Source organism: Mobula birostris, chromosome 2 (genome assembly GCF_030028105.1).
Source record: "Mobula birostris isolate sMobBir1 chromosome 2, sMobBir1.hap1, whole genome shotgun sequence".
NCBI lineage: Eukaryota > Metazoa > Chordata > Chondrichthyes > Myliobatiformes > Myliobatidae > Mobula > Mobula birostris.
In genome coordinates, this window is record NC_092371.1 from 45,619,283 (window position 1) to 45,763,461 (window position 144,179).

Here is a 144,179-nt window from a genome sequence, read left to right on the forward strand (position 1 = left end):
ACCATTCATCATTCTTGTACTTCATGCTTTTTCTCACTTAATTCGTCATTTCCTCCTCCCTACCACTGACATCTATCCCCATTGTTCTTCCCAAACCCACACCCGATTTTTCTCTGCATCCTAAAATATTCTTATCTCTAAAACTCACAGACTAAAACATTAACTTTGTTTCTCACTTCACACATTTACTCTGATTTGCTGATAATTCCTTGCATTTTCTGTTGGCCATTATGGTTAGATGTCCTGTTGATGCATTATGTTTAAACATTCTGTTAAGCGGTTTTAGTTCAACGAAGCAGTTCACATTCCTTTTATCATTCCCATCAATGAGAAGATTCAGACTGTCAATATCTTCACAGGTAGTTGCATTTTAAAATCAATAAATATTAATGTGCTTTTTCAAAAGTTCTTTGAGTTTCCTGCTTGTCAACTTTGTAGCATAAGATTAACTTTCTTCCTCCTGTGAAGTTGCTTGGCTACTTGCTTCTGAAGGTTTTTACAAGACATCCATCACATAAGATGCTCACAATCACAAGCTGAATGGGTTGAATAACTACACCACCCACAGTGGTTCTGCAAGGACTTAAGGATGTTTGAAACTGAACGTGGCATGTCTGGGTTTTTTTAATGCATCTTTTTATCAGTGAAGTATTAGAATCCTATTTTCTCTACTAAATTAACCAATATAATAATTATCAGCCAAACTACTGATTCAAATCCTACTTTCTAGCTGAAGAATGATATATTATTGTGTACAGATACCTTGACATGCAAAAGTAAATATTCTGCTTTCAGCCAAAAATCGTTAAATTGAGAGCAGGCAAATTTAGTGCACGTAATCCCAGCGGAAATAGTTTCTGTGAATTCCTTCAGAGACCAATAATTTCATAGAGTAGAAGGTGGGTATGCCCAAATGGGCATTGCTTTACCCTCAGTATGTAATAACTGCTTAGTTTCATTAAGTTTAGACAATTGCTTGAAAAATTACCTTGTTCCCTCAGTCTGCAGAGGTCAGCTTTTCTTTTCTCCAATGGCCTTTTGCACTCCGCATTCACTCTGGAGAACATTCAAAACTTAGTACATTCAATTCAGTAAGCACATTTCTACATATACCTTCAGTAAATACTCCATTTCCTTTTTCTTTCTGTTCTTTCTCTCTGTCAATTTCCCGGCTTTACATACGTAGATTGTCTATTCCAGTTCTCGTCTAGCTCTTTTCCTTGCATCGTTGCTTGTATTCAATGACTAATTTGCCTCTGATTAAATTTCTCCTGTTCATTCTAAACATACTACACTCCAGCTGAAGCATATATGCTCACTACAAATGTACTTCCTCCTATCCACAATTCCAATTGTTAAAAATATGACATTCAAGACTTCATGTGTTTCTGTAAGATGACATTGTTTCACCTTGAAAAGAACCCTCAAAATGAATCATGTACAAGACCGAGCTGAAAAGCAAGCAGAGTTTCAGGAAGCTGCTTTCTCCTTGCTTCATTCCTTGCCTACTTCTTTTAACTTAATCTTCTGAAGCCTTCTGGCAGACTTCTCCCAGGCGGTGCTTGCGCAGTTAATTGGTGACAATATATTTCAGATGTTCCTTTTACTTTCACTCATGTTACCCAAGTCATGGAAGCTGTCAAAGCATACAAGTAACCTCCAACCTAGAGGGAGGAGTAATGTGTTGCTTTTAACATAAGATTTCTAAGGAGGTGTGTTATCAAACAAACTAGGAACTGATTTACGTGACCACTAAAAGGTTGGACAAAGAGATTTTATGAATTATTTTGTGTCTGTAGATGTTACTAAATATATCACAATGAAGATGCATTTAGGCTGAGGCAGGGTGCGACCAAAATATCAAGTACTGAAGGCATCAACCAACAATTCATAACCACTGTATGGCACAATAATGTGTCGAAGTTAAACCACATGGAAAATGTCCTGATGAAGGGTCTCAGACCAAAACATTGATCCTTTAGTTCCTCCATAGATACTGCCTACTGGGCTGAATTCCTGCAGCATTTAACATGTGTTGCTCAAGATTTTCAGCATCTGCAGAATCCCTTATGTCTATACAATATTCCAATTTTAAAGGCTTTTTCATCCCAGTTCTCTACATTTCCCTCTTTAAAATGAAGCCAATACCAATATTAATTTCAAGTATATAGTTCTGCTTAGTTTAATGAAGAAATAAGATGAATTTTCCAACTGCTCATTTCAAGTGAATCAAGATAGTTTATTATCATTTTTCAGTATATGGGTGTAGAGAACATTGTTTACTCCAGGTTATTACTCCAAATCTGATGCAGCATAAACACAAACTTAAAAAACACAAAATAACAAAAAATCTACACAATAAATATAAAAGCACAAAAGCAATCCTAAATTTAATTTAATTTATAATACAGGTTAACTCAAAGTAGTTTAATGTCTGCACACTCATTGATATTAAATAGATACAAAATTCAACATTCATAATCTTAAAACAGAATCCAGTAACTTTTACTAAAAACAGTAGAACCTAACACTTTTGCATTTTATTCAATATGTTACCACAGCCTCTGTATATTCAGCATGTCCTATCATTAGACACAAGAGAACTTTTAGTACATTGCTTTCAAAGAAAGCATCAATACATTCTCTATATATCTGAATCCATGTTCCTGGTCCCTGTTTTCCAAATTTTATATGAACCTACACTTAGTCTTAGGCTTCCATTTCCCCCATGTTGATTCATCATGTTTCTTGATCCAACAGATTTATCTTCTGACAAAGAATACATACAAATCTCCATCAAACTACAGTCCAACATTCTCTCAGGAAGATCTCAACTGACTTGCTTAGTCCAAGTTTCACTGTTCCCTTCTGAATAATATTGGATTCCTTCTGTCTTGATGCCAGTGCAATATCACAAGTTTATAGACATTACTGGAACTATATAATCAATAGAGAATAAAATATAAAAGGAAAATAAAAGGCGCCACACTTATCAAAGTTCAACCTCTTCACGCACAAACAGTTGGGGCTCAGGACCCTCCTTCTTCACCCTGCATCTCCCCTCGGACCGCCTCGACCTGCCGCCTGGGACCAACAACGGTGGTCGACCAGATGCTCCACACGAGTCCGTTTCTGTCTCCTCTCCTTGCCAAACACCCTGGACCTCGTACTCCTGCTCGGGGTCCGACCCCGTTAGCAGACTCACAGCACCTGGTCCATCCTCTGTCTCTCTCTCTCCCGCCTTCTGCCAAAAACTCGCACATCAGAATAACTTACAGACACACAGAAAGAATAACATTTATCCCAATTGATTTGCTCACCCTCTTATCTGTAACATAATCCAAACAAACTGCTAGCGGGAGGACTTGCTCAGCAGTTAACATAACAAAGAAGCCATTTCAATTACAACATAACAAAGAAGCCATTTTAATTAGACTATGCAGTAACATAAAAGAAGAAACCCCTTACACTGGTCTATGTTGTGCTCTGTACATCTCATATTCCAGTGTTCTACATCAAGAAACTTCTCAGAGCTTCTCAGACTCAGCTGCCATAGCTCTGTTCAGATGTGGTTTGTGTTCCCCTGAACTGTGATTGACTTCCCCAACTCCATCCCACATGGAGTTTGATTCCTTCAGAGATATGGTTCTGAGTTCAAGAAATTCTATCCAATCATAGATCCAGAGCCATCCATCTCTATCAGAAACCCACTAATTTATTTCACCCACGACTCAGAGGCTGTCCAGCGTAAATGCAGAGCTCCACCTTAATCTGTATCAGGAGCCGGTAGTGAAAGCATTTCAAATAAAAATCATAATCTGTAATGGAATGACTTATAAAGACATCATTACAGATGTTTGTCTTTTAAGATGCTAGCCCTTAATGAGTTGGAACTTATTATCTTCAAATGCGCGTACAGAATTTTTGGGGATACCAGTTACAGCCTACACCTTTCAACTCCACTATACCCCAGCAGTCTATTCCATTAACCTTCTGCCTTTGAATTGTGTTCGATATACCACTTCCATTGGACAATGCAAGTTGCAATGACCCAGCGAAACATTCCCGCAAGATATTTCAGCTTTTTTTCCCAAATTATGTGACCAGTTGTATTTCCACCATTGAGCTCTTCAGATTTTTTTGGCTGAACCCAATTACAAGATCGTGGAAACACACAGAAATGTTTATGACACAGAAAAGACCATCCAGCCTGTTGTGCCTATGCCAGTGAAAAAGGAATTCTGTGGTCTAACCAGACCTTCTTGTACCATGTCTGCTTTATAGCACACATTCACATATTAGCTAAATGGAATGAGATACCCTTATTGCCATCTGGGTAAAAAGTCTTTCCTCATCTCCTCTCTTTTCCTTTGACTCATTCTATTCATTAAACCATTTGGTAAGGGCTTTGTCCTTCTTTCTCAATTCTTTGTAACTTTATTTTTACACTTTATTTAGGTCTCACTATGGCCTGCTCTAGTCCGAAGAAAGTAATATTAGTTTATCCAGTCTTTCTTCAATACTGCAATTTTCCATTCCTGGCAATATCGTCACTAACCTCCTCTGCATTTTCTCTTGCTCAGCCAAGCTGGAGAACAGAACGATCTGCAGTGCTCAAGATGTGGCCTAACTAGAGTATGCATTTCCAACAAGACTTCCCTCTCCTGTATCGTATGCTTCAGATAGTAAAGGAACACATGCCTTTTTTTAAAAGTCACCTTACTGACTTGTCTTGCTACTGGTAAGAATCTGATGTAAATACTACCTTATCACTTATTAAAATTCATTTTTTTATTTTACTTGCAACTGATCAAGATCTAAATATTCCCATAGTATAAAGCTATCATTTTCATTGTCAACTACATGGTAATGTTTGTGTCACCTGAAAATGACTTCCTTTGTACACCATGCATTTGGTTTACAAATAGAAAGAGACTGCTTACTAAACCCTGAGGGAACACTCCAGGAACAGTCATTTGAATACAAATGACTGCCAATCCTTACTATTGGCGTTCTTCCACTAAACTAATTTTGTAGCCAACTTTCATAGCTCCTTGGATCCATTGGACTTTTGAATTTTGACCAGTTTCCTTTTGTGGAATATTATTGATGTCTTTACTAAAATCCATGAACATTATCCCGCCTTCATCATTCCTTCCTCTTACCTCTACAAGGCTGTGAGCTGAGCCCCCTGCTCTACACATTTTACACTTACGACCGTGTGGCTAAGCACAGCCATATTCTAATCTACTGATAACACCACTGTCATAGGGTGAATCAAGGGTAGTGACAAATCAGCATAAGGGGAGAAATTCAAAATCTGTCTGAGTGGTGTCATAACAACAACCTCTTACTCAATGGCAACAAGGCCAAGGAGTGGGTCATTAACTTCAGGAGAGGAAACCAGAGGTCCATGAGAAAGTCCTTATTGAGCAATCAGGAGAGTGAGGGTCAGCAACTTTAAATTCCTCAGTGTTGTTATTTCAGACAAACTGTCCTGGGCCCAGCAAATAAGAACAACTGTGAAGAAAGCACAGCAGCACCTCTACTTCCTTGAGAGTTTGTAAATATTTGGCATGACACCTAGAACTTTGACGAGGTTCTATAGATGTGTGATGGAGAGTACATTGACTGGCTGCATCTCAGCCTGGGATGGAAACACCAAAGCTCTTGAACAGAAAATTCACAGGTAAAGCCCTCCCCACCATTGAGCACATTTATATGGAGTGTTGCTGCAGGAAAGCACTGTCCATCATCAGGGACCCCAGCATCAGGTCATGCTTTCCTCTTGCAGCTACCATCAGGAAGAATGTACAAGAGCATCAGGAATCACACCACCAGGATCAGGAGCAGTTATTACCCCTCAACCATCAGGCTCTTGAACCAGAGAGGATAACATCACTCATCTTCACTTGTCCCATCACTGAAACAGTCCCACAACCTATGAATTCATTATCAAGGACTCTTTATCTCATGTTCTCCATATTTATTGTTTATTTAATTATTTATTATTCTCTTGCTCTTTGTAGTTGTTCATTGTCTTTTGCACATAGGTTCTCCACCCTATTGGTGCGGTCTTTTATTGGATTTATTGAGTATGTCTGCAAGACATTCAATCTCAGAGTTGTATATGATGACACATATGTGCCTTGATAATAAATTTACTTTGAACTTTGAAGAAATTCCATCAAGTTAGTCAGACAGAGTTTTGTCTAAACAAATCTAAGATAATCATCATGGATTAGTATGTAACATTCTAAACAAAGATTTGTAATGTCCTACTGAATAGATTTAATTAATTTAGTCATAAATAAATTAAACCAATTATTTCCAATCACTTTATTACTCACTTCTTTAAAAACAACAAATCAAGACCATGACATAGGAGAAGAACTAGGCCATTCAGCCCATCGAAGCTGCTCTGCCATTCCATTATGGCTGATCCTTTATCCCACTCAACTCTATACACCAACTTTCTTGCCATATCCTTAGATGCCTTGACCAACCTGGAAACTAACAACTTCTACTTTAAATATACCCATCAACTTGGCCTACTCCACAGTCTGTGGCTGAGCATTCCACAGATTCACTACCCTCTGGCTAAAAAAAAATCCTTCTCTGTTCTGAAAGGTCACCCCTCAATTTTGAGACCATGCCCTCTAGTTTTGGATACCCCCACCAAAGGAAACTTCCTCTCCACATCCACCCTATCTAGTCCTTTCAACATTCGATAGTTTTCATTGAGACCCACCCCATTCTTCTAAACTCCAGTGAGTACAGGCCCAAAATTGACAAACGTTCTTCATATGTTAATCCCTACATTCCCAGAGTCACCCTTGTGAAGCTCCTCTGGATTCTCTCCAATTGCAACATACTCTTTGAGATATGGGGCCCAAAACTTGACAATACTCCAAATGTGATCTGACTGGTGTCTTATAAAGCCTCAGCATTATCTCATTGCTTTTATTATCTATTCTCCTTAAAATAAATGCCAACATTACATTTGCCTTTTTTACCACAGGCTCAACCTGTAAATTAACCCTCTGAGAATCCTGCACGAGGACCCTTGAGTCCTTATGCATCTCTGATGTTTGAGTTTTCTCCCCATTTAGATAATAGTCTACACTATTGTTCCTTTTAACAAAATGCATTATCATACATTTCCCAAAACTGTATGCCATCTGCCACTTATTTGCCCATTCTTCCAATTTGTCTATGTCCTGCTGCAATCGTATTGCTTCCTCAGCACTACCTGCCCCTCCACCCATCTTTCAATCATCTCCAAACATTGCCAGAAAACCATCAATTCCACAAAGCAAGTCATTGACAAACAATATGAAAAATAGCAGTCCCAATACTGACCGCTGAGGAACTAGTCAATGCAACCAACCAGAAAAGTTCTCCCTTATTCCCACTTGCTGCCTTCTGCCTGTCAGCTATTCCTCTATTAATGCCAGTATCTTTCCTGTAATACCATAGTATTTTATCTTGTTAAGCAGTCCCATGTGAGGCACCTTATCTAATGCATTCTGAAAAACAAGGAAATGACATCCACAATGCCTCTCCTTTGTCAACCCTGCTTGTTATTTCCTCGAAGAATTCTAACAGAATTGCTTTACAGAAACCATGCCGACTTTGACTTATTTTATCATTAGTTTCCAAGTACCCCGAAACCTCATCCTTAATAACACTTTCCCAATCACTGAGGTTAGGCTAACTGGCCTCTAATTTCCTTTCTTTTGCCTTCCTCCCTTCTTAAAGAGTGGAGCGACATTTTCAATCTTCCAGTCCTCGGGGACCCAGCCAGGATCAAGTGATTCTTTAAATATCATGACCAATACATGCATTATCTCTTCAGCAACCTCTCTCAGGACCCCAGAATATCATCTATCTGCTCCAGTTGACTTATCCACCTTCTGACCTTTGAGTTTGTATAGAACATTTTCCCCTGTGATAGCAATAACACTCTCTCCAGCTCCTTGACACTCATGGAGATCTGGCACACGACCAGTGTCTTCCATGGTGAAGACTGACACAAAATACCCATTAAGTTCATGTGCTATTCTTTGCCCCATTACTACCTCACCAGCATCATTTTTCTGGTGGTCCATTATCAACTCTTGCTTCCCTTCTGCTCTTTATACAAATGAAAAAAAGCTTCTAGTATCCTGCTTTATATTATTAGCTAATCTGCCATCATCTTTTCCCTTCTTATAGCTTTTTCAGTTGCCTTTTGTTGGATTTTAAAATCTTCCCAATGATCCAACTTCCCACTCACTTTTGCTACTTTATATGCTCTTTCCTTGTCTTTTATACAGTCCTTAACTTCTCTTGTCAGCCACAGTTGCCTACCCCTGCCATTTGATAACATCTTCTATGGGACATATCTATGCTGAGCCATGTGAACTATTCCCAGAAACTTCAGTCTCCTCTGCTTTGCCGTCATCCCCGCCTCTAACCCCCACCAATCCACCTGAGCAAGCTCCTCTCTCATGCCTCTGTAATTCCCTTTTTTCCATTGCGATACTGATACATGTGACTTACGCTTCTCCCTCTCAAAAAGCAGTCCAAATTCAAATATATTATGATCACTGCTTTCTAAGGGTTGCTTTATGTTAAGCTCCCTAATAAGATTTGGGTTATTGCAGAACACCTGAGATGGCCTTACCCAGGTAGGTTCAAGCTAAAGTCGTCCTAGAAGGCCACCACATAGGTATTCAACAAATTCCCTCCCTTGCAATCTGACACATACCTTATTACATGCCTCTTTCAGCTCCCTCTGCAATCTCAACCCCACATCTTGGCTATTTGGAGGCCTACGTTTGATTCCCATAATGCTTTTTGTACCCTTGCAGTTTCTTAACCCCACCCACAAATGTTCAACATTCTCTGACCCTATGTCACCTCTTTCTAAAGATGTAATTCGATCTCTTACCAACAGAGCCACACCACCGTCTATGCCTCCCTGCCTGTCTTTTCCATTCAAAGTATATCCTTTGATGTTAAGCTCTGAACTATGGCTTTCTTTCAGCCACAACTCAGTGGTGCCTACAACGACATACCAACCATTCTCTAATTGCGCCACAAGTTCCTGCACCTTATTCTGAACACTTCATGCATTTAAATACAGCAGCTTCAGTTCGACATTCTTCACCCTTTTGAATTTTTCCTCTGTGGTATAATTTAACTTTTTGCACTGTCTGCATTTGTACCCAATCACTGGCTTGTCCTTCCTTACATTTATGTTACATCCATCATCTACTTTTAAACCTGCTGGTTCATCCTCAGCTCTATCATACTAGTTCCCATCCTCCTGCCATATTAGTTTAAACAACTCCCAACAGCTTCAGTAAACCTGCCTGCATGAATATTGGTTCCCCCTCGGATTCAAGTGCAACGCATTCTTTTTGTGGAGGTCACACAAGTTAGTTGGACTTGTGATATTAGTGATGCTCCTGTCCTCTAGGAAGGATTGAGAAATTGTACTCAGACCCTCTGCAATTTCTCCTTGGCTTCCTTTATCAGATATTTTGTTGGGTGCAGTGTTTTATTCACTTTCAAAGAAGATGAACACTTCAGTACCCTTGGCCTCAGAATAGCAACAGAAAATTTTGGTGATGCTCAGCAGGTTAAGTTACAACAGTGGACAGAGAAATAGAATTAGTATTTCAGGTCAACAACCTTTTACTTGACTTAGAATTTAGCTTTCTGCAATCATATCGGTGATCATTGAAACTATTTATTATCACCCAACTATAGAACACAGAACAGTACAGCACAGTATAGGCCCTTTGGCCCACAATGTTGTGCCAACCCTTAAACCCTGCCTCCCTTATAACCCCCCACCTTAAATTCCTCCATATACCTGTCTAGTAGTCGCTTAAATTTCACTAGTGTATCTGCCTCCACCACTGACTCAGGCAGTGCATTCCACGCACCAACCACTCTCTGAGTAAAAAACCTTTCTCTAATATCCCCCTTGAACTTCCCACCCCTTACCTTAAAGCCATGTCCTCTTGTATTGAGCAGTGGTGCCCTGGGGAAGAGGCGCTGGCTATCCACTCTATCTATTCCTCTTATTATCTTGTACACCTCTATCATGCCTCCTCTCATCCTCCTCCTCTCCAAAGAGTAAAGCCCTAGCTTCCTTAATCTCTGATCATAATGCACACTCTCTAAACCAGGCAGCATCCTGGTAAATCTCCTCTGTACCCTCTCCAATGCTTCCACATCCTTCCTATAGTGAGGCGACCAGAACCTGGACACAGTACTCCAAGTGTGGCCTAACCAGAGTTTTACAGAGCTGCATCATTACATTGCGACTCTTAAGCTCTATCCCTCAACTTATGAAAGCTAACACTCCATAAGCTTTCTTAACTACCCTATCTACCTGTGAGGCTACTTTTAGGGATCTGTGGACATGTACCCCCAGATCTCTTGGTTCCTAAACACTTCCAGGTATCCTGCCATTTACTTTGTACTCTGCCTTGAAGTTTGTCCTTCCAAAGTGTACCACCTCACACTTCTCCGGGTTGAACTCCATCTGCCACTTCTCAGCACACTTCTGCATCTTATCAATGTCTCTCTGCAATCTTCGACAATGCTCTACACTATCCACAACACCACCAATCTTTGTTTCATCTGCAAATTTGCCAATTCACTCTTCTACTCCCCACATCCAGGTCATTAATAAAAATCACGAAAAGTAGAGGTCCCAGAACCGATCCTTGTGGGACACCACTAGTCACAACCCTCCAATCCGAATGTACTCCCTCCACCATGACCCTCTGCTTTCTGCAGGCAAAATAATTCTGAATCCACCTGACCAAACTTCCCTGGATCCCATGCATTCTGACTTTCTGACTAAGCCTACCGTGTGGAACCTTGTCGAATGCCTTACTAGGATCCATGTAGATCACATCCACTGCTCTACCCTCATCTATTTGCCTGGTCACCTCCTCAAAGAACTCTATCAGACTTGTTAGACATGATCTGCCCTTCACAAAGCCATGCTGACTGTCCCTGATCAGACATGATTCTCTAAATGCCCATAGATCCTATCTCTAAAGAATCTTTTCCAACAGCCATCCCACCACAGATGTAAGGCTCACTGGTCTATAATTACCTGGACTCTCCCTACTATCTTTTCTGAACAAGGGGACAACATTCGCCTCCCTCCAATCCTCTGGTACCATTCCCATGGACAACGAAGACATAAAGATCCTAGCCAGAGGCTCAGCAATCTCTTCCCTCGCCTTGTGGAGCAGCCTGGGGAATATTCCATCAGGCCCCGGGGACTTACCCATCCTAATGTATTTTAACAACTCCAACACCAGGATTATAGAATCCTCAATAACTAGCACCCACAAATTGCTCAGCGTAAGGGGGTTAGATTATTTTTAAATAGAGCTGGATGCTTACAGAATCTGATACAGTGCTCCATACAAAACAAAATGCCAAAAAGGACACCAAACTTTCTTGTTTTCTATAGATTTTCCAAAATACTGCAGCCCAAGCTCCTCCAGCAGACAACACTTCCTATTGTGATAGATATTTACTTTCCAGGGTCCAAGAGGCTTATTGATAACTCAGCTTTCTAGAACATCACAATGACCTTTCAAAAGGGTCTGTCACAAGGGGTGGTTGCCAGGTTGGGTTTGATCTGGGGTTGTTATGGTAAAATTCTGTAACTTCAATCAGTGGACTACCAGGGAAGGCTCAGACCAGGTGGACCCGAGCAGAGAGAAGACCAGAGATGAGGATGGAATTGAATGAAGGATCTTTACTTGTGGATTGGTTTGCTGAGAACACAGGCTAGGACTCAAGAATCACTGCATACAGTAAGCAAACACAATACTGAGTAAAGACAAATAAAACAGAAGGAACAAAAAAAAGGCACAGGTGCACTAATATCTAAAACTAGACACAAGTGAAAATAACCAACTAAAGATCGGGGAGGAGGGGTGTCGGTACTCGGAGAACTCTAGTACCCACAGTTGATCGGACTGAAACATGACAGGAACCTCACAGCACCGCCACCGCCCCGCCACCCAACATCTGGCACCTGATGATCCAGGTGGTGACAGTGGAAGTCTCTGATCGGGTCCGGGTCCAGAATGTCACGGGAGGGAGCCCTCAACTGTTCCTCAGAGCCACAACCTTCCTAATTTACCAAGAATTAGAGCCAACCAGATGAGAATCCAGTAGCCAATGGATGATGTATGCCAGCTGACCATTGATGATGCAAAGAGCTGAGGGCACTCTCGGGACTGGTGCCAGAAGACTGCACAGAAGGGGCTATAGATGGGAGACACGGAAAGTAAGGTTGATATGTGTGGCCTACAGCAACCGGAGACGGTGAACGTCTGGGTTTATCCATCAGAAAACTTTGACTGGTCCATTGTAGTATGGTTCCAATTTCCAAGACTCAACCTCCAGAGGAAGGTCTTTGGTGGAGAACTAAACCTTTTGACCAGTTCTTGTGGACGTGATCTGGGCTCCAGGTATGACAGGCTGCCAGGTACCACTCATCCACACCCAGTCACCAGAACTGCCCCTTGATGATCTCCGCTGTTTGAGCAATCCCGAGAAGTTCTACGATACGTGATGCATGCTCCCACTGTAACACATCTGAACAGATAGAGTTAAGGGTGAACAGGTGACTTATTCGGCCAATCCCTGGGTCTTCACAACCCCAGACAAAATTGGCTAGGTTACTTGCATCATTGTGACTGAGTTCAAGGAAGCTTATAGACTAGACTGACTTTGTCACTTAGCACACTACACATTGTGATCAATCCATAGCTGAAATATTTATGTACTTTCATCTTGAATGTGATTCTAGAACCGTTGCAGCCTGTGATTTGCAGTTTGGATATTTCAGCGCTCTGCAGTTTCCGAAGGGATTCCAGAAGGCAGAGGCAACATGCAGGAACCTCGTGGTGAGTCAGCTGCGAGCTAATGTTGGTCTCAATCTGGCTGATTAAAGTGACGAGGGAGACAAACGCTGGCTGCCTGCCTGCCTTTTCAAATCACGGGGGGAGATCACTCTGCTGCTGGAGAGGGGAGACTGCCTTTTTATCACTGGTGAGTTTGTTCCACTATAGATAAGGAAAACGTTGCCCAGGTTTTCTGTGTTTTGGACGTTGACTTAGACTGCGGACTTTTTTTCCCAGATTTTTTTGTATTCTGTATTTTTTCACTTGCTCTTTCTAGTTTCGTGTACAGGGGAGGGGAATTTGGGGTTAATGTACCTGCTTCATTTTTTCTCATTCTTTTCTGGGGGAGGAGGGATTTGGGGACTGATGATCGTGCTGCTGCTCTTTTCTCTCTTGGTTTTTGTTACTATCTGGAGAAGAATTTGACAGTTGTATACTTTGACTCAGAGTCAGCCCTTACAACATTGACTTTGGGTTTTGAAGATCTCTTTCCCCAGAAGCTTTTAGACCTTCTGTGTGAAATACTTTGTTACAACAAAGGTATTTAAAAATACATCACATGCAAATAGTATCAACTAGTAGCAAAATAGTGTAAATGTTAGAAAGCATTGGGGATTGTTAGGAATTAAAAGGAGAATGACAGAATGAACTAGAATTAATTCCTCAACCTTCAGTTTCTGACTTCTTCGTATGAAACTCATTGGCATGTTCTTTTAGTTCATAAGAATTGTACCTGTGTTTGGAAATCCTTTGTAGTTTATAAATTTTTTATAATTCCAAAATCTTTTTGTAATTCAGAAATCTTCAGTGAGTGTTTACTGAACTTTTTGCTGTTGGACCTCGGCCATATTCCACCAAGATACAACACTGGGCATCACGGGAGGTCATTCCTGCCTGCGGCCATCGAACTTGCAGCTCCTCCCATGGAGAGTCAGACACCCTGAGGCAATAGGGTCCTGGACTTATTTTCCATCTGGCCTAGTTTGCATTTTGTTGTTTGATTGTTTGTGTTTTTTCTATTGCTATATTTATGCTCTATTCTTGGTTGGTGCGGCTGTAACGAAACCCAATTTCCCTCGGGATCAATAAAGTATATCTATCTATCTATCTATTTATCTTAAATTTGTGTTAAAAGCCATATGTCTAAATTTTAACATGCATCATTTAAAATAAAATAATTTTAAACTGCTTTGTTAGCTGTAAATATCTCTTTCTTGGTAGGGAGGAGGAACCATCACTCAAACAGTGGGTATTGGCAGTTAGATTTCACCACAAAGACAAGACAAGGAAGGAAGATAGTCTTTGAAGAGTAGATAGAGTATAACCTCCCTATACAGAGGGTACCCCTAGCTACCAATATCAGATAGGGCTTTAAAACTTTTGAGTTTGGGACTTTATGGAGAGTGAATGCAATAACATCACACTACACCTGTGTCTATCCAGGGATAGTGCTCTGAAGTTCTCACAATGCACAAGATGTTCCTCACACAGGAAAAGATACCTGTCATGCCTTTATTTATTAGATGGGCTTACAAAGCGAACATGGGGACACCAGCTTTTCCCTTTACTGCGCTATAAACCTTCACTCACCAAAAACTAAGCAGTACAATGTGCAACTTGATTTCTAGCCACTAACTTGGAGCTTGAATGCCCAAGCCTTAATGATGAAATCATTCTACAATTACCATCTCTGTAGGGTTGTGCGCATTCACTCCTTAGGACTGTGCCTTGAAGGAACCCGTCTTCTCTTCCTTGCTGCTCGTGACAATCCTCCTAATTCTTTTGAATGGCAGGTCTAAAGTGTTAATCAACTTTGTCACAATCCTCTCACACACAGCAGCTGATCTCATAACTCCCACTCTAATAAAATTTGAAAATTACAATTCTTTGCCCATTTCTTAACCTCACCACAGGATGTGTTGCCTGATTGCATGTTCCAAATTGATAATTTTTAAAGATTTTGAATGACAGTAGGCTATTTTTTAAAGTCATATTTTAACCACTACAAAATTCATTGAGTAATTCTTTCTGACAGTAAACTCAGAATTATTTTCTGTTTTCTAAACCTACTGCCAGGAGCAGTATTACTTTCCTCTTGTCACAAATCAGCATGTTGCTTTGTTCCTGTGATTTTAATGATCTAATTAACCCCAAAGGATATTTCTGCTTTTCTAGAAAAGTGGCTATCAGCTGACTCTACTTATATTTCTGAAGCTTCTGAAGCCACTCACGCTGGAATAATGCCCTTATGCACGCTCATATTGCCTCATCTTCATCACCAATTGTTATGTCTGTGGGATCCTTCAATGCCATTACAATGAAGTTGCTTTCAAGCCAAGTTCTAGCTTAACAAATGCACTTGTTATTAAGGTATCTCTAACAACTATCTACCACTGGGATCTGGGCACAAACAAGGATCATTTAGCATTACACACAAAATGCCAGTGGCCTGTACCTATTCCTATAGATGCTGCCTGGCCTGCTGAGTTCCACCAGCATTTTGTTTGTGTTGCTTGAATTTCCAGCATCTGCAGATTTCCTCCTGTTTGCACCATTTAGCATTCATCCACATGATGCACTCAAGTTTCAAATGGCATTTCACACACTAATATTCTGCAGACCTTCTTGAAGGAGGAGAGAGTATCAAGAGATGCAGGGATCTCTGGAACAGACAATCCTTTGGTGATGGGGAAATGAAGGCTGGGGATACTTTACAGGGCAGAATTGCAGCTGTCTCACAGATTTATAGGACTAGAAGATGTTGATACATCCTTTAGTCCAGGGGTTCCCTACCTGAGGTCCACAGATCCATTGATTAATGGTAGGCGTCCATGGCATAAAAAAGACTGGGAACCCCGTGTCTATTCCTATAAACCATGTGGTTTTGGTTAATCATATAGAAAACTCACAGACATACTTTGACATATTCCTGCACCTATATTAAATAACAAGGAGAAAATCACATCCTGCTCCTGGACTGTCATTTCGCCAGATATTAAAATATAAATTTCAGCCAAGCCTTCAAAAATGGCAGTTGACATAGAAAGATGTGTAAATTGAGAATATCAAAGTTGAGGCATAGACATGGCTAGTCCAGTCCTGATCAATGGTCTTTGCTCAAAACATGGACTGTGAATTTCCCTTTGAAAATACAGCCCATCTTGCTGAGCTCCTCCAGCATTCTGTATGCTTTGCTCAATATTTCCAGCATTTGCAAAATCCCTTGTCTCTGCACATAGAAAGCCTAGCGATGAGTTTGTTTAGGAGCTGAACTATTTTGAATGAGCTCAGGTTAATGGAGTGAATTACAGGGAGGGTTTGAATAGGACTCACGAGTTGCTGGAGGAAATCAGCAGGTCAAGCAGCATCTATGGAAATGATGAACAATGGATGTTTCCAGCTGAAACCCTTCTTCAGGGCTGGAAAAAAAGAGGGAAGTCACCATAATAAAAAGTGAGGAGAGAGGAAGGAGGACTACTCAGGTGATAGGTGAAGCTAGGTGTGTGAGAAAGGTGAGAGGAAAGGATTGATGGGAGGGGAGAATGGACCATGGAGAAAGGGAAGGAGAGGCACATGGGGAGGTGATAGGCTGGTGAGGAGAAGGGGCAAGAGGCCAGAATGAGAAATACAAGAAAGGGGGAGGGGAAGAAATTTTGAGAAGGAGAACTCTGTGTTCATACCCTCAAGTTGATGTGCTCTAAATGGAATACGAGATGTGTTCCTTCATCCCGAGTGTGGCCTCATTGTGCCAAAAGAGGGTGCCATGTATTGACATGTCAGAAGAGGAATGGGAGTAGGAGTTAAACTGGTTGGCCACCAGCGGTGATGTCACTTTTGGCGAATGGAGTGGAGATACTCAACAAAGTGGTCCCCCAATTTAGTTTGAGTCTCTTCAATGTAGAGAAGGCCACATCAAGCGAACCACATACAATAGCTGACCCCAATAAATTTACAGGTAAAGTGTTGCCTCACCTGGAAGGACTGTTTGGGTCCCTGAATGGAGGTAAGGTAGAAGATGAATGGGTAGGTACAGCACTTTTGTCACTTGCAGGGATATGTGCCAGGAGGGAGTTTAGTCAGGAGGGATGAATGGACAAGGGAACTTGGAGGGAGCAATACTTTTTGAATGTAGCGAGTAGGGGGAGAGGAAAGGTCATGTTTGGTGGTAGATTCTCACTGAAGATGGTGGAAGTTGTGGAGAATGATGTGTTGGATGTGGAGGCTCAAGGATTGATAGACGAGTACAAGAGGAACATATCCTTGTTAAGGCAGGGGAAAGACAGGGTGACCCACAGCTAACTTGACTATACCCCTTCTCGCCCTGTTTCCTGTAAAAATGCTATTCCTTTTTCTCAGTCCCTTCAACTTCACTGCATCTGCTCCCAGGATGAGGCTTTCCTTTCCAGCATATTAGAGATGTCCTCCTTCCTCAAAATATGAGGTTTCCCTTCTTCCGCCATTGACGCTGCCCTCCACTTGCATCTCCTCCATTTCCCAGATATCCATAATTACCCCATCTTTCCATCACCTTAACGGGGATAGTTTCTATTGTCTTTATCCACCACCCCATGTGCCTCTACATCCAACATATTATACTCCCTATCTTACGCAATCTTCAATGGGATCCTATAACCAAGCACTTCATCTCCACCACCCCCCCAACTCTACACTATCTGCAGGGATTGCTTCTTCTGTGATTCCCTTGTCCACATGTCCTTCCCAACTAAACTCCCTCCTGGCACATATCCCTGAAGGTGACAGAAATGCTAAACCTGTCCATTCACCTCTTGGCTTATCTCTATTCAGAGCCTGAAACAGTCCTTCCAGGTGAAGAAGCAATTCACCTGCAAATCTGCTGGGACCATCTATTGTATCTGATGCTTCTAATATGGCCTGCTTTATGTTGATGAGACCCGACATAATTTGGGAGACTCCTTTATCAAGCACCTCCTCTTCATCCGTCAAAAGTGGAATTCCCAATGGCCAACCATTTTAATTCCTATTCTCATTCTTCTCCCGACATGGCTGTCCACGACGACTCTTATGCCATGATGAGGCCACTCCAAGGGTGAGGAAACAACATCTCACATTCTAGGTAGCCTCCAACCTGATGGCAGGAACATCAATTTCTCCTTCTAGTAATTATTTTCCCTCTCCTTCTTTTTTGCATTCCCCACTCTAACCTCTTACCTCTTCTCCTCATCTGCCTATTTCCTCCTCCTGGTGCCTCTCCTTCGTCCCTTTCCCTTTGGTTCACTCTCCTCTCCCATCAGATTCCTTCTTCTCCAGCCACCTGGCTACAGCTATTACCTTTCCCACCCACCTGGCTTCAACTATCACCTTCCAGTTAGTCTTCCTTCCCCTCCCCTCCTCCTTTCACTCTGGAGTCTTCCCCACTCCTCTCCCTTCCTGAAGTCTTGGACTGAAACTCAGGAGAGCATTTCTTTGTTCATGAACGGTGAGCATTACTGGCCAGGCTGGCACTGGCTGCCTAATCCCAGTTATTTCTGACCCGAGTAGTTTTCTCGGGCATATTGCAGCACAGTTAAAGGTCAATATCATTGTTGGATTTGGAATCAGGAATGGGTCAGATGGGGTAAACATCCTGAAAGTCTTTGGTTTTATTCACAATCTGGTATGTTCATGGTTACCTTTACTGATTTTGTACTTTCATTCCACATACTTAATTGCTTGAATTGAAGATCTGGACAGCTCTACTGGGATTCAACTTCACATTGCCGAATAAATACTAGTCAGTTTTCAAATATACAAATTCAGAAGCATGACTGCTATACTGAGTACACTCATTACTTTAATACCATTGAACAATGCCCACAGCCCACCAATGTAGACGAAGCTAACTGAGGACAGATATAGCCAGATCAGCTGTACACCTTTCACAAATTAAACATATTTGGAGGAATAAATATTATGGGGTTAGTCTCAGTGCTAGGAAATCACTTTGATATTTAGTATCAGTAGAAAATAATATTATGCTCATCCGCTAAAATCCATTGATGTCAATAACTAGCTAATGAGCCTCCAAGCATGACATACTAGACACTGGACAAATTTTACTTATTTTTATTTTCTTTACTTGCCATTTTAACACTAAGGAGACAAAAGAATCAGATTTAAAGCAATGAAAATGTGATATGGAAATCAATGTTGGGAGAGGTTCGTAAATTTTTTTTATGATTCTATTGTTATCAGCTCCCTCTAGTGGTGGGATGATGACAAGTAAAATTGAAACTCTGCACAGGGAAAAGTGCACATTGAGAGTTGAACCATGAGTGTTGCTTTTACTTTCTGTTTATGTACACCAAACAGTGCTGTTACAATAGAAACTAAAGTAGAAAGTGATGGCAGAACAAACTCTAAATCCGAAATTAGTCAGAGTTGTGCCAAGTTCCAATCAAAATTGCATCTTGAAATGAATGGCTAGTAGTTAAGTGATGCAAGTTAAATTGTCTATGTGGGTTATTTAACACTTTCCTGTATCCCATCATTACTTTTCTGCAGTTCATATGTCTCAGCAGATTGTCATTGTAGGTGTGGTAATAGATGGAGGTTGGCTTTTCATTTTAGAAGAAGCCTTTTCTTTGATAATTTCTACAGCAATCCAATGAAGTTATAAAACGTCGTGTAATAATTAATGGGTTTTTGTAAAACAAAAATACAACACGCTGAAAATGAACCGAAAGGTAATTAAATGGCATTATTACCGAGTGCAGTAGGTTTTGTATTTTTATTTGTTATTTCATAGCTCAAAATCCAAACATTTTGATTAATATAGGCATTTTACATTTTTATCATTGGATACAACAGTGTGAAAATACTGAACCTATGCTCAAAGAGCAAGGAGGAAACCTGTCATGGTAGACATTAAGATATAAATTTCGGTCAGGTTTGTAACTAGAAATCAACATAACTGCCAAAAACATAAAACGGTATATCAACATTTTAATATGGAACCAGCTCTGATCTAAAGGCCAGATGCCATCTTGTTTGCTGTTTAGTTATGTCTTTGCAATCTGCTTCTGCCAATAGACTCATTGAAACCATATGAAAGTCTGGGTTTAAAATTCCACGGTTACTGGGGCAGAAGGAAGAAAAGCTGCAGAAGAGGAAAGGTACACTGTAGGGAGGGCAGGCAGCCAGAAGTGCTCAAACCCAACACATAATAACCTGTGGCTCTCAGAGATCTAGAACATTCAGAACATCCGTACCTCTTCAGGGGTGTGTCAATACTGTGTGCCGCCCGCAACAGGGTCTACAACATCATCATTGTCAGTGATACACTTAAGTGTACTCCAAAGATCGCTTTTTAGGCTGTTGAAGTTCTATTCCTTCAGTTTTTCAGCCTAACAGTAGAAATCTCACTACCCTGTGAGTCAGTTGAAGGATCCCTGGAGGTTTGCTTTGAAATAAGCATGACCTACTTGGAAATAGGTGACAATTCAAAGCCACGTGCTACACAGCACACCAGATGATAATTGTTATTTCCACATTTGTCTGAGATGATGTAGAATCTTCCCAGAATGCAGTGCAGTACAACCAGTATTTGGTTCCACTCCTTAATTAGAGTTCTCAAGCTCTCATACAAGTCCTCTGCTGCCATGGATAGATTAGCAGATAGTGAATGAGTGAGCAGCATTTAATAGAACAATGCAGAATCAGTGTGCGAGAAAGTGGAATAATTATTTTATTTATTCATTTGCAGGATGTGGACGTTGCCAGCAAAGTCAGCATTCATTGTCCATCCCTAGTTGCCCTTGAGAAGGTGAGGATGAGCTGCCTTCTTGAACCGCTGCAGTGTCATAAGGGGGGCGTTGATGGTGAACCCAAATGCATGACTCAGACTCTGAAGTACTAGGAACAGGACTCGGTATGTCAAGAAAGCAAAAGAAGTGGAGAAGAAAGGACACTGGACATTGACACAGGCCCTGGATGAGACTAGGATGCAGGGTCTGTGCTAGGACATGGACAAGAAACACAGAACCCGGATAAGGAATTAGGAACAAGGAGCCTGGACTAGGATCATGGGACTCTGGAACTAGAGCCTGGACAAGGACCCGGAACCTGGGTTTTGGTTGGGACTAGGTACCTGGGTCTTGACTTGGAACCAGAAACCAGGTCTAGGCTGGGACAAGACGTGGCTACAGGTCATGGCGTGGCTACAGGTCATGGCATGGCTACAGGACTGGATGTGAGACCCCAGGACAGGGCGAGGGAACTCCAGGACAGGGCTGGGCGAGGCACATTGACAGAATGAGACACATGGACCGAACAAGCCATGGATAGAAAATTGGTTGGCAGACAGGAAACAAAGAGTAGGGATTAACAGGTCTCTTTCAGAATGGCAGGCTGTGACTAGTAGGGTACCGCAAGGCTCGGTGCTGGGACCGCAGTTATTTACAATCTACATTAATGATTTAGATGAACGTATTAAAAGTAACATTAGCAAATTTGCAGAAGACAAAGCTGGATGCCAGTGTGAAATGTGAGGAGGATATTATGAGAATGCAGGATGACTTGGACAGGTTGGGTGAGCGGGCAGATGCATGGCAGGTGCAGTTTAATGTGGATAAATGTGAGGCTATCCACTTTGGTGGCAAGAACAGGATGGCAGATAACTAGCTGAATGGTGTCAAGTTAGGAAAAGGTGAAGTACAACGAGATCTAGGTGTCCTTGTTCATCAGTCACCGAAAGTAAGCATGCAGGTACAGCAGGCAGTGAAGAAAACTAATGGCATATTGGCCTTCATAACAAGGGGAGTTGAGTATAAGAGCAAAGAGGTCCTTCTGCTGTTGTACAGGGCCCTGGTGAGACCACACCTGGAGTATTGTGTGCAGTTTTGGTCTCCAAATTTGAGGAAGGATATTGTTGCTGTCGAGGGAGTGCAGCGTAGGTTCATGAGATTAATTCCTGGCTTGGCGGGACTGTCATATGTTGAAAGATTTGAGCGACTGGGCTTGTATACACTGGAATTTAGAAAGATGAGAGGGGATCTGATTGAAACATATAAGATTATTAAGGGATTAGACATGCTAGAGGCAGGAAACATGTTCCCGATGTTGGGGGAGTCCAGAAACAGAGGCCACAGTTTGAGAATAAGGGGTAGGCCATTTAGAACGGAGCTGAGGAAAAACTTTTTCAACCAGGGAGCTGTGCATCTGTGGAATGCTCTGCCTCAGAAGGCAGTGGAGGCCAATTCTCTGGATGCTTTCAAGAAAGGGTTAGATAGAGCTCTTAAAGATAGTGGAGTCAAGGGATATGGGGAGAAGGCAGGAACAGGGTACTGATTGTGGATGATCAGCCATAATCACAGTGAATGGTGGTTCTGGCTCAAAGGGCCGAATGGCCTACTGCTGCACGTATTGTCTATTGGGACACATGGACAGGATGAGAACACGAAGCTTTGACTTGGTCTTGGGAGACAGGAACCTCGGAGCCTTGGACTTGGGCGACAGGAACCTGGAACACAGAGCTGGGACCCCTCCTTGGGAGCAGGATGTAGGGCCGGGACTTGTACACAGCGCACAGATCCAGGACCCCCTCTTTGGGAACAGAACCAAGGGCCGGGGCTCTTTCTATACACAGAACACTGAACACAAAGAGGCAGATCTCCACTCAGGGTAGTGGCAAATGGCCAGACCTACCCAGCGGAGGGAAGGACACAAAGAGACAATTCCAAACAACAACAGACTGTTCCTTATCTTGACACAGCAAGACTCCAGTCGTGCTCTAGCGGTTGAACCTGATGGTGTTACAGGCAAGGACGCAGGTGAGGCTTCAGAAGGAAAAGGAAGGGAGAGAAACAGTCCAGCAAACAATCCCTGGTTTGCAGAGGTATTTATGTGCCAGACCGAAATGACAATCAGGTGTCTCAATTAAAGCACCCAACAGAACAAGGGAGAAAACAGGAAAACTCGAAACAAGGATCGATGGACTGGACTGTGAACCGGAATGCAGACTTCACGGACTGGACCATGACATGCAGTCCCTGAGGTATAGGTACACCTCCAACAAGAGGGAAGGAGGATCAATGGGCACAGATCAAATTTGGGCAGCCCTTTCACTTCTGCATCTGCCATGTATGTCCCTTTCTCCATATCCTGTTTCCTTCACTGGCTGTGTACTTGCTCTGTCATCATCCTCCCTCCAGTTCCTGTCATATCTCACACTTTGTCTGCAATGAAGCCTGGGTGTGAATTCGTGCACATCCTGCAGGAGGCTTATGGGTTGTGTAAGAGCTAGGCACAGTCTACCCACTGATGGCAAAGTACACCAGATATGAAGCGGGGGTGGAAATTGCTGCAAGGGCCAGAAGTAGGTTTTGAGCATGCAAGTGGTACAACACAGATGTGTAGTGAAATATGCTGCTTTCATTACAGCTGTTGTCAATTTGTCTAGCCTCCTGGCGAGTCTCTTCTTCCTACCGCTGACATCCTTGCACCAGCAGAGAACAGTCTCAAAATTAAGGATGCTGCCCACTACTGTACAAAAGAAAACAGTCTGTCTATCAACAAAGTGCACCTGTCCCCTTTAAGAGGTGTCAGTAAATGGTGAATGCTAAAAAGCCAACCAAAGCCATTCGAAAGGTTACATAGTGATGCAGACTATTTCAGACAGAAGCAGAGTACACTGTCCCCATCTAAATTTTACAGCATTCAAAGCAAAGCTCATCTTCAAGGAGTCGTATCATGGAGAGGTGACTTTTTGAGAATGACTTGTAAAAGGGAAGGGATACATTGACCTAGAAATTCTTCAGTACAGGAAAGGCATGCAGTACCCAAAGGGCTTTGCTCTAGTTTTGGGCTGAGAACCACTTCTCCCATAGTGATATACATTGCCCATGAGAGGCGAAAGATTGTGCATTAAAGGCAGCACATTCGGATACAAATGTGTGCAATGGCCACTCCAACATTACAGAGGGTGCACATTGAAGTTACTTTTCACAGAGTGAGGGACTTAAAATGGCACCAGGTAGATGTGGAGGGGAATGAATGATGACAATGATTTTTGTAAAAGGTTTCACACATTTCAAAGAGGCCATTGGGGCACATAGACACAATCAAGCATTTGGAAAAGTCACCGCTCTTACTGCCGCTGGTTCCTACTACTCATCTTATTCCTCCACTACCCTCTATCCTCCCCACGACTCCCAACCTTCCCTCTACCCCTCATCCCCCCTCCATTCCTCTGATCCCTCATCCTCCCCTAACCCCAGTCTCCCTGAACATCCCAACCCCCCCTCTCCCTCCTGAGACCTCCCACTCTTTACCCTTCTCTGACCCCAGCCCCAACCCTTGCCGTGTCTTCACCATCCCCTCTGACATTCCCCTCCCTGAGGCAGAAAGTTCTGTCCTCAGCAAGGGCCTCATTTTTGTCCCCCTCCGTCCACACCTCAGTGAGTTCCATGCCCACCATAACGCTGAACACTTCTTCCGTCGCCTACATCTCCGAGCCTACTTCTTTGGCAAGGATTTCCCTCCCCCTACTGATGACCCCTTCTCCAGACTTCAACCCTCCTCCTCTTCCTGGACACCCCTCCCAGGCCTTCTCCCTGCACTTGATCTTTTCATCTCCAACTGTCGTTGAGACATCACCATCTCAACTTCACCACTCCTCTCTCCTGTTCCAACCTCACTCCACTCTCTCTGCACTAATCCCAACCTCACCATCAAACCAGCAGACAAAGGTGGTGCCGTAGTAGTCTGGTGGACGGACCTCTACCTCACTGAGGTCAAACGGCAGCTCTCTGACGCCTCCTCTTATTTATCCCTGGAACAGGACCCCACCAAAAAGCATTAAACCCATTGTCTCCTGTACCATCACCGCCCTTATCAACTCCGGAGACCATCCATCCTCAGCTACAAAACTCATAATTCCCACACCCCACACTGCTCAGTTTTACCTCCTCCCCAAGATCCACAAGCCTGACTGTCCTGGTAGACACATAGTTTCTTCCTGTTCCTGCCCCACCGAGCTTGATCTGCTGACCTGCACTCCATTTTGTCACCCATAGTTCAGTCCCTCCCCACCTACATCCAGAATACATCCCATGCCCTCCACCTCTTCAATAACTTCCAGTTCCCCGGTCCCGACCGCTTCATTTTCACTATGCAGTCATCTCACCTCTCCCGGGAGTTCCGGGAGTCTCCTGCATATTGTTAGTGGCTCCCTGATGCCCGGAAATTATATACAATATCCCGGAAATCGATTTTTTTGAGAGCGGGTGAGAGAGAGAGCAAGAAAGAGCGCGAGAGCAAGCAAGAGAGCGAAAGAGGGCGTGAGAGCACCATGGCAGAGTGTTCCAAAAAATATATAAAACGTACTTCACCCCAGACTACACCAAAGTGTACCCCTGGCTAATAGGGGTCAAAAATAATGACAGTGTTGCTCGCAGCACTATTTGCAACAGTGACTTTTCTATTGCCCATGGTGAGTTAAAACTGTAAAAGACATATTGAGGTGAGTTTCACAGGTGTCATTCATTCATTAGCATAGCTAACATTATTTAAACTAGCTGGCTAGCTGCTAAGGAGCTACTCTATTGCAGACATCCCACCTCTCCCGGAAGTTCCTGGAGTCTCCTGCAAATTGATGGTGCTACCTCCCTGAAATGTCTGACAATGGATCTCCAATCCTTACACACTTCCATTCCCCATCAAGAAGGCCTCAAAGCTCTCCACTACTTTCTGGACAATAGATCTCACCAGTTCCCCACCACCACCTCCCTCCTCTGGTTGGCGAAACTGGTACTCACACTCAATAACTTCTCTTTTCATTCTTCCACATTCTTCAGACCAAGGGTGTAGCTATGGGCACTCACCTGGGCCACAGCTATGCCTGCCTCTTCATTGGTTATGTGGAACAGTCTATGCTCCAAACCTATACTGGTACTGCTCCACAAATTTTCCTTCACTACATTGACGACTACATTTGTCTGCTTCCTGCACCCATGCTGAGCTCGTCAATTTCATCGACTTTGCTTCTAACTTCCACCCAGCCCTCAAACTCACTTGGTCCATCTTGGACACGTCTCTCCCCTTTCTCGATCTCTCGGTCTCTATCGCTGGAGACAGACTGTCCACTGACATCTTCTATAAGCCCACTGACTCTCATAACTACCTCAACTATACCTCTTCCCACCCCGCCACATGCAAAAATGCCATTCCCTATTCCCAGTTCCTCCGTCTCCGCTGCATCTGCTCCCAGGATAAGACTTTCTGTTCCAGGACATCTCAAATGTCCTCTTTCTTTAAGGATCGTGGTTTCCCTTCTGCTGTCATCAATGATGCCCTCACCCACATCTCCTCCATTTCCCGCACTTCGGCCCTCACCCCATCCTCCCGTCACCACAACATGGACAGAGTTCCACTTCTCCTCATCTACCACCGCACCAGCCTCTGGAACAAGCACTTTATCCTCCGCAACTTCCGCCACCTTCAACAGGACCCCACCAATAAGCACATCTTTCCCTCTCTACCCCTCTCTGCTTTTCGCAGGGATCGTTCCCTCCGCAACTTCCTGGTCCACATGTCCCTCCCCATGGATCTCCCGCCCGGCACTTATCCCTGCAAGTGTAACTGCTACACCTCTCCCTACACCTCCTCTCTCACCACCACTCAGGGCCCCAAACAGTTCTTCCAGGTGAGGCAACACTTCACTTGTGAGTCTGTTGGGGTCATCTATTGCTTCCGGTGCTCCCGGTGTAGTCTCCTCTACATCAGTGAGATCTGACACAGATTGGGGGACCACTTTGTTGAGCACCTCCACTCCGTCCGCCACAACAGACAGGATCTCCCGGTTGCCACCCACTTCAACTCTGCTTCACATTCCCATTTGGATATGCCCATACGTGGCCTCCTCTACTGCCATGATGAGGCTAAACTCAGGTTGGAGGAGCAACACCTCATATACAGTCTGGGTAGTCCCCAGCCCCTTGGCATGAACATTGAATTCTCCAACTTCAAGTAATTCCTTCCCCCTCCCTTCCCTCATCTCAGTTTCACTCTGCCCCCTCCTCCAGCTGCTTATCACCTCCCTCATGGTTCCACTTCCTTCTACTACCTGTTGTGCTTTCCCCTATTCCTTCTTCACCTTTTCTGCCTATTCCCTCCCCCACCCTTTGATCTTTCCCCTTACTGGTTTTTCACCTGGCACCTACCAGCCTTCTCCTTCCCACCCTCCCCCCACCTTCTTTATAGGGACCCTGCCCCCTCCCTCTTCAGTCCTGACGAAGGGTCTCGGCCCGAAACGTTGGCTGTTGCCCGACCTGCTAAGTTCCTCCAGCATGTTATGCGTGTTGCTTTGACCCCAGCATCTGCAGAGTATTTTGTGTTTTGGAAAAGTCATCTGCTGGAATCTATTGCAGAAGAAGAGTTTGGAGGAGCTATCAGGATCCCGATGGATATTTGCAATAGAAGATCCAGGATATAGGGATAAAAGCAAAAATCCTTAAATCAGTGCCCACCTGAGTGACACCTTGGATTCTACTCCAAAAGTCAAGTAAGATTGATCCTATTTAACAAACATAGAACCAGGCCTCAACATTCCTAACAAGGCCAGCTTCTGTGGCCCACATTCATAGACCTTGGATGCTTCAATGAAAAGTATATATGACAGCAAGGCATTAACATCTCATATGCATGGAGTTTCCAGAACAAATTCTGAGAACTGGGCAAACAGCATATCAAGAACCAGACTGAATTTAGAGATTGGATTTTAAATTAAATTTCTTCGCATAAAACACAAATATATTAAATTAATCCAAAAAATCCTGGCCACTTGCTATTTATTTTTGGATGCAGTTTTCCTTCTTCTCCATAAATAATTAAGAAAGTCAAAACCAACTTTAGCCTCTCCAGTGTCTGGACGATCTTTCTGATGGGTTTCATCTCAAAATCTCCAGTGTACTCCTTATACTGATTAAACTCCCATACTATACACCTGATATATTTCAGAAACATCTCCCATGGTTTCTTATGGTCCAGTACTTTATGAGTAATTGATGCTATTGCAATAAAAATCCATATACAGTAACTAAATCATTCTGTTAATAGAGGCTATATTGAATAGTTTGTACTATATTAGATCAAAATCCTGTGAATGGGATTTCTTTTTCACTTTTAAATTTTAAAATGATCTTGCCCAGCAGCAAGGCTACTTCCCATGTCATGTTTCAAATTATTTGCTGCTACTGTAAAGAGCAGAATATTAAAAAAGCTCAAGAATCTAATTCTGTATGTTTAGCTACAAAAGTGATAAAGGTTTATTTAATTCAAAAAGATGTGCCTTTCAACGGTGAAGTAAATTCAAAAAATCCATATGGAAATTCTGTTGTGACAACAGATGATTTTACAGATTTTGTTTTTGATTGATTAAAGGTGTTTTAAATAGGCCATTCACAAAAAGATTGCAGCTGTAAAACTAGGCCAGTATTCATCAGTGCCATTAACTCTGCAGAGTCAGTAATATCAGAGATTAAACTATGCAAAAACAAAAATCCCTCAAGGATAACTAAAGTTAACCTCCTGTAGACTTGAAGACCTGTTAATTTTTTATATAAGTGGGAAATGAATCTATTTGATAAATTAGAGAGGGTGCAGAGAAAAATTATTGGATGGTACTAGGAAAGTAATTTTTCATTTTCATAGAGTCACGAGAAGAATCGGTGCTGTTATTCTTCCAGCAGGCAAGGTTAAGAGTAGAGTTGACAGAGGAGTTCAAAGTCAAGGACTTTGATCAAGTATTTGTTTCCAGTTGTAGATAATTTCTGAGCAAAACAGGCAGATACAAGTGGTAACTGAGAACAGAACCACAGACAACTTAAATGAATTAATTCATTGCTCCAATCTGGAATCTACGTTATTAAAGGAAAGAGAAGGCAGATTTGATGCTTCAGAATTGAATTGGATAAATACTTGGAGTAGAAACATTTTTAACATCATGGGAAGGAGAGTCCTCCAAGAGGACCACAAACGTCATAGGGCTTGGAGGCTTGCTTGCTTCAATGAGCTGGGGGAACTATGATGGCTGGAGTCAGGGCCTTACGCTTTGGCTCTTGGTAGGGTCATCTATGCCAAACATATCAAAGGGTAGAGGGCAGACTAAGAGTGGTCCACCGGTCTTCCTGGTTCGGGGGTTCAGCTCAGAGGTAACAACCCTGATTGGTAAAAAAAATTGTTATGGAAACAGCAATGAAGAATCCTTCTATATCTGTGTGCAACTGTATGGACAGACAGAGATGGAGGACCTTCATTGCTGTCCTAATCACCAGCAGAGTAAAGGGCAGTATGCTGGTGGAGGGTAGAATGGTACTACTCAGATAACTCTTTCAAAGAGTAAGCACAGGCCCAGTGAACCACTCATACCTGCACATAACATGGCTCAAGGATTCTCCTCTTTCTGAGAATAGCAGAAAATATACACATTTCATTTTCATGTTTTTTTCTTACAAAATAAAAGTCATTCAACTCATAAAGTTTATGGCAGCTCTTAGACCATAACCTTAAATCCCCACTTAGTTTGCAGTAACTTATTCTCTATCACATTCAATGTGTTACTTCTAATCATTAATATTTTATAAAGAACCTTTTAGAATATTTAACAGTTTTGTTTAGCAGTCCTCTGAGTGACTTACATACCTTGAAAGAGCTTAAACACAGGTCCAAAAGATTAGTCTTTTTCATAAATAAACCCATTATTTCTGCTCTGACTGGTGGCTCTCTTAATGGTTTCTCTCGAAGTGTACCAACTTGTCTTTGGAATAATTTGGTAGGAGAGTATCAATTAACATTTCCCAGCCCTATAACCTTTTAAGGAGAAGATTTGCCTAAAGCTTACATGTTACTCAAATGTGCATCATTTTAACTTGTGCTCCCTGCACTAAAACCCTAACCCCCAGTTATGATTTTTGTCTTAAGTTGTTTTGTTTTTGAGACCTTTATAACAAAAAAAATAGAATCTTTAGAAATTCCCAAACCCCACCCCCATTGTTTCCTACTGAGGTGTTATCTGAAGAATCATATTTGTTTACCATTTAAGCTCCCATGTGCTAACATGGCAGCATGTTAATATATTTTGATGTTGTTAACAGTCCACAGGCTTCTGGAATCAAGCCATCTAATTTATTATTATACCATGAAGTCTGACTTACTTGTTTGCCAACCAGATTCTTCTTGACTATGCAATTGGTTTCTCAAACGTCTCTTCTGAACCTCTTTTGCAAGTGGTTAAACTTTGTTCTGGATTAGGAGTCAGCTCAGTCTGAATACCTAATATAGTAAACTAATCGCCACAGCCAAGGTTAATCATGGTGCCTGTGGTTAAATCGCTCAAATATCCATTGTCTTCATGTTCAGGTGCAAATGATAATGAAGACATGTAGGTTGACTGGCACACCCTCATTGAAGACCTGAGGGAGAGCTATCAAATGAGAATTGCAAGTCAGTCCAATATTATTTAAATCCCTGAATCATAAATCTGAAGTACATCATTTTGTAAATTCATAGGATAGCAGGAACCTTAATTTATGCCCTAGACTGTGAAATGTAGGAGATGACATCAATAATCTATCCAGCATCTACTTGTTTATTTTTACAACCTGCAAGTATATTGAATTAACAACATTTTTATTATGTGTACCTTGCCAGATATAACAGGCCATCGACCAGGTCCACTGGTATACACTGACAGTGTGCCCTATAAAGATAGACATGTCTGTACATATAGAAAGCTGGTAAACTATTTTCAGTGTTATGTGCTTTCTCCTTAATCCTTCTACAAATAGTTTTCTTGCTTTCAGCATCATGCACAACTTGGCTCTTTGATAATCTCTATATAAACCATACTGCTTCTACTCTTGATTCAAATATATTGTGGAAGGACCGTCCATGAGCATTTCCTTCAGCAGGCCTTAGAATCGGGCATCCTGGAATGATTCCAGTCCTATCTGTGGGCTCACTTCAGATATCTTCCCTTCTCAGTAGCAGAATAATCTTAGAGTGAGCAACAGTTCTTTAAATTTTTTGATCTCAGTATGCTTCCTTACATAACACCAATGTGAATAAGTTGACCCGTTTTTTTTCTAATATGCTGTTAACTAAGAATTTGGCAATTGCATGAAGCACAAGAGGCCAACAGCATGTAATCTACTCCTGAAACACAAAGATCCTGGACAGATTTTCCTTTGTCAAATGCAGGACATCCTTTACCGGCATAGGGCAATTTTGTGCATTTATTTTATTCAAGTTTACTTTGATACATCTGAAAAACATCACACAAATCAACCTTACATGACATTATGTGAAGGATAACAAGAAAAGCACCTGTCAGATTTGAAATGGTATGTTTAAAGCAAGCAGCGTACAGAATACAGAGAGGCATTGTTTTCTTTGTTCATTTCTGCAAGATCGTTTGACCACGCTTCAAAATTTTGGCTTACCAAGCACTCAACACATCTGCTGGTAAGATAATTGACAGGAAAAAAAATAACAGGTGCAACCCTTTCCGGCATGGCCATGGTGCAATTATTAATCTACCTCTTCTTCTTAAAATAAACCCCAGATGGACAGTTATAATGTGAAACTATTTCTCATAAATTCATGTAACAAATTCCCATGGTCCCTTTGAATTACCGATTTCTTTGATCAAATGATACCTCGTAAGAACACAAGACAGAGAAGTAGGAGTGGGCTATTCTGCTCTACTGTTCAAAAAGATTTTGGATGGTCTTTTGCCTCAGCACGACTTTCCGGTGAAATCTATCTAAAAGCCATCAATCTCTATTGATAAAGAATGGGTTGAGAAAGATAATAAATCTGCCATGATGAAATGATGGAGCAGACTCAAAGGACTGAGTGGCCTGATTCTGCTCCTATGTTTTATGGTCTGACTTGTATAGCTTCTCCAGCCTTTGTGGGTAGAGAATTCCATCATAACAATATTTTCTGGATGGGGAAATTTTATCTCATCTGTCTTAATGGTTCCAGCATCATAGGCAAGGAAATCATCAACACATCTAACCTATCAAGTCCTTAAGAATCTTGTACATTCAAAGACATCTCCTCTCATTTGTCCAAGCTCAAAGAGTGTATGCCTCTCCTCAAATGACAATTCTGCAATCTGAGGGACCAAACTTCTGCTGCAGTTCTTCTTTTGCAGATAACCCGTTCCTCGGGTAGGAAGACCAGATCTTTATACAATATTCTAGTAAGAATCTGCATTTAGTCAAGGGGTCGAGGTCCTGATGAAGGATTTAAAATGTTAAAAATTGATTCTGTTCTTCTTTTCACTGATGCGAACTGACCTGTTGAGAGTTTTCTGCATTTGCTCTTTTATGCAGTATTCCAGCAATGATGTCACCAGGTCTCTGTATAATTAGAGCAAAGCATCTCTGTGCTTGTAGTCAAAACCTCATTGCAATAAAGTTCAACCTCCCTAATTGCTCAGTGAGCCTGCATGGTGATTTTCAGTGATTCATGAACAAGGACACCCAGGTCTTCGGAAAGGCAAAAGGTTTCAGTATTTAAAAAAGGCTGACTCTCTATTTGTTAATCATTTTTCTTGAAATAAATTCTTCCACAGCTACTCCAAGAAAGAAGTCCTGTGATATTGACTCATACTTTGCAGGAACTGTTATACAATTCCAAGATGTGATATTGAGAGACTAGTGACCAGGGGGAGTGGCTGGTGGTATTCTTGTTCTTTTACACTGAAGGGATGGCAACTTTGATGTAATGTTGAAGATTTGGCAAGTTTTTCACTGATTTTTCAATTGATTCTCTTGACAAAACTCACAATGTACAAACTTTGGCATTCACCCATAATTAACTGGTTCAATCACAGCTTGTGAACTACTATTAAAGTATCATCTTTGTAGTTAGTTCATTGTTACACTTTAGTGTTTTAATACAATAATGAGTCACTGTTGTCCATGATAACCAAGACACCAGACAATGTATTACTTCTTTTCAAGTAGGTTTACCACCCCTATTACGGCTGAAATAATTTAATGAACTCAGACTGAGAGATCTGCTGACATATACACATTAGTGAGAACATGATGCAAGAAAGTGATACTTCAGCTACAAAAGGATAGTTTAATTTTTTTCTTGAGGAAGTTGTGAATGAGTACAAAAAATTGCTTTACTGCCTACTCTGAAATTAACTGTTGCCTTTAAAATAAGCAATGTAATTTGTACCAGGCCACGTCACAGAAGTGGTTCAGTCCTCAGGTGGAAGTAAAATTAAGGAATTAGAAGAGCTAAGGGCACACATGAAGGAAAGCTCATAGTTTGTACAAAAGGGATTGGATCTTTGATAACTATTAGAGCATAATCAGATACTTGCCAGTAAAGACACACAGCTGAAAATAATATGGTTGGAATACTTGTCAAGATCAACACCAGTACACCCAAGAGAATAGCCCAGGTAATCTCAGAATTTGTAATGATCATTATTGGAATATTTATTGTACATCTAATGAACTTCCATGCACTAAAAGCACACTTATAAAAATTTCAGAAATATCCCTTTGTTTCAGTGGAAAAAAATGTATAGTCTCGCTCCCCATCATGTTCACTTCAATCAATCGTGGTTGATACAACATGCGAAGCAGAGGTCTATCGATTACTCCTCAGAAAATTACAATATTAATTGTAAATGAAATACAATATAAATATTTCCTGGTAAAATGGATGAAGTGTGTTGACCTTGACAATTTCTATTTAATAGTATTCAATAATGTACATAAACCTTTCATACGTGAAAGAGAATGCTAACCTCAATTAATCTTTAAGGCAGTGTTTATGCACTTGAGACACTGTGTCATGGTGTAGAAAACATGATGCAGGTGCACCGTATAAAAAGAGTGTTGTGAATATTCCATATATACTTTCACACCCAGGGAGCAATAAGGAAGAAATAATACACACTATAAAAAGGGAGTGAACATTTATTTTATGTATTTAGGCGTGTGGGTTGGAAAAACAGTCAACTGAATTATATGTTAACAGATACATAGCACAGCATATTAATGCAATGGCTATACGTTACAGAACTGGTTTGAACCATCACTGCCCCACAAGAAAGTTTTGAACTTGCTTTCACTACCAGAAAGGCTTTTTACTTTGAGGAATTGTAAACTTTTTGGTATACACAAATGTAGGATAAACAAAATATAGTTAATTTGTACTGTGAAGTAATCATTTATTTAACTTTAGTATTGGCATAAACATGGAAAGCCTACATATTGAATCAGTTGGAAAAGGGCAACAAAGGAAAATTAGGCTGGGAAGAATGCTTGATAAGAAGGGAGCCAGTTTGATTTTTATCTCATAGGAATTGCAATTGACTGTTCAGAACATCAGGTCCGTTTTTCCATTCAACCAAATCATTTCTGATCTGTACCTTGTTGATATTGACTCCACAACCTTTAATTGCCACCATATGTGTCTCTCCTCACAGTTATTACCTTTTCAGGTGTTTGTCTGGTCTGTACTGATGTCTGTTAATCCATTATGTCTGGTTTCAAAGCCCAAGACATACAACCTGCCCCTGATCAATTAATTTTCTTTTAATCAAAATTAAAATTGGAATAGTTGGCATTAAGCAGGAATGCTAACAATGAATGTTAGCATTTGCTGACATCTTTCCATCTATGCAAAAGGACAATCCTCCAACTGTCAAACTCTGATGAGGCCAGGTCATTCACTATTTGATCACAAAATAAGCCAATTATGAAAAGGCAGAGTAAAATCAACCTTGAACCAAAAAGCAATAAACCAGAGCCAACATTTGGACTTCAGTTATTCCATATATCTGTAATATACATTTGTGTACAAACTGTTCTCAAGTTTCTCACTTGCAAGGGCACCAAGAGATGCCATAATAGTCATACAACTAAATCGAGCCATTTAAAACAACTGGCCGATCCCAGCCAAGATGCCCCTTCCAAGCTAGTCCTATGTGTCAACATTTGGCCTATAACCTTCTAAACTTTTCTTATTTACCTGTCAAACTGGCCGATCCCAGCCAAGATGCCCCTTCCAAGCTAGTCCTATGTGTCAACATTTGGCCTATAACCTTCTAAACTTTTCTTATTTACCTGTCAAACTGGCCGATCCCAGCCAAGATGCCCCTTCCAAGCTAGTCCTATGTGTCAACACTTGGCCTATAACCTTCTAAACTTTTCTTATTTACCTGTCAAACTGGCCGATCCCAGCCAAGATGCCCCTTCCAAGCTAGTCCTATGTGTCAACACTTGGCCTATAACCTTCTAAACTTTTCTTATTTACCTGTCAAACTGGCCGATCCCAGCCAAGATGCCCCTTCCAAGCTAGTCCTATGTGTCAACACTTGGCCTATAACCTTCTAAACTTTTCTTATTTACCTGTCAAACTGGCCGATCCCAGCCAAGATGCCCCTTCCAAGCTAGTCCTATGTGTCAACACTTGGCCTATAACCTTCTAAACTTTTCTTATTTACCTGTCAAACTGGCCGATCCCAGCCAAGATGCCCCTTCCAAGCTAGTCCTATGTGTCAACACTTGGCCTATAACCTTCTAAACTTTTCTTATTTACCTGTCAAACTGGCCGATCCCAGCCAAGATGCCCCTTCCAAGCTAGTCCTATGTGTCAACACTTGGCCTATAACCTTCTAAACTTTTCTTATTTACCTGTCAAACTGGCCGATCCCAGCCAAGATGCCCCTTCCAAGCTAGTCCTATGTGTCAACACTTGGCCTATAACCTTCTAAACTTTTCTTATTTACCTGTCAAACTGGCCGATCCCAGCCAAGATGCCCCTTCCAAGCTAGTCCTATGTGTCAACACTTGGCCTATAACCTTCTAAACTTTTCTTATTTACCTGTCAAACTGGCCGATCCCAGCCAAGATGCCCCTTCCAAGCTAGTCCTATGTGTCAACACTTGGCCTATAACCTTCTAAACTTTTCTTATTTACCTGTCAAACTGGCCGATCCCAGCCAAGATGCCCCTTCCAAGCTAGTCCTATGTGTCAACACTTGGCCTATAACCTTCTAAACTTTTCTTATTTACCTGTCAAACTGGCCGATCCCAGCCAAGATGCCCCTTCCAAGCTAGTCCTATGTGTCAACACTTGGCCTATAACCTTCTAAACTTTTCTTATTTACCTGTCAAACTGGCCGATCCCAGCCAAGATGCCCCTTCCAAGCTAGTCCTATGTGTCAACACTTGGCCTATAACCTTCTAAACTTTTCTTATTTACCTGTCAAACTGGCCGATCCCAGCCAAGATGCCCCTTCCAAGCTAGTCCTATGTGTCAACACTTGGCCTATAACCTTCTAAACTTTTCTTATTTACCTGTCAAACTGGCCGATCCCAGCCAAGATGCCCCTTCCAAGCTAGTCCTATGTGTCAACACTTGGCCTATAACCTTCTAAACTTTTCTTATTTACCTGTCAAACTGGCCGATCCCAGCCAAGATGCCCCTTCCAAGCTAGTCCTATGTGTCAACACTTGGCCTATAACCTTCTAAACTTTTCTTATTTACCTGTCAAACTGGCCGATCCCAGCCAAGATGCCCCTTCCAAGCTAGTCCTATGTGTCAACACTTGGCCTATAACCTTCTAAACTTTTCTTATTTACCTGTCAAACTGGCCGATCCCAGCCAAGATGCCCCTTCCAAGCTAGTCCTATGTGTCAACACTTGGCCTATAACCTTCTAAACTTTTCTTATTTACCTGTCAAACTGGCCGATCCCAGCCAAGATGCCCCTTCCAAGCTAGTCCTATGTGTCAACACTTGGCCTATAACCTTCTAAACTTTTCTTATTTACCTGTCAAACTGGCCGATCCCAGCCAAGATGCCCCTTCCAAGCTAGTCCTATGTGTCAACACTTGGCCTATAACCTTCTAAACTTTTCTTATTTACCTGTCAAACTGGCCGATCCCAGCCAAGATGCCCCTTCCAAGCTAGTCCTATGTGTCAACACTTGGCCTATAACCTTCTAAACTTTTCTTATTTACCTGTCAAACTGGCCGATCCCAGCCAAGATGCCCCTTCCAAGCTAGTCCTATGTGTCAACACTTGGCCTATAACCTTCTAAACTTTTCTTATTTACCTGTCAAACTGGCCGATCCCAGCCAAGATGCCCCTTCCAAGCTAGTCCTATGTGTCAACACTTGGCCTATAACCTTCTAAACTTTTCTTATTTACCTGTCAAACTGGCCGATCCCAGCCAAGATGCCCCTTCCAAGCTAGTCCTATGTGTCAACACTTGGCCTATAACCTTCTAAACTTTTCTTATTTACCTGTCAAACTGGCCGATCCCAGCCAAGATGCCCCTTCCAAGCTAGTCCTATGTGTCAACACTTGGCCTATAACCTTCTAAACTTTTCTTATTTACCTGTCAAACTGGCCGATCCCAGCCAAGATGCCCCTTCCAAGCTAGTCCTATGTGTCAACACTTGGCCTATAACCTTCTAAACTTTTCTTATTTACCTGTCAAACTGGCCGATCCCAGCCAAGATGCCCCTTCCAAGCTAGTCCTATGTGTCAACACTTGGCCTATAACCTTCTAAACTTTTCTTATTTACCTGTCAAACTGGCCGATCCCAGCCAAGATGCCCCTTCCAAGCTAGTCCTATGTGTCAACACTTGGCCTATAACCTTCTAAACTTTTCTTATTTACCTGTCAAACTGGCCGATCCCAGCCAAGATGCCCCTTCCAAGCTAGTCCTATGTGTCAACACTTGGCCTATAACCTTCTAAACTTTTCTTATTTACCTGTCAAACTGGCCGATCCCAGCCAAGATGCCCCTTCCAAGCTAGTCCTATGTGTCAACACTTGGCCTATAACCTTCTAAACTTTTCTTATTTACCTGTCAAACTGGCCGATCCCAGCCAAGATGCCCCTTCCAAGCTAGTCCTATGTGTCAACACTTGGCCTATAACCTTCTAAACTTTTCTTATTTACCTGTCAAACTGGCCGATCCCAGCCAAGATGCCCCTTCCAAGCTAGTCCTATGTGTCAACACTTGGCCTATAACCTTCTAAACTTTTCTTATTTACCTGTCAAACTGGCCGATCCCAGCCAAGATGCCCCTTCCAAGCTAGTCCTATGTGTCAACACTTGGCCTATAACCTTCTAAACTTTTCTTATTTACCTGTCAAACTGGCCGATCCCAGCCAAGATGCCCCTTCCAAGCTAGTCCTATGTGTCAACACTTGGCCTATAACCTTCTAAACTTTTCTTATTTACCTGTCAAACTGGCCGATCCCAGCCAAGATGCCCCTTCCAAGCTAGTCCTATGTGTCAACACTTGGCCTATAACCTTCTAAACTTTTCTTATTTACCTGTCAAACTGGCCGATCCCAGCCAAGATGCCCCTTCCAAGCTAGTCCTATGTGTCAACACTTGGCCTATAACCTTCTAAACTTTTCTTATTTACCTGTCAAACTGGCCGATCCCAGCCAAGATGCCCCTTCCAAGCTAGTCCTATGTGTCAACACTTGGCCTATAACCTTCTAAACTTTTCTTATTTACCTGTCAAACTGGCCGATCCCAGCCAAGATGCCCCTTCCAAGCTAGTCCTATGTGTCAACACTTGGCCTATAACCTTCTAAACTTTTCTTATTTACCTGTCAAACTGGCCGATCCCAGCCAAGATGCCCCTTCCAAGCTAGTCCTATGTGTCAACACTTGGCCTATAACCTTCTAAACTTTTCTTATTTACCTGTCAAACTGGCCGATCCCAGCCAAGATGCCCCTTCCAAGCTAGTCCTATGTGCCAACACTTGGCCTATAACCTTCTAAACTTTTCTTATTTACCTGTCAAACTGGCCGATCCCAGCCAAGATGCCCCTTCCAAGCTAGTCCTATGTGTCAACACTTGGCCTATAACCTTCTAAACTTTTCTTATTTACCTGTCAAACTGGCCGATCCCAGCCAAGATGCCCCTTCCAAGCTAGTCCTATGTGTCAACACTTGGCCTATAACCTTCTAAACTTTTCTTATTTACCTGTCAAACTGGCCGATCCCAGCCAAGATGCCCCTTCCAAGCTAGTCCTATGTGCCAACACTTGGCCTATAACCTTCTAAACTTTTCTTATTTACCTGTCAAACTGGCCGATCCCAGCCAAGATGCCCCTTCCAAGCTAGTCCTATGTGTCAACACTTGGCCTATAACCTTCTAAACTTTTCTTATTTACCTGTCAAACTGGCCGATCCCAGCCAAGATGCCCCTTCCAAGCTAGTCCTATGTGTCAACACTTGGCCTATAACCTTCTAAACTTTTCTTATTTACCTGTCAAACTGGCCGATCCCAGCCAAGATGCCCCTTCCAAGCTAGTCCTATGTGTCAACACTTGGCCTATAACCTTCTAAACTTTTCTTATTTACCTGTCAAACTGGCCGATCCCAGCCAAGATGCCCCTTCCAAGCTAGTCCTATGTGTCAACACTTGGCCTATAACCTTCTAAACTTTTCTTATTTACCTGTCAAACTGGCCGATCCCAGCCAAGATGCCCCTTCCAAGCTAGTCCTATGTGTCAACACTTGGCCTATAACCTTCTAAACTTTTCTTATTTACCTGTCAAACTGGCCGATCCCAGCCAAGATGCCCCTTCCAAGCTAGTCCTATGTGCCAACACTTGGCCTATAACCTTCTAAACTTTTCTTATTTACCTGTCAAACTGGCCGATCCCAGCCAAGATGCCCCTTCCAAGCTAGTCCTATGTGTCAACACTTGGCCTATAACCTTCTAAACTTTTCTTATTTACCTGTCAAACTGGCCGATCCCAGCCAAGATGCCCCTTCCAAGCTAGTCCTATGTGTCAACACTTGGCCTATAACCTTCTAAACTTTTCTTATTTACCTGTCAAACTGGCCGATCCCAGCCAAGATGCCCCTTCCAAGCTAGTCCTATGTGTCAACACTTGGCCTATAACCTTCTAAACTTTTCTTATTTACCTGTCAAACTGGCCGATCCCAGCCAAGATGCCCCTTCCAAGCTAGTCCTATGTGTCAACACTTGGCCTATAACCTTCTAAACTTTTCTTATTTACCTGTCAAACTGGCCGATCCCAGCCAAGATGCCCCTTCCAAGCTAGTCCTATGTGTCAACACTTGGCCTATAACCTTCTAAACTTTTCTTATTTACCTGTCAAACTGGCCGATCCCAGCCAAGATGCCCCTTCCAAGCTAGTCCTATGTGTCAACACTTGGCCTATAACCTTCTAAACTTTTCTTATTTACCTGTCAAACTGGCCGATCCCAGCCAAGATGCCCCTTCCAAGCTAGTCCTATGTGTCAACACTTGGCCTATAACCTTCTAAACTTTTCTTATTTACCTGTCAAACTGGCCGATCCCAGCCAAGATGCCCCTTCCAAGCTAGTCCTATGTGTCAACACTTGGCCTATAACCTTCTAAACTTTTCTTATTTACCTGTCAAACTGGCCGATCCCAGCCAAGATGCCCCTTCCAAGCTAGTCCTATGTGTCAACACTTGGCCTATAACCTTCTAAACTTTTCTTATTTACCTGTCAAACTGGCCGATCCCAGCCAAGATGCCCCTTCCAAGCTAGTCCTATGTGTCAACACTTGGCCTATAACCTTCTAAACTTTTCTTATTTACCTGTCAAACTGGCCGATCCCAGCCAAGATGCCCCTTCCAAGCTAGTCCTATGTGCCAACACTTGGCCTATAACCTTCTAAACTTTTCTTATTTACCTGTCAAACTGGCCGATCCCAGCCAAGATGCCCCTTCCAAGCTAGTCCTATGTGTCAACACTTGGCCTATAACCTTCTAAACTTTTCTTATTTACCTGTCAAACTGGCCGATCCCAGCCAAGATGCCCCTTCCAAGCTAGTCCTATGTGTCAACACTTGGCCTATAACCTTCTAAACTTTTCTTATTTACCTGTCAAACTGGCCGATCCCAGCCAAGATGCCCCTTCCAAGCTAGTCCTATGTGTCAACACTTGGCCTATAACCTTCTAAACTTTTCTTATTTACCTGTCAAACTGGCCGATCCCAGCCAAGATGCCCCTTCCAAGCTAGTCCTATGTGTCAACACTTGGCCTATAACCTTCTAAACTTTTCTTATTTACCTGTCAAACTGGCCGATCCCAGCCAAGATGCCCCTTCCAAGCTAGTCCTATGTGTCAACACTTGGCCTATAACCTTCTAAACTTTTCTTATTTACCTGTCAAACTGGCCGATCCCAGCCAAGATGCCCCTTCCAAGCTAGTCCTATGTGCCAACACTTGGCCTATAACCTTCTAAACTTTTCTTATTTACCTGTCAAACTGGCCGATCCCAGCCAAGATGCCCCTTCCAAGCTAGTCCTATGTGTCAACACTTGGCCTATAACCTTCTAAACTTTTCTTATTTACCTGTCAAACTGGCCGATCCCAGCCAAGATGCCCCTTCCAAGCTAGTCCTATGTGTCAACACTTGGCCTATAACCTTCTAAACTTTTCTTATTTACCTGTCAAACTGGCCGATCCCAGCCAAGATGCCCCTTCCAAGCTAGTCCTATGTGTCAACACTTGGCCTATAACCTTCTAAACTTTTCTTATTTACCTGTCAAACTGGCCGATCCCAGCCAAGATGCCCCTTCCAAGCTAGTCCTATGTGTCAACACTTGGCCTATAACCTTCTAAACTTTTCTTATTTACCTGTCAAACTGGCCGATCCCAGCCAAGATGCCCCTTCCAAGCTAGTCCTATGTGTCAACACTTGGCCTATAACCTTCTAAACTTTTCTTATTTACCTGTCAAACTGGCCGATCCCAGCCAAGATGCCCCTTCCAAGCTAGTCCTATGTGTCAACACTTGGCCTATAACCTTCTAAACTTTTCTTATTTACCTGTCAAACTGGCCGATCCCAGCCAAGATGCCCCTTCCAAGCTAGTCCTATGTGCCAACACTTGGCCTATAACCTTCTAAACTTTTCTTATTTACCTGTCAAACTGGCCGATCCCAGCCAAGATGCCCCTTCCAAGCTAGTCCTATGTGTCAACACTTGGCCTATAACCTTCTAAACTTTTCTTATTTACCTGTCAAACTGGCCGATCCCAGCCAAGATGCCCCTTCCAAGCTAGTCCTATGTGTCAACACTTGGCCTATAACCTTCTAAACTTTTCTTATTTACCTGTCAAACTGGCCGATCCCAGCCAAGATGCCCCTTCCAAGCTAGTCCTATGTGCCAACACTTGGCCTATAACCTTCTAAACTTTTCTTATTTACCTGTCAAACTGGCCGATCCCAGCCAAGATGCCCCTTCCAAGCTAGTCCTATGTGTCAACACTTGGCCTATAACCTTCTAAACTTTTCTTATTTACCTGTCAAACTGGCCGATCCCAGCCAAGATGCCCCTTCCAAGCTAGTCCTATGTGTCAACACTTGGCCTATAACCTTCTAAACTTTTCTTATTTACCTGTCAAACTGTATTTTAAGTTATTATTGTACCCACTTCACCACTTCTTCTGGCAGCTGATCCGATTTCAATACTACCCTATGCGTAAAAAATAGTTGTCCTTTAAGTGCCTCTTAAAATCTCTCAACTTAAACTATGTCTTCTAAATCTTCATTCCTCAGACTGGGAAAAAAACTGAATGCACTCACTCTTTCTATACCTCTCATGATTTTATACAGCTCTTAAAAAAAAACCTCTCTGTCTATGCTCCATGAAACGATGTCCTAAACTTCCAACCTCCCTCTATAATTTAGTGTTTTAATTTCTGGAAGTATCCTTGTAGATCTTTCCTGCATTCTATCCAGTCCAATAACATCTTTCCTCTAGCAAGGCAAACAAAATTGAACACCAGCCTCATGAACATTCAATACAATCACATCATGACCTACCAGGAGAGAATACTCCTTACACTAAACGTTGCAAACGAGCATCCTGTAGTATATTGACCCACCATACAACACAGCTTCAAAACGTAAAGCTCCTCAATGTGGAACCCGTTCTATTGCTCAGAAGCTACGTCTCAGTGAAGGCAAACATTGATGATGCAATTTTCCATTGCCTTTGATGAATCAGGACAGCCTTTAGCTGTCAGAGGACAGGAGTGTATTAGGGATCAGACCTCAAACACAGCATGAACCTCACTCCACTGGGCAGAAAAGATCCATGCCTTTTTGTATACTTAAGAGACAAGGCTCATTTACAACAGGCACCTCAAAATACCAGAAAGTTATCACCAGAGCTGTCTCTACAAATTCCTCCAAATCCATTTGCAATATAAGCAAACTAATGTGTCTGCTCCAGAACAAATTTCCTACCATCAAGCTTCTAATTGCACTCAGCTGCCTCCAATGTGTAGGCAATATTCACATTGCCAGTAGCGAGATACCTGAAATAGACGCTAGTCCAAGCTCCATCATGGCATGTGATTATGTCTCTTTGAAAAGAGCAACATTCTCCCAAGTGTTGTTCTGAGGCGCCGGTGATATTTACTAATGTGTTTGACACAGTTTAAGAGGTGATCCTCTAGAATTGATCGGTAATTTCCTGATTCTGCGTGTCCCACGTGTTGCAGTTTGTGTACTATGACAGTGCGGAGCATCATCTTATAATGTCATTGTAGAAACATCAGTAGTCTTTCAAATTCTTTAAAGAGTTGCATTTTGAATTTCCTTATGGAAGTTCCTGCCTCTTTCAAGATAGAGCAGGAACATTAGGAATGGCAATGAGAACCTCAAGATTATTTGTTAGGGGTACTTAAAGGACTTGAGGATACAGTGGAGTTAGTGAACTGTCTGCCAGATTGTCTAAAATAACACTGTCTCCTGCCATACCTATGGCAGAGCTTTCGGATATCACATTCACTTCATCAACCGCTGCAGAACCACAATTCTAAAAAGGAGTGACCTATGACGCTGAGGGACTGCCTAAAAATAAGGAAATGCAACTCTTTAAAGAATTTGAAAAATTACTGATGTTTCTACAATGACATTACAAAGTGATGCTCAGCACTGTCATAGCAAGTAAACTGCAACATGTGGGGTATGCAGAATCAGAAGGTAACGGAGCTCAGTTCTGGGGAACCATCACTTTCGAGGGGTGATTGATAAGTTTGTGGCCTAAGGTAGGAGGAGTCAATTTTAGAAAATCTAGCACATTTATTTTTCAACATAGTCCCCTCCTACACGTACACACTTAGTCCAGCAGTCGTGGAGCATACGAATCCCTTCTTTGTAGAAGTGGTCCACAGCTGGGGTGATTGATAAGTTCATGGCCTAAGGTAGATGGAGATGTGTCATACAGATCTTGTTACATGCACGTGCTGTTCAACACTTTGAGTGAAAATACAGGAAGTTTGAAGTTAATAACTCATCTCCTTCCACCTTAGGCCACAAACTTATCAATCACCCCTGCTGTGGACCACCTCTGGAGGTCCCAGACATTGACTTCTACAAAGAAAGGATCCATATGATCCACGACCGCTGGACTAAGTGTGTAAATGCAGGAAAAATAAATGTGCTAGGTTTTCTAAAATTGACACCTTCTACCTTAGGCCATGAACTTATCAATCACCCCTGGAAAATTGTGTCAGACTCATATTGGTAAAAATCCACCAGTGACTCATAACGACATAATCTGTTGGAAGTGGTACTATCTAGACTTCCATTCCATTCATTCATAATTTCATCCACGTAAATTGGACTTCCTGGGTTGCTAGGCTGCACTTTGTAGCAGAAAGCTATTTAAAATAACAGCCAGCAATTTGCTGGTGTTTTAGAAGAGGGTTTATGGACATTTGCCCTTTTTCTTTCTTTTTGTGCTCTAGTGGTAGAGAGTTTTGGGATGCCCATTTCTCAAAGGAACTTATCCATAGGAAGATTGGATTTTTATCTGTAAATTCTTCTTCACTCAAATGGAAAAAGAAAGATGAAGAATGCCTAACAACTTTTCATAATAAATAAGAGAAATGCAGGTTCCTGCTACTACCTTCCAAATCATAACAATAGCTAATAGCATTTATAGGATAGTATCTGAGGAGCAACATCTGTACAAACTAGTTCATCAGAGCACCAAGTGACAGGAATTGATTATTTTGTGCAAGTTGACGAAAACTCTGAAACAAAGTAGTGAAGGGCACTGAAGCTTTGAGACTCACTATCTATCTATACTGTCCTTTGGCCCGAACAGTCACATTGTTACAGATATTAATTATAACACTTCAGCAGTAAACTCAACCATCTTCCTCAGGCACAAGTCAGTGAAATGACAAAATCCCTTCCAACACCTCCTTATATAGCCTCTTGAGTGAGCAGGGCATGGATGGGACTTAATTCTCAATCCTGATTGGCTGTGTCTGAATTGGCTATTCCTGATTGGTTAGTCTGAATTGGCATTGTTTTGATTGGTCCATTTTTTAGGCTAAACCCTCTTTAGGAAAGTGTGGTCACAGATTGGAGCTGTCTCTACATTCTTAGAACCTATATTTAGATCCCACACATGCTCCACGTCTAGTGATCCCCTAGCCTTTCTCTTATAGGTATTCTCTTCCTCGCCAAGGATGTTGGCCTCATCGAGCCATCATCTACATGAGTATGATAGGCAGTGTTAAGCGATCCCACTTCATTCTGCTCTCAAGTTTGATGACTTGGGTATAAGCCCCACCCAAGCCCTGCTCACTCAAGAGGGTATACAAGGAGGTGTCTTTAGGGGAATTTGTCATTTGACTAACTCATGCCTGAGAAAGATGATTGAGCTTACCATTGAAATGTTGGAGGCAGTATCTATAAGTGTGTGACTGTTAAGGCCAAAGGATAGTATGGATAACAGTGCTTGAAGAAAGATAAATTGAAAGCTAATCTCTGGTAGCAATATTGCTGCGAATGGAAGAAATTCCTTAGGTAAATAAGATTGATTCATTACATATAAGTATTTTGAAAAGTAAGAGTACATGAATAGTTTGTCTGAAGTATAGTTGAGTGTCAGTTGTTTAAGAAATAAAAAGCAACTTTGGGAATTATGCCTTCGAAAGATTTCAACATTGAATTTTCCTCACACCATTTCGGGATTGATGGGGTTTGACTGATATGATTTTCCAAAGCTTCATTATCACTGCACTAAGATACGAGAGTTAAATTACTTAGAACACAATTTGTCGTTTTTCTTGAACTTCTAGTTCTTCTCCAGCTCCTTTAAACATGCTGCAGTACAGCATTTTCCTCCAACTAATGTCCATCATACCTAGTGTTTACTGGTAATATGATGATTCGAAAGAACTTTTAATTATCACGTCATCTGTCTTAGCCAACGTCGAGGGCAACTGAGACAGTAAGCCTCCCTGACTTACAGGAATAATTCTGGAGATTGACAAGACACAGATTGTTGATGTATCATTGGCCAGGTCAGCTCTATTATGCTATTCTTGCATATTATTTATATACTTAAAAATGTACAAAGTAACATTTAAAAGTGATCAAATAATCTTGATAATTCTGTTGTCAATTAAAACAGCCATTTTTGATAAAAAAATTGTTGTTGTATGATGATTTACAGTACTAATTAAACCAATTCATAGTGGGACAAGAAATCCACTCAAGCATCCCATAATCTTTAAATTTTTATCTTAATAAAGGGATTCTATTGTTATCCCAGATACAACTGACTGTAGGCTGTGACTTCCTCCAGCCGTACAACAGTGAAATGGACAATGAAAAACTAGTTTTCAAGCTGTGGTTTCTTTGAACTTGTGGATTTCAAACTCAATTTCTAAAACATTCAGATTTTTTTCTGAGCCACCTCTTCAACTATTTTCCATTGTGTTCTTCTATGCTATCAGTACATTTATTCAACAATGACTTCTCTAAACAGAACATTTAAAAAACTATTCCTTCGAAATATAGCATTAGATTCTGCAGAATCCACATCCCATTCACTTTTTTTTTTATCTGTGAACGATTACTGTATCCCTTGATATTATCAACCTAACTCAAATTATTGCAATAGTTCTATTATTTCATTTACATTTTGAGAGATTCAAAATATGTGCAGCTGCTCTATGTCTGTATATGTACGACGAGAACTTCGTGCATCCTCAAAAAACATTTTGTGACATTCAACATTATATTAATGTGGTGTGATGCCATTTTTTGCATGTTATTGTGAGTCTTGGTGCCTGTCGTCTGCATTGTTGGTTCACCTACGAGGAGGGATTTTCTCCTTTGCCAATTCTGTATTTCTAGAATCTATCCTGCTCAAATTATGTCAAAAATTGCTCAATCCCTGAAATTTGCCCTTCCAGATTTCAACTGTATGTGTCTGAATGACAAAGTATCACTACGTATTTGAAGAGCAACCTGCTTTCATTAGAAGTGAAGCCACAGAAATATCATTTATGGAGCCAGTCAGAGTGAACCTGCAGCCACACCATTCAATTCAGTATACAAACTGAAAACTAATTCTTTCTTCCACTTTGCTACAACCAAGCCTGACCTCCATTGTCCATTCTTCTTGATCACACACTCACCGGCATGAATAAAACGGATAGACACTAATTTTGTGGCATTGGAATGTCATTGCTTGTCTCCCTGATATTGTTTTAAAATTGTATAAACAAATCACAAAATTTGACAGTGATTTAGCACTGTTGATCTTTTTCAAATAACGCTGCATTGTCATCACAACACCAACAGGAATGATATCATATGTCTAAATGTTGTAGAGATGGATCAAAGTTCAATAAGACACTATTAGAAATGTGGGAAAAGAATCAGAAAAATTGGTAAGTTGGTGAATTGGTTTATTATTGTCACATGTAGCAAGGTACAGTGAAGAATTTTATTTTGCTTTCCATTCATACAGACCATTTCATTAACACAGTGCATTAAGGTAGTTCAAAAATATTAGCAAAATTATGTACTACAGTTACAGAGAAAGTGCAGTGCAGGCAGACAATATGGTGCAAGATCAAACAAGGTAGCTTGTGAGCACTGATCGTACTATCTTATCATACTACTAGGGAACGTTCAACAGCCTTCTAAATGGAAGTGTGTGTGTAAGTTACAATGCTTTTTTCAACTGTATTTGAATCAGAAAATAATTGTATACAATGCCACATAGGTATTAAGTTAAAATCACCTAAATGATCTTCATTAAGCATAATCTAAAGGAAATGCTGCAGAAGTTAGAAAACTGCAATAAAAACAGAGTATGTTAAAAGTACTCTGCAGGGCAGGCAGCATCTGTGGAGATAGAAACAAATAACATGTCAGAATGATGATTTCAGCAAGCCAGTTTTGATAAAAGACCATTAATGTGAAACATTAGCTCTGTTTCTCCATCTGGCCAGCTAGCCAACCTTATTAATGGATTTAAGAGCAGTCAGGGACAAAGTTCTCCAGTGTTTTCTTCTTTTGTCTTTGCCAACATGATAAGATCTCTGGAGACACAAGAAAATGCAGAGGCTGGAATGTGGAGCAAAAAAGCTGCTGGAGGAACTCAGTGGGTCAGGCAGCATCTGCAGATAGAAATGGACAGTCAGCGTATCAGACTAAGACTGCAACTAGACTGAAAGACTACAGAGGAGGTACCCAGTGAGAAGAGCTGCAAGGAGAGTGTGAGGTAACTGATCGAAAGCAATAGTTGGAACTAGGTGAAAAGGGATTGATTGGCAGATGGAGACAGGTAAATTCTCTTGTAATTTAAAGGCGGTGTTAACCTCAAGAATAAAGGGATAATTTCCAATTGTAATGAACCATTTTAGAGAATTATGAAGACTTGTAAGCATTCATGCTGTTTTGGGGCTTTGTGTTAGTTTCTATGAAGAATAAAGAGAAAACTTAGGTTTTGTTTGAAAGAACCACAGTATTTCATTCTTCTCATTGTTTTCCCAGAAGACTGAGATGCTAGGTAGTGGATTAGTCCAATATGTGAATGCATCATTGACAGAATTAAATGGTTTCTTGGTCGTGATGTCCTTTCACTTACCGTTATGTATAATAGATCCTGTTAACATCAATTGGAAAAAGCTCAGTGAGGAGCATTACCCACTTATTAGAGCAAATGCAGCAGACAATGTGATAAAGTGAATGCTTCTTAAATTGGCTTCTTGTAGATTTGTTAAAACTGTAGGACTGAATAGGAGAATTATCAAATGCTTTTTTTTTCAATAGGATAGACTCCATTAACTAAAGGAAAGAACTAAAAGGAGAACAAATAAATTTGCAATAAGCCGTACTTTTTGAAAGCTTTAAAAGTTTTCTTCATACTGTACTCCGTTTCTGATTTATGGCAACCACCTCCAAATCACAAGTCATTTCTTCCTTACCTTGAACATGAAAACATTTAGGACATTTCAAACTCATTGGTTGAGGTAATGACTCTGCAGAAAACATCAGTATTCCCACTTGTACAATAAACACTAATTTACTGTAACTAAGCCATTATCCAAATCAAGTTCTGAAAGTTCGCAGCAGGTTGTATGCGATTTAAAATACACATTACCAGTCCAGAGCTAAAAATAAGACATAAGCTGGTCTAAGCACGGTGCTTTGTTGAAACTGTTTTATTATGGGAGTGCTCAGTGGGACACAATTTTCATAGACTGTATTTGTCTCTTGTTCTCCTTTCTAAATCCATCATTTTCCCCTCACTTTATTTCACTTTCTGTATAGTGTCTTGCATCAAATGAACAATCAATTTTATTTCAAAAGTGCTGAAAAAGTACTTCAAAGTGATTTGGTACATCCTGAAACAGAATAAAAGGCGCGCGTCTGTTTTGTTCACTCTATGATTCCATGTAATGCCTCCCCACGGTTCAGAAAAGATTCTTCAATTTAATTTGTAGAAGAGATCCTTATTTGCTTTGACTGTTCACACGGCAGTGAATCCCATATCGAAGCTACTGGTTGTCAGTAAGTAGCTGAAAATGACATGGAAAGAGGCCAGTAGAGTCAAGGTGTAGAACAATCCATTAACTCCATTCTCTCCAATATGTGCATAATTCCTTTTAACATTTTCTTACACTTGGGAGTAATTTGGTCATCAATTAACCGACCAGCAAATCTTTGGAAGTTGTCAAGAAACTAGAGCACCCAAGAAAAACTCATGATATGAGAGGAAGAAAAGGCCAGGTTCACACGGATAGCACCAGAGTCCAATGTCAAACTCAGGTCTTTGGAGCTGTTCATCAGCAGGTTTATCTTTTATGCCATGGTGTATCCTAAATATCCTAACTTGCCTATCATGAGGTAACCTAGGAGAAGTGTCATAGCAGGCCTCTCAAGGAGCCAATCTCTGCCAATGCAGGTTCCAAGCTATTATTGGAGACAATTTGACAAGTAAAGAATGAAGCAATACAGAAAATACTGGAGGAACTCAGGGCTCAGAGTGTAAGACGGCATCAATGGAAGGAAATGGCCAGTAAAAGTTTCATGTTAAGGCCCTTCTTCAGGACTGAAAGTAAATATAAGACTGCCAGTATAAAACAATGGGAGGGGGTGGAATCAAGAGTTGGTGGGTGATAGGTGAATCCAAATGAGAGGTTGAAGATAGGCAGTTAAGGGAAGAGGACATGGGATTGATGTAAGAAGCTGTGAGGTGATGGTTGGAAGAAGAAGGAATTTGATAGGAGAGGAAAGCAAACCATTGAATAAAAAGAAGGAGGTGAGTAGGAGAACTGGAGGGAGGAATGTGTGGGTGATAGGAAGATTATGAGGCCGGGGAGGAGAAAGAGAAGGGGTATAGAGGCAATGGGATAAGGGAAAGCAAAAGGGGGAGCAGAGGGGTGTGGTTACCAAAAGTTAGAAAATATATATTCATGCTGTCGGGTCAGAAAGGTGGAATATGAGATGGTGTACGTCTAATCTGCATCTGGCCTCAACATGGCAGGAGGGGAGGCCATGGACTGACATGTTGGTGCAGGAATGGGAAATGGAATTAAAATAGCTGCCTTCTAGAAGATCCTATCTGTTACCGCACACTCCCAATGAAAACTTCGAAGGCTTTTTCCCAGGGCTGAAATGGCTAGCACGAGAGGGCACAGTTTTAAGGTGCTTGGAAGCAGGTACAGAGGAAATGTCAGGGATAAGTTTTTTGCACAGAGAGTGGTGAGTGCATGGAATGGGCTGCTGGCGACGGTGGTGGATACGATAGGGTCCTTTAAGAGACTCCTGGACAAGTATGTGGAGCTTAGAAAAACAGACAGCTATGGGTAATCCCAGGTAATTTCTAAAGTAAGTACATGTTCGGTACAGCATTGTGGGCCGAAGGGCCTGTATTACGCTGTAGGTTTTTCTAAAAGGGTCCTCCAATCTATAGATTGGTGACGTTTTCATTGAGAGTCTAACACTGATGAATCAAAATCAGAATCAGGTGTATTATCAGTGACGTGCATTGTGAATTTTTTTGTGGTGGCGGTACAGTGCAAAACATAAAACTGACTATAGTTGCAACAGAAATAAACAAATTGCAAAAGAGGAACTGTGAGGTGGTGCTTATGATGAAGTAGATCTGTTGGTGCTATCGAAGTGGGAGGAGGCCACATATAGTTGATTACGGTGTTGGGTGATGGGATATGAACTTGGCCCTGCTGGTATTCACTTCATTTGTAGATTCTTAAGAAATAAAAATTTGCTGTTATGATTTAGTTTGTAGAATGTGTATTCACTGACTGCATTTCATGGGCTGTGTTATATTGTTACCAATTTGCAACATACACACTAATTTTCTGGTGAGAGAGAATAACCTTGTATAATGATAGAAGAGGTCACCAAACACATTTGACCTTAGGACCACTGTGTTTTTCCAACTGAAAAGAGCACTTCATCCTTATTCAGTAATCTTTTGATTTCAGGTTACTTTCGACAGAAGTAGATTGCATTACTGAAGCAGCTGCTGAATACTAGGAGAGGGTGTTAAATGAATTACTCCATTAAAGCATTATCTCTACCAGGAAGCTCTTATTACAATACTAAGTTGTGGTGGTTATCAAATATTTAAACTATTATTGATTCTTAAAGGGAAACTAAACCCCAGTGGAGAAGCTTTTCTTTTCATTACAGTACTCTTCTCATTTTCACTTAATTAGCTGTGAATGTTGCTCAATATATTTTTTTTCTTGGTCAGAATAGGCAGAATAGTTCATATTCATTAATTTGGCCACCTGCATTGCTATGACCAGTGTTTCTTGCTAAGAATTATAGGTGAGTAATGCAATTTAGAAACCACAGCTCTTGCATTAAGACGAACTCCTTCTCCAGCAGATACCCCTGATGGTAGCAGTTTAATTACTGAGATATGAACTATTACATTGGGAACATTTGTTAAAAAGGAACTGTGAATCCAACACAGCATTATCTACCCAAATTCTTCACTGAAAAAAATGGTTATTGTAACCATAGGAATATAATAGACAGACTATATAGGTAAATAAATTTGTAGTGATAATTAAATCATTTATTAGCTTTATTAAATATTAAAGTAACAATCGCTGTAGGAACAGAAGTGTAAAACTAAAGTGACCACTTAATGACTCGAAGCTGCATGAATAGCTCTCTGGGTAGCCTTGTGTAATTCTGATTCTTATTAACCCAAGGATCCAGGGTTCTATCTGTGAGCCTGTACTGAGATATGTCAGTTCACTTGACAATAAATGTGGACAGAGTGGGGTCGGGTAGTGTGGAGGTTGCTGACTGTTGGTGATGGTGGAGCAAAAACAATTTTGTTTTTTATGTCTCGACTTCACCGCATCTTGTTCCCATTCCAACTTCACTCCTTCCGAACGCTCTGCTCTCCACTCCCTCCGCACAAATCCTAACCTTACTATTAAACCCGCCGATAAGGAGGGTGCTGTTGTACTTTGGCGTACTGAGTTCTACCTTGCCGAGGCACAGTGACAACTCGCGGATACCTCCTCTTATTTACCACTTGATCATGACCCCACTAAGGAGCACCAGGCCATTGTCTCCCACACCATCACCGACTTTATCCGCTCAGGGGATCTCCCATCCACTGCTACCAACCTTGTAGTTCCCACACCTCGCACTTCCCATTTCTACCTCCTACCCAAGATCCTGCCTGTCCAGGTAGACCCATTGTATCAGCTTGCTCCTGCCCCACTGAACTCATTTCTGCATACCTCGACACTGTTTTATCCCCCCTTGTTCAATCCCTTCCTACCTATGTTCGTGACACTTCTCACGCTCTTAAACTTTTCGGTAATTTTAAGTTCCCTGGCTCCCACCGCTTTATTTTCACCATGGATGTCCAGTCCCTATATACTTCCATCCCCCATCAGGAAGGTCTCAAAGCTCTCCGCTTCTTTTTGGATTCCAGACCTAAACAGTTCCCCTCCACCACCACTCTGCTCCGTCTAGCGGAATTAGTCCTTACTCTTAATAATTTCTCCTTTGGCTCCTCCCACTTCCTCCAAACTAAAGGTGTAGCTATGGGCACCCGTATAGGTCCTAGCTATGCCTGCCTTTTTGTTGGCTTTGTGGAACAATCTATGTTCCGTACCTATTCTGGTATCTGTCCCCCACTTTTCCTTCGCTACATCGACGACTGCATTGGCGCTGCTTCCTGCACGCATGCTGAGCTCATTGACTTTATTAACTTTGCCTCTAACTTTCACCCTGCCCTCAAGTTTACCTGGACTATTTCTGACACCTCCCTTCCCTGTCTAGATCTTTCTGTCTCTATCTCTGGAGACAGCTTATCCACTGATGTCTACTATAAGCCTACTGACTCTCACAGCTATCTGGACTATTCCTCTTCTCACCCTGTCTCTTGCAAAAATGCCATCCCCTTCTCGCAATTCCTCCTTCTCCGCCACATCTGCTCTCAGGATGAGGCTTTTCATTCCAGGACGAGGGAGATGTCCTCCTTTTTTAAAGAAAGGGGCTTCCCTTCCTCCACCATCAACTCTGCTCTCAAACACATCTCTCCCACTTCACGCACATCTGCTCTCACTCCATCCTCCCGCCACCCCACTAGGAATAGGGTTCCCCCGGTCCTCACCTACCACCCCACCAGCCTCTGGGTCCAACATATTATTCTCCATAACTTCCGCCACCTCCAACGGGATCCCACCAGTAAGCACATCTTTCCCTCCCTACCTCTCTCTGCTTTCCGCAGGGATTGCTCCCTATGTGACTCCCTTGTCCATTCGTCCCCCCCATCCCTCCCCACTGATCCCCCTCCTGGCACTTATAAGCGGAACAAGTGCTACACATGCCCTTACACTTCCTCCCTTACCACCATTCAGAGCCCCAGACAGTCCTTCCAGGTGAGGCGACACTTCACCTGTGAGTCGGGTGCGGTGATATACTGCGTCCGGGTCTCCCGATGTGGCCTTCTATATATTGGCCAGACCCGATGCAGACTGGGAGACCACTTTGCTGAACACCTACACTCTGTCCGCCAGAGAAAGCAGGATCTCCCAGTGGCCACACATTTTAATTCCACATCCCATTCCCATTCTGACATGTCTATCCATGGCCTCCTCTACTGTAAAATTGAAGCCACACTCACGTTGGAGGAACGACACCTTATATTCCGTCTGGGTAGCCTCCAACCTGATGGCATGAACATTGACTTCTCTAACTTCCGCTAATGCCTCACCTCCCCCTCGTACCCCATCCATTATTTATTTTTATACAGACATTCTTTCTCTCACTCTCCTCTCTCTCCCTCTGTCCCTCTGACTATACCCCTTACCCATCCCCTGGGTTCCCCCCCCCGCCTTGTCTTTCTCTCTGGGCCTCCTGTCCCATGATCCTCTCATATCCCCTTTTGCCAATCACCTGTCCAGCTCTTGGCTCCATCCCTCACCCTCCTGTCTTCTCCTATCATTTTGGATCTCTCCCTCCCCCTTCCACTTTCAAATTTCTTACTAACTCTTCCTTCAGTTAGTCCTGACGAAGGGTCTCGGCCTGAAACGTCGACTGTACCTCTTCCTAGAGATGCTGCCTGGCCTGTTGCGTTCACCAGCAACTTTGATGTTTGTTCTTTATTACTGTCTATTGACAGCAATGTGCAAGTCTTTGGATATTGAATGAAAATGTAAAGACACTCCAGTATATCTTTCTATGATAAAACTGTCTGCTGGCACTCCTTTTCTCCTTCCTTCCTTCCCTCCACATTTTCTAACCTGCCTTTCCTCCATCCTCCTTCCTTTTTTTCTCTCCCCTCCCCATCTGATCAAATTGTGCATCTTAAATGTTGCAACAATGACAGTACATAGTGACATTAATCATGTACTATTATCTCTTTAAATGTTGGTGTATTTTAGTTATGGAAGTTGAAATACACTTTTACACCTAATCCCATGAATTGTGCCTTTTTCCACGATTTTACAACATCAATATAGTATAAAAATTAAATGCATGACAAGTAAATAATATTAACAGAAGTACTATCTGTAAAAAGAATCATTTTACCATTTCACAGTCACTCATGGTCTAAGTAGACAACTGAATATTAGGATAAATCCTGTGGTTTAAACAGAGAGCTGTGCTCAACATTCCATGATTTGGAGCATTGGGCACATGATCAGTGAATGTGACCTAGGGTTAATTAGATGCCGAACATAATTGTCTATTACAGTTATTTTTTTTCCTCACTGTATGCATTCTTTTGACTCATGGGATCTTCCTGCACTTTGGAGTGTGAATGTGCAATGTGTGGCATGGCAACATGTGAAATGGAACACAGTTATTTTATACTCATTCCTTCAGACTAAAGAAAATCAGGAGTAGGGGCATTATTATTCTCAGGAAATGGAAGAGAAAAAACTAATCCAGGTTCCTGTTTTTTGTTTGCTTCTATTTCATGTGATTGTGTTAGTGCTGCACCTCCCCCCTCCACTATCAGAACCCCTAAAGTAAACAACCCACAATTACTCACTGTCTCCCCGTCCAGCTTCAGATCTGAAAATTGATCATGTTCACAGAGCATCAAAGGGCTACCGGAATCATACACCAGAACAAGTCATTAGTTCCCGGAAGATACAGTTGAGAAAAGATAGTTGAAGAATGAGAAAAACCTTTGGTTACCGAAACATCTAGTCAGCAATAGAAGACCAGTTTAAATATATCGTGTACCTAAAAATAGCTTATAATTTTTGTTTCCATGTTTCCAATTAGTCATTTTCTATTAATGTTTTTACCTTGATTCAGGAGTAATTTAAGTTTTATAAACGTTTCTATTTTTATAATACACAAAAGAAAAATCCAACAAAATCAACCCATGTGTGTGCATTTCAATGAGGTGCTCAATTATTATGTTCACTGTAATTTTCTTCAGAATCTGAAACAAGTTCAGCAACAAAGAGAGATAAAGCTGTTGAAACAGTATCTGTCTAGCTCCAAAATGTTAGTTTATTTTAAGGTTAAATGTGAGTATCAAAAGATATTGTCCACTGTTATGAAATCTATTACACGCCAAAGAAAACTATTACAGATAAAGGCAAACAAGCTCATCAAGTCTTCACCTTATCATTGTAATCTAATTTAACCCATCATCTTCCCCCTTAACTCATGAACAAGAATTCCAAGATTAATGTAAGTGAAAAATAGGATTTTTTTTCATCAGTATTAACTATCAATCCGAAGATGTGCAAAGATGACCATCGCTTGAATATCGACATCCAATATTTTACCTCCTTTTACTTTGCTACTTTGTCAACTATTGTTGGAAATCATTCAGCTCCATTTCAAACGTTTGCAGCAAAGGCTCCAAACAGGCAACTAATTGACAATAAACTGGACTGGTCAAAGAACACTGAGGCTGTCTACAAGAAGGTTCAGAGCCATCTCTATTTCCTGAGGAGACTGAGGTCCTTTAACATCTGCCGGACGATGCTGAGGATGTTCTACGAGTCTGTGGTGGCCAGTGCTATCATGTTTGCTGTTGTGTGCTGGGGCAGCAGGCTGAGGGTAGTAGACACCAACAGAATCAACAAACTCATTCATAAGGCCAGTGATGTTGTGGGGATGGAACTGGACTCTCTCACGATGGTGTCTGAAAAGAGGATGCTGTCCAAGTTGCATGCCATCTTGGTCAATGTCTCCCATCCACTACATAATGTACTGAGTGGGCACAGGAGTACATTCAGCCGGAGACTCATTCCACTGAGATGCAACACAGAGCGTCATAGGAAGTCATTCCTGCCTGTGGCCATCAAACTTTACAACTCCTCCCTTGGAGGGTCAGACACCCTGAGCCAATGGGCTGGCCCTGGACTTATTTCATAATTTACAGGCATAATTTACATATTACTATTTAACTATTTATGGTTCTATTACTATTTATTATTTATGGTGCAACTGTAACAAAAACCAATTTCCCCCGGGATCAATAAAGTATGACTATGACTATAAATTCCAAAGGTTGATGACACAGTCGTCCTAACATCTAACCCCTCCATTCCAAGATCATATAGATTACCTTCAGTCCCCTTAATTTATAAAGCTCAGTCCATCCACATGAAGTTAGAAGGTTATTGCTATAAGGATCTGAGTTAAAATTTCTTCAAGCCTACACTTCCTTGGAGTTAAATAACTCCTGGACACAGCGAGGATGAAATCTGCTTTGATTACAAATCTCTAGCTCATCTTCCAAATCTATTAACAATATTTACAATATTATCCTCACATCTACTCTATTTGCTTTAATATGTTTGCTTTACAGTACAGCCTTTGCATTATTTACAAGTTCATGTTAAGCAAAATGCATGATATTTTGAATACTGAATGAGAAATTCTGATAGAAATTGATCCAAGTATTTGGAAGTTCGTTAATGGGTGTCTTGTGGTTATGAGTGGATACAGATGTATTCTGAAAATTCTGTTTCTTTTCTTGTAACAGCTCAATGAATCATCTATTTGCATGAAAGGAATTTCTAACAAACTTGTTTCTCATTTGAATCCAGAAGAAGCAAGATTTGCTATAAAAATGGTGGCATCTTGACTTTAATAAAATACAGTATGTTAAATAAGCAAACCAAACTAAAAATTCATCAGCTCCGTCATGGGTACTACCTTCCATAGCATCCAAGACATCTTCAAGGTGCAGTGCCTTACGAAGGCAGTGCTCATCGTTAAGGATCCCTTACCACCCAGGACATGCTCTCTTTTCACTGTTACTGTTGGGAAGGAGGTACAGAAGCCTGACGGCACACTCTCAGTGATTCAGGAGCAGCTTCTTCCCCTCTGCCACTCGATTCCAAAATGGACCTTGAACCCATGAACACTACTTCACCTCTTTTTTATATCTCTTTTTTTATACTAGGTATTTTGACTTAAGTATTTAATAGACATATATATACTTACCATAACCCAGTTTTTTCCTCTAAATTCGTTTAATGTTTAGATTTTTGTTTCGGCCGCAGTGTAGGTTTTGTTTGACATTTGAGAGTTTTAGTTAATAGCCCTATTTGGCCTAGTGATTATTGTTTTATTTTCCCTTTAACACTGCTCACGTTAAAGTTTGTGAACCATCGACCTGCTTCAGTGTCTCTCACTCCGCACTTGGGTCATATCCAAACCCGGTAACAGGCTTAGCATACTATATTTTAAAAAAAACAGGCTTTTCTTCTGCTGCCTTCATTACATCAGAGCTGGCCAGAAAAAAAACAACAGTAGACCATAACTCCCAGTGAGAGTGTAGCCAAGGGAGGATTAGGCAAGTTGAAAAAGCTGTTCCTGAATAGCTGGGAACTCAGGAAGGGAAGGTGGCAAATGATACTGAGAGGCTAGGTAAATTGGTGTATTATTGTCACATATACTGAGGCACAGTGAAAATCTTGTCAGTATAATGATGTATTGAGTTAGTATAAGGTAAAACAATAACAGAGTACAGAATAAAGTGTTAAAATAAAAAGAAAGTGCAGTTCAGGTGGACAATAAGGAGCAGGATCACAACGAGGTAGATTGTGAGGTCAAGAGTCCATCTTAGTCTACTAGGGGAAACTTTCAATAGTCTTATAACAGCATGACAGATGCTGTCTTTGAGCCTGACAGTATAGGGTTTTGCATCTTCTGCCCGAGGAGAGAAGAGAGAATGTCCAGTGTATTTAGGATTTTTGATGGTGCAGGCTGCTGAATGAGAAGAGTTAACAGAGTCCACACATGGAGGTTGGTTTCTGTCATATGCTGAGGGAAATTGGGAATCAGCAGATCAGGAAAGGGGACCAAGAATCAGCTCTTTATGTGTTACAACATAATCCTCTGGACTTCAATGGTAATAAGGGGGTTAGACATGCAAACAAGCCGCTGTTCATGGTGAACACTGACCATGTGATTAGATGAATGAGGACATCAGCAGCTAGAGTAGAAGACGAGAAAGAACATGAGAAGAAAGAAACAATGGCCAGAAGTCTGAATCTTCAGATGCTGGAAAAGCAAAAGTATAATTAGTAATGCCACGTCAGTTATCTCCACTTAAAACTTGCTTCTTATGTTTAAAGACTGTCTACAATCCATATATAAATACAATCCATAGATAGATAGATATACACTAGAACCATAGCCCTCCAAATGCCAACAATCCATGTATCCAGCCAAACTCCTCTTAAAAATTGAAACTAAGCTCACACAGACCACTTGTGCTGGCAGATCATTCCACACTCTCACAGCCTTCTGAATGAAGAAGCTTCCCCTCATGTTTCTCTTAAACTTCACACCTTACTCCCTTAAGCCATAACCTCTGGTTCTAGTCCCAGCCAAATTCAGGTGGAAAAAGCGTGCTTGCACTGACCCTATCTTTACCCCTCATAACTTTGTATACTTCCATCAAATCACCTCTCAGTCTTCTACATTCTACAGAATACAGTCCTAAGCTATTCAATCTTTCCTTTCCTTGCCCATATCAGAGACACTTGCGCCAGCTTGACCAACTGCAGCAGCATCACGTACGTTCTCTGATGAAGATCACCCGGCGAGACAAGGTCTCCAATACCAAGGTCCTCTCTCAAGCCGGAATGCCAGCAGTTTCAACCTTGGTGATGTCAGCCCCGCTGGGCAGGACATGTTGTCAGAATGCCTGACGGAAGACTGCCCAAGGACATCTTGTATGGCCAACTGTCCAGTGGTACCCGAAAAAGAGGAGGTCAGCGACCACGGTACAAGGATGTTCTGCACAGGGGCCTCAAGAAAGTTGACATTGCCCCAGTGACATGGGAGGATCTGGCTCAAGATCGCTCACAGTGGAGGGACGCCATCGGACAAGGTGTGGACGCTGCTGAGCACAAGCTCAACGAGGCAACAGAGGAAAGGCACAGGAAGCGCCACAACAGAGCTTGTGCCCTTGCTGCCCCTTCAGGCCTCACCTGCCAAGTATGTGGCAAGCAGTGCCCGTCAAGGATCGGCCTGTACAGCCACTCCAGGATGCACATATCAAACCCCACTAACTGACTGAAAGGAACCATCATCATCCTATGGCTTGTATAGCCAGAGAGATTAATCAGCTTCTCCAGACCAGGCAACATTCTTGTAAGTATGTTAATTGCTTCACTCTATTGCTTTTGTATTCTTAAAAATAGCAATAATTGCAACATTGATTGACTGTTCAGAAATAAAAGAAAATAAATCATACAGTAAAGATATTCATGATAAGTGTGTGTACTAGAATGAAACTTTAATGTTTACATTGATTTGGCATCAGACAATAAAACATACCATTGGAGCTCCAGTTATGTGAGCTCAGGTGCTCTGACAAAGGATGTAACATGAGCCAATCATTTTTTTCTTCTACTTGAATGCAAATGTTACTGCAGTGCATTTCCAGCATTTTCTGTTGTACCAATATAATCCAGATTCAGCATAAACACTTCACAGCAGTAGGGAGGAGCGTTTATTCCTTATGAAGGGCAAAACTTTTCAAGGATTTCAACCAAATTGAACAAAATCGGCTGACCATTTTTATAAAGACAGATGTGAAAATATAGGCTTGTTCCACAATAAATAGTAGCCATAACTTTATCTCTTAATTTTGTATACATTTCTCCAAGCAATAAAATGTTATGACTTGTTTTTATGCATTGTCTAAGTCTTTTTCTAAAAATAATCATGCATAGAAATATGAAATATCTGGAACACTTGGAAAGCTGAATAGCAGGAGGCAATTACCTTCACATAATGCCATTTTGTTTTGCGATTGATTCTGTTTTGCAAGTTACACAGTCTCACAGTCATTTATCTCTGTTTTAGAATTTTTACATTGCAACAATGAGAATGAAATATGAACATGAGAGGATATTCATCAGAAACTCATCTTCCTTTTGGGGAATCAAGTATATCCATTTGCTCTAATCCATTTATCTGGAAGGACAAATGTGCTTTGACATGAAGGGAAAGTAGCAAAATTGCAATAAACTGTGAAATATTTCAGGAATTTTCAGCAGCAGTAGATTGATGACTTCTCAATGATATGTGAATATTATAGGATGGATTTGACATGGGGTAAAAGAGTAAATAGTAAAAGAACATGATTATTATAATAGGAAAGTCTCTTCCAGAAACTAACTGCAGTACTTTTATTATTCATGGCTCAATAATGAACTCAAAATGACCTTTAACTTTGAAGTACCTTAATCATTTACTTTACCTTCGCTTCAGGCATTTCTTTGGCAGGTATTGTAATGGTACCATGACCCATAAACTGACTCAGACTGTGTCATTTATCAGTTTATCAATACTTTCACTGTTAATTCTTGGCAATGCTTGTGCTTAATCTTCACCATGGGATCCGCTGGCTTGTTGGAGACATTAAATACCAAATATGTTCATTCCTGTGTGATTTATTCAGATTTGGACACATGAAGTATTACTTAAGGGCATATTCATTAACCTTTTGACAGAAAATTAAACTGTCTTTCCTTTCAAGGGGATGTTAAAGATCCTGTGGCACTACTTAAAGTGGAGGAATGTCCTCACCGTATCCTGGCCATAATGTATCTATCAGAACCATCAGCAAAATGGGTTAACCTCAAGATTGTTCGGATAGAGGTTTATTTTTTCATGCCTATGTGCATGAAAATGATCTTTTTTTTTCCTGGAACAGAACATGATTTTGATAGTTTGAATCCAACTACATCAGTCCTGAAAGTGAACTGAGCACTTTAGTTATGAATTATGTTTGGATCAACACCGTTTTCCTTTTCTCGGGTACCTACAAAATTATGTCATTCTCAATTGATGTCTGATTAGGGCAGTAGCAGAAAAAATTAAACCATGTAGCTCTAAGCGCCCTATCATTGTAGTTCTGAGTGACCCAAACTAGGCTTTAAAAGTTCTGTGTGCTCTGTCATTGTAAAATGTAAAAATGTCCTTCCTGAATGTGCACATTTGTGCTTGGAACCCAGTTCAGACCTTTTATAGTATTCACTACCACATCACACTACCATCCCAGTCAGAGTTCCAGAAGTCGCAACACATGCTAACTCACCCACTCAACATATCCTTCAAACCCCGATCTCAATCTCCATCTCCAGACCCAGACTACTAATGCCTCCTTCCCCACTTCACTCACAAACGGACAAGGCAATCAGACTCTGTAACATCTCCTCTTCTGCAACTCACCCTTCACCACTAATCATAAGCCACATCTTCGCTCATTGTGAGCAGCCATACCTCATCCTGATGCTTTTTAATCCCCAGCCTTCATGCCCTGCCGTAGCCTCTCTTCTTTTTAATCCCTGGACGTGGAGCCAACCTTAGACTTTGCTGTTTGTGTCACACTATCTGCCTCTATGCAGTATGTGAAGTATGTGAAGAAATGTCCTTGTCCTCATATCAAGCTGATTCAGTGGTGTACAAAACATTTTGCCTGAGAGCTATTGGTATTTCTAAATAGCAGTCCCAAAACCTAGAAGGTGTTGCACATTCATGGATTAATGTATGGCTCTGCGTAATGGTAAATTCAAGGTCACTGACCTCCTTTGGTTATCCAGGACCCTTTCTCCAAAGTACATTTATCTAGCTCTCACCTGAAAGCCACAGGGGAACTCACCTCCACCAGATCTGCAGGCTGTGCCTTCCAGATTCCAGCTTCCTGCTTCAACCTAAAATGTCAGCTATCCCATCACCCCGCTACTTATATTGTTTGGCCCATTGATTTCCTCTAGCTGTTTGTTTCTCATTCTTAATTCTCTGCTCCTTCACATTCTTACCTGTGAACACAAGCCCTCCAGCAAAGGGACATCATTTCATTCTGCACTCTGCCTGTACCCTTCCCTAAATTCTTATAAATTCTTCTATCAAATCTCCCCTCGACTTTTTGCTATTTAAAAATCCCAGACTGCCTGCTCTATCCTTGTAACTATAGTCTTGAATTACAGGAACTTTCCTTGTATAACATAGAACATAGAACATAGAACATAGAATAGTACAGCACAGTACAGGCCCTTTGGCCCACAATGTTGTGCCGACTGTCAAACCCTGCCTCCCATATAAGTCCCCACCTTAAATTCCTCCATATACCTGTCTAGTAGTCTCTTAAACCTCACTAGTGTATCTGCCTCCACCACTGACTCAGGCAGTGCATTCCATGAACCAACCACTCTCTGAGTAAAAAACCTTCCTCTAATATCCCCCTTGAACTTCCCACCCCTTACTTTAAAGCCATGTCCTCTTGTATTGAGCAGTGGTGCCCTGGGGAGGAGGCGCTGGCTATCCACTCTATCTATTCCTCTTATTATTTTGCATACCTCTATCATGTCTCCTCTCATCCTCCTTCTCTCCAAAGAGTAAAGCCCTAGCTCCCTTAATCTCTGATCATAATGCATGCTCTCTAAACCAGGCAGCATCTTGGTAAATCTCCTCTGTACCCTTTCCAACGCTCCCACATCCTTCCTATAGTGAGGTGAGCAGAACTGGACACAGTACTCCAAGTGTGGCCTAACCAGAGTTTTATAGAGCTGCATCATTACATCACGACTCTTAAACGCTATCCCTCAACTTATGAAAGCTAACACCCCATAAGCTTTCTTAACTACCCTATCCAACTGTGAGGCAACTTTCAGAGATCTGTGGACATGTACCCCCAGATCCCTCTGCTCCTTCACACTACCAAGTATCCTGCCATTTACTTTGTACTCTGCCTTGGAGTTTGTCCTTCCAAAGTGTACCACCTCACACTTCTCCAGGTTGAACTCCATCTGCCAATTCTCAGCACACTTCTGCATCCTATCAATGTCTGTCTACAATCTTCGACAATCCCCTACACTATCCACAACACCACCAACCTCTGTGTTGTCTGCAAACTTGCCATCCCACCCTTCTACCCCCACACCCAGGTCATTAATAAAAATCACGAAAACTAGAGGTCCCAGAACCGATCCTTGTGGGACACCACTAGTCACAATCCTCCAATCTGAATGTACTCCCTCCACCACGACCCTCTGCCTTCTGCAGGCAAGCCAATTCTGAATCCACCTGGCCAAACTTCCCTGGATCCCATGCCTTCTGACTTTCTGAATAAGCCTACCATGTGGAACCTTGTCAAATGCCTTATTAAAATCCATATATATCACATCCACTGCACTACCCTCATCTATATGCCTGGTCACCTCCTCAAAGAACTCTATCAGGCTTGTTAGACACGATCTGCCCTTCACAAAGCCATGCAGACTGTCCCTGATCTGACCATGATTCTCTAAATGCCCATAGATCCTATCTCTAAGAATCTTTTCCAACAGCTTTCCCACCACAGACGTAATAACCTTACTGCTCTCTAATTCCTTTCTTCTTATAATATAACTAAAACAGAATACTGCTCTCCTCCTTTTATGAACATGGAAGGGTTATTTGTCACTCTCCAGTCCTCTTACTTCCATCAAAATTCTAGGTGCGTTCCATCCAGCTCAGGTAGTTGCATGGATTTTTAGATTACTTTTGTAGTTACACTTTATAAAAGCACTTCAATAGCTATAGAGAATACTGGACCAATGAAATTGTAGATTGGGAGAATGCTTCGCCGAGCATCTACGTTCCATCTGCCAGGACAAGCAGGATCTCCCAGTGGACATCCATTGTAATTACACTTCCTATTTCTATCCCAATACATCCATCCATGGCCTCCTCCACTGTCATGATGAGGCCACATTTAGGCTGGAGGAACAACACCTTATATTCCATTTGGGTAGCCTCCAACCTGATGACACGAATATCAATTTCTCAAACTTTCTCAAAGCCCTCTGCTACTTCCTCGATAATAGACCTCACCAATTCCCCACCACCACTACCCTCCTCCGGTTGGCGGAACTGGTTCTCATATTTAATAACTTCTCTTTTGCTCTTCCCACTTTCTTCAGACTAAGGGTGTAGCTATGGGAACTTGCATGGGACCCAGCTACACCTGCCTCTTCGTTGGTTATGTGGAACAATCTGTGCTCCAAACCTATTCTGGTACTGCTCCCCAACTTTTCCTTTGATACATTGACGACTACATTGGTGCTGCTTCCTGCACCCATGCTGAGCTCGTCAATTTCATCGGCTTTACTTCAAACTTCCGCCCAGCCCTCAAATTCACTTGGTCTATCTCTGACACTTCTCTCCCCTTTCTCGATGTCTCGGTCTCCATCTCTGGAGACAGACTGTCCACTGACATCTTCTACAAGCCCACTGACTCTCATAACTAGCTCAACTGTACCTCTTACCACCCCGCCACATGCAAAAATGCCATTCCCTATTCCCAGTTCCTCCATCTCCGCCGCATCTGCCCCCAGGATGAGGCTTTCCGTTCCAGGACATCTCAAATGTCCTCTTTCTTTCAGGATCGTGGTTTCCCTTCTACGGTGATCAATGATGCCCTCACCCGCATCTCCTCCATTTCCCGCACTTCGACCCTCACCCCATCTTCCCGCCACCACAACGGGGACAGAGTTCTCCTTGTCCTCACCTACCACCTCACCAGCCTCCAGATCCAGCACATTATCCTCCGCAACTTCCACCACCTTCAACAGGACCCCACTACTAAGCACATCTTTCCCTCTCTGCCCCTCTCCGCTTTCCGCAGGGATCGATCCCTCCGCGACTCACTTATCCGCACGTCCATCCCCACTGATCTCCCACCCGGCACTTATCCCTGCAAGTGTAAGTGCTGCACCTGTCCCTACACCTCCTCTCTTGCCACCATTCAGGGCCCCAAACAGTCCTTCCAGGTGAGGCAACACTTCACTTGCAAATCTGTTGGGGTTATCTATTGCATCCAGTGCTCCCGGTGAGGCCTCCTCTACATTGGTAAAACCCGACGCAGATTGGGGAACCACTTCGTCGAGCACCTCCACTCCGTCTGCCACAACAGACAGGATCTCCCGGTAGCCACCCACTTCAACTCTACTTCCCATTCCCATTCAGATATGTCCATACATGGCCTCCTCTACTGCCATGATGAGGCTAAACTCAGGTTGGAGGAGCAACACCTCATATACCATCTAGGTAGTCTCCAGCCCCTTGGTATGAACATAGAATTCTCCAACTTCTGGTAATTCCCTCCCCCTCCCTTCCTTTATCCTTATTTCACATCATCTTCCTCATAGTTCCACCTCCTTTTACTACTGTGCATTGATTTCCTGCCAATCACCTCCCTGCTTCCCCTCCCCCACCCCTTTGTCTTTCAAATTACTGTTTTTTTCAACCACCAGCATTCTTCAAACCCTCCCTAAAGTTCTTCCTTCAGTCCTGACAAAGGGTTTCCACCCAAAATGTCGACTAATCTTTTCAACTGATGTTGACTGACCTTCTGAGTTCCTCCAACGCATTGTGAGTGTTCCTTTGACAACAGCATCTGCAGATTATTTTGTGTTCTCAAACTTGCCGTAATGCCCCCCCAAACTGCACTCTACCCCTTCTCCATTTCCCATCCCCTTTTCCCTCTCTCACCTTATATTACCAATCATCTTCCCAGCTCTTAAGTTCATCCCTCCCCTTCTGGGTTTCACCTATCACCTGGTGCTTCTCTCTCCCTTCCCACCACCTTTTAAATCTATTCCTCAGCTTTTTATCTCCAGTCCTGCTGAAGGGTTTCAACCCAAAACATCAACTGTACTTTTTTCCATAGATGCTGCCTGGCCTGCTGAGTTCCTCCAGCATTTTGTACTGTATGTGTTGCTCAGATTTCCAGCATCTACCAATTTTCTCTTGTTTCTGGACCCATGAAAAATAGCAAATATAGTTAATACAAGTTCTTCTGCTGACATCATCTCCCCGGCCTTAAACTTATCTCTTAGAACACCTGAACAGTAAAGTTAGCCTAGTTAGACTAAGCTCTGCTTTCAATACTATAATTCCAAGCAAACTCATCTCCAGATTCCTAAACCTAGGACTCAACACCTTCCTTGGTAAATGGATCCTGGACTTCCTGACCAACAGACCACAATTAATAAGCATGGGCAGCAATAGCTCCACCACAGTTATCCTCAGCGCTGGTGCCCATAAAGCTGTGTTCTCTGTCCCCTGCTCCACTCCCTGTATGCTCACAACTGCATGGCTAGATTCTGCTCTAACTCTTTCGACATGTTTGCAGACAATGCCACCATACTGAGTCATATCTTGTTAATACGAGTCAGAGTGCAACTTTTCTTTCAATGTCAACAAAACAAAAGAGCTGGTCATTGACTTCAGGAACAGCATCAGTGCATGTGCTTCTGTTAACATCAGCATTGTTGAGGTCGAGAGGGTTCAGAGCTTCAAGAACCTAGGAGTGAACATCACCAATAATCTGCCTTGGGCCAAGCATGTAGATGCCACAGACAAGAAAGTTCACAAAGGCCTCTACTTCCTCGGGAGGCTAAATACATTTGGTATTGTCCACTTTGACCCTTATTTTTATCAATACACAATAGAAAGCATCTTATCTGGATGCATCATGGATTGGTATGGTAACTACCCTGTCCATGGTTGCAAGACACAGCAGTGAGATGTAGATACAGTTCAGTACATCAGGGAAACTTGCCTCTCCTCCATGGACTCTGTCTGCACTTTTTACTGCCTCAAGTAAAGCAGTCAGCGTGATCAAAGAGCCCAGCCATCCCGAATGTTCTCTCATCATCCTTCTCCCATTGGGCAGAAGTGCAAAAGCTTGAAAGCGTATACCACCAGATTCAAAGACAGATTCCATCTTGCTATTTTAAGATGATTGAATTCTTCCCTAGTATGTTAAGATGGATTTTTGACCTTACAATCTACCTTGGTGTGCCCTTGCACTTTATTGTCTACCTGTACTGCACTTACTCTGAATAGTAATACTTTGTTCGGCATTGTTGTTGTTTTAGCTTGTAACGCACAGTTGTAATGAATTGATCTGTGTGGGTTGTATGTCTTTCATTGTACCTCAGTACATGTGAGGAAAACATACCAATTTCCCAATTTACACTCATTGTAGATTCTAATCATAACTGAATAATGTTAAGTAAGTATCTGTTCACTCCTCAGGAGGTGTCAGATTTGCATGCATGTTTAACCAACCACAGAAGTACAAGATGTCTTGAAGATCAGATGTGGCACATCTGTTTGCTCCATTACTGGAGTAAGTATTGGGTCCAACGGAGCAGCAGTGACTCATTGAAAACTGGGGTCATTAGCACTTTGTATACAAACTCAGCTTTATGCCACAAAACGCTGGCATAAGAAATGTGATCCTATTCATTAAAATGGGGCCTTGACCCTAACAAAGATCATAAGTACTTTGCATCATTTTAACATTCCAATTGTGGTTTACTATATCAACGTATTTTCAATCTAAAATTATTTAAGTCTATTTTAATATTTATTAAATATCCCATCAGAAACACTTTAAATTGTTGATAGTTGTTTGCAATTCAACAGCTCAAGAGAATCTGTGGAAATGTTCTAAGGTAGGGAGGGGAAGGAGAGTTACTCAGGATATACCGAAGTACCCAGGACATCTTCAGGGAGCAGTGTCTCAGAAAGGCAGCATCCATTAATAAGGACCTCCAGCACCCAGGGCATGCCCTTTTCTCACGGTTACCATCAGGTAGGAGATACAGAAGCCTGAAGGCACACACTCAGCGAGTCAGGAACAGCTTCTTCCCCTCTGCCATCCAATTCCTAAATGGACATTGAACCCTTAGACGCTACTTCACTTTTTAAAAAATACAGTATTTCTGTTTTTGCACATTTTTTAAGCTATTCAATATAAGTATACTGTAATTTATTTAAAAACGCAAACTCGAGGAAATTTGCAGATGCTGGAAATTCAAGCATCACACACAAAAAATGCTGGTGAACGCAGCAGGCCAGGCAGCACCTATAGGAAGAGGTACAGTCGACGTTTCAGGCTGAGATCCTTCATCAGGACTAACTAAAAGAAGAGATAGTAAGAGATTTGAAAGTGGAAGGGGGAGAGGGAGATCCTAAATGATAGGAGAAGGGGGAGGGATAGAGCTAAGAGCTGGAAAGTTGATTGGCTATAGGGATACGAGGCTGGAGAAGGGAGAGGATCATAGGATGGGAGGCCGAGAGAGAAAGGGGGGGGGGACAAAAACCCTGAGGATGGGCAAGGAGTTATAGTGAGAGGGACAGAGGGAGAAAAAAGAGGGGGGGGAGAAAATTAATAATTAATTAATTAATAAATAAATAAATAAATAAATAAATAAATAAATAAATAAATAAGGGGTGTGGTACGAAGGGGAGGTGGGGCGTTAACGGAAGCTAGAGAAGTCAATGTTCATGCCATCAGGTTGGAGGCCACCCAGATGGAATATAAGGTGTTGTTCCTCCAACCTGAGAGTGGCTTCATCTTGACAGTAGAGGAGGGCATGGATAGACATATCAGAATGAGAATGGGATGTGGAATTAAAATGTGTGGCCACTGGGAGATCCTGCTTTCTCTGGCAGACAGAGCATAGGTGTTCAGCGAAATGGTCTCTCAGCCTGCGTCGGGTCTCGCCAATATATAGAAGGCTGTATCGGGAGCACCGGACACAGTATATCACCCCAGCCGACTCACAGGTGAAGTGTCGCCTCACCTGGAAGGACTGTCTGGAGCTCCTAAATTGTGATGAGGGAGGAAGTGTAAGGGCATGTGTAGCACTCGTTCCACTTACAAGGATAAGTGCCAGGAGGGAGATCGGTGGGGAGGGATGGGGGGGACAAATAGATAAGGGGGTCACGTAGGGAGCAATCCCTGCAGAAAGCAGCGAGAGGGTGGTAGGGAAAGATGTGCTTCGTGGTGGGATCCCGTTGGAGGTGGCAGATGTTATGGAGAATGACATGTTGGACCTGGAGTCTGGTGGGGTGGTAGGTGAGGACAAGGGGAGCCCTATTCCTAGTGGGGTGGTAGGTGAGGACAAGTGGAGCCCTATTCCTAGTGGGGTGGTGGGCGGATGGGGTGAGAGCAAATGTGCATGAAATGGGAGAGATGTGTTTGTGAGCAGAGTTGATGGTGGAGGAAGGGAAGCCCCTTTCTTTAAAAAGAGAAGGCATCTCCTTCGTCCTGGAATGAAAAGCCTCATCCTGAGAGCAGATGCAGCAGAGACGGAGGAATTGTGAGAAGGAGATGGCATTTTTGCAAGAGACAGGGTGAGAAGAGGAATAGTCCAGGTAGCTGTGAGAGTCCGTAGGCTTATAGCAGACATCAGTAGATAAGCTGTCTCCAGAGATAGAGACAGAAAGATCAAGAAAGGGGAGGGAGGTGTCAGAAATGGACCTGGTAAACTTGAGGGCAGGGTGAAAGTTGGAGGCAAAGTTAATGAAGTCAACGAGCTCAGCATGCGTGCAGGCAACAGCACCAATGCAGTCGTCGATGTAGCAAAGGAAAAGTGGGGGACAGATACCAGTATAGGCTTGGAACATAGATTGTTCCAAAAAGGCAAACATAGCTGGGACCCATACGGGAAGTGGGAGGAGCCAAAGGAGAAATTATTGAGAGTACCACACCCACGCTCTGTCCTCCAGAGAAAGCAGGATCTCCCAGTGGCCACACATTTTAATTCCACAACCCATTCCCATTCTGATATGTCTATCCACGGCCTGCTCTACTATCAAGATGAAGCCACACTCAGGTTGAAGGAACAGCACCTTATATTCCGTCTGGGTAGCCGCCAACCTGGTGGTATGAAAATTGACTTCTCTAACTTCCATTAATGCCCCACCTCTCCCTCGTACCCCATCCCTTATTTATTTATTTATTTGTTTGTTTGTTTATTTACTCCCGCCCCCCCCCTTTTTTCTCTCTTTTTTCTCCTTCTGTCCCTCTCACTGTAATTCCTTGCCCATTCTCTGGGTTTCCCCCCCTCCCCCTTTCTTCCTCTTTAGGCTTCCCATCCCATGATCCTCTCCCTTCTCCAGCCTCGTATCCCTTTTGCTCAACTTTCTAGATCTTAGCTCCATCCCTCCCCCTCCTGTCTTCTCAGAGAACAAAGAACATAGTACATAGAATAGTACAGCACAGTACAGGTCCTTCGGCCCACAATGTTGTGCCAACCCTTAAACCCTGCCTCCCAAATAATCACTGACCTTAAATTCCTCCATATACCTGTCTAGCAGTCTCTTAAATTTCACTAGTATATCTGCTTCCACCACTGACTCAGGCAGTGCATTCCACGCACCAACCACTCTCTGAGTAAAAAAAACCTTCCTCTAATATCCCCCTTGAACTTCCCACTCCTTACCTTAAAACCATGTCCTCTTGTATTGAGCAGCAGTGCCCTAGGGAAGAGGCGCTGGCTATCCACTCTATCTATTCCTCTTAATATCTTGTATACCTCTATCATGTCTCCTCTCATCTTTCTTCCCTCCAAAGAGTAAAACACTAGCTCCCTTAATCTCTGATCATAATGCATACTCTCTAAACCAGGCAGCATCCTGGTAAATCTCCTCTGTACCCTTTCCAATGCTATCACATCCTTCTTATAGTGAGTTGACCAGAACTGGACACAGTACTCCAAGTGTGGCCTAACCAGAGTTTTATAGAGCTGCATCATTACCTCGCGACTCTTAAACTCTATCCCTCGACTTATGAAAGCTAACACCCCATAAACTTTCTTAACTACCCTATCTACCTGTGAGGCAACTTTCAGGGATCTGTGGACATGTACCCCCAGATCCCTGTGCTCCTCCACACTGCCAAGTATCCTGCCATTTACTTTGTACTCTGCCTTGGAGTTTGTCCTTCCAAAGTGTACTACCTCACACTTCTCCGGGTTGAAATCCATCTGCCACTTCTCAGCCCAGTTCTGCATCCTATCAATGTCTCTCTGCAACCTTCGACAATCCTCTACACTTTCCACAACACCACCAACCTTTGCATCATCTGCAAACTTGCCAACCCACCCTTCTATCCCCACATCCAGGTCATTAATAAAAATCACAAAAACTAGAGGTCCCAGAACCGATCCTTGTGGGACACCACTAGTCACAATCCTCCAATCTGAATGTACTCCCTCCACCATGACCCTCTGCTTTCTGCAGGCAAGCCAATTCTGAATCCTGGCCAAACTTCCCTGGATCCCATACCTTCTGACTTTCTGAATAAGCCTACCATGTGGAACCTTGTCAAATGCCTTACTAAAATCCATGTAGATCACATCCACTGCACTATTTTCATCTATATGTCTGGTCACCTCCTCAAAGAACTCTATCAGGCTTGTTAGACACGATCTGCCCTTCACAAAGCCATGCTGACTGTCACTGATCAGACCATGATTCTCTAAGTGCCCATAGATCCCATCTCTAAGAATCTTTTCCAACTGCTTTCCCACTACAGACATAACGCTCACTGGTCTATAATTACCCGAACTATTTCTACTACCTTTTTTGACCAAAGGGACAACATTCGCCTCCCTCCAATCCTCCGGTACCATTCCTGTGGACAAAGAGGACATAAAGATCCCAGCCTGAGGCTCAGCAATCTCTTCCTCCGCCTCGTGGAGCAGCCTGGGGAATATTCCATCAGGCCCCGGGGACTTATCCATCCTAATGTATTTTAAAACCTCCAACACCTCCTCTCCGTTAGTATCAACATGCTCTAGAACATCAACCTCACTCATATTGTCCTCACCGTCATCAAGTTCCCCCTCATGGTGAATAACAAAGCAAAGTATTTATTGAGGACCTCGCTCACTTCCACAGCCTCCAGGCACATCTTCCCACCTTTATCTCTAATCGGTCCTACCTTCACTCCTGTTATCCTTTTGTACTTCTATCATTTCGAATCTCCCCCTCCCCTTCCCACTTTCAAATCTCTTACTAGCTCTTCTTTCAGTTAGTCCTGACGAAGGGTCTCGGCCAGAAATGTCGACTGTACCTCTTCCTAGAGATGCTGCCTGGCCTGCTGCGTTCACCAGCACTTTTGTGTGTAATTTATTTACTTACTTATGTATTTTTTCTCTTCTATATTATGTATTGCATTGAACTGCTGCTGCTAAGTTAACAAATTTCACGACACATGCCAGTGATAATAAACCTGATACTACCTAAGACCCAGTTGCCTTTTGGAGCCAGCACCATGTTGCTGGATACAAAGTGTCTGCTTGTTCAAACCTCCATATACAGAAAACAAAAATGCAGACCGGTAGGCGGAAGTAACCATCCTGCGCAATGAGTTGTTTTCAGGACAATGCAACCACTGCTTCACACTCAGGATATGTAACCCCATTGACTCTACCAGAGTCTGGACTGCACTTCAGCCTTTTGTCATCCTCATTCATCTAATTCTATCTCCATTTCTTGATCCTTTCTTTCCCTCACTTCCATAGAATCCATACAATTAACTTAAATGACTCAATTTTCTGCATTCTTTCAGCTGAGTATATTTTCTTCCTGAATTCTTAGTATCTGTTTATATTGTTGCACTAGTTCAACACACTTTATATTTTTACCTTCCATAACTCTTTAGATCTAGCCTATCAGTCCCAACCACCATTTTGAAGGACATCCATTGACTCAATGTCCATAATGTTCTTCAAGAGAAAAGAGGATAAGCCTGGTCATCTTTTACTGACGGTATTTTTGGCTTAAAATTCAAGCCTGCCGGTGTGTTCTGCTCTACCTCTGAAGTTTAGTGCATCACCAATAGATTGAAATTTGGAGGCCAAACACAGTGCTCTTGTGCAATTCTCTGCCTTGGTGAATACAACCCATCAGGGTAGAATCAATCCTTCTTGATCAACACACATATACTGACAATCTACAACAAAAGGCAAGAGTTTCTTGTTTTTTTCATCCATCTTAACTTTGGCTGTTTTGTATCTTTTAGTTTCCATTTGACAAAACTAATGAGCTGTTTCATCAAAGGCAAAAAATGGTATCAGGGAGGTTTTTTGTCTTGTGAAAAGAAACACATATTGATGCCAAGTTCTAAGTTTTGTTTTACTCACAAGAACACCAGCCAGCATATCAATGCTATATTTGTCATTGGTTTATGTTGAAGTAGATGAATTAACCATTCTCTGGAATTTATTTTTACTCTATTTCTGAGGATGATGTTATTTGCTTTCATCAGGAAGTGCCTGCACAATGCATTTGCCAATATTACTGAACTCCTTTACATTCTGCAGTAGTGATAATAACTGAAAAAATGTAAGGGGGTTATACATTTATTATTAAATTATATTCATGCAGCTATTTACAAAAGTGATATCTATGTTAATTCTGGGTTATAATAATGTTTTTCAGGTTAGACCTTTTGACATTCTCCGGACCAATTCTCCATTCCAGACTTTACGAACAAAAGGTCTGTCAACAATGCAATAATTAACCTTCACCTGGTCCAGTTAAGTTTTCCGCAAAGATTTAGTTAACATAAACATGGACCTCCTTCATGTTTAATTTGTCATACGCAAATTTACTGCAGGACTGAACATGTTATATATGTACGTTTATATATTTTTTAAGATGGTGCTGGTGAATCTCAGCGACTTCTGGCTGGAGGCCAGTGAAACAAGGAAAGCAACTAAATACTTTGTTAATCACTCTTTTTGTGGTAAATGATCATGAAAACAGTAGTCTGTAACTTCGCTTTGGACTTGGAGACAATTCCAGATGGCAGAACCAAGACAAGACAAGAGCAAGGATGACAAGGGGTTCGATTGATTTAAGCTCTGGATCAAATCGGAAAGGTCGAATACAGGCCAATTCTAGGCAGCGAGGTCCAGACCCCAGACGAAGTGAAGCGAACAAAGCCAATGTTTGGACTACGATTTAGGTGCCAGGCCAGATTGAAAAGGTCAGAGTGTTGGGGCCCAAGGCGAGGACCAGGTCAGTTCAGCTCGCTGCTCTCTTGAGGTTTAATCAGCTCTGCGCTGAACTAAAGGTATGTGGACAGACACTGCGGACTTCGGTTCAGAATGTGATTTGCTTGCATTTATTGTTTACATGATTTGTTTTTATTTCTTTTCACATTGAGTGTTCAAAGGTTTCAAAGGTTTCAAGGGTATATTTAATGTCAGAGAAATGTATACAACATACACCCTGAAATTCTTTTTCTTCGCAACCATCCATGAAAACAGAGGGGTGACCCTAAGAATGTTAGAACCCCAAAGCCCCCCCTCAACTCCCCCCTCCCACGCGTAAGCAGCAGCAAGCAACGATTTCCCCCTCCCCCATCAGCAAAAAGATAGTGTCGGTGCCCTGCACCGAGCACTCAAGCATGCAGCAAAGCAACAGTAAAGACACAGACTTGCAGTACCCCAAAGACTACTCGTTCACCCGGTAATTCTACATACCATAGGCACTCTCTCTCTCCCTAATAAGGGAAAAAGAGGTGTCTCTGTTTCATAGCAAGAGGGAAGACATAACAAACAACTCGCTGATTTGCGATGTTAAAAGTCTGTTACATTGCTTTTTCCAAGCTCTCTGCCCAAAGAACTCGGGTCTCTAGGCACACAGCCAGAGATCTTCCATCCTCCACGACACACTGATTTCCTGCAGAAGCACGTACCTCGAGTCCGCCTGCCTCCAGAGCCATGAAATCCCGAATCTACGAAGGCGAGCTAATCTTCTAGACTGCATCCTAGGTATATCGAATAACTGCAGTCATGAGACCCCGAGAGCAGGTCCCATTCCCAGAAGGAACCGAACTCAGCATGTAACTCCAGGTCAGGGTCTTCAAAACAATCCTGAAAGGGAAAAATAGAAATATTAGGGATAGAAAAAGAGCTGTTTTTGAAGATGCAAGCAAAGGAGTAACCGTTAGGTTTATGGGCTCTTTTGGGTTTCTTTGTTTGGTGGCCATCTGTAAGGAGATCTATCTCAAGGTTGTATAATGTATACATACTTCTATAAAGTACTTTGAACTTTGAACTGTATCTGAAGAAGGTCATAGGACTCTTATACTTGTAGATATTTTGATCATTGCATATGATACAAATACAGTAGGTTCATTTCTCTCTGAGACTCCACTGATGACATAGGATCCAGATACCTTTGTATTTAGACATCCGTAATAGAAAGAACTAACATGGTGATCAGGTGGACAATGGAAAACTGGCATTTTCCTGTGTGTTGGAAAATGCTACAGGTATTGAATATCTGAAATGTGAACAGAAAATACAGTTCAGGTGGTTACTATTCTGAATAATGAGGTTTAGCATAGTTTCTCAGTTTTGTGGAAATAAATCTCTTATCTTCCATTTACCACAATTTCTACATGATCCATTATGTCACAGTAAAATTCTTCAGGCTAAGAAAATTGTTAGAACAACTAGTGCCACAGATAGGGTAGCAATCAGAATCTTGTAGTGGAAATAAATACTTCTATATTGGAAGCTGTATTTCCTTTTCAATTGATTGTTTATGAGAACTAGGAAGCTGGTATGTCTACTGAAATCTTTTATTCAGGGCTCCAATACCTGTGTTATCTATATCTGTTTTATTTTCAGATGTAATTGGGAAGATAAAAACATATTCATTGTGTCTATTTCATTGGCTATTGAGAGGAAAATTAGAAACATAGAAAACCTACAGCACAATACAGGCCCTTCGGCCCACAAAGTTGTGCCCAACATGTCCCTATCTTAGAAATTACTAGGCTTACCTATAGCCCTCTATTTTTCTAAGCTTCATGTATCTATCCAAAAGTCTCTTAAAAGACCCTATCGTATCCACCTCCACCACCGTTGCCGGCAGCCCATTCCACGCACTCACCACGCTCTGAGTAAAAAACTTACCCCTGACATCTCTGTACCTACTCCCCAGCACCTTAAACCTGCGTCCACTTGTGGCAACCATTTCAGCCCTGGTAAAAAGCCTCTGACTATCCAAGTGATCAATGACTCTCATCATCTTACACACCTCTATCAGGTCCCCTCTCATCTTCCGTCGCTCCAAGGAGAAAAGGCCGAGTTCACCCAACCTATTCTCATAAGGCATGCTCCCCAATCCAGGTAACATTCTTGTAAATCTCCTCTGTACCCTTTCTATGGTTTCCACATCCTTCCTGTAGTGAGGTGACCAGAACTGAGCACAGTACTCCAAGTGGGGTCTGACCAGAGTTCTCCTTTAACATGCTATAGGAATTATGCTGTTTCATCAGCATCAAATCTCTTGGATTCACTTTAAAAACAGTGGCTAAAGACCCGTGGTATCTTTCCCACAGATTACATACACCCATGTTGAATGTCGTCTCAAGATTTGTCCACGCAGTTGTCAGGCATTTAATGTCATGGGCTTGATTGTACTGACTATTGACAATAGTTTTGACTGGAATTATTGTTATTCGTCCATTGAAACTGCAACAAACAAGCCCCGTGCTTGCATCCTTGGATCATAGACCAGATCTTGGCCTCAGCTTAGCTAACTGTTAAAGGCTACTTACACTCTTCTGTATTGCAATTCACCAGGACTACTATAAAAGAATGATGCCATCAACAAAATATTTATTATTGAAAATAGTCAACATTCATCAAACGGCAGTGCCTGAAACAGTGGAACAAAATTTAAACCAAATGGTACACTCAGTTCTTAAAAGTACATTCATATTTGTATGTATCATATGGCTTCTCCTCAAGACATATCCATGCAAACCATCAGCTATAACTTAGATATGTAATATATACATTAGATTATTCTGTTGATTGACTGCAGTAAATTTCCAATGACCAACTATATGACATTTCAGATATCCAGTGATTCGGCATATGGCTTACCAGGTAATATTTACATTCCTTTTCATTCACCATAGCCACAGTTATGCACACCTTTCCCACTCATCTAAGCCCCAATTCCTACACTCATTTCTATTTACTGAGGGTCTAGTCTATGTACGGTCTCCAGGACCCTGGTTCCCACAGTCCATTTCCATTCACCAAGGTCCTAGTTCTCAAGCTCTGATTCAAATTACCTGCTTCACTGGGAAATCTGTTGTAATACTTCGTAACATCTAAAAAAAGTCAATTTCAAAGCATCCAGTAATGCAAAAAATCTACTCACACCAAACCATCACTGAGGTATTGCATTTACACCCCTTAGGGGTGCAGCGAATATGATTTCAATAAAATTATGGCATGTTTGGCACCTTGCAGCTGAACCAAATAGGGACTACCATCTTCATCCATAATTGCCTTCTTCAGTGACTTGTGCTACCATACAATATGCTCTATTAAGTGGCAATTAAAATATCAGAATATTTTGAAAGAGCTAGCTCCCATATTGTCTATGCCTTGGACTCCCTAATGATTTGTAGACATTATGTCTTAAGATCCTTTGGTTTCCTGCCAAACTCACCTGTGGCAGCCATGTGACAAAGACCACACTATCATTAGTGTTTCTAGAGGCATTACCACCTGTGCCTCGAATCTTGACCTGGGCTAAACTCTTTCACATTTTTCAATGCCATCTCCACACCAGAGGTTGTTCTGCATCCCCTTCAAATGTCAAGTCCAGCTTGTCAAGCAGCTTTGCTTGAGTTTTCTTTTTAAGCCAGCCAGCACACTAAATGATCCCATTGTACCTGTCAGAAAGTTGCACTTTTTTCTAGTGTCCTTAATCTGCTAACACATTCACTAATCATTTATTTTCATCTTTAGTTAGATATGCCAAATTTGTAAGCCTCAAGTTTTTGAAGGCTCTGGATTAGATAACTTTTATAACTCTCTCGTGATAGTTATTGTCCTTGGGTGTTGATGGTATAAACTCTTTAGTGTCTCAGACTGTATATCTCTGACCCCATTTCCGGGAACAGTGTCATGTCTGATTCTCTTTGAATTTAGCCCTGTTTCTCTGCTCTGTGCCCTTTCCCAGAATTCCAGTGAAATTCTTTCCTCTCAGGAAATCTACACCCATTCCATGTACAGAGCAAGTGGCCAGATACTCATGTACTTTTTAAATTTGCCAACATACGTATCATATCCTGTCTACCTGTTTCACTGCTTTACGTAGAGAATTGGTTCAGTAGCACTCTCCCATTCCTTTGCAATATTGTGTTCATATATTCTTTTGTGCTGTTTATTAACAGTGATAGGCCTGCCAAATGAACATTCTTTTTTGAGACAATCAAGTCCCAAATAACAGCTGTGGCTGCTGCTAAAATATACCAAACATCATAGTACGTTTTCATTTATATTACTGCTATTGACTGTGGGGAGGAGATGGGTGCCTCTTGACTACTCTGCTCAATGTCCTGTTTCCAGACAGGCCACTTTGATCTTATTCCATGGCCAATGAAAAAGATCTTGCATCTGTGGACAGGTGCATGTGGGCATAGTGGATTTATGCAGCAAATCTGAGCAAGGGGACTAAGCCTGTATAATCCAACAGAACATCAAGACATGTAATAAATGAAACTACCTGAGGAACAATGGAGTGCCACAAGTGATTCTAGTAAAATATTAGAAGATGTATTTACAGATCTTTAGGAGCCTTCAATAAAATTTGCCTTCCCACTTGCACCAATACTATGTTAAAATTTTTCAAAAGAATTAATACTGTGTTAAACATACTAACAGTTCCTTCCCTGCAAATGCAATTTTAGTTCTGTTTGATAAATATGAACTCATATGATGCTATCATCTCCTACAGTTTGATGGAGTTTCCTGCACCTCTGAACTTGTTTACAATATAAGCTTATTTTCTATATAAGTAAAAATGCAACTTAAAAGGCATAAAACATTTGTTTTTATTTACAGTATGTCACTGAACGCAAATGGATTCTAAAGGAACGCACAAAACACAAAAAAGAATGCAGATACCTGAGCTCTTAATATTAAACAGAAAGTACCTAGCAGGTCAGGCAGCATAGGCAGCAAGGAAAATAGAGAAAAGGAAGGGGCAGACACAACAAAGGGTGATTGTCAAAGGCCTTCTGAAAATCCAAGTAAACAACATCCACTGACTCTCCTTTGTCTATCTTGGCTGTTATTTCCTCAAAAATTCCAACAGGTTTGTAAGGCAAATTAAGTCCTTAAGAAAATCAAATTGATTTTGGCCTATTTTATCATGTGCCTCCTAGTACCCTGAAACCTCATCCATAAATAATGGATCCAACATCTTCCCAACCACTGAAGTCAGCTAACTTGTTATAAAGTCCTTCCTACTGCCTTCCTCCCTTCTTAAAGAGTGGAGTGACATTTGCAATGTTTCAGTCCTCCAGAACCATTCCAGAATCTAGTGGTAACTAATGTCTCCACAATCACTGCAGCTACCTTTTTTAGAATCCTGGGGTGTAGTCCAAGTGATTTATCTACTTTCAGAACTTCCATCTTCCCAAGCACCACCTTCTTAGTAATAGCGACCACATTCTCTTCTGCCCTCTGACACTCTCAAATTTCTGGCATACAGCTAGTGACTTCCATAGTGAGCACTGACACAAAATATTTTTTAAGTACCTCTGCCATTTCTTTGTCTCTCATCACTACCTCTCCAGCATCATTTTCCAGAGGTCTAATATCCACTCTCACCTCTTTTTTACTTACATATTTGAGAAAACTTTTGGTGTCCTCTTTTATATTATTGGCTAGCTTCTTTTCATATGTCATCTTTTCTCTCCTCATGGCTTTTTAGTTGCCTTCTGTTGGTTTTTAAAAGCTTCGCAATTCTCTATCTTACCACAACTTTTACTATATTGAATGCCCTCTCTTTTTTTTAATGCTGTGTTTGATTTCCCTTGATTGCCACAGTTGCCTCATCCTTCCTTTAGAATACTTCTTCATCTTTGGGATGTATTTATCCTGTACCTTCTGAATTACCCGCAGAAACTCCAGCCATTGCTGTTCTGCCATCATCTCTGCTAGTATCCCCTTCCAATCAACTTTGGCCAGCTTCTCTCTCATGCCTCTTTAATTTCCTTTACTCAATTGTAATATTGATACATCTGACTTTATCATTACCTTCTCAAAATACAGTGTGAATTCTATCATATTACGATCACTAAGGGTTCCTTTACCTTAAGCTCACTAATCAAATTTGGTTTATTATGCAACACCCACTCTAGAATAGCTGATCCCCTAGGGGGTTCAACCTCAAGCTGCTCTAAAAAGGCATTCTACAAACTCTCTCTCTTGGGATCTAGCACCAACCCTAATTTTGCCAATCTACCTGCATATTGAAATCCCACATTACTATTGTAATATTGCCGCTTTGACATGCCCTTTCTATATCCCAATGTAATTTGTATCCCATGTCTTAGCTACTATTTGGAGGCCCATATATACATCTCTCATCATCTTTTTATCCTTGCAGCTTCTTAACTCTACCAACAAGGAGTCTGCATCTTCCAATCCTCTGTCACCTCTTTCTAAGGATTTGGTTTCATTGTGTTTCCAATGGAGCCACCCCATCCCCTCTGCCTACCTGCCTATTCTTTCTATACAAGGTGTATCCTTGGATATTAAGCTCCCAACTATGATCTTCTTTCAGCCAAAACTCAGTGATGCCCACAACGTCATACCTGCCAATCTCTAATTACATGTGATTCAATGATTGCCCTAGTATTGTGGAAAATTACTTGGAAGCAAGGCCTTATGACACCTCTTAGGAAACTTCGCTGGCAGCAAAATAGAGTTTAGTAGGTCAGTATAGGAAAGCTTCAAACCTCTGACTGCATCCCAATCACACTAAAGCTCTCTTAGATTACGTTTCATTCTCCTCCAGTCTTTGTTGTCTTGACTTCTGTCTTTTGAGTGAGCTGACCTTTTCATATCGGATACAATCACAGTAGGACATGTTCATCAAAACTGCTGTTTCCACTGAAGAATACCACCTGTTTTTGCAGAAGCATGTCAAGTTATGGCAAGTGACTCAAGTTACCACTTGTAGTATTATAAAAATAAATTCCTGTGCAAACGAATAGATTAAACTAGAAGATTTGACCAGTGTTTTTAAGAACAAGCATGCAAAGAAAATTAAGTGTAGATTAGAAATTGTGTCCTGAATAAAAATGATGCCTCACTGCATAAGATGAACAATCAGAATGTAACATGGGCTGGAACACATTCAATCTGAGCCGACCCTGACTTGTAGCACAAGGTCACACTGACTTCAGCCCTTCTAGAAGCTCTGCCACCAGAAGCATTTAGTAATGCATTGAAGTAGTGAAATTACTTGAAAATATTTAAAATTAAATAATTAACCATAGTTTGACACCTATGGTTAATTAATTCAAAGCATACTGTAGATAGTAAGATATAAAAGAATAAGCAAAAACTTCCCTTTTTAATGAAGATTGGCAACGTTAAGTGGAGGGACTGGATATGAAATAAATTCAGTCCCTGTTTTAGTGCATTTTTGAGATGCTGTTGGACTTCATAATGAGAACAGTACATGTCGGTTGTGGGACTGATTAAGATTATAGAGAAAATCAACAGGATTAAGAGATATTTTGCAAAGGATAAACATTTTAAAGTTGTGGTAACTGTGTGACTGGGAGAAAATCCAAGTTACCAAGGACACAGGTGATAAGAACTCCATATGGTCCAAGAAACAGATTTTTAGATAAATTTAAACCTCACAAGCTTTGAAATAGCTGGGTATGATAAATGAAGCAGCAACAAGATAAAACAAGGGTATATGTTATCAATAGTCAAGAGAAGGATTTTGATCTTCAGTATGTTCATGTGGCAGTGCGCAGACACAAAAGTTGAAAACTCACTGAAAACAGTGGGTGGATGGGTGGTAGTTCACTCGGAAGCAGTCACCCATACCGAGCCACAATACAGAGCAATCTTTCTCTTAGGCCATAGTTTGTATTTAGGCATAGATTGAAAGAGGTGTCATACCAGTTCTGGATGGCAGAAAGTTCTGCTTCAGTTTTTGAATTTTAAGAATCCTAATTCAAATCAAGACACTCACCGTTTTTCAGAGAAAGATAGGTGAATATGACTCAATTGATTTTCACATCCAAACCCTTATTTTGGGCTGGAAGTATCTCACAAAAATAAAAGCACTTTATTTTATGTTCACAGGGGTACTTGTCCGTTCCTAGTATCTGCAGAATGCAGTAGCTACCCTACTTTGTAAACCATCTGTGCAAAATGGTAACCCCATTATAATATTAGGAGTGGAATACTACAAATGGACTTATTGCATGTGGATACAAATTTCATATTAAACTTGGAATAAAAATATGAAATGCTGGAAATACTCAGCAGGTCAGGCAGCATCACTGATCAGAGAGGTTAATCTTTATATAAATGACTTTTCACCACAACTGAGAAAGTCAGAAATGAGTTTCAAAGCAGGAAGAAGGGTACAGAGAACAGATGTCTGTGATGGGGCAAAGACCAGCACAATTGGATTGACATAAGTGGTGGTAGTCCCTTGAGAGAGGCTGGTAAAGGCTTCTTGTTCGTAAGTGATCTGTTTTGAGAAGACTACTGGAAACTGAGAGGAATAGGGAAAACAAATTGTACTACAACTGTTACAAACAAATTGGATTGGTGTGTGTCTGCGAAATACTTTCTATGAACATTTTACCAAAAACATAAGATGCACAAATAAATTAGGTTGGGCAAGGTGGTCCCCTCAAGAGGAGTAGAACATATTCTGAATGGTAAGTTCCAGAAGAAAAGAGACAGTGAATTGGTCAATGAAGAAAACATGTCTAAAATCTGTAGGTATAGCCTTTACATGTTTCATTTTGGGCACTAGTCTACCCAGCATCGAGGACACTTCCAAAGGGGCAGCATCCATCATTACAGGTATTCACCACCTAGGGCAAGCTCTCTTCTCATTACTACCATCAGGGAGGATCTACAGGAGCCTGAAGATACACACTCAGCGTTTTAGGAGCAGCTTCTTCCGCTCTGCCATCAGATTTCTGAACAGTCCATGAAACCATGAACACTACCTCACCATTTTCGCTCTCAATTTTGCTCTACTTACTATTTTCTATATACTCAGTGGTCACTTTATTGAGTTCTTCCAGTACCTAATACAGTAGGCACTGAGTGTATGCCTGTGGTCTTCTGCTGCTGTAGCTCATCCATTTCTAGGCTCAACATGTTGTGCATTCAGTGATGCTCTTCTGCACCCCTCTGTTGTAATGTGAGATTATTTAAGTTACAGTTGCCTTCCTGTCAACTTAAACCAGTCTGGCCATTCTCCTTTGAACTCTCTCATTAACAACTTCCACTGACTTGATTTTTTTTGTTCTTTGCACCAATCTATGTAACCTCTAGAGATGATTGTACGTGAAAATCCCAGGAGAACAGCAGTTTCTGAGACGCTCAAACCATCCCATCTGGCAACAACAATCATTCCACAGTCAAAGTCACTTGCAACACATTTCTTCCCAATTCTGATGTTTGGTATGAACAACAATTGAACCTTTTCACCATGTCTGTATGCATTTATGCATTGAGTTACTGCAACATCTTACGGTATATTTAATGTATTGTACCGAACTGATACTACTAAACAACAAATTTCATGATGGTAATAAACCTGATTCTTATTCTGATTCTGTTGCTCTTGGCAGGAGAGGTTTCATGACTGGGAGATGTTGACAAATCTAAATCCCTTCACTATATACCTGGAAAGTGCTTATTTATGTCATAATAATCAGTGCGAGAGTAATGATTCTTACTTATCATGACTCAGGAGGGCATCATTAGTCCATCAAGTCAATGCCAGTTCCCAGCAGAGAAATTCTATCAGACCCAGTCCCTTCTTTTTATTTTGTTATAGCTCTACAAATTGTCTCTCACAAGTCCATCAACTACACCTCAACTGTTTTGCCATTTATCTACTGTAAGAGCCAACTATCAGCATGTCTTTGAGAAAACCAGAGTGGCCAACAGAAGCATGCACAACAGCTGAGATCAGGACTGAACATGGGCGATTAGATCAGTGAGTCAGCAGATCCAACTGGTGCATCACTGTCACCGGGTTACTTAATTATGGCTGTACTTGCCCATTCTGTGAACATTGAGCACATCCAACTTGCTGATGCATAACAGCATTCATCCAGACATGCAAGGGTAAAAATATTGCTTGTTGATTACTTTGGCATGAAAACTTGATGTGCAATATGCTAATACTGGGCTACCTTTGATCCCTATCTAAAAATTAATTTGGACCTTCATTACCTTTCCTCATCTTTTACATTCCTCTCTGTGTTGCTTGAAAATTATGTCTGCAAATGAAATCTGATGGAAGGATAAAGCATCTGGAAGATATAAATAGATACACTGCAGAATTTCTACAACAGGAACACAAGTGAGCATCATTTCTTTGAGGAGATGTTGAGGAAAAAATTATGAAATATTATCAGGTGAATGTTTGGTGTTTAGATTCAATTTATTTAATTTGTAATTATATGAAGATATTCATCCATAACTTGGCAAAAGAATACTAAAATATATACTCTGGAGCATTATTTGATTTTTGCATGAATCATTTTTGTCTTATTTTTCTCATTGTTAAACTCCTTGGGACAATAAACAATGGAAGAAGTTAATTCTGAAAAACAAACCTACTGCTTCTCAAATTTGAAAAAAGCTGTTTGGTTAAGTGGGATATTTTCAGAATTATAACCAGCATCGCTGCACAGGATGTAGCTACTTACGTGCTTTCTTAAGACATTGAGCAGATCAAGTAACCTAGTGCATCTAATGCAGTGTTTTTAATGACTATCACTCTGTGTTCATACAGTCTGAGATTTGTCATTGAAAATTGGACATACAGTAAGCATTATTAATATGCTATTTATTGAAGAAATTTCTTAGTGTAACCTTGCAGGGGTGAGTAGAAATCTTGTGTGTGGATACTAGTTAAACAAGGTGCCAGTTATCCAAATATTAAAGTTATGCCAGCTCCCAGGAAATGTTGACTTTTAGTTTGCAAGTTAGTAGCAACCAGTAGATGACATCTCCATCAGAGAATAATTGTCCTGTTATCCTCTTCTTGCCATTTCACTCTTGGCCATTGATCTTCAAACAGCAACATTATTTTCACAAGGTAATTTCAATTTTACTTACTTCTGAACAGTGCACCTTGCAGACAAGAGGCATACAATTTGCCCTGGGCAGCACCCACAGAACAGGAAACAGTGCTTTTGAGGGGACATGCAAAATATGTCAAGTACATAGATATTTAATTGCATTTGTTAATCATAGGGGATTTATTAATAAGACTTAATTGCACTGTATTATATTTTGGTGTTATTTTATTATACTGGGACTTATTTCCAAAGAGACAGAATGGTGTCAATATAATATGCAGTTCATGAGATAATGAAAACTGTATTTGTATACAAGTAATGATTTGGTACCTTCTTTGCCAGTGTAACAGAGACCTAAACTTCAGTTAATGGCCCCAGGCTTTTTCTGGTTGAGTTTATGAATCATGATAGATCCATGCACAGATCCTGATGCAAGAAAACTGATGATGGCTGGCGTGAAATCAGGCAGAATTTTAAATGTCTTAGCAGTTTCCTAGTCTGAAAACAAAATTAACAGAGCAAGTAGAATGCATTCCTGTCCCATCAGCTTGAATCTAATTTAGGGACATTCTATATTGCTTTAGAAGGTGTGTCTTTATTTACCAGGAGGCTCTTTGTTAATTTACTTCAGCACCCCAGGTATGGTAAGCACTTTGGTGTGGGGTGCTTGCGGGGGGGAGGGGAGGTGGTCAATGCTGAAGAAAGCAGATATCAGGCAGTAAAACTCAAATTAAATTTATTATCAAAGTACATATGCCTTCATACACAACCCTGAGATTTGTTATTTTTTAGGCATACACCATTAATCCAAGAAACACAATAGAATCAATGAACTACCGCACAGAAAAAGACAAACAGCTAATGTGCAAAAGGCAACACTGGGCAAATACAGAAGAAAAAAAGCAATAAATATCAAGAACGCATGATGAAGTATCTTTGAAAGTGAGTCCATATCCCCTCTGGTCCAAGAGCCTGAAGGTTGAGTGGGTCCTGAGACTCCTGTACATCCTTCCTGATGGCAGCAGCAAGAAGAGAGCCTGAGTGGTAGGAGTTCTTGATGATGGATGCAGCTTTCCTATCACAGTGCTCCATGCAGGTCTGCTCAATAGTGAGGAGGTCTTCACCTGTGAGAACTGGGCCATATTAGTGTGATCTGAGTGAGAGTAGACACATTATATTGAAAAAAAATGAGTTGCAGGTATTAGAAATGATGTATATAAAGGCCAGAACCTGACTGATGCGTGAGGAAATGTAAGGGAACAGATCTGTAGTTAAAAATAGGGAGAAAGTGTTGGAAAGAAGAACTTGACATATTTACTACAAGGGCAAGAAAAGGCAAAGACAGTACACATAAAAAAATGAATAAAATAAATTTACATTATTGATACCTCACATTTTCAGTGGCATGCCCTTTGCTTCATTCATCCTCCTCTCCCACCACTCTTAAACAACTTCAAAGGAACACATTTTCTCTCTTTCCCAAGTTCTGATTGAGGGTCTCTGACCTGAAACATAACTCTGTTGCTCTTTCCCATTTATGTTCTAACCTGCTGACTATTTCCAACATTTTCTGTTTTCCTTCCAGTTATTTAGTACCTTTCATAGCTGCAGGGTGCCCCAAACACTTTCTGATCAAAGAGCATGAAGAATCAAGAGAGAGAAATGAAAGGGGGAATCAAGGAAGAACAGAGTCCAGAAACTAGCAAGCAAAGTGAAGAGAGGTGTGCAGCAGTGAGACGGTGAAAAGGTGGCAACCAGGAAGAAAGAAATCATAAAGAGTGGCATTTGAGGAGGAAGAATGGTATGCATCAAGGGAGATGAAAGGAAGAAATAAGGCCAAGGAAACTAAACTGAGGAAATACACCTGGTAGAGGATGAAAGGAGTTCAAGAGAAATAGCACCAAAGAATAGCAGAAAATCATGAAGGTAAATACACATGCTGACAAAAAAAAAAGATACAGAAAGAGGACTGTAATGTTTTCTTTAGATGAGGGTTTGAGCAAAACTAAAATCTGGTCCCCAAAAGCCTGCAGATCTTTTGCCAGCTGGAATTATCAAAGTAAATTTGGTGGATTTTAATTAAGTCATGGCAACAAAAAATATGAGGAAAAAGTGAGTGAATTAAACATGAATACAGAGAAGTTCAGTCATCATCTAACTTACTAATAGTGCTGGCTTAAGTAGATGGTCATGCTGGAATGGAGGACAGTTTGCAAGCAAAGACTGCTGGAGCACCACTCCCCCCCAAGTTAACTTTTGTTGTTGCCCATGGTTGAATTTGCAAAAGAATAAACAAAGGCAGAGGGAAGCATCAAGGGTCATTTCCAGAACTGTATGAATGGAAAAGTCAAGAGGATTTGTTAATTCAGTTTAAAATCTTGTTTAAAGCAAGTTATGTTTAGGTCTTCATGTTACAAAAAAAAACTGAGCATTTATTTGTGGCCATGAGGAATGATTGAATAGGCTGGAATTTTATGTTAGAACAAAGGAAAATGAAGAATATTAACTTAAGGTTAACTGAAACATAAAAACTTATGAGTTGCCTTGACAACACAAGTAGGAAGAACATATAGTAAAACTTCAATAATGCATTAATTCACCGTTTAGAAATTTTGTGGTTCAACATCTGGCTTATCAGTTGATACTTGCTTCGCTCCCGATCCACTCACTGGGGCCCTTGCTCTCAGTTACCTGGGACATACCAGGGTCCCAATTCCCAACCTCCTTTGTACTCACCTGGGCTCCTTTGCACTCTCCAGGTGCACTTACCTGGGTTCAGTTTTCACACTCATTGGCGGATGCAATGAACTATACCCCAGTGTCTTCTGACCACCCTGGCATAGTTGCTTCATCCTGTCTGTTTGCAGAAATTTAAATTTGCTGGCCTTTTGCCTTGACATTGCAAAGCAAATTTTGGACATGCATCCATATCAGAATATCATGCATGTTATATTTTGGTGACTTGTAAAGATTATGGCCTTGTTTACCACATCCCATTTCAACCTCATCACCTTGCTGATACATTGCTATTCATCTGCTTGTATGAAATACAATACTTAACATCTGTAAGATATTCACTCAATGGCCACATCATTAGGTACTCCTGCACCTAATAAAGTAGCTACTGACTGTATGTTAACGGTCTTCTGCTGCTGTAGCCCATAAACGTCGTTCAACATGTTGTGCATTCAGTGATGTTTTTCTGCACACCACTGTAGTAACGCATTATCTGAGTTACTGACATCTTCCTGTCAGCTTGAACCAATCTGGCCATTCTCCTTTGACCTCTCATCAGTAACAAGACACTTTAAACCACAAAACTGCCACTAACCTCACCAGATTTTTTTTTGTTTCTCACACCATTCTCTGTAAATCCTAGCAACTATTATGCGTACAAATTTCAGAAGATCGGCAGTTTCTGTGACACTCAAACTACCCCATCAGGCACCAGCAATCATTCTACTGTCAAAGTCACATGGATCATACGTCTTCCCAATTCTGATGCCTGGTCTGAACAGCTGAACTTCTTGACCATGTCTGCATGCTTTTATGCATTGTGTTGCTGCCACATGATTAGCTGATCAGATATTTGCATTGATCAGCATGTTTGCAGGTGTACCTAATAAAGTGGCCACTGAGTGTATACTGTATCTGATTTTAATTACTTGTGTAAATACTGAACACATCGTCAAGATATTCCTGTATTGAATTCTATGAAGGTTTCTATCCCATAATGATAGAGGTTATGCTGTGAAAACTGCTGATAAACATCAAGTTTATATTCAATCAACATGAGATAAAATCTCAAAAGTATTCACCACTGTAGCCAATCTATTTGCTCTGGATCTTGCTGAATTAGTCCAAAGTAAGTGAACAGGAAGAATAGGCATGAGCAAGGTAACAAACACAATGCAATGGGCAGGTTGGACTGTGTGCATTTTAATGCCAACAGCATTATAGGCAAGGTTGACAAACTTAGAGCATAGATCAGTACATGGACTTATGATGTTGAGACCATAACAGAAACATGATGGAAAGAGATATGCACATAGTTGCTTAATGTTCCATAGTTTCAATGATTTAGCAAACATCCAGGAGGTAAAAGCGCAGGGGATGCTGGAGACATACTACTAATTAAAGATACTCAATGAGGACGTAATGAGGGGCTCATCCACTGGATCTACATGGGTAAAACTCTAAAATAAGGAAGATGTAATCACTCTGAGATTATACTACCGGCTCACAACAGCCACTGGGACATTGAGGCACAGATATGCAAGCAGATCAGGGAGAGAGGTAGGGAAACAAGGTTGCTGTAGTTGTTACAAACTAAGACCTCCTTAGTGCAAGGGGCTTATCTGGGGAGCTAGTTAGGTGCATCCAGGAGGGTCTCTAAAATCAATATGTCGAAAGGGAAGATACTGGACTTGGTGTTAAACAATGGTCCTGGCCAGGTGACTGACCTTTCAGTGAGAGAACAGTTAGGGAACAACAATCATAGCTTAAATTTTGAGATATCTATAGATAACAAGTATGGACCGAGCAGGAGAGTATTTAATTGAGTAGGGGCAAAGTACAAGAATATTAGGCAGCAACTAGGAGAGTTAAATGGAAACAGCTGTTTTTGAGCAAATCCACATCTGACATATGGAGGATGTTTAAAAACCAACTGCATAGAGTACAGGTTGGGTATTTTCAAGTAAGAGAAGAAGGATGGGAATGGCAAGGTCATGGGACTTCGGATGTTGAGAGAGGTAGTGAATTTAGTTCAGAAGGAAAAGGAAACATATGTAAAGTTTAGGAAGCTAAAATCAAACAGAACCCTTAAAGATTATAAAGAAGCCAAAAGAAACTCAAGGTAATTAGAAAAGTTAGTAGCAGCCTTGACAAGTCCTTGGAAAGTAGGATTAAAGAGAATCCCAAGGCAAGGAAGATTAAAGAAAAACCCAAGACATTCTATACATAGATCAAGAGTAAAAGAAAAACAAGGTAGAGTGTAAGACTACTTTAGGATGGGGGGGGGGGGGAATGCATGGCTGGAGGCAGAGGATATGAATGAGGTCCTAAATGGTAAATCAGAATTTACCAAGGAGAAGGACATGAAGGATAAAGAGATCAGTATGGAGCTTGCTAAAATTCTAGGGCATTTCAAAATAAACAAGAAGGTAGTGTTGGGTTCCTTAAAGAACACTAAGGAGGATAAGTACCCAGGGTCTGATGGGATATACCCAGGTTATGGAGAGAGGCAAGAGATGATATTTCCGGTGCCTTGACCAATAACTTTGTATCCTCTCTAGCACAGGCAAAATCCTGGAGGACTGGCAAGTAGCTGATGTTTTCCCATTATTCAAGAGAAGTGGGGATAATACTGGAATCTATAGATTGGTGAGTGTCACATCAGTGGTGGGGAAGTTACTGGAGAAGATTTATGTTGATCTGGACAACCATGGAATTGTGTGGGGCAAGTTGAGTATTACTAAGTTGATTGAGTTTTTTGAGGAGATGATGAAGATGACTAATAAAAATAGAACTGTGGATGTTGTCTAAATAGATTTTAGTAAGGTGTTTGACAAGGTTCATCATGGGAGGAGCGTTTAGAAGATCAAGATGCATGGGATCCATGCTAAATTGGCAATTTGGATTCAGAACAGGGTTACCTATAGAAGACTAAGTATAATGGTCAATGTGACTTATTCAGGGTGGAGGTCTGTGATTAGTAGTGTTTCATTGGGATCTATGCTGGGATCACAGCTTCTTGTAATACAATACAAGTCCACAATCACTTATCTGAAATCCTTGGGGCCAGTTGCATTTCGGAATTCAGAATTTTTCAGATTTCAGCCCCCCCCCCCGCCCCCCGATACTAATAAACACATATGCTCAAGTCCCTTATTTACCCTGTCATAGTACTGTGGACTTTAGGACCTAGCGGCGCACCAAACCTACGCACATCCTCCTGTATACATTAAATCATCTCTAGATTACTTATAATACCTAATACAATGTAAATGCTATGTAAATAGTTGTTATACTGTATTGTTTAGGGAATAATGACAAGAAAAAAATTTATTTCCAACAAAAACATTCAAAAAAACATAAAAATATACAGCTTCAAACAAACCGAATCAAACACATGGTAAATGACTTATTGGAATAAATGTAGAATGTCACTGTCACTATAAAACTTCAGTAACTTGTCTTTCTGTTTGTTTAAATCATATACAGTGGTAGTTCCAACACTATTTTCTTCAGTAAGATGCTGCACAGTCACACCACGAACAAGCTTCTGCAACAACTCCACTTTCTGCGTTATTGATTTTGATAGATACTTCCTTCTCTTTTTCTCATTGTTACCCATAGGGGTATCTGCAGCTGTTTTTGACATTTTCGCAGTGAAATTAAACACAAAGTCAACAGTGAACACAAAATATCAGCGAACAGCAAATGCACGTGTAACCAATACGAGCGCTGAGCCACAACTGACGTCTGGCGGCCTCTGCTAGTGCTGCCACGTCACACCTGCGTGATGTCAGCTGTTGGCGAAAAAGACTTCGGTTTTCAGAACTTTTTGGATTTCAGAATTTCGGATAAAGGAATGTGCACCTGTACTATGCAAAAGTTTGGCAATTCTTAAAAAAAATTCTGTAAAGCAAAGATGCTTTCAAAAATAATGAAATGAAACATTAAATATCAAAAATTATGATGAAGAGCAGTAAACAGTAAAATACTAAATCAAATCAATACTTGATGTGACCACCCTTTGCCTTTAAAACTCCATCAATTTTCCTACGTACTCTGTCATGCAGTTTCATTAAACAAAAAATCAGCTGGTAGGTTGTTCTAACCATGATATGCAGACAATGCTGTCTCACTTGCTCCTGTCTGTCTAGGTAATTATATACTGCCTCAGTGATGTTGAGATTAGGACTCTGTAGAGACAATACCATCTGCTGCAGAACTTCTTGTTCTTCTTTTCACTGAAGAGAGTCTTTATAATCGTATGTTTGGAGTCATTGTCTTACTGCAGAATGAAGTTGGGACTAATCAGACACCTCCCTGATGGTATTGTGTGATGGATGATAATCTGCTTGCACTTAGCATTGAGAATTCCATTAATTCTGACCAAATAATCAACTCCGTTTGCAGCAATGCAGGAAACCTCCACCATGCTCACTGTTGGCTGCAGACATTCATCCATGTAGCACTCTCCAGCTCTTTTTATATCTCTTGCTTGAGCCAAAAATTTCAAATTTTGATTCGTCAGTCCAGAGCACCTGCTGCCATTGTTTAGTATTTTTGTGTAGGTGAGTGTCCTGACTTTTTTTTTCTTCTTCAGAGGAATGGCTTTTTGGCAGTAACTCTTCAATGAAGACCACTTCTGACAAGACTTCGCCAGACTGTAGAGGGGTGTTCTTGGACTCCAGTGGTTTTTGCTAGTTCAGAGCTGATCACAGCGTGAACTTCCTCCAATTTGGAAGGGACATCTGTGTGATATATCTCTCATCTGCTGCACTCAGTTTCCATGGCTAACCATTATGTTTCTAGTCCTCATCCTTGCCCATTTCTTTGTGCTTCTTTAGAAAAGCTTGGACAGCACATCTTAAAACTCCTCTCTCCTGCAAATTTTCTGCTTGATAACACAGGATGACACGTTGTGTCTTGTTGCTATGCTCAGTCTTGCCATGGTGTAGGAACTGATAATTTGTAGATTAAACATCACATTTATCACACTCTTACCTTTTAGGAATGTTTGGAAATCTAAAATTGGCTCTTTTCTACTGATATACTAATGCATAAGACAAAACATAAATATTTAAAACAAAATTTATCTAAAAAATCTAAGGGGCCTAAGACTTTCCCACAGTATTGTATATATAAATGGCCAGGTTGAAAATTGGATTCCTCCAGCATTTCTGTATGTTAGATGAAAACGTAGATGGGTGGGTCAGTAAGTTTGTAGACAGTACAAAGATCTGGAATATAAATAGAGTAGAGGACTGGCAAAGGATACAGTGGCATAGGTATAGGCAAGGGAGTGGTCGATGGAGTTTTACCTGGCCAAAGGTGAAGCGTTGTACCTTTGGGAGATCAAATGAAAAGAGAGTACTGTTAACAGCAGAGAGATCTTGGGGTCCAAATCCATAGCTCCACAGATTGATAGGATGGTAAGGAAGCCATATGGCATGCTTGCCTTTATTAATCAAGGAAATGAGTTCAAGACACAGGAAACTATGTTGCAGCTTTGTAGAACTCTAGTTAGGAAATATTTGTAGTATTGCATTCATTTCTACTTACCCCATTATATGAAGGATGGTAAGGCTTTGGATACAGTACAGAAGAGGTTTATCAGGATGCTGCCTGGATTAGAGAGTATGTGCTACAAGGAAAGGCTGAACAAACCTGTTTTTTCACTCTGGTGGAGGCTAAGGGAAGATCCGATAGAGGTTTATAAGATTATGAGAGGTATAGCTAGAGTAGACATTAAATAATTTTCCAGAGTTGAAATGTCTAATACAAGAGGAAACACATTTAAGGTAAGGGACGGTAAGTTCAGAAGAGAATGGTGGTTGCCTGGATAGCACTGCCTAAGGTAGAAGTGGAGGCAAATATGAAAATGTTATTTAAGAGGCATTAAGATAGGCCTAAGAATGTTCAGGAAATGGAAGGATATGGTCATTGTATAGACAGAAGAGGTTAGCGTGGCTGGGCATTTAATTACCAAGTTAATTGGTTCAGCACAGCACTATAGACTGAAGAGCCTGTTCCTTCCTGTGCTATGATCTATTTTCTAATTGCAAATGCCCTATTCTCCTCTATCTTCCTCTGTTTGAATTTGGTCTTTGGCTAAATCATACTCTGTGCCTTCATTTTCCATGCATCAGCAATCAGCATTTCTCATGGCAATTTTACATACACCTACATCATTGAATGAGTATTCTTCCTCCTTCAATTTTATGAAAACTTTTCATAATATAAGTAACACTTTCCTAGCCCCACTTCAGTGGATATAGTGGTATTGGAAATGCCTTGACATTACAATATTCCCTGTCATTGACATCATCCATTGAAGTCACTGCATGTCTTCCAGACTTCTGGTGTGCTGCCCATTGCTGCATACTGTCTCCTAAGTATGGTCATGCTTTGAACAAATTTAACATTGCTTCAGCACTTTGTCAATGTTCTTGCTGCTGATGTTATCTCATGTTTACCTGGAGCTACACATATGACACTGAAATCCAAGGTCTGATTCACTGAGCTGCGAGCAGTTGGTAGGGAAGCCTATAATTTTGATGCTTGTGGAAGCATTTCAGTGGCATTTTTCATCTGCAGCCCGGAGCCATTTTGGGTGCTCACACTAGGATTCTTACATACTGATTTTGACAGAAACTTCCAGCGGGTCTTGATCTGAGTCAGTTCTGTGAGTTCTTTGGAAATGGAATTGTAACAGACTAATCAGTAACTGTCCTTCAGTGTTGAGCTGTTGAAAAGTGGCTTTTCTATCTTCTGTCTTACTTTTGGGAAACAGAACTCATTCTGATGATACATTTGGTAAACTTTCATCATGCTGTTGGGCTCACAAAGACTTTTAATTTGATTTGCTCTTTCCAGCCAGGAAATGCACATTTTCAGTGGAGGGAGCTCACTAAAGTTAGTCATAGTCATAGTCATAGTCATAGTCATACTTCATTGATCCCAGGGAAATTGGGTTTCATCACAGTTGCACCAATCAAGAATAGCGTATAAATATAGCAATATAAAACCATAAATAATTAAATAATAATATGTAAATTATGCCAGATGGAAATAAGTCCAGGACCAGCCTATTGGCTCAGGGTGTCTGACCCTCCCAGGGAGGAGTTGTAAAGTTTGATGGCCACAGGCAGGAATGACTTCCTATGACACTTAGTTTTGCATCTTGGTGGAATGAGTCTCTGGCTGAATGTACTCCTGTGCCCAACCAGTACATTATGTAATGGATGGGAGACATTGTCCAAGATGGCATGCAACTTGGACAGCATCCTCTTTTCAGACACCACCGTCAGAGAGTCCAGTTCCATCCCCACAACATCACTGGCCTTACGAATGAGTTTGTTGATTACTTTAAGGCCCTCCGTTAGTCAGGGTTGACTATTAATATTACGTCCCAGCTGTCCACATGATATGCAAGCCAAGGCAGTATGATATGGAGAGCAAGCTGATGCCCATGTAGCATATTCCCGCTCTCCATGCAGCTGATGAATCGAAAGGAATGGCAGAGACCGATACAGTTTGGTTTCAGCAGTATCACTGGGGTTGCCAGCCAGCATTGAATTCAATGTAGGACTGCCTTAGAGAATCTAGTTCTGGATTTTTCCTCGGGATTTACTCTCGAAGCCTTACACATGAGTAAGCCGCAAGGCAGCTGAGGTTTGAAATCAGCGTATTCCTTCCCCTAGATGAGCTGCCAACCATGGTACATGAGCCCCAACTGCCCAAAGCAACTGGTTTTAAAATGCCAGTAACCTGCCTTTGCCCCTTCTTCTGTTATTAGAAACAGTTCTGCCAGGCTTAGTAGCTAAATCATACATGAAGGCAAGGAGCTGGACTTGGTTGTCAGAGGCTATTGGAGATGCACACCAATGGGAACATTTAACAGGTAATGGGAGATTTTCCCCACTGTCAATCCCCCATCCCTCTTATACATCCTTAAGGAACCACTAAAATTACCAAAGACATTGACTACGCCATCATTAGAGAACTTTAGAGAAGAGATTTTATTGAGCAACATCCACAAAATGCTGGAGGAACTCAGCAGGCCAGGCAGCACCTATGGAAAAAAGTACAGTCAACGTTTCAGGCCAAGAGATTCCTGCCGAATCCTGCTAAGTCCTACCAAGGGGTTTCAACCCAAAACATCCACTGTACTTTTTTCCATAGGTGCTGCCTGACCTGCTGAGTTCCTCCAGCATTTTGTGTGTTGCTTGGATTTCCAGCAACTGCAGATTTTCTCTTGTTTGATATTTTTATTGAATTGGTTTTCTGTTAGGATAGATGTGGTGTTAGTTAGGGAACTTAGTTTTGGAGTTCCCATAGACCTGGAAAGCTTTTCTTCTTTTGTAGATGTAGATGTTTATTTTTCCAAGATAATCATTTTTGGGTTGGTGCTAATAATATTTCAGGTTATCACCATTCCCTGTTTGCCTTAACTCCTGGGAAAGGAAGATTAAACTGAGAGATATTTTGGAACAAAATCCCTTGGGATTAATGGTGGCACCATAAAGATACTTCAGAAAATCTGGCAACAATAACCTTAAGGTTGCTTGTCTATGAAGTTTAAGGTTCCTGTCTTCTGGAAAAATTGTTTTGATGAAATGTCTTGCCAGTGAGTTTTATCATTGTGCCAGCAGCAAATGTCCATCATCTAGTCCGAGATCCTTGTGGTAGGTCATTGAGGACAAGGTTGATAAGCAAAGGCTTAAGTGTGCATACCTGCTTCACTTCACTTGGGATTTCATGAGTCAAAAATTTGGAGTTTATTTGTGCGCTATCACCTATCACCAAAATAATATAAGCCTTTTGTTAGGACTTTCCCTACCCTAACCACTAATTGTCATTCACAACCTTACAAAGTCTTTCCCTCTTTCTGTGCCTTTCTATCTGCCCCCAAATCCTTTTCTTTATGCTGATCCATATTCTGTCACATCACCCACAGGGAAACCAAGCACATATTGACTATTCTATTCCTGATGGTTGATGGTGATGGTTTGCTGGATTATCAGAATTGTTTCAGATTACTGAATTTGCATTTTCACCATGCCCCCCCCTTTAGTTTGACTACATGAAAACATAGAGAGAGCAGAATCGTGTGATTTAGCCTCTTGTGCCTGCTCTGCCCTTCATTAAGATGATCTTTAAATCAAGTTAGCCGATCTGTCAGTCTCCATTCACTCTGATTGACTTAAAGGCGAATCCTTAGAAATGTATCCCCAGTTAGCACAATAAATGCATTATATAGTAGCCACTGGGTCTTTTATGTTAGCTTCATTGAAATTAAGAGTACCAAGCTTTGGATCTGAAACATGTAATATGGTCAGATCAGCATTGAATGAAATCACTGATATTTAGACACATAAATGGCAGCGTTTCTAAGATTCCCATTCACAGGTAAGAATATGGATGTCACAAGCTTAGTGTTTAGCATAAATACTGTATCACTGTGTGAAACTTTTAAAGTTTGGAATTGTCTGTTATGTCATGTGCCAGTTACAAAGACAGTGGGGAGAGTTAGTCACGTAATTTTCAATTTAGTTCGATTCATTTTAACTAACTTTGTAATGTTGGCAGTATTGTGTAAGTGTGAAAACATACATGCTCTTTAAAAGTTAAACCCTTCTAATTATTTAAATTACAAGAGTTTTAGGCATGAACTAAGGAAAGTTAAATGGGCATACATTAGCTGTTTTGGGCAAATCTGTAACTGACGTATGGAGATGTTTAAAGTACAGGATAGGTATATTCCAGTAAGAAAGAATATTCAATATCTGCTTTAAAATAAATTCTCTTTCAACATTTTACAAACACATTGTTGGGGATGGAGCTTTTCCAGCTGCCAAAACCTTCAGTGGTGTTTCAGTGTGTGTGTGCTCAATGTACCAGCAGAAGCTCTGCTGTCACTCAGGTCCTGCTGCTGAAGTTTAGAAAGCTCCAGGCAAGTGCAGTTGGCTGTCTGTAACTAAAGTCCAAGAGAGATGATTATGGGCGGGGGCAATGGTCAGGAGGATCTGTAAATTATTTAATGGTTCAAATAATATTTACATGAGGCTGCCAACAGCAATAGCGGGCAATCAATCACTTGCTGAGCCTGAATATTTGACTGCCCCAAAATATTTTGGATTCCAGCCGAATGACCCAGCAGGAAAGGCACATTGGAAAAGGTTCACCCTCAGTTCTCCCCTGACAGATTTTATAGCTGGCAATACCCAGCTTTGCTAACTCAAATTTGTTGTTATATTTGAATGTTTACCAGTTTTTCTTACATTCAGATTTAATATGTTTTTTAAATAAAGATATTAAAAAAACAAATTGATTACCTTTATATATTTTTTTAAATTGACAACACAAAAACACAATTACTAAACAAAACAAAGCTCGTTTTTAAAGTAAAAATACTTGTTACTTACTTTCTACTTCCCTTCCACAATAATAGAATCACTGATTCCCATTGAAATCAATAGGCTCTTCTGAGAATTGAGTTCCATGAACTCAGGGGGGAGTCTAATGGTTGCAAGTATCAAAGTTCCTCCACCAACAGTTGACAGGAGAAGTCAGAAATGTTGCGTACAATAACACATCTACAGATATCCTAAAGTTTTGGGCATCTGTAGGTGCTTGTGTTTCATTCAGAAGAGCAATAAAGCATTAATAAATTTCCAAGCTATTATTCACTCCTTTTCCCTTACCAAAAAAATCATAGTGAGTTTATGAATCTGATTTACAAATGCAGTGGTATGCAAAAGTTTGGGCACCCCTGGTCAAAATTTCTGTTACTGTGTATAGCTAAGCAAGTAAAAGGTGAACTGATTTCCAAAAAGGCATAAAGTTAAAAATGACACATTTCTTTAATATTTTAAGCAAGAAAACTTTTTTATTTCCATCTTTTACAGTTTCAAAATAACAAAAAAAGGAAAAGGGCCTAAAGCAAAAGTTTGGGCACCCTGCATGGCAGTACTTAGCAACACACACTTTGGCAAGTATCACAGCTTGTAAACGCTTTTTGTAGCCAGCTAAGAGTCTTTTAATGCTTGTTTGGGAGATTTTCGCCCATTCTTCCTTGAAAAGGCTTCTAGTTCTGTGAGATTCTTGGGCTGTCTTGCATGCACTACTCTTTTGATGTCTATCCACAGATTCTCGATGATGTTTAGGTCAGGGGGCTGTGAGGACCATGGCAAAACCTTTAGCTTACGCCTCTTGATGTAGTCCATTGTGGATTTTGAGGTGTGTTTAGGATCATTATCCTGTTGTAGAAGCCATCCTCTTTTCATCTTCGGCTTTTTTACAGACGGTGTGATGTTTGCTTCCAGAATTTTCTGGTATTTACCTGACTTCATTCTTCCCTCTACCAGTAAATATTCCCTGTGCCACTGGCTGCAACACAAGCCCAAAGCATGATCGATCCACTCCCCCCGTGCTTAACAGTTGGAGAGGTGTTCTTTTCATGAAGTTCTGCACCCTTTTTTCTCCAAACATTCCTTTGCTCATTGCGGCCAAAAAGTTCTATTTTAACTTCATCAGTCCACAGGACTTGTTTCCAAAATGCACCAGGCTTGTTTAGATGTTCCCTTGAACCTTTTGAATAGAACTTTTTTGCCGCAATGATCAGGTATGCTTCGAGGAAAAAGAGTGCAGAATTTCATGAAAAGAACACCTCTCCAACTGTTAAGCACGGGGGTGGATCGATCACACTTTGGGCTTGTGTTGCAGCCAGTGGCACGGGGAACATTTCACTGGTAGAGGGAAGATTTAATTCAATTAAATACCAGAAAATTCTGGAAGCAAACATCACACCATCTGTAAAAAAGCCGAAGATGAAAAGAGGATGGTTTCTACAACAGGATAATGAACCGAAACACACCTCAAAATCCACAGTGGACTACCTCAAGAGGAACAAGCTGAAGGCTTCACCATGGCCCTCACAGTCCCCCGACCTAAATATCATTGAAAATCTGTGGATAGACCTCAAAAAGCAGTGCATACAAGACAGCCCAAGAATCTCACAGAACTAGAAGCCTTTTGTAAGGAAGAATGGGTGAAAATCCCCCGAACAAGAATTGAAAGACTTTTAGCTGGCTACAAAAAGTATTTACAAGCTGTGATACTTGCCAAAGGGGGTGTTACTAAGTACTGCCATGCAGGGTGCCCAAACTTTTGCTTCAGGCCCTTTTCCTTTTTTGTTATTTTGAAAGTGTAAAGGATGGAAATAAAAACGTTTTCTTGCTTAAAATATTAAAGAAATGTGTCATTTTTAACTTTATGCCTTTTGAAAATCAGTTCATCTTTTACTCGCTTTGCTATTCTCTGTAACAGAAATTTTGACCAGGGGTACCCAAACTTTTGCATGCCACTGTATATCAATAAAGAATTCTGAAACTTTGTTCAGCTCAGCTATATATATGTACCAATAGGTTTACGGCTGTTTAAGCTGTCAGTTATTCTACTAAGCAAGTATAATTTACCATCAACACACATCAAAGTTGCTGGTGAACGCAGCAGGCCAGGCAGCATCTGTAGGAAGAGGTGCAGTCGACGTTTCAGGCTGAGACCCTTCGTCAGGACTAACTGAAGGAAGAGTGAGTAAGGGATTTGAACGTTGGAGGGGGAGGGGGAGATCCAAAATGATAGGAGAAGACAGGAGGGAGAGGGATGGAGCCAAGAGCTGGACAGGTGATTGGCAAAAGAGGATACGAGAGGATGATGGGACAGGAGGGCCGGGAAGAAAGACAAGGGGGGGGGGGACCCAGAGGATGGGCAAGAGGTATATTCAGAGGGACAGAGGGAGAAAAAGGAGAGTGAGAGAAAGAATGTGTGTATAAAAATAAGTAACAGATGGGGTACGAGGGGGAGGTGGGGCCTAGCGGAAGTTAGAGAAGTCGATGTTCATGCCATCAGGTTGGAGGCTACCCAGACGGAATATAAGGTGTTGTTCCTCCAACCTGAGTGTGGCTTCATCTTTACAGTAGAGGAGGCCGTGGATAGACATGTCAGAATGGGAATGGGATGTGGAATTAAAATGTGTGGCCACTGGGAGATCCTGCTTTCTCTGGTGGACAGAGCGTAGATGTTCAGCAAAGCCGTCTCCCAGTCTGCGTCGGGTCTCACCAATATATAAAAGGCCACATCGGGAGCACCGGACGCAGTATATCACCCCAGTCGACTCACAGATGAAGTGTTGCCAATTTACCATGTTTAAGTTACTATTTTTTTTAAATACTTTCACTGAATTTCACATCACCTTCTTCATATTTGCTTGACTGCTAAAACTATCATCACCTTAACATTGAATTTGAATAGCAGAATCTGAACAAGTAGCTGAGAAAGATTATTCTAGGGATTATGCTTCCATATAATTCTAATTTACAAATGCAAAATAATTAAGCAGTTATACCTGCTGTACCTCAGGTGAAATTATTATTCTACAGTGTTAGTAATATTGTCATTCAATGTAGTTAAGTTCTATATGTAGATGTCTTTAGCATTATTTCTATTTTACCATGTACTACACATCACAAAAGAACTGGTTACATTTCTAAGAAGTAAGTGATAATTGTTCAGTCTTATGATTTGTATAGAATTCAAAATAAACTGGAACAACATGAAGTATAAACTCTGAATAAATGTTTTGTGTTGTAGTTCATCCTTATTTCTTCAGAACACTTTGTGAAAGTTGAACAATGCGTAAATCTGTTCCAGCATGTGTTCTGTGCAAATGGAATCAGGAGATTGACTTGAATATTAAAGACCCATTATGACTTTCATTCCTGGATACATATCTGACAAAGCCGGCTAAATTGTTGCTAAATGTAGCTGTGATGTGCCCATGGTAAGGGATTCAGGGAGCCATATATCTGCTTCAATCAGAAATTTCGGAACCAGTGCTGTTACTTTAAGAGTACCAATACAGTCATATTGGTGACTGTTTAATGATTCTGTATTTTATTTAGTTTTACTATTAGCCTGAGTTGGACAAAATATAACAACACAAAGGTTTTAGAAAAAGAAGCAGGAGTGGACTACACTGACTCTAAAGCATCCTCCGTCATTTATTATGATCTTGATGGCTCCCATCCTTGTTTCCTGACTATTTCCAGAATTCAACTATTCCCTTGGCGTCAAAAGACACATTAAACCCACATTGAAAATTCAGAACAATCCACTATTCAAATCTTCAGCAAATAAAGAATTCCTAGCATTTGAAACATTCTGAGTGAGGAAATTTCTCATTACCTTGGTTCTGAGAGGCTAACCCTCTGGCTAAAATTGTTTCCTTGTTCTTGACTCTTTAAAATACATATAACCATATAACCATATAACAATTACAGCATGAAACAGGCCATCTCAGCCTTTCTAGTTCAGGCCGACCTCTTACCCTCACCTAGTCCCACCGACCCGCACTCAGCCCATAACCCTCCATTTCTTTCCTGTCCATATATCTATCCAATTTAACTTTAATGACAATATCGAACCTGCCTCAACCACCTCTGCTGGAAGCTCATTCCACACAGCTACCACTCTCTGAGTAAAGAAATTCCCCCTCATGTTACCCCTAAACTTTTGCCCTATAACTCTCAACTCATATCCTCTTGTTTGAATCTCCCCCACTCTCAATGGAAAAAGCCTATCCACTTCAACTCTATCTATCCCCCTCATAATTTTAAAAACCTCTATCAAGTCCCCCTCAACCTTCTACGCTCCAAAGAATAAAGACCTAACTTGTTCAACCTTTCTCTGTAACTTAGGAGATGAAACCCAGGCAACATTTTAGTAAATCTCCTCTGTACTCCCTCTATTTTGTTGACATCTTTCCTATAATTCGGTGACCAGAACTGTACACAATACTCCAAATTTGGCCTCACCAATGCCTTATACAATTTCAACATTACATCCCAACTCCTGTACTCAATGCTCTGATTAATAAAGGCCAGCATACTAAAAGCTTTCTTCACCACCCTATTCACATGAGATTCCTCCTTCAGGGAACTATGCACCATTATTCCTAGATCCCTCTGTTCTACAGCATTCTTCAATGTCCTACCATTTACTGGGTATGTCCTATTTTGATTAGTCCTACCAAAATGTAGCACCTCACATTTTTCAGCATTAAACTCCATCTGCCATCTTTCAGCCCACTCTTCTAACTGGCCTAAATCTCTCTGCAAGCTTTGAAAACCTACTTCATTATCCACAACGCCATCTATCTTAGTAACACCTGCATACTTACTAATCCAATTTACCACCCCATCATCCAGATCATAAATAATATGGCAAACAACATTGGACCCAGTACAGATCCCTGAGGCACACCACTAGTCACCGACCTCCAATCTGACAAACAATTATCCACTATTACTCTCTGGCGTCTCTCATCCAGTCACTGCTGAATCCATTTTACTACTTCTATATTAATGCCTAACGATTGAACCTTCCTAACTAACCTTCCATGTGGAACCTTGTCAAAGGCCTTACCGAAGTCCATATAGACAACATCCACCACTTTTCCCTCGTCAGCTTTCCTAGTAACCTCATCAAAAAATTCAGTAAGTTTTGTCAAACATGATCTTCCACGAAAAAATCCATGTTGACTGTTCCTAATCAGACCCTGTCTATCCAGAAAATTATATATACCATCTCTAAGAATACTTTCCATCAATTTACCCACCACTGATATCGAACTCACAGGCCGATAATTGTTAGGTTTACTCTTAGAACTCTTTTTAAACAATGAAACCACATGAGCAAAGAAATTGTTCAAAATCTCCCCCATCTCTTTTGGCTCCGCACATAGCCATCCACTCTGATTCTCTAAGGGACCAATTTTATCCCTCACTATCCTTTTGTTATTAATATAACTGTAGAAACCCTTTGGATTTATTTTCACCTTAATTGCCAAAGCAGCCTCGTATCTTCTTTTAGCTTTTCTAATTTCTTACTTAAGATTCTTTTTACATTCTTTATATTCCTCGAGCACCTCATTAACTCCAAGTTGCCTATATTTATTGTAGATCCCTCTCTTTTTCCAAACCAAGTTTCCAATATCCCTTGAAAACCATGGCTCTCTCAAACTTTTAACCTTTCCTTTCAACCTAACAGGAACATAAAGATCCTGTACCCTCAAAATTTCACTTTTAAATGACCTCCATTTCTCTGTTACATCCTTCCCATTAAAACAAATTGTCCCAATCCACTCCTTCTAAATCCTTTCGTATCTCCTCAAAGTCAGCCTTTCTCCAATCAAAAATCTCAACTCTGGGTCCAGACCTGTCCTTCTACATAATTATATTGAAACTAATGTTATTGTGATCACTGGACCCGAAGTCCTCCCCAACACATATCTCTGTCACTTGCCCTATCTCATTCCCGAACAGGAGATCCAACACTGCCCCTTCTCTAGTTGGTATCTCTATGTATTGCTGCAAGAAAACTATCCTGCACATATTTTACAAACTCCAAACCATCTAACCCTTTTACAGAATGGGCTTCCCAGTCTATGGAAAATTAAAATCTCCCACAAGCACAACCTTGTGCTTACTACAAATATCTGCTATCTCCTAGCTTCTCCCCTGCCCATCCCTTTCAGAGTGCAATGTTTCACCATGATCTCTTACTTTTCCTCCTAACTGCAGCGAGTAAAGAAATCTACTCATTTCTCCTCCAAGGGCGAGTGAGCCCAGAAAAACAAATTAGTGAAATTACATTGTGCTACATCCACTGCATATGTTTTTTTTCCTGATGGAAACTTGTACCATACACTGTACTCCAGATATGGTTTCATTATAGCTCTGTACAATTGCAGAAAGATTTTCTTACTCTTGTATGCCTGTCTCCTGTATAATAAAGGACCTAACATAATGTTCATCTTCCTAATTACATCTTGTTCCTGCCTATTAATTTTCTACATACTGTAATTCAACAAACTTCAGAAAAATGCGTACTAGTTTTTTTACATTAAAAAATGTTCCGAACTATAATTTGGCAGGGGGATAGAAATCAGAGTGATGCATCAGAGGATGGAGTACTTGGTGTAAAGGTGGAACCAGCGTATAGAGACTATGAAGAAGGAGGGACAACAGATAGTGCATAATTTCAGTATGTTGGGTTCGTAGAGAGGAGGCTATTTTAATACAAAGAATATTAGGGATAAGGGTGATGAATTTAGAGCATCTAAACTGAACTACAGCATGATGCCCATTGGTTGTTACAAGGGCATGAATGACTGCTGGAGTGTAGATGTTTTAAAGGGGACTGGGAAGGAGGTAAATGAAGTGGGGATAGTTTGCATTGGTAATCAGGAATAGTACCACAGATGCAGATAGGGAGGATGTCATGGAGGGATTGTCTACTATGTCAGTGTGAGTGGAAGTCAGAAACAGAAAGGAAACAATCACACTATTGGGATATTCTATAGACCATTCAATATCAACAGGACACAAAGGAGCAAATAAGAAGGCAGAATTTGAAAAGGTGCAAAAATAGCAGGGTTGTTGCTTGGGTGATTTCAGCCTTCCTAGAATTGATTGGCACCTCCTCAGTGCAAAAGGTTTATATGGAACGGAATTTGTTCGGTGTGTCCAGGAAACATTCCTGACTTAATACGTAGACATGCTGACTGGAGGAGAAATCCATACTGGATCTGGTACTCGGCAATGAACCTGGTAGGATGACAGATCTTTTGGTGGGTGAACATTTCGGAGACAATTACCACAACTCCCTAACCGTTAACATAGCCACAGGCATGGATGGGAGCAGATGATATTGGAAAGTATTTAATTGGAGAGGGCAAGTTCTATTAGGCAGGTACTTAGGAGAGTAAATGGATGAACATGTGGACAGTGTAAAATAGTCCAAAGCTTGAATATGTCGCCATTAAGAAAGGGATGTGCTGGAACTTTTGAAAAACAGTAGGATAGATAAGTTCTCAATGCACGATGGAATATGCTTTGGTTCTCTACTGGAAGTGAGAGAAGAGATTGCTGTGTCTTTGGATTCTCACTGGTCACAGGAGTAGAACCAGAAGACTGGAGAGTGGTAAGCTTTATTTATTTGTTCAAGAAAAGAAATACCTATAATTCTGGGAATGATAGAACAGTGAATCCTACATTAATGGTGAGAAAACAATTGAAGAGCATTCTTAGGCACGGGATTTAGGAGCATTGGGGAAGCATATTCTTATTAAGGATAATCAGCATAGCTTTGTTTATACTGTTTAAGCCTGACTGAATTCTTTGAGGAGTGACAAAACAAACTGATGGAGGTAGAGCTGTGGGTGAGGTGCATTTAGATTTTAGTAAGGCATTTGACAAGGTTACCCTCACTTAGGAAGTCAGGATACATGGGGTCCAGGCCTAAGGTAGCAGGAGTCAATTTTAGAAAACTGAGCAGATTTATTTTTCAACATTGTCCCCTCGTACATTTACACAGTTAGTCCAGCGGATGTGGAGCATACTGAACTTGGACCTCCAGAAAATGTCCACAGCAGGGGTGATTGATAAGTTTGTGTCCTATGGTGGAGATGAGTTATTAACTTCAACATTTCTGCATAATCACTCAAAGAGTTGAACTGCATGTACATGTAATGAGAGTTGTATAACTCATCTCCGAATTCCAGACACCTCCAAGCCCTGAAGTTCAGCATCAACTTTAAACCGTAGTGCATAAAGCATAGTGCTTTCATAGTACTACTTCATAATGCTTTATGGAATTTTGGTGTTGCTGTTTCATCCAATTGAATTCTGGCCTTCATGCCTTTGAACTTACCAATAAACTTTTCAAACACCTTCTCATTAGTATTAAGCAGCTGTGACAGTCTCTGTTTAGTGTTACTCTTTGGGCTGCAGTTGCCTGATGATGACACATTGTGAGCTTTGATTGTGTGTTGGATCTTTCTCAACCATTCATGATCAATAAGTGCTGGCCCTCCACCATTCAATACATAAATCTCTAACTGCTGTGTTTGGCCTCCGTATATCACATTCACTTTCAGTTTGCCTTTGGGAGATTTTTTTTGCCTGCTTAGGTCTTTAGCATCACTGAGATTTTCTCTAATCGTATCTTAGAAAACAGTCTGGTATAGTCAGCCTCTGAAATTATAGACAAAGCTGATCCTGTGTCCAGTTCCATTTGCAGTTTTACACCAGACACATCTATTGTGATCCATTTGATGTGATCTGCTTCAGTAATACTGTGCAATTCTAAGCATTACAGCTCACCTTTGTTGGACTTTGCATTGTCTGATTTTGTTTCACATTCGGTCACTTTATGCATTTGCTTCATTTTATGTTTGAAACGTTTCATTCAGTTGAGCGTTTTGTCTGCCTTGCAACACTCTCTATGTGACCTTGTCTCTGATTCTTTCTGCAAATATTTTCTTTGAACCAGCAGTCATTTGCATGGAAGGATTTGCCACATCGATAATGTTTTTGGCTTCTTGCACCATTCAGGGACATTTTGTGCATTTCACATTCTAACCTCCTTTTCTGACATTTTGCTGCAGTTTCTAATGATACCACAATGGTCAATGCTTATTCTAAGGTTAGATCTCTTTCTACCAGTAGCCTCTTCTGAGTGCTTTGACAATGCATGCCGCATACAAGCCTGTCCCTTCATTCATCAGAAGGTCCATCTGTAAAGTGACAGTACTGTACTGAAACAGTTTACAGAGTTCTACAATGTTTTCATCCTTTAACTGGTTCCTTTTGTAAAATGTAAATCTCTCAGCTGTTACCAGTGGTTTAGGGCTCAAGAAATTTTGTTGAATTGTACAATTTTGTTGAACATCTTGCTTGCTGGCTTCTCAGGGGCTACTAATTTGCATAAGAGACTGCACATTCTAGCACCCATTAAGCTAAGAAGTGTGGGGTCTTTCTTTTGCTCAACCACATCATTCTCTTTGCAATGCAGTTCAACCTTCTCTATATACTACTCCCAGCCTTCATTAGTGCTATCAAATTTGTCACCTATTGGACTGTTGCCATGTACTTTTCACTTTAAATCTGCTAGTTCAGTACCTTTCACTGTGTACTATACAGCTACTTACACATCCTTTGTTAGCGTCCGTGACGGCCTACTCCATACTGTTTAATTCTTTCAACTGGCTGTTTCATCCCGTATTGTCCCGTAACTGCCGGTGCAGTTGGTGATATTCTTTGATATTTAAGTTTGTACTCGTCACCCATTTGTTGTGTCTTTGCAACTGCATATCAATTAAGTAAAAGCACACACTTGGGAGATGGCTTTAACTAGTGCATTCACCTTGCAGCGAGACACAGAGAGAGAGAGAAAGAGAGCAGAATCAGAATTAGAATCAAGTTTATTATCACCAGCATATCTCGTGAAATTCGCTAACTTAGCAGCAGCAGTTCAATGCAATACATAATGTAGAAGAAGAAGATGAAGAAACATACATACGTACATACATAAATAAATAAATAAATGTCAGTATACGTATAATAAACAGATTAAAAATCATGCAAGAACAGAAATAATATATATTTAAAAAGTGAGGTAGTGTTCACGGGATCAATGTCCATTTAGGAATCGGATGGCAGAGGGGAAGAAGCTGTTCCTGAATCGCAGAGTGTGTGCCTTCAGGCTTCTGTACCTCCGACCTTATGGTAACAGTGAGAAAAGGGCATGCCCTGGGTGCTGGGGGTCCTTAATAATGGATGCTGCCTTTCTGAGACACGACTCCTTGAAGACGTACTGAGTACCTTGTAGGCTACTATCCAAAATGGAGCCGACGATACATCTATAGAAGTGTTTGAGTATTTTTGTTGACATACCAAATCCCTTCAAAACCTTAATGAAGTAAAGACGCCGTTTTGCCTTCTTTGTAGCTGCATCGATATGTTGGGACCAGGTTTGATCCCCAGAGATCTTGACACCCAGGAACTTGAAACTGCTCATTCTCTCCACTTCTGATCCCTCTATGAGGATTGGTATGTGTTCCTTCATCTTACCCTTCCTGAAGTCCACAATCAGCTCTTTCATCTTACTGACATTGAGTACATGGAGTGGTGCTGCAACACCACTCCACCAGTTGGCATATCTCGCTCCTGTATGCTCTCTCATCTCCATCTGAGATTCTACCAACAATGGTTGTATCGTCAGCAAATTTCTAGATGGTATTTAAGCAATGCCTAGCCATACAGTCAAGGATATAGAGAGAGTAGAACAGTGGGCTAAGCACGCACCCCTGAGGTGCACCAGTGTTCATTGTCAGTGAGGAGGAGATATTATGACCAATCCACACAGATTGTGGTCTTCTGGTTAGGAAATTGAGGATCCAATTGCAGAGGGAGGTACAGGGGCCCAGGTTTTGTAACTTCTCAATCAGAATTGTGGGAATGATGGTGTTAAATGCTGAGCTATAGTCGATGAACAACATCCTGACATAGGTGTTTGTATTGTCTAGGTGGTCTAAGGCTGTGTGAAGAGCCATTGAGATTGCATCTGCCATTGACCTGTTGCTGTGATAACCAAATTGTAGTGGGTCCAGGTCCTTGCTGAGGCAGGAGTTCAGTCTAGTCATGACTAGCATCTCAAAGCATTTCATCACTGTAACTGTGAGTGCTACTGGGCAATAAAGGATGAGAGGAGATTTGATAGAATAGTATAAGCTGAAAAGAGTGAAAGATAAAATGGACAGCTAGAGACATTTTCCCAGGAAAGAAACACCTAATATGAGGGAGCATGATTTTAAGGTGATTGGAAAGAAGTACTGGGGGAAGTCAGAGATAGGATTTTTACACCATTAGTTGTGGGTGCATGGAACACACTATTGGGGTGGTGGTCGAGGTAGATTCTTCAGGGTCATTTAAAAGACTCTGAGGAAGAAATGGAGGGCTATGCAGGAACAAATGGTAAAATTGATCTTGGAGTAGGTTAAAATTTGGCACAACATTTTAACATTGTGGATCACAGTCTATGCTGCGCTGTACTGTTCTATGTTCTATATTCTCTGTCCTATGTTTTATTTTCAATAAATGTAGATGTATGTTCTATTTTTAAGAATTCTGAATCAGAGAATAGCTTTTTATCCAAGATAAAATTTGTATGATTGTGTGTGTTTCCTAATGGGATCATGGAATTCTGAAACTCCAACTGGGTATCTCAGTGTGAAATATCCTTGTTGATCTGATTCAATTCCTGTGTCAGTTGTGCATGTGATGATATTATTTATCAATTCTTTGGATTGTTGATCAGAACGTTTGCCAACATAAATCATTTCATTCCAAAAAACTTGTGTCATTTGTTCTTTTTCCCAGAACAAAGATTTGCTCATGGTGCTGTTGACTCTAGTGCAAGGCTGGGACTCTGACCCAAGAAAGTCCCTTACGTCATTATTTAATTTATCTATTTTCTTGCTGCTCTCTCCCTGCAGACTGCATTGACTCATTCTCATTTCTACCACCAGTGATCCAGTCAGATCTGATTATACTCCCTAGCTCAACATCCTGAACCCTGGATCTTTAGGTATCACGCTTGATCTGCTCGCCTTTCACTCTCCCACAATTAATGGCCCAATAGGCTTCCTAAGCAACCTCCTTATTCCCTGAATCCACGGGCTAAAATTCACCACATTATCATTTGCATGCTTTCTAGTAGAACTCACAACTGAAAAGCAGTTGTGTACAACGACTCACGCTTCAGGCGCATTGCAGCAGCAGGCCCAAAACCATTGGCAAGGTCAATAATGTTCCATTCCAGTCCTATTAGAGATCTAGATGAAACTCTAGATCCCTACTTTTATCTTTTGTTTCTCCTGTCAAAGTAAATAATTATAGAACATGGGCTATAAATATCTAAGAACCTTTCATCAATCCCTATGGCACCAATAAGAAAGCAACCTGTTTACTTTTCCTTCTCTGTCAGTTAACCAATACCCTATGCAACTTAATATATTACTTCCTCTGAGCCTATATTTTAGACCATAAGACAAAGGAGCAGACGTAGGCCATTTGGCCCATCGAGTCTGCTCCACCATTTTATCATGAGCTGATCCATTTTATCCTATTTAGTCCCACTGCCCCGCCTTCTCACCATAACCTTTGATGCCCTGGCTACTCAGGTACCTATCAATCTCTGCCTTAAATGCACCCAATGACTTGGCCTCCACTGCTGCCCGTGGCAACAAATTCCATAGATTCACCACCCTCTGACTAAAAAAATTTCTTCGCATTTCTGTTCTGAAAGGGCGCCCTTCAATCCTGAAGTCATGCCCTCTCGTACTAGACTCCGCCATCATGGGAAACAACTTTGCCACATCCACTCTGTCCATGCCTTTTAACATTCGAAATGTTTCTATGGGGTCTCCCCTCATTCTTCTATACTCCAAGGAATACAGTCCATGAGCGGACAAACGTTCCTCATATGTTAACCCTCTCATTCCCGGAATCATTCTAGTGAATCTTCTCTGTATCCTCTTCAACGTCAGCACATCCTTTCTTAAAATAAGGAGACCAAAACTACCCACAGTACTCCAAGTGAGGTCTCACCAGCGCCTTATAGAGCCTCAACATCACATCCCTGCTCCTATACTCTATTCCTCTAGAAATGAATGCCAACATTGCATTCGCTTTCTTCACTACTGACTCAACCTGGAGGTTAACTTTAAGGGAATCCTGTACGAGGACTCCCAAGTCCCGTTGCATCTCAGAACTTTGAATTCTTTCACCATTTAAATAATAGTCTGCCCGTTTATTTTTTTCTGCCAAAGTGCATAACCATACACTTTCCAACATTGTACTTCATTTGCCACTTCTCTGCCCATTCTTCCAATCTATCCAAGTCTCTCTGCAGACTCTCCGTTTCCTCAGCACTACCGGCCCCTCCACCTGTCTTCGTATCGTCAGCCAACTTAGCCACAAAGCCATCTATTCCATAATCCAAATCGTTGATGTACAATGTAAAAAGAAACTGCCCCAACACTGATCCCTGTGGAAAACCACTGGTAACCGGCAGCCAATCAGAATAGGATCCCTTTATTCCCACTCTCTGTTTCCTGCCAATCAGCCAATGCTCTATCCACGTATGTAACTTTCCTGTAATTCCATGGGCTCTTATCCTTGTTAAGTAGCCTCACGTGTGGCACCTTGTCAAAGGCCTTCGAAAATCCAAATATACAACATCCACTGTATCTCCCTTGTCTAGCCTACTGGTAATTTCCTCAAAAAATTGTAATAGGTTTGTCAGGCAGGATTTTCCTTTAAGGAATCCATGCTGAGTTCTGCCTATCTTGTCATATGCCTCCAGGTACTCTGTAACCTCATCCTTGACAATCGACTCCAATAACTTCTCAACCACCGTCAAGCTAACAGGTCTATAATTTCCTTTTTGCTTCCTTGCCCCCTTCTTAAATAGCGGAGTGACATTTACAATCTTCCAGTCTTCCGGAACCATGCCAGAATCTATCGACTTTTGAAAGATCATCGCTAATGCCTCCGCAATCTCCACAGCTACTTCCTTCAGAACATGAGGGTGCATTCCATCTGGTCCAGGAGATTTATTGACCTTTAGCCTATTCAGCTTCCTGAGTACTTTCTCTGTCGTAATTGTGACTGCGCACACTTCTCTTCCCTGCCACCCTTGAGTGTCCAGTATCCTGCTGTCTTCCTCAGTGAAGACTGATGCAAAATACTTGTTCAGTTCCTCTGCCATCTCCTCATCTCCCATTACAATTTCTCCAGTATCATTTTCTATTGGTCCCATATCTACTCTCACCTGTCTTTTACTCTTTATATATTTGAAAAAGCTTTTGGTATCCTCTTTGATATTATTTGCTAGTTTCCTTTCATAGTTAATCTTTTCTCTCTTAATGACCTTCTTGGTTTCCTTTTGTAAGGTTTTAAAAACTTCCCAATCCTCTGTCTTCCCACTAATTTTTGCTTCCTTGTATGCCCTCTCCTTTGCTTTAACTTTGGCTTTGATTTCTCTTGTCAACCACGGTTGCATCCTTTTTCCACTCGAAAATTTCTTCTTTTTTGGAATATACCTGTCTTGCACACTCCTCATTTCTCGCATAAACTCCAGCCACTGCTGCTCTGCCGTCTTTCCCGCCAGTGTCTCTTTCCAGTCAACTTTGGCCAATTCCTCTCTCAGGCCACTGTAATTTCCTTTACTCCACTGAAACACCGACACATCAGATTTCGGCTTCTCTTTTTCTAATTTCACAGTGAACTCAATCATGTTATGATCACTGCCTCCTAAGGGTTCCTTCACCTCAATCTCTCCAATCACCTCCGGTTCATTACACAATACCCAATCCAATACAGCGGATCCTCCAGTGGACTCAACAACAAGCTGTTCTAAAAAGCCATCTTGCAGACATTCTACAAATTCTCTCTCTTGAGATCCAGTGCCGACCTGATTTTTCCAATCTACTCGCATGTTAAAATTCCCCACAATTATCATAACACTGCCCTTCTGACAAGCCTTTTCTATTTCCAGTTGTAATTTGTAGTCCACATCACTGCAGCTGTTTGGAGGCCTATAAATAACTGCCATCAGGGTCCTTTTACCCCTGCTATTCCTTAGCTCAACCCATAAAGATTCTGCACCTTCCGATCCTATATCACCTCTTTCTAATGATTTAATATCATTTCTTACCAATAAAGCCACGCCTCCCCCTCTGCCTACCTTCCTATCCTTCCGATACACCGTGTATCCTTGGACGTTCAGCTCCCAGAGACAAGCATCCTTTAGCCAGGTCTCAGTGATGGCCACAATATCATACCTGCCAATCTGTAGCTGTACAACAAGATCATCCACCTTATTCCTTATGCTGCGTGCATTTAAGTACAACACCTTAAGACTAGTATTTGATACCTTTTGCTTTGATTTCACTGCAACTTTATTGCACTGCAACTCATCCCAATGGCTACACATTTGCCCCATCACCTGCTCACTATCTTAGATTTACTTCTGTTTTCCCCTTCCTCCGCTCTATCATTCCGGTTCCCATCCCCCTGCCAAATTAGTTTAAACTTTCCCTAACAGCTCTATTAAACTTTCCCGCCAGGATATTGGTCCCCTTCGGGTTCAGGTGTAACCTGTCCTTTTTGAACAGGTCATACTTCCCCCAGAAGAGATCCCAATTATCCAAGAATCTGAAGCCCTGCCCCCTGCACCAGTCTCTCAGCCACGCATTCATCTGCCTGATCCGACTACTCTTGCCCTCGCCAGCACGTGGCACAGGTAGCAATCCCGAGATTACTACCCTGGAGGTCCTGCTTCTCAGCTTCCTTCCTAACTCCTGGAAATCTCTCTTCAGGACCTCCTCCTTTGTCCTATCTATGTCATTGGTACCAACATGTACCAAGACAACTGGCTGCTCACCCTCCCCCTTTAGAATATTCAGGACCCGATCCGAGACATCGGATGTGATGTGGAACCCTTTTGTTGAGCTCCAGCAATCCAGGTTCAGACCTGTGATACAGTTTGTGTGGAGTTTGCCTTTTTTCCCATGTGATCGCATGGATTTTCATACAGCTGCATAAGTTTCCTCCAACATCCCAAAGACATGGGAGATAATTGGTTACTCTGAATTTCTCATGAGAGTGTATTTGAGCCCTGACAATGGGGTGAATATGATGGGATTGCTGTAGGATCAGTTAAAATGTTGCTTAGTGGTTAGTATGGATTCTAGTCTGACAGCCTATTCTGAGCTATCTAGTTCTCTCCCTATCATTTTTACCACAAAAATCCGTGTTTACTCTGTAATTGTGGGATTTTATAAGTTCTTCATTATTACACCTTGAAGAGTTTCCCTAATTAAATGTTAAGATAAGCATCATATAAGTCCCTCTTTTCTCAAATAGCAATGTTACATTGCTAATTTCCAATTTGCAGTTACTGCTCCAGGTTCTAGGAAGTTTAAAATCATTATCAATTCATTCACCCCTTCTGCAGCCACTTTTTAAAACCATCAGAGTATCAGATTATAGCCCCATTAAGTTCTCCAATAAATTCTCTTCACTAATATTAATCACTTCAAGTTCTTCACAGTTGCTTGGTTCTACAGTAAGCCTGCTATGTTTATTGTGTTTTCCACAGTGAAAACAGATTAAAAAAAACTAAATTTAGCACCTTACCCTTTCTTTATTCTAAGCATGACAGTTAGATTTTCACAGCCATTTTGAGCAGAAGGTTTGATGACAGTTTTCATTAGCTACGTGCAGCAACTCCAATGGCTAGTCAAGTTAATATGCTAAATTTCAGGCATAATACAAAATTTAGCAAGGCTTATAATATTTCCAACTCTGGTTAATGAATCTTCTTTTTTTTTCGGATATCACTGGCAATTTCAGCTTTTATTGTCCTTCACTAATCACCTTTGAGATGGTGAAGGTGAAATTCTTTCCTGAAGCATTACAGTTGTTCTACTCTGGATACTCCCACAGTGCTTTTATGTTTTACTTAGATATACAACAGGGCCTTTGGGCCCAATCGCCCATGCTCCCACACCCACATTTACACGCATGTGATAAATTAACCCACTAACCCTTTGGAATGTGGGAGGAATCCGAAACACCCAGAGGAAACCCACAAGGTCATAGGGAGAATGTAAAAATTTCTTATAGCCAGTGGCAGAATTGAACTTGGGATGCTGACACAGACATAGTGTTATGCTAACCATTATGTTACCATGCCACCCAGAGTGAGTTCTGGGATCAGTTGTCGCAGTGAATGTCCAAATTAGGATGGTGTATAAATAGGAGGGGAACACAAAGTTATTGGTTTTCCCATGTGTTTTCCCTTTTTTGGAGACATTGTGGGTGTAGGAGCTGTCATAGTGACTTAGGCGTGTAACTTCAGTGAACTTTGGTGAAAGTACATATTGAAACCACGTTGTGTCTGTGGTTTAGGTCAATAATGTCTAGAAAGTAGATGACAGTCAATCAAGTGGATGGTGTTAAATTTCTTAACTGTTCTTGGAACAACACTGAACCAGAAAGGTGGAGAGCATTATGTTTTGTAGACAATGGAATTGTTTTGTGTTTCAGGAAGTGAGTTATGTGTTGATTCTGATTTGCTTTTGTGGCCATTGAATTAGTGTAGTTGTTCCAACTAAGTGACAGGGAAGCCAGATGGTTGATAGTGGGGTACCTGATAATGGTAATGACATTAAGTGTCAAGAATTGGTAGTCAGGTAGCCAGTTCCTTCCAGCTGGAATTGGTCATTACCTGGTACTTTCATCGCATAAACTTTATTTGCCACTTACCAACCTATGACTGAATGGTGGACTGCTTGATTTGCTGAGGGACTACAAATGGAGTTGAGCACTATGTAATCATCAACCGACATCACCAACCCCATGCTTCTGTTGGAAGGGTGGTAGTTGATGAAAGAGCTGAAATGGTTAGGCCTTGCTCACTCCCTTGAGGAACACCTCCAGTTACATTCTCAGACTGGAATGATTGACTCCAACAAACAATACAGTTTTCTCTCTGTGTGATGTGACTCCAACCATTTGAGAGCTTCTCCTCAAAGTATTGACTTCAGTTTCACCAAGGCTCCTTGATACCACACTCAATGCTGCCTCCATGTCAAATACCTCACCTCTGCTGTTCAGCATTTTGGTTCACAGCTACGTACAAAGTTGTATTGAGGTCTGACATAGAGTAGGACTGGTGAAACCCAAACCGGATTTTGGTGAGCAGTTTGTTGATGAATAAATGCCACTTGGGAGAATTAGCAATGGTAAATGGTAATTGGTTATTATTGTCACAAGTACTGAGGTACAGCGAAAAACTTTGTTTTGCATGACATCCAGACAAGTTATTCCAAATATAGGTATATCAAACGACTACAAAAAAAAACAGAATGTAGCATATACAACTACAGAGAAAGTGCAGAGCAGGTAGACAAATAAAATGCAAGAGCCATTGTGAAGCAGACGAAGAGATCAAGAGTGCATGTTATTGCACAAGAGATCTGCTCATGCATGTTACAACAGCAGGCTAGAAATTGTCCTTGATTATGGCAGTATGTGTTGTCAAACTTTTCTATCTTCCCTCCAATAGAAGGGAGAAGGAAAAAGAATGACCAGGGTGGGAGGGGTCTTTTCATTATTTTGATTGATTTCCCAAGATGGTAGGAAGTGAGTCATTCAATGGTTTCTGAAAAAGGCCAGGGAGTGTTCACAATTCTCGAATTTCTTGTGCTGTGGGTGCAGCAGTCACCACACCAAATTGTGATGCATCTGGATAGCTTGCTTTCTATAGTGCATCTGTACATATAGATGAGGGTCATCTGGGGATATGCCAACTATCCTTAGCCTTCTTGTGCAGTAAAGACACTGTTATGCTTTCTTGGCAATATCGGTAAGCATGTGAACCGAGACAAATTTTTGGTAATATTTGCACTTGGGCACTTAAAGTTCTCAATCTCAGCCCTATGGGTAGTACTCAGCCCTGCTTCCTGAAGTCAATGGCCAGTTCTTTTGTATTGCATACTTTAAGGGAAATGTTGAATTGGCATCATGTCACTTGGCTTTCACCATCCAGTGCTCTGTCTCATCATTATCTGAGGTGACTGGTACCACCCGTGATCTTGCAGACGGAGTTAAAGCAGAATCTGGACAGACCTTTGTGATTTCATAGGGAATGAAATAAGGGACTGAGGGTGCAGCCTTGTGGGGCACCATTGTTTAGCACAATCATGATGGTAATTTTTCTGCCTATCCTTAGTGACTGGGGTCTTTTGATCAAGAAGACATGGATCCAATTATAAATGGAGATTTAGGGGTTCGGAATGAACTTGTTTGGAATTATGGCATTGAAGGTGGAAATGTAGTCATGAAACAGGAGTCTGCCACAGATGTGTTTGTTACCCAGGTCTTTCATTACTTTGCTGATGATTGAGAGTACATTGTATGTCTGGGTATTAATTAGTTAGACTGGATTTGTCCTGCTATTTGTGAGCAGCACATCCCCAGCCAAATTTCCATTGGACTCGATAGATGCCTATGTTGTAATGTAACGAGCATTTAAACCCCAATTCAAGTTGGAGCTCATCAAGGTCGTAACTTTGGGTGATCTTTCATATAATCCCTGAAAAATAATACATTATACAAACCACAGATGGTGTCTCGAATCTAAGTGGAAGGAAAATGGTTAGATGTTTGAAGGGAAAAAAATGAAAAGGGTCTGTTGAGCAACAGTAAGAGCATAATCATTGAAGTAGATTGAATGACTCGTGGGGAAGAGCAAGGGCAATGAATTGAAACATGTTACAGTTGTATGCTGGACTGCCTATTTATTTTATAAATACACTTTAAAAATGAAGAACGTGGAAACAGAAAATCCCCTAAATCCTATTCAGTAAGTGTTGTACAAGTGTTTATAAAGTACTAGCTCTGTTGACTATTTAAACAAACGTGCATATTTACATACTCTGGTTCAGCTTTGTACTGGCATTGAAAATATAAAATGAACTCCATAGTTATTAAAAGTGCTCAGAGGGTTGACATCTAAAGATTCTGAATTGTCAAAGGTAAGATCCCAGGAGGACTAATTACAGAAAGATTAAGAAGCTGGCAGGAGACAGGGAATTGCCTGGGTAGGATACATCATCCATGAGGGACAGATAATGCCTCTCATCAGCCTCCTAACAAATCCCATTGCTCCCAGCACAACTTTCAAACATGCTTCCAGGTCTAGAACCCTGTAAACTGTCATAAGCTCATTTCCTTCCACAAATACGTTCACAGTTTGTTCTCTTCACTCTACTCTGTCTGAATGCATCAGAGAGACACTATCGAAACATGATCGCCATCAATTCAGTTAAGATAACAGAGATTTACCCTTAATAGAAGTTCACACAGGAACTTAATCAACTCTAGCCCACAATCACCTGCTTGGGATTTTATCCAAGATTCCCAATTGAATTTATATTCCTTCAACTGGACCTCGCTACCCTTCAAAATGTAATGTATTCTTTTACTCTGAGCATCCAAGCCTGAAAAATATAATCCCACATTGCTCCCTCCATAAACTGCTCAGATTTATAAACCCTGATTGTCATCTGGGATTGAAAATGAGCAACAAAGTTGAACACCAGTCATCAACACGAGGTTAATGGAATGTAAACTCTTAGCGTCTATTTGTACTGATTAGTGTCCTCAGTAAAAGTTTGTGGGCCAAAGGGCCTGTACTGTGGTGAAGTGTCCTATGTTTTATGTGGAAACATGTGCTGGCAAATGAGATGACTAGAGGTTTTTGAGAAGCATCACCGAGGTTATTGCCTGTCTCAAAAGCTGCATTCTTAGAATATAAGATGATCAATTATCTCTTCCTTGAAAGAGAATGGTTAGATAATTTCCCCAATGGCAACGTGATTGAGTGCATTGTGTTAGGCGAGGAAGCAATGATCACTTGAAACAATAAATTTTACATAGAAGTTCACACTGTAAAAATCACTGCAGACGTATCTTATGTCTAACTGAGAGCTTTTTCTGTGGAGAAGTGTTCATGTGATTTTATTTAACAATACCTTAGATGTAGCTTCTGGCATAACAAGATACAAAGAAAGCACTATAATTTTCAGATCATGATATAGCAAACCTGATAAGTTCTGCAAATGCCATCCTTCTATACTACACAACTGTTAGATGAATTGTAGTGAAAAGATAATCATATCTCATTCTTAGCATCAGGTATTCAATTGAAGTCGGCACCGAGAAGCTAATATACCAGTAACATCTATAGGAATTATCTCGAAGCTGAAGCCACACGCATGAACGGTGATAACAGTGGTTGCCATTACATGTTCAGAGAAGATCGTAGGAGAAATTTTTCTCAGCCTGACTACCCCTAACTCTCTCTGTGTGTGCATCAGTGGGAGGGAGGATAAGGGCTTGTTTTGCTGAGTCCTGATGAAGGGTCTCGGCCCGAAACGTCGACTGTACCTCTTCCTAGAGATGCTGCCTGGCCTGCTGCGTTCACCAGCAATTTTGATGTGTGTTGCTTGAAATTCCGGCATCTGCAGATTTCCTCGTGTTTGTGTTGTTTTGCTGTTGTTGTTTTGTTGCTTGTTGTGTTCTGTGCTCTTCTGCCAAGCATTGTGAGCGTGCTATGTTGGCACCTGAATGTGTGGTGACACTTACGGGCTGCCCCCAACACATCCCTACGTGTGTAGATCGTTAACGCAAATGAGACATTTCACTCAATATGTCCATGTACAGTACATGTGATAAATAAATCTGAACTTCTCCATTTATATTTCTGTTTTCATCCGATAAGGAGCATATGCTGATGATTGCACAATGTTCTGTTCCATTTGCAAGTCCTCAGTTAATGAATCACCAACAGGGTTTGAAGGACTTTCAGGCTTGGTCTGAAAAATAGTAAGTGATATTTATAGCGTGTAATTGTCTGGAAACAAATTCCCTAAAAAGGGAAAACAGAACCACTTAGATTCAATCTTGAATGAGGATCAAAGAGAAAATCATAGAATCGTATAGGAAGGGGCCATAGGGTCCACACTAAATGTACCTTACACTAATCCTGTACTACTCCCATTTTTTCTCCAAACATTCCCATTGGATCCCACAGATCTTACCACTCATCTAACACAATACAGGCAACTGACAGCAGCAGAGAAACCTCAGAACACACACGTCTTCAGGACATGGGAGTAAACTGGAGCACCGATGCAAAATTCATTCCATAGCACACTATGGATGATATCATAACAGCCCTTTGTGGATGTTAATGGTGGGGTAAATGTTCACATCTGGATCCAGCTCCAGCGGCAGGTATGGAACGGATATCTCCAGTTTGCTTTCCCCACTGAAATGGCAAACTAATCTTCTGTTTTTGGATATGATTCCGGTTTTATAAAGGAATTTATGTCGGCTCACTGTTTTGCAATGGTATGGCTACAAGAGGAGTTAGCTAGCCATTCCTCTTCAAATGTGGCACCATACCATGTCTACAGACCACCTAGGTCTTCCTCAAGCACTTTATTCAATGCACGGGCAACAGTTGAAGGCTTAGGAAAAACAGGAGTGCTCTGCTTCCACGTAAATCGTTGTTCTAAAATCAGTTCTCTCTCCAAAGATTCCTTAAAGGTCCAAGCATATCACCTCTGAAAAAATCTTGTGAAACATTCATTTTGATTTTAAACTGAAGATATTTACCCAGTTCAATTTGATCTGCTCCAGCCAGTTTCATGCCAATAGTATTGGGATGTCTGCCGCTAACCCCCTTCCCGCCCCCCTGCCCCCAGCAACCCTTCACCACCACCAGGAGCAGGAATTAATTACAGCCTCTGTACTTCCCTGAACTGGACTCTCTGTCTCTCTCACAACAGGAATTCAGTCTCCTGGATATGACAAGAAGTGAATGTGTGATGGCTGCAAGTACCACGTCAGAAGCGTCCTTTTGGTGATGTGGTCTGTCACAAGTTACACAGGGGCCAGAGTCTCCAGTTGCATATTGACTGACTTTCCTGCCAGATCTAACTGGAGGTAGGGTCTGTCTCCACTTTCTTGAGTAGGTAGTTAATATTCCAAATTGTTTTTCCTCTGGTTCAGTATCCTCTTTGGTGCCAATCACAGTCTGTGCGTGAGCAGTGTGCTTTGTAAATTTGCATACTCTCTGCAAGCAACTTAGTTTTCCAACATTCCTGACAAAAAGTCTACAGGAACTTTGTTGACAGTTTCCATAACAACAGACACACATTTGTGTCATATGGCAATTGTAGGGAAATATCCTTTTGCGGTTTCAAGGTTTGCTGATGTATAATGGAGGTCCACTTCATGTTTTGGCACTTGTTTTGCTTTTGAGTGCTGTGTAGACTCTTCAAAAGCACCTCTTTTTGGGCCAGAATGGCATACTAATTCCTCCCTATTATTACAGAAAAGTTACAAAGCCAGTGCAATAACACAGGCTGAAATAAAAATGAAATTCTTTATTAACAACAACCATACCTTCTTCAAAAGCCTTAGATAAACTAGTGTGACTAAGCACATTGATGAAGGTAGAGCCGTAGATGTAGTATATATGGATTTTAGCAAGGCATTTGATAAGGTACCCCATGCAAGACTTATTGAGAAAGTAAGGAGGCATGGGATCCAAGGAGACATTGCTTTGTGAATCCAGAACTAGCTTTCTCACAGAAGGCGAAGAGTGGTTGTAGACAGGTCATATTCTGCATGGAGATCAGTGACCAGTGGTGTGCCTCAGGGATCTGTTCTGGGACCCCTTCACTTTGTGATTTTTATAAATGACCTGGATGAGGAAGTGGAGGGTTGGCTGAGTAAATTTGCTGATGACACAAAGGTTAGGTGTGTTGTGGATAGTGTGGAGGGTTGTCAGAGATTACAATGGGAAATTGATAGGATGCAAAACTGGGCTGAGGAGTGGCAGATGGAGTTCAACCCAGATAAGTGTGAGGTGGTTCATTTTGGTAAGTCAAATATGATGACAGAATATAGTATTAATGGTAAGACTCTAGGCAGTGTGGCAGATCAGTGAAATCTTGGGGTCTGAGTCCATAGGACACTCAAAGCTGCTACACAGGTTGACTCGGTGGTTAAGAAAGCATATGGTGCATTGGCCTTCATCAATCGTGGGATTGAGTTTAAGAGCCGAGAGGTAATGTTGCAGCTATATAGGACCCTGGTCAGACCCTACTTGCAGAACTGTGCTCATTTCTGGTCGCCTCACTACAGGAAGGATGTGGAAACCATAGAAAGGGTGCAGAGAAGATTTACAAGGATGTTGACTGGATTAGGGAGCATGACTTATGAGAATAGGTTGAGTGAACTTGGACTTACCTCCTTGAAGCGACGGAGGATGAGAGGTGACTTGATAGAGGTGTACAAGATAATGAGAGGCATTGATCGTGTGGATAGTCAGAAGCTTTTCTGCAGTGCTGAATTGACTAGAACGAGACGGCATAGAAGTAGGTACAGAGGAGAAGTCGGGGTAAGTTTTTTATGCAGAGAGTGGTGAGTGCTTGGAATGGGCTGCAGGTGACGGTGGTGGAGGCGGAAACGATAGGGTCTTTTAAGAGACTCCTGGATGGCTACATGGAGCTTAGAAAAATAGAGGGCTATGGGTAAACCCTATGTAGTTCTCAGGTAGGGACATGTTCGGCACAGCTTTGTGGGCCGAAGGGCCTGTATTGTGCTGTATGTTTTCTATGTTTCTATGTTAGTCTCAGAGGATATCATCTAAGAATGCCAATTGATTTAATGCAATGATTTCATCAGCAAGAAATTCTCCTTCCACCCAATGCTGAAAGTGAAATATGAATGGTTAGGAAGTGAAATTTGTCTTGAAATGCTTTGATATTGGTTCAGTAAATTCTGTGTAAGACAATTCCACTAATTTCTTTGGTGCAACTAGACATTAGGTAGTCTAAAATTTGTAGGGCCCAGAATGGAAATGAATACATTAGCTTGTCTCATCCTCAAAAACATTTGGGACTAACCACCATCCAAAACATTCCAAATAATGATCAGACTTTCCTGTTGATCCCTCAAAGTATTGTCCAATCCTTCGTTCTGCTGTTTTCTTAAAATTATCTGTGGAGTTTAATTGTAATGAGAAAATATTTTTCACCTCACACTTTCCAAAACAATGTCCAGAACATTTTGAAATAACCAATTCTACTTTTGAATTTCAATTTTACTTCATTGCATTTGCTGAGGCCTTTATCAAAAATAATTCAGAGATGGAATTCAGCTGTGTTCAGCTGGATGCAGCTACCACTATTATTTTCTTCCTGCCTACCCTGCTGGTTAACTGCTGGTAAATCAACAGCATAGCAACCACAACTCAGCACAATGCAATGAATTTTAGTTTTGTTTCCATGCAAGGTCATTCATTACTAATGGTGCACACTCAAGTTAAAAGAAAATGAAAGTATATGTCATGGGTTGATGCATCTATTTGTCATTTCCATCACGAACAAGTCATTGATCAGCCGGATATGTAAAAATGGGTGGACTAAGATTTGTCCTTTGACGTGTTTTCATATCATTTGTTCAATATCTTGTCCAGAATTTTCTAAACTTGAAACAAGACAAGATTACTCACTTATTATCATTAAGACTGCAAGTACCAATTTTCACAGTATTATGTCAGATTGAAATGATAGCTGTCATAAAAACAGAGTTTGAAGAACTATCTTACCTATTGAGGATGCTTTAAGAAATCATTTTGTCTACTTTTAAAGTATCAAATGTCTATCAGATTAAAATATGCTTTCATATTTGAAGTTAATTGCATACTTCCACCATTCTAGTATGATTATGCTGAGTTATATTCAGAATTCACTGAAGAGCTTTTAGTTCCATATAGTGAGTGGCATTGAATATGAATATATGAAGAACCAAAACAAAGCAATAATAGATTATGGCTCTTACTTTTAAGGGATTTAAAGCTTTTGGAAGACTCAAATTGCTCCTTTTTTTCCCTCTTTTCTTCTCAGCTAAATAGCAAGGTATGTTTTCAATGAGTCATCCAAAGGTCATTTGAAGCAGGTTCCCTGGTAGCTTTTCAAATGTATTTGGATATGTACTTCAAAATAAAGGAAAATACAGAGAAATAGGGAAAAAGAAGGGGTCAAATTTTATACATCTTATGGAGAGTAGGGCCAAATGGCCTTCTATGCAATATAAGAAGTTACACTGACAAGTATCTCCACTTGGACTGCCCAAAGTTTATTGTTTAGATATCCATGTCAGTCCTTTCGATTGAACCCTCATATTAATGTTCATTGGATCTACATCTCACTTGGAATATCAGCCTTCTGTTCTACACCAGCTTTTGAATGATCTACAGACACTGAAAATGCCAGATTGAGAGGTCACCATATACTCCATCGTCTCATACCCTTTTGCAAGCCCAAGCATTTATGCAGAACTTGGCAATAGTGGCTGATGATTGTATTGCTTTCCAGTGCGAATGGCAGTTGCGAGTAGAAAAAATTCTGCAAATGAAGCAATTGAAATAACATTAGCAGCCAGATGATTAACCCTCATGATTTATTCTGCAGTAAAACCCATCAAAAATTGAATATTTCTGTTAGAAACTTTCAAAAAGTGGTTAAAAATAAATTAAACATTTTTTTTAAATTATTAAAACACTCGAATACTTATAAACACTTGAATTCAAAAGAAATTTAAATAATTTTTATCTCGGGTACTCCCAACCAGTTCTCTCCATTCATTTGGTTATACTATTATCAAGACCACTTGCTATTGTATCCCACACCCACACTTTAGAAAGTCTGATCACCTGGCTGTACTTCTAGTAACACCATACAGGCAGAGAATAAAGACTGCAGCACCAATGGTGAGGACCAGGTGCTTGCTTAGGTAGGAGTTGATTCTATCCATGACCAACCTAGCAAAGTACTTCATCACTGTAGCTTTGGTGAGGTTTCCGGGCCATTACTTCCGATAAGGTGAAACCTAACATCATGAATGGCTGTGATTCTTCACTCCCAGGTGAGCTCAATGTCTTCTATGCTCAGTTTGAAAGGGAGAATAAAACCACATCTTTGCAAATTCCTGCAGCATCTGTTTACCCTATCTCAGAGGCCGACGTCAGAACATGATGTTAGACCCCAATGGTGTACCTGGTAGGGCACTAAAAAACAGTTCCAGCTAACTAGTGGGAGCGTCCAAGGACATTTTCATTCTCCCACTGTTGCAGTCAGAGGTTCTCACCTGCTTCAAAAGGGCAACAATCATACCAGTGCCCAAGAAGAATAGGATGAGCTGCCCCAATAGCTATCACCCAGTGGCACACACATCTACTGTGATGAAGTACTTTGGTCTTGGCCAGAATCAATTCTTGCCTAAGCAAGCACCTGGGCTCACTGTAATTTGCCTATCTTACACAATAGACCTACAGCAGATACAATCTCACTGGCTCTCTATTCAGCCTTGGATCACCTGAACAATAGCAATGCCTATGTCAGGCTGCTGTTTATTGATTACAGCTCAGCTTTCAACACCATCATACCCTCAGTGCTAATCAACAAGCTCCAAACCTGGGCCTCTGTACCTCGCCCTGCAAGTGGATCCTTGACTTCCTCATCGGGAGACCACAGTCACTGTGGATCAGAAATACCCTCTCCTCCTTGCAGACAATCAACACTGGTGCACCTCAAGGAATTGAGCTTAGCCCAGTGCTCTACTCCCTCACTACCTATGAGCTTGTGGCTAGGCACAACTCAAACACCATCTTTAAATTTGCTGTTGACACAACCATTGTTGCCATAATTTTAGACAGTGACAAGGAGGCTCACAGGAGTGAGATAGATCAGTTGGTTGTGTAGTGTTACAACAACAACCTTTCTCTTAACATTAGTAAGACCAAGGAATTGATTGTGGACTTCAGGAAAGGGAAGTTGAGGGAATACACACCAGTCATTATTGAAGGATCAGCAGTGGAAAAGGTGAGAAGTTTCACGTTTCTGGTTATCAACATCTCTAGAGATCAAGCTTGGGCCCAACATATTGATACAGCTACACAGAAGGCATAGCACTGGCTAAATTTCATTAGGAGTTTGAGGACAAATTGTATGTCACCTAAGACTCCAGCAAATTTCTACACATGTACCATGGAGAGTGTTCTAGACAGGCCACTGCAGAAGATTAGAAAAAGCTTCACAAATTTGCAAACTCAGCTCCACCATGGGCCCTAGACTCCCCAGCATTGAGGACATCTTCAAAATGCAATTCCTCAACAAGGCTGCGTCCATTATTAAGGATCCGCATTACCTCTTTTCATTGCTACCATCAATGAGGAAGTACAGGGGTCTGATTCTGAATGAACAATGAATCCATGTATACTAGCTATTTTTTTTTTCTATTTTGCTCTCTTTTTGCAGTACTTAATTAATTCAATTATATATATATATACACGCTTTGATACTGAACTGACTCCAAAGAGTCCTGTCAGTGGAGAGCTACCCAACGATCTGAGACTTCTGTACTTTCCAAGAAATCCTGGAGTTGGTGACAATTCACATAAAGAACTGCTAACACTTCTGAGTGGAACTGATAGCATTTCCCAACAAATTCCAGCCTGTTTCTATATGCTATTGAGAAAACACCACTAAACTTGTTGCTTTATAGTTATTCAAAACTTAATTTTACTGAAGATAAATACTGTCGTAATATGTCGTCATCAGATACAAGATTTGTTGCATTAACGCCTTTCAACCTTTATTGTCATGTCATATGCTCCTAATAAGGTGATTAAAGACTGAAAAACAAAACATTATCTAGATAATTAGGTACATATGGCTACAGCAGCTCCATAAATGTAAACATTGTGTATAAATTATATCTAATTTGAATGGTGATTGAAATAATTGTTTTCAAAGTATATCTAATTTAGCAGACAACTAAAAATGCAGAATGAGGAATCTAATAGCTTACAGTACATTAACTTTTTTGTTGTGAAATATTACACAACTGGTTTGTCTCCAGTAACTGGTTAGAATGGTCTACAGCTGGCGAATCAAGATTATATCATTGCGTCTCCAACCGGACAAATTAGAGCACTCTCTATAGGCATGAGCACACTCAGCTTGAATTCTTCTCAATCTATGGAATCTGATTAGAGTTTTAACTGTCAAATATCTGATAAAACTGCCTGAAATTTTTATTAAGAACAGCATTAAATTCATGAAATTTAAGTTTAAAAGAAGAACTTCCTGTAAACTTTTTACAATCTTTAAACTGCATTCACTATAATATTATTTTCTTGAAATAATGTCTCTGTCTGATTCTCTTACAGTTTATTCTGTATTATGCTCCAATACAAAATAAAATTCAGTTTGCAACAGTGCAAAATGTGTACTGCAAGTGGCCCATTAGATTCACCATTTTCTGACCCGCAAGCCTCACATAAACAAGTAAATACTGCCTTATATTTTTTTAAATATTATACTTTCAGCACGAAGAGATGATTTACTATTTCAACATCACTTTTTAAAATAAAATTCAACTGCCTAACATTATTACTTGCTGAATTTCTTTCGACTATTTATTCATTCTAGATTGTACACAATGCCTAAAATGGCAAGTCCACTTCAATCACTACTGCAGATGCATCAGAATATCGTTATCATTAGAATGAGTTGATATTGATATCTAATTGAGCACAGCTGTTAGGCTGCTTTACTTGGAGTTTGAACTCAACATGTGCAGATGGAGAAAATGCTTTGTACTTTGTGTTCAATTACAGACTTTGCATTGTGCTTACTGGAAGAAGAAACACATTATTTTGTCTTGAATTTCATTTGAGATTATGCTTACAAGTAAAATAAGCAAGAAAAGTTCCCTTTCTCAAAAATACATGTGGCTTGCTGGGGCACCTCTGAAGATGAATAACATAAGAAAGTGAATGAATTGTCTGCTTTTTCTGATACTACTAGTTTCCTCCCATTTGCAGTGAAACATAACATCATTAATAAGAGTAGGTAATATTTCATCTGACCCACAAATGTAATTAGGACGAATTTGTCCTATTGAATAAATTGAAACACAATAGGTATAAATTGGATGTTACCCTATTTTGTAAAATCATTTGGAGACTGGACTGTAACATTTACAGAAAGACTTTGACTGATGGCTGTTACAAATCTTATGAGTTAATATACCACAATGTGGTTAAAAGTTGACATCTTTCTCTCATGTGGTATTTTGAGATCTATTTATGCTGTAAAGTCAGTTCTGTAAAGATGTGTAATAATTCAAGGAAGCAATACTTCTGCAATAGCATAGAATCCAATTTTTATGCCACACAAAAACAAAGGGGTGTGGATACTGAAAATAAAATGTCACTGACTTTAACTTTGGTTCTCCACAAATGCTGTCTCATCTAAAAACAAGATGAAAATTTTAAAAAAAGGAAAAGCAAAGTTCGAACATATGGCTCATTGATCTTACATTGTGGCAGACTCCATGTCTTCATGACCACTTCCCATCCAATCCTTTTCCTTTATGCCAAAAATCTATCAATTTCTGCCTTTAATGTGCACAATGACTGAATATCCACAACCTGCTGAGGGGGGGAATTCCAAAGATTTATAACTCTGCATTAAAAAAAATTGTGTTTAGCTTCTGAATGAAAGAAACGTTATCCCAAAAACATGTCCTCTCATGATGCAAGACGTAGCAGCCTGTTGGTTTCTGACACTTGTCAATCTCTCACAGAACCTTAAATCAAATCAGGAAATGCAGGAAATACACAACAGAATTAGTCCTTTCTAGTGAAAAGTCATCAGTCTAAAGTGTCAGATCTGTTTCTCTCCCATCAGATGCTGCCTGACCTGCTGAGTGTTGCCAGCATCTTCTTTTTTTTTTATTTTTGATGCCCTGTATCTTCAGTACTTTTCTCCTCTCTGACTTTGCAATGAGGTTTATCCAGGTGCTCTGGTTTCCTCTCACATCCCAAAGGCCTGTGAGTTTGTAGACCAAATAACTGCTGTATATTGCCCCTGGTGTGTAGGTTCAAAGTTCAAAGTAAATTTATTATCAAATTACACATATGGCACTATATGCAACCCTGAGATTCATTTTCTTGTGGAAAATATTCAACAACCATAACTGAATAGGTGATTGGTAAAATCCAGGAGGAGTCGATGATTTTAATGCAGGAAGAATAAAACATACACAGATTAATGTAGGATTAGAGTAAGAGGGTGGCGGATGGCCAGTGTGGACATGATGGGCTGAAGAGCCTAATTCTTTGCTGTATGTCTCTCTGATTCTATGAGATTACATCCAATGTTCAGTGTATATAGCTCTACTTTAATCAATTTCTGTTTGTAAGGCATCCCCTCACTCCAAGAATCTATCCAGTGAATTGATGTTGCCCCAACTTCAAAACCAATATATTCTTCTGTGGGTGGAAAAAACAAAACTGTACGCAGACTTCAAATGAAGTCTCATCAAGGTACACAAAAGAACAGGAGTAGGCCATACTCCTCTGCCATTCAGTATTGTTGCTGCTGATCTAATCCTCTCAGCTCCACATCCATATTTCCTATAAAACTTGACGTGAGCATAATTCTCATCCATCTGTGTCTCAAATATATTTAATGATTTTGCTTTCTGGGATAGAAATTTCGAAAATCTCACTTTCTTTCAGAGAGAAGTTCAATACGAACTCTTCTTTCTAGCACAAACTCTCACACACACACACACATACACAAACACACACACACATACACACACACACACACACACACACACACACACACACACACACACACACGCACACACATATATGCACACACTTCCCTTTCTGCATGACCCACTTCTGTCACAATCCCGACCGTTGATTCCTCATATTCTCCTAATTCCCTTTACCCCGTGTTCTCCCGGGCTCCTTGATTATGGTACCTGATTCTCATTTAAACCTGCAGCATAAATACCCCAGCTTTGCATCCACTCATCGCCAGATCATTGTTTCAGCCAGTGTGGTAATTCACGTTCCTGGCCGCTTCGGATTGTGTACTCTAAGTTTTGTTTCAGTACTGTGGTTTGCCTGTGTTAACTCTGTCTCTTTGTGTCAAGATAAGTATTGCCTGCAGCCTGCCTTTCCGTTCATCCTCCTGTTTGCTGTTCAGCTCTAGCATGCTCCGAGTCAAGATAAATATTGCCTGCAGCCTGCCTTTCTGTTCATCCCCCATTTGCCGTTCAACACCAGCCTTGCTCACGCCCTTGTCTGCATCCCAACTCTATCTCCATGCCAGTGTCCTGTGTTTGGGCTCACTGCAACAACTTCCTTGTTTTACAATGACAGTATATCCCCTATTTTGAGATTTCCTCATGAGGAGAAAATTCTTTCAGCATTTACCCATTCAATCTCCTCAGTATCTTAAATATTTCATTAAGACTGCCACTCATTCTTCTAACCTCATCCATATCAGACCAACTTCCTCACTCTTAGAGTAACTGACATCCTAAAACCTCATGAACTTTCTCTAAACTGCTCAGATGCAACACACCCCTCACCAAACCCTAAACAAAACTTCTCTAATTAACTAAAAAAATAACAAGGTAGTATCCATGGATTCATGAAATGTTCAGAAGTCTGATGGCAGAGGAGAAAAGCTGTTTCTGAATAGTTGAGTGTGGGTCTTCAGGCTCCTATACATCCTCCTTGATTTATTTTGTAATTTGGATGATACATGTTCTGAATATTTCCTGCACCACCATCTCTTGAAGATGTCCTCACTGGTGGGGAGGGTTGAGCCCATGATGGAGCTGGTTGAGCCTACAACTCATCAACTCTACCAGATTCTGCCATGCAGGTACAGGCAATGGGCAATCTACAGTGATTAATTAACTTATCAATATGCACATTTTAGGATCTAGGAGGAAAGCAAAGCACCCCTGGGAATCTGATGCAGTTACTAGGAAAATGTGCAAAGTCCATACGGACAACATGGAAGTTAAAACTGAACCAGTTTTGCTGGAGGCATAAGGCAGCTGATCTACTGTGATACCCTTAACATTGCTTATTTCCCAATACTTTTCTTGAAATTAATATGTTTATGTTGGCTCTTATCCACTTAAATAGGATGCAGCATTCAGAATATCAGACTTGGAGAACATTAGAAAATCAAACTTAATTTAACGAAGGATTTTTGTTGTTGCAGCCATTCCTACAGTATTCCAATAAACTTAAAGCTATTTTATTCAAGTATAAAATGGTTTATTTTGAAAGTATTTCATATATTGTATATTTGGTAGTGTTATCATTTTAAAATCCAAACCGATGAAGGTGTATAATTAGTATCTACTGTGAGAAGGCTGAATTTCTTGCACAGCATCTTAAGGGAGCAATGATTTAACTGTGGCATCCACAAGCATTTCAGTTCAGACTTAACTTGTCCCCAACACTTAATTTATTATGAAAATGGAAGGCAATCTAGAACTGTTTAATTTGATCAGGATTAACTTTTTTTTAACTCATGTGAAAGTTATACAGGAAATGTCAAATGAAACTTGTAAATAGACCAGAATGCGTTTTTTATGGCTTCTTGGGAATGCTTTGAAATACACAATGACATGCTTTCTCCTGGATCATTTGACATCTATTCCCCTGTGATTCTGTTCTGAGCACACACTCAGTCTTTCAAAACTACTGTATTAGTCAAAGTGTAAGCAATAATTATGATGTTGCTTTTTGGTTTTGTTTTTAATTAACGTTAATTTTCTCCCTTATGTTTCACCTAATTGACGCAAATATAGTTGAATGTTGTAAATGTCATGTTGTCACCTCCTTCCCATTTTACCACATATTTAATATATGTAGTACTGGATTAAACTTTATACCTAACCCTTACACAACAATTTGTTGGCTCTCTGGAGTATTTATTTTGCATTTAGTTTATCCTCCTTGGATACAAATTCAGTGGCCACTTTATTAGGTACACCTATACATCTGCTTGCTAATGTAAGTGTATAACCAAGCTATCACGTGGTAGCAATTCAATGCACAAAACTATGCTGACGTGGTCAAGGGATACAGTTGTCTTTTAGACCAAGCATCAGAATATGGGAGAAAAGTGATCTAAGTGACTTTGACTACAGAATGAATGATGGCGCCAGATAGGGTAGTTTGAGTATCTCAGAAACTGCTGATCTCTTGGGATTTTAGAGTCAGTCATAGAAAACTACCCAGAATCAGGCCTCTCAGCCCAGCTAGTCTGTGCCAAACCATTTAAACTGCTTAGTCCCATTGACCTGCACCCAGACCATAGCCCTCCATACCACTGTCTCCTATGTACCTGTACAAACTTCTTTTAAATGTTGAAATTAACAACACGTTGACTACTTGTACTGACAGCACATTCCATGCTCCCAGCTTCTGAGTGAAAAAGTTTCCCCTCATGTTCAACGTGAAACTTTTCACCTGTCACCCTAAACCCACGATTTCTTGTTATAGTCCCACCCAACTCAGTGGAAAAGGCCTGCTTGCATTTATCTTATCTATAGCCCTAATATTTTTGTATACCTCTATCAAATCTCCCTTCAATCTTCTACGTTCTAGGAAATCTTTCCTTATAATTCAGGCCCTTGAGTCATGACAACAAACTTTCCCTGTGCTCGTTTAATCTTGTTGACATCTTTCCTGCAGTTAGGTGACCAAAACTGCACACGTTTTATACCAACATTTTAAATAACTTCAACATAACATCCCATCTCCTGTACTGAATACTTTGATCTATGAAGGCCAATGTGCCAAAAGCTTTCTTAACAACCATATCTACCTGTGCTGCCACTTTCAATGAATTAAGCTCCTATATTCCAGATCCCTTTTGTTCTACTGCACCTTTCAGTGTCCTTCCACTCACTGTGTAAGACCTACCCTGGCTGGCACTCCCAAAATACAACATCTCACACTTAACTGCATTAGATTCCATCTGCCATTTTTCTGCCCATTTTTCCAGCCGGTCCAGATCCCGCTGCAAGCCGTGATAGCCTTCCTTGTCGTCCACCATACCCCTAATCTTAGTGTCATCCACAGATTTGCTGATCCAATTAATCACATTGTCACCCAAATCTTTGATATACATGACAACCACAACAGACACAACACCGATTTCGGTGACACTCCACTAGTCACAGGCCTCCAGTCAGAGAGCCTGTGACTACAACCACTTTGTGGCTCCTCCAGCAGAGCCAATGTCTAATCCAATTTACTATCTCATCTTGAATGCCAAACGACTGAAACTTCTTGAAGAATCTCCCATGCATCACCTTGTCAAGTGCCTTGCTGAAGTCCATGCAGACAACATCCACTGTCTTGCCTGCATCAACTTTTCTGGTGACTTCCTTGAAAAACTCTATAAGATTGGTTAGACAGAACCTACCATGCACGAAACTACACCGACTATCCTTGGTCAATCCCTATCTGTTCAAATACTCATATATCCAATCTCTTAGAATACCTTCCAAATACTTTCCCACTTCTGACGTAAGGCTCATCAGCCTATAATTTCCTGGTTTATTTTTAGAGCCTTTCTTAAATAGCAGAACATCATTAGCTATCCACCAATCCTCCAGTATCTCACCTGTCACGAAGAATGACTTAAATATCTCTGCTACAGCCCCTGCAGTCTCTGCACATGCCTCCTCCAGTGTCTGAGGGAACACCTTGTCAGACTCGAGGGATTTGTCCACTCTGATTTACCTCAAGACCCAGACACCTCGTCCTCTGTGAACTGTATAGAGTCTATGTCCTCACTGCTGCTTTGTCTGACTTCTATAGTCACTATGTCTGTCTCCCGCGTAAATACAGTTGCAAAAATATCCATCTAAGATCTCCTCCATCTCTTTTGGCGCCATGCATAGATGACCATTCTGATCTTCCAAAGGACCAGTTTTGTTCCTTATAATCCATTTGCTGCTAACATATCTGCCTACGGCTCCTCCTTCATTTGCTCTGCTAGAGCAACCTCATGCCTTCTTTTAGTCCTCCTGATTTATTTTATACGTGTTGCCTTGCATTCCTATACTCCATACACACCCCATTTGTTCCTACCTGCCATTACCTGCTATGCAGCTCCTTTTTTTTCTTAACCAGCCAGAATTTCTCTTGAAAACCATGGTTCCCTAAACCTGTTATCCTTGCCTTTTATTCTGATGGGCCAATACAAGCTTTGTACTCTCAGAAATTTCACTTTTGAAGGCCTTCCACTTTCTAAGTACAGATTTGCCAGAAAGCAATTTGTCCCAATCCACCTTTGCCAGTTTCTTTCTGATACCATCAAAATTGGCCTTTCTCCAATTTAGAATCACAACTGAGGCCAGACCTATCCTTTTCCATTATTACTTTGAACTTCATGGTCTTTAGATGCACAGTTTTCTCCTACACAAACTTCTGTCACCTGCCCTGTCTCACTCCCCACACACTCTCTCGTTGGGACTTCCATGTACTGATTAAGGAAACTTTCCTGAACACATTTGACAAACTCTATCCCAACTAGTCCTTTTACAGTTTGAGAGTCCCAGTCAATGTGTGGAATGTTAAAATTACCTACTATAATAAACTTATGTTTCTTGCAACAGTCTGTGATCCACCTATAAATTTGTTCCTCTAAATCCCACTGACTATAGGGTGTTAGCCACATTAACATGATCGTACATTTCTTATTCCTCAGTTCCACTCATGAAACCTCAGTAGATGAGTTCTCCAGTCTGTTCTGACTGAGCACCATCAGGAATTTTCCCTGACTAGTTCTGCCACCCCTTTAATCCCTCCCGTTCTATCATGTATAAAACAACAGGACCCCAGAATATTGAACTGCCAGTCCTGCTCCTCTTGCAATCAAGTTTCACTGATGGCTACAATATCATAATCCCATGTGTTGATCCATGCCCTGAGCTCATCTGCATTTCCTACAATACTTCTTGCATTGAAATATACTGTATTCAACACAGAACATTAGTCCTACTATGCTCAACCTTTTGCTTCATGACTTTGTCTGAGATCTTAACACTATCTGTCTCCACAAAAACTCCACTATCTGTTCTGGAATTCTGGTTCCCATCCCTCTCCAACCATAGTTTAAACACCCTCCCCTCCCCCATCATGTGCAGTATTGCAAAATTTCTTGCTAGGATATTAGTCCCCCCACCCCCAGCCTAGGTACAAACCCTCTTTACCTTGCAGGTCCCTCCTTCCCTGGAAGAGAGCCCAACAATCCAAAAACATGAGGCCCTCCCTGGACACTGGCACCCAATAGGCAACAAATCATCCAGGAATCTCGTTCTCATCCACAGAACCTCCTTTCTGTTCCCCTAACTAGTGAATTCCCTATCACCACAGCTCGCCTCTTCTCCTCCATTCCCTTCTGAACTACAGAGCCTGACTCAGTGCCAGAGACCTTTATTCTGCGAGTTAACCCCCACCCCTCCAACAATATCCAAAGTGGTACAACTGTTGTTGACGTGTATATCCACAAGGATACTCTGCATTGGCTGTTTAACACCCTCCTGACTGTCACCCATTTTCCCGTGTCCTGCACCTTGGGTGTCTCTTCCTTTCTATATCTCCTGTCTATCAACTGAGATGTCCTCCTTCTTCAAAGAAAGGGGCTTCCCTTCTTTCCCCATCAACACAGCCTTCTTCTCCCTTACTTTACAATACTGACGTAGGGTCTCGGCCTTAATAATCCAGAGTTCATCTGGAGTTCATTAGAGTTCATACAATGCGACTCTTAATGTGGAGTGTTAGAAGCTGCAGCTGGATGTCCTTCTCACAGGAGAAGTCGTCAGGGACACTGAATGCCTTTCTGTCTGAACTCAGCAGGCCAGGATGCATCTATGGAAAAATGTGAGCAGTCGATGTTTCAGGCCAAGGCCCTCAGCAGGACTGGAAAGTAAGGAGAAACAGGACAATGTTGATGCTGGAGAAAGGGAAGCCCCTTACTTTGAAGGAGGCTATCTCAGTAGTTCTGGAATGAAAAACCTCATCCTGACAGCCCCACCATCAACGCTGCCCTCACCCACATCTCTTCCTTTTTGCACACATCTGCCCTCACCCATCCTTCCGCCGCCACACCAGGGATAGGATTCTTCTTGGCTTCATCTACCACCCCACAAGCCTCTGCATCCAGCACATAATTCTTCATACCTTCCACCATCTCCAACGTAAACCCACCACCAAGCACATCTTTCCCTCCCTCCTACTTTCCAATTTCCACAGGGATCGTTCCCTACATGACTCCCTTGTCCACTCACCCCTCCCCGCTGATCTTCCTCCTGGCACTTATCCTTGCATACGGAACAAGTGCCACACCTGACCCTACACCTTCTCCCACAACACACATAAAAAATGCTGGTGAACGCAGCAGGCCAGGCAGCATCTATAGGAAAAGGTACAGTCGACGTTTCGGGCCGAGACCCTTCATTAGGACTAACTGAAAGAAGAGATAGAAAGAGATTTGAAAGTAGGAGGGGGAGGGAGAGATCCGAAATGGTAGGAGAAGACAGGAGGGGGAGGGATGGAGCTAAGAGCTGGAAAGTTGATTGGCGAAAGCGATACGAGGCTAGAGAAGGGAGAGGATCATGAGATGGAAGGCCTAGGGTGAAAGTAAGGGGAGGGGAGCCCAGAGGATGGGCAAGGAGTTATAGTGAGAGGAACAGAGGGATAAAAAAGAGAGAAAGAGAGAAAGAAAGAAAGAAAGAAATAAGGGATGGAGTAAGAAGGGGAGGTGGGGCATTAACAGAAGTTAGAGAAGTCAATGTTCATGCCTTCAGGTTGGAGGAACAACACCTTATATTCTGTCTGGGTAGCCTCCAACCTGATGGCATGAACATGGACTTCTCTAACTTCCATTAATGTCCCACCTCCCCTTCGTACCCTATCCCTTATTTATTTATTTATTTATTTCTCTCTCCCTTTTTTTATCCCTCTGTTCCTCTCACTATAACTCCTTGCCCATCCTCTGGAATCCCCTCCCCTTTCTTTCACTGTTGGCCTCCTGTCCCACGATCCTCTCCCTTCTCCAGCCTCATATCCCTTTTACCAATCAACTTTCCAGCTCTTAGCTCCATCCCACCCCCTCCTGTCTTCTCCTATCATTTCAGATCTCCCCCTCCTCCTCCCACTTTCAAATCTTTTTTCTATCTCTTCTTTCAGTTAGTCCTGATGAAGGGTCTCAGCCCGAAACATCAACTGTACCTCTTCCTATAGATGCTGCCTGGCCTGCTGCGTTCACCAGCAGTTTTTATGTGTGTTGCTTGAATTTCCAGCATCTGCAGATTTCATCGTGTTTACCTTCTCCCGCACTACCATTCAGGGCCCCAAACATTCCTTCTAGGTGAGGTGGCTTTTCAGCTGTGAGTCTGTTGAGATCTTCTACTGTATCTGGTGTTCCCAGTGTAGCCTCATTTATGTCAGTGAGAACTGACTTAGATTGGGAGACCATGTCATTGAGCATCTTTGCTCCATCCACAACAAAAAGCAAGATTTCCCAGTAGCCACCCACTTCCGTTCTACTTCCTAATCTGATTTAGTCCATTGCCTCCTCTACCGCCACAATGAGGTCATACTCAGGTTGGAGAAACAACACCTTATATTCCATCTGGGTAGGCTCCAACCTGTTAGCATGAACATCAATTTCATAAATTTCCAGTAATTGCACCTCCCTCCTCTCCTTCATCATTCCCCATTCTTCTTTCTGTCTCACACTTCCTCTTCTTACCTGTCCATCACCTCCCCTTTGGATCTCGTCTCTCTTTCCCTTTCTTCCATGCTCTTCAGTCCTCTCCTATTAGATTTCCCCTTCTGCAGCCTTTTATCCCTTTCACCAATCAATTTCCCAGCTCTTAACTTCACCCCCTTCCCTTCTCCCAGTTTCACTTCTAATCTGTCACCATTTACCTCTTCCTCCCCTCACCCACCTTCTTATTCTGACTTCTTCCCGCTTCCTTTCCAGTCCAGGTGCTGGGTCTCAGCCTGATACGTTAACTGTTTACACTTTTCCATAGATGCTGCCTGGCCTGCTGAGTTCCTCCAGAATTTTGTGTGTGTGTTGCTTTGGATTTCTAGCTTCTGCAAATTTTCTCATGTCTGAGGTCTTCCTTCATTTCCACATCCCACAAGAGGAGCTTTCAACTGTTCTGCCTGGCATCCCTGCTGCTCTAACTGTGTAATTATCAGGACGGAAACAACGAATTGAAAAAAAAAATCTACCTGCAGGTTTTCAACTTCTCTCAATCAAGCTGCTCCTTACTGAAGCTTCAAAATCCCCACTTTAACACTGTCCACCCCAACCATGGCCACTCCTCTTGCTCCTGCCTTATTTTTTATTTTTCACTTGTTACTGGATCCCTATCTCTGATTGGCCACTGTTTTCTCACACAACAGTCCTAGAGGTTACATAGAATGATATAAAAACCAAAAAACATCCAGTGTGAGAGCCACAGTTCTGTGCGTAAAAATACTTTGTTAATGAGTGAAGTCAGAGGAGAATGGCTAAGTTGGTTCAAGCTAACTCAAATAACCACATGTTACAACAGCGGTGTGAAGTAAAGCATCTCTGAATGCACAACACACAAAGCTTGATGTGGATGGGCTACAACAGCAGACGACCATGAACGTATACTCAGGAGGTACCGAATAAAGTGGCCACTGAACCTATACTATCTGTATGAATAAGGAAGAGTCCCATACTGATTTCTGCAACAATAACAATAAGGCTTAAAATGTCTTGCATACATGTCTGTTTGTGTGTGCTTGTTTGGGGAGGCAGGATACTTGAAGGGGCAGTGAGAAAGAGTAGCAGCGCTAGTAGTGTGAAAATGTTATCACTGAAGATGATGCAATTATATTTTCCATAAAATCACAGCTGCTGCTTATCAGATTTATAATGGAGTATTCTTTTTTTATTTAGTTTATACTGCTTGGATGCACACACTGTGGCCACTTTATTAGGTATACCTGCGCACCTGTTTGCTAATGCAAATATCTAATCAGATATTAGGAGTGATGTAGATATTAGAGAGATATTCAAGTGATGTTGAAGACATCAGGAGTGTGGCAGAAGAGGGATAGGTTACCATGTGGAAGAAAGTTTGTCTTTGAAGAGTATCAAGGTGCTGTTTCAGATCAATGGATGACTAATGGAGTTTCAGATCAATGGAGGGAAATTAATTAGCTATCTAAGAATGCCTGCAGGTTTTGTTTATCTACTTGGCTAAAGGGATATTAGGTAAAGGGAATTTCAAACAAGGGAGGTTATTAAGATCACAAAAGTGCCCCAGTTTAGCCAATATAGGGGAGGGAAGCAGGTCATCATTTTAGAGGGCTGGGATCTGAATGCAATAGTACTTCCCAATGCATGAATGATGGAAAAGAACTTACCTATACAATCCCAATACTCCCCATTATATCTCTGCAACTGCTATGTTTCCCAAATCATGGGAAATCCTGCTTCCTGGTGTTAAGGATAGCATAAATTAGAGGGAGAAAGTATTTTATTGAGAGCCTTTCTTCTGCTCCTGAATGTCTGCTTCCTAGTTTTAATTGTATTAAAATTAAAAGGCAGTGTGGAGTGGATTTTATGCACATCTCCCATCCATACTCATGCTTAATGTGTTGTTGCTATACTTATAATTTTGGATATGAGTGAAGGTGCCACCATATATATATATATATATAGTCTTAAAATCATAGATGCAAGCATTTGTGAATTGACAATGAAAAGAACGAATTCAAACTTCATATCTCACATGTCATTCCTCTGCCAAATAAACAATGCATTTGTGCAGAGGAACAGGCTTGTTAAATTTCATAGCAAAGTGTGATTTTACAATTTAAAGCGACTATAAACAACAAATGCACTGATATTTTCACTCTTTCCATTTCAAAGAATAACTTCAGGTGAATAAAATTTACATGTATATCATAAATTGGATTTTTAACATATTTCCATTTGTTAATAATTTATCTTTTATGGTTATAAGTGGTCTCAGCTGATTGCACAACCCAGTCAAAATAATAGAAAATTTGGTCATTTCTTGGATGGACAAGCTAAAATTTAGCTTATCCCTACTAAGGAGTTATGACGGGTTGGATAGAAATTAGCTCAAGAAGTAACACAGATCTACAATAGCCATTTCTCTGCATGATATAAAAGGATATGAATATTGGGTGATGCATGAACTGTTCTTGGGCTTCCAGCCAGGTACAGGTATTGATTTTAATTGACATTTCAATAACAAATTCTGACAGGATTCATGGTTGGAAACCTGCATCAAAAAATACAGGAGGTGTATACATTTGGGTTACCAGGCGAAATCGGCAGCAGCAAAACATTGTATTCACCATGGCCAGAGGATTGACATTGATGGCACAAAACTACCGTGCCATGCTAATGTTTTTTTAGGGACAACCTGGTGAAGGAAAAGAATTTTAACAAAGACAAAGCTCTTCCTCTAAATAAGAACTGGAATTAGTTTGTAAACAAGGTGGGAAAGCGGAAATCTGATTGGATGGGGACTGACCAATCAGGAGGGATGGATGACGGGGTTATAAATACCACAAGACTAGACATGCTGAGGCATTAGCCCTGATGAAGTTGGCAGGGTTTGTCGTCAAAACGTCGGTTAAAATTGACACGGTTACCCGGCAGGAAGCCAGAGAAGAGTTTATTTGTCATATACGCGAGAGAAGCTTCAAGATCCTTTTTCATTGGGTGATGTGTTTAACAAGCAGCCAAGCCAGTAACATTCATTTTGGGCTATCATCTTCAATCTCAAAACAAAACTGCTAAAAACTATGAAGTCTCCTTGTGTCAGAAACTGAATAAAAAGATTAAATATTTACATTAAGATAGGATTTGACCTTCAAAAAATTGAAAATATTTGAAACAACCCGGCAAGATTTTATTTAGCTGCATTTAGCATGATACAGTATACATTCAGTGGCTACTAAATTAGGTAGAGCTGTACACCCGCTTGTCAATGCAAATATCTAATCAGTCAATTATGTGGCAACAACTCAATGCATAAAGACATGCAGAGATGGCCAAGAAGTTTAGTTGTTGTTCAGGCCAAACATCAAAGTGGGGCGAGAAATGTGACTGAAGTGATTTTGATCATGGAATGATTGTTGGTGCCAGACAGGGTGATAGATGTGAATTGATATTAATTATAAAGCTGTTCCCTTGATGGATAGTTGAACATGCCCTCAAGATGTTACACCAATCTACCAACTGGATAAGACTGTCTTCAGACTAAACCTTCCAATTGTAAGAATATTTGACAGCAGTATTCACAATTCTGCAACTTTAAAGTGAATTAAGTGGTTGTTATGAGTAGCATCTTTTAAGAGCAATTAATGACTCAGCTGACATCCCACAAATGTAATTATTTGTTATTGTGCTGCTGAATAATTGCAACATTCCCATTGATTCTATTATCTCCTCTGCATTTTCAATTATTTTCATCTTCTTTCATGTCTCTTAATGATCTCTTTTACATTTGACGGTATTGTAGCTGTCTGCATGAGTACAGGGACATCTGCAGTGATGTCACTGACAATCATGTGTGCAAAGTTTGAATTCCCACGCCTGCTGTCATAAAGTTTGAAGAACAATTGTATGAAGAACACAAGAAAGCAGTGCAGACAGATGAAGATAAGTAACTTTGATTCAAATTTAAGGTATACATTTCTAGATAATGTAATGATGTAGCTTAGTAGAAGTCTGCAATTGCTATGGGTAGACAGAAATATGTGTCATGTTAACATTAATTAGTACAGAGTGAATATTTTTTGAACCATACTAATTTTAAATTGGAAATTTAAATGCTAATTCATTCATAATTAATCAGTTTTTGGCTGTGAAGTATTTAACTGAAATATATTTCAATCTCTTGAACTTCCAAATTTTTTATCAAACTATTTTTTGTCTGACCATTTAATTTATCAACCCAGGTAAGTAGACAGCAGTGTACTTCATGCCCGTAAGCGTGCAGCCATCTGGGCAAACCAGTTATATACTTACTGATGTCTCTGGTGTGCATAAGGGACATCAGGGACCATCAGACAATAAATAGATTCTGATTGCCTGTGCAGTGGTGAATATTGCTTTGCTGACAGTGACAATGTTGTTGATCTCATGGGTTCCCAAGATGTTGTTGGAGTATTGCCCAACTTATCGTAGTTTTCACCTGCAATATCAAAAGTCAAGTCTTCTCGACTAATTGCAGATTTGCACCTAAGCATCTTAGATCCCATGCTTTCAGGGTAATTAGTCAATGCTGACCTTGCAGAAACTGTTGCTAATTTTCATTTGATAAAAGTCCTAATTCCTCAACTGACTAATCACTGTACTCTTGATATGCCTGGAGGTCCCTGTATATTTTATGAAAGGAAAGTTTGAGCATTTAACAACTAAGGTTCGTTAAGGAGAGCCAATAGACACGATGCATTTGGATTTCCACACTGCATTTTTATAAGGTATAAACACAAGACATTTTGCAGATGCTGGAAATCCAAAGCAAGACAGGAAATGCTGGAGGAACTCCATAGGTTAGGCAGCGTCTATGGAGGGGATTATCAGTCGACGTTTCAGGCTGATACCCTTCATCAGATCTTATGTAAGGCTTTTGCATAAGATGTAGACGCATGGGCAGTACAGCTAACATTTGGTATAGCTAGGGTATTGGGTAACTGACAGAAAACAGAGACTCA